The sequence below is a fragment of the Micropterus salmoides genome, unplaced genomic scaffold, assembly GCF_014851395.1.
Source record: "Micropterus salmoides isolate LMB-PRFRI ecotype aquatic unplaced genomic scaffold, ASM1485139v1 Ms_hic_scaffold_1, whole genome shotgun sequence".
In the NCBI taxonomy this organism is placed as follows: domain Eukaryota; kingdom Metazoa; phylum Chordata; class Actinopteri; order Centrarchiformes; family Centrarchidae; genus Micropterus; species Micropterus salmoides.
The window spans coordinates 66615977-66760155 of NW_024040040.1; the positions used below are offsets into that span (position 1 = coordinate 66615977).

Genomic DNA, 144179 nt, shown 5'->3' on the forward strand with positions numbered 1-144179 from the left:
CTCATACGGCATAGAAGAGCTAATGAAAGTAAACTAATGCTATAATTTAGGAGTTAAAATGGACATCTGATCACAGAACGTGTGTTAAGTCTTACTGCTTGTCGACAGCCTGCTTTTGGCCTGTTGCACGGGTCCCATGCTAGCTGCCCGGTCCTGGCTTTTTGCTAGGGATTCTCCGGGGTCCTCCGTGTCTGATTGAAACGCCTCCTCCGTCTGGCAATTCGGCTGTTTTCAGGTTTCCTTCGTTGTAGCTGGCGAGACAACGTGGCTTGGTCTGACCTCGGTGAAGTTGGCTCGACGAAAAAGGCTTAAAATGGAACTTGGTCGTTCCTGAATTAGTCCAGTGTAACTTAACGGACTGATAACTTTAACAAACAAAAGAAATAAAGAAAATAAAAACAAGGGCAGATCGATGTCGCACTTCACGTGTGTAGCTTCAAGCGAAACAAAAGGGCCTGTTTCACTGAGGGCGTTGCCTGGCGCCAAGCGTCCAGAGAGCCGAGCAGAGCGGAAGAGAGCCAACAGCGAAGAGAAGAGAGCCAAGCGAGGTCGCGTGTCGCTCTTTTGTTGCCTGGGGCGTGATTCCCCAGGGGGCGTCTCAGGTTTCCCAAGGGACTGCCTTTCTAAACTTAATGTCTAAAAAGAAATCTATTTGCGCGTCTTATAATCAAATATTTTCCACAATCGAACCTCAATGGTTGAACGGTTGTACTGTTCTAGGCATTTGATAACAGGAAACAATTGTCACATTATTGGTCAGGATATTTATACATTTAACGGCATTTCCGACGAGGGCATGTAATACTTATTTCGTCCACTTGGGGGAGCTCAGGTTACATGAGGAAAGCTTAGATTAAATCAAAGATCATCTCTCCTTAGGAACTGGGGAATATTGTTGATTCATCCTTAAATTCAAGATGGCGATTAAGAGTATAGTAAAAATTTCTTTGTCATCATTTCTAAAGGAATTTTGTAGGAAAGTATTATGAACAAGCATTGATTACATTAGATGAAGGAGTGTCTTGCTGAAAATAAAAACACTGCACAAGTAACTTCTTTTCAGCACTAATATCAACAACGGATAGCAACAACAGTTAACATAACTACTCAACTAGAGGCAAACCAAACCAGATAACTAAAGATTTAATTAAACTTAATTAAATGCTTTGAGTCTTTGGAGACTGCAGTCTCTGGCCATTCAACGTTCAGTGTCTGGACCATGTCACACTTAGGTGAGACAAGGGTTTTCCTTTTTGATGTGGTGATAAAACAAAGAATAAGGTCAGTTGCCACGGAAACATGTGGGGGGGGGGGGCAGTTTTGATAGGCTGTTCAGGGAGAGGCCAATGGCTGGTTCGTGTCCCTTTGTCAGTTTAACAGTCAGGCCCCGCGTTATCAGCTTCGGAAACAAAATGGTGCCAGTTTTATGGTCGGGCTAGCACTTAGAGAAAGCAACTTTGACCCCTCCCCTTCTTCTCTGGGGAGGAGAAAGGAATTTAGGGGTAGAGTAGCTCTAGATTTATTCAATATAAAATGCACAAATCCACATTGTTGTTCACTACACAAGATAAAAGCATGAAAACATTGAAAAGACTAAAATACACGTTTAAGATAAATATAAAATTAGTAAAATAGAATAAAATAAAAGGGATAAAATAAAGTCAAATAAGATTGGGAAAGGCTCTCCTATAAAAGTATGTTTTAAGAAGGGACTTAAAAGAGTTCACTGACTCAGCTGACCTGATTTCCTCGGGCAGGCTGTTCCAGAGCCTCGGGGCCCTGACAGCAAACGCTCTGTCGCTTTTAGTTTTCAGTCGAGACTCTGGGACAGACAACAGACCTCTGCCTGAGGATCTCAAGGTATGTGTTCAAGTTCAGAAATATAACAAGGCGAGAGACCATGAAAAGCTTTAAAAGTGATCAAAAGAATTTTAAAGTCAATTCTAAAACATACTGGGAGCCAGTGTAATGAAGCTAAAATAGGAGTAATGTGGTCATATTTCTTTGTTCTGGTTAAAAGCCTGTCAGCTGAGTTCTGGACAGTCTGGAGTCGATCAATAGATTTTTGGGTTAAACAGGTGAAAAGGCTGTTGCCATAATCCAGGCGTGATGAGATGAAGGCATGTAAAATGGTCTCTGGTGTCCTTAGAAGTTAACATAGATCGATTTAGCTTTGTGGTGTACTACTCGAAATTTAAATTACTATCAAACCAAACACCAAGGTTCTTTGCCACAGGCTTAATGTGTATTTGCTAGGGAACCAGCAGATGGCAGTATTTGTTTTGCTATCTGCTGGGACCCAATGACCAGGATTTCTGTTTTGTCTGAGTTCAACTGGAGGAAATTATTTGACATAAGTTAGCTCAGCATTCCAGGGTCTGTGGATCTGACGGGCAAGTATATTTGTGTGTCATCAGCATAAATATGAAAAGAAATGCCATGTTTATGGATAATATGTCCAAGGGGAAGCAGATATAAGGAAAACAAAATAGGTCCTAAGATCGACCCCTGAGGCACACCATATTTAACTGGACAGAATGAGGAGACATAGTTGTTTACTGTGGTACTTCCTGAAACCAGACTGAAACTGAAACTTTTCAAATATTTTGTTATTTTCCAGTACAGTGAGCAGCTGTTTGGACACAATTCTTTCTAGAATCTTTGCAATAAAAGGCAGTTTTGAAATTGGTCTAAAATTATGTGGGAGGGAGGGATCTAAACCAGGTTTCTTTAAAAGTGCGTTCACGCAAGCCGTTATAAAATAATCAGGGACACAACCAGTAGATAGGGAGCTGTTGAAAACAGAGATCAAATGGGGCCCAACAGAATCTATTACTTTCAGTAAAAACTTTGTAGGTATTACATCAAGTGGGCTGGAGGACACTCTCTTTTGTGATACTGTTTTTAAAAGCTCAGACAAGTCGATGGGATAAAACTGGTTAAAACTTCCAGCTGAGGCACAAGGAGGAGTTGGGTTTACCAGCTGATCCACAGTCTTAAACAGAAACCGATGCGAGAACACACGGAGCTTGGTGAGGCTGCATGAGTAACAGGCGAATCGCAGCTAAAAACAATACATCTGTGGTCAGATATGGTCATGTCCACTGATTCCACAGAGGAAATGCTGACACCCAGGGTAAAATACCAAGTCCAGTGTATGACCAAGGTTATGGGTTTGCCCTTTGACATGTTGTTTGAAGTTAAAAGAAGTGGCCATATTTAAAAAAGTCAGTTGCATTAACATTGGTGAGGTCATCAACATGAATATTAAAATCGCTACAAAGAAAAATTCTGTCATAATTTAAAACCAGAGTAAATAAAAATTCAGGAAGTCCTGATAAAAATCCTTCAGGCGGTTTTGGGGGGCAATAAATTATAACAAATATGATAGATTGCAGCCCTCCAACTTTAAGAGTGAGGACTTCAAAGGAGGTAAATTCATCACAGCGTACATTTAAAATTTTTCCTATACACGCTCACTAACCCACCACCACGACCACTGACCTTCGGTTGACTAAAACAATCATATTGAGGCGGACACAGTTCAGCTAGCTGGCTATAGTCATTCATTTGCAACCAGGATTCAGTTAAAAACATAAAATCTAGATTTGCAGACAAGATAAAATCATTTAAGATAAAAGTCTTACTTGAAAGTGATCTCACATTAAAGAAAGCCATTTTAAATTAGTTTGTTCTGGGTGCTGGAGTTGGTGCAGTTGTCCTAATCCTTAAGAGATTACTAATATTTCTGTGTGGGATGTGCACATTTCGGTTTACCGGTCTATGCGTGATGATGACAGGAATAGAAGTCTGTGGAACAACGCTGGGAGCAGAAGGCTTTACATGCCAGCAGGTGGAGACAGTTGTTTGTGGCAGTGAGGCAGAAATCTGTTCAGTGACCGGTGGTGTGTCCAGGTGTGCTGCATGAATGATTAGTCATTCACATACGTCATGTGTGATGTACGTCAGATGTAGCCGGTGAAGGAGATGCAACAGTGACGGCAGGCACTGCCAAAAAGATCCGTATCAGGGAGACTCGAAGCCGCAGGTGCATCCGCTGGATGGACCTGAGTGTCGTCAGACAGGGCTGCATAGTGGTTGGAGAGGCCGATGTGCAGAGGAGAGGCAGCCCCATCCGAGCCTCTCTTGCAGCACGGACCACCACTTCAGCCCAGGTTGACTGATGCTTCGGAGTTGAGCAGGAGGAAAGCCTGGGAAGGTTAGAGGGGTCCCATAAAACGATGTCCTGGATGTTAGCAGTTGCGCTAAGAGAAACAATCTGTTTGGCTTGTACTGAAGCCACATCCTTAAAGCTAGTCAGCAGGGAATCTTTCTCTTTGAGTTCCTCTGAAAGTCGTCGGATGTCTTCCATAAGGTCAGCAATCTTTTTGTTCGCTTTCTTAAGGAGTGTGCAGTCCTCATGGGGCAGAGTTATCTCAGCTAGCATAACGTTAGTTGCCGGAGCTTTGTTGTGATCAGTAGCGTTGATCGCGTTTTTACGGTCATCGAGCTTAAAATCCATGTTGGATGACTAAAATCCTTGACCCACGAAAAACTTAAATAAAAAGGATATAAAAAATGTAACGAAAAAGTGTGGATCAAAACTGGATAATAGTCTGGTTTAAGACGGAGCTTCCGACAGATAGCTACAGACGCCAACGCATGCGCAGATTGCAGATTACGTCAGTAATTACGTCAGCGATCTTGTGACTTACCTTGCAGCAGCATGGGACAGCTTTAGATTTTAGTGTATATACCAAAAGCTAAAGTTAAAAAACTAATTTAATAAAAGCATCTAACTTTGAGCTTCTCCCACGGCTGAACAGCGTAGCTGTCAGAGCATAATCCAGTCCGACTACAGGTGTTTATTTGTCCAAAAACTGCAGCACTGCTCCCCGTATACTTCCCCGTTCTCTGTCAGCCAGTGGCATTTTGATTCCCCGCTCTCCCTGCCCTGGTCCTCTTCAAACAATGCCGGACAATCTCACCGCTGATAGGCTTTCGCAACATAGCGTCCAACAAATTTCTCGCTCAAGTTGAACATTTTTAATTTGTGTGGTGTCCGAACAATAATGTTGCGATGATGTGTTGAGAAGAAAGCCGCTTGACACTGTTCTTGATCATAAAAGTTTATTACATCAAGGAGTTCAGCATCAATTACAAGCTCTGCAGCAGCTTGGAGAGTGACCCAGCCCGATGGCCACTCTGTCTCTCTGTACATCAAACAGCTTATATAGGATATGTGCAGACATCTGCTAGATACCATAGAAGGGTTCAGTGCTATTCTGAGGTAACAAAACACAGGGTCAGAGGTCAAATTCTATAGAAGGGTTCACTCCCTATATAACCACCAATCACTGCTTACCCCTTAGGAGGTCACTGACCTTCTGCCCTGCTGCTACAGTGCTATTTTAAACTGTTATGAGTCAAATGCACATATATTGTACACTACACTTGTGCGAGCAAGCTAATGTCGCAACAAATGTATCGTCCGCACCGCCCAGAGCAAATTCGCATGAGTTGGCATCTTTGCATTGACTTGACTGATCGAATTTTTCAAGCCACCCAAAACGCTGGATTCACTTTCAGTGTGAACACAGCTTTAGATTTTAGTGTAACTCAAGTGGCCCGAACACACAGCTCTGTCTGATGCCAGTCACAAAACCACCTCCAAAGTTTCAGATGCTTCCACAAACATAAGGCAAGACAAGGCAAGTTTATTTGTAAAGCACAACAACAAGGCAATCCAAAGTGCTTTACATAAAAGCAACATTGAAAAAAAACTTTAAAATATACTTTTTTAAAAGGGTAAAATAGAATATGAAAACAGCGTACAAACACATAACTATTACTCATTTCAATACAACATTTAGCACCAAAGAAATCTATCCTCATTTTTGTTTGTTTATCTTTTCCAGATGCTCCAAAGCTTCCCTCTGTGTCAGTGAGTCCCTCTGCTGAGATAGTGGAGGGCAGTTCAGTGACTCTGACCTGCAGCAGTGATGCTAACCCAGCAGCTAAATACACCTGGTACAAGGAGAATGAAGACTCACCAAAAGCATCAGGACAGAACTTCACCATCACTGACATCAGAGCTGAACAAAGTGGGAATTATTACTGTGAAGCCCAGAACAGAAGAGGACGTCATAACTCCACCTTACATCTGATTGTTGTGGCAGGTACGTTTTTGCATTCAGCTACACACACACACAAATGTATCAGCTTGTATGTTTTCAGTGAGTGCAGGAAATTGTGGACCTCAGCTGGGGACATTACAGTGTTTTCTAACACAATTTTTCAAACTAGTGGCTATTTTTGAAAACCTCTACACACTAATCACAAAATCTTACACCAATAAAACAAAACATTATACATCCCTTGCAAAAGCAAACAATTCTTACAAAACTCTTCAGACTCTTTTTGTATTTTTGCATTAATACAGTAAACACAAATGCACTGTACTTGGTTCAGATCTGTCTCTGCTTTCTATCTCTGACCGTAGAGAGATAATAATCTCTTTTTAGAGAGAACATTCTGATCTACTTTGGCTTTTAGATTCTTCTTTGTAACGCTCCAAATCAGTTTCTTTACTCTTACTCTATGGGAGCAATGGGTCCAAACATGCTGTAACACTCTAATTTACTGTCTGTGTTTTCTTCTGTTCCCCATTTCTCAGGAGCAGGGAAATTAACAGTTGCTACAACAATCACTGTTGTTCTCCTGGTTATCATTTCCCTCTGTCTCTACATGTGGATCAGGTGAGCAGCTCTGTTTAACTGAATCATTGAACATTAAATCACTGAAGTGTCAAGTTTGTCCAACCTAAAACGTTCAGTCATTTATTTTCTTATTTATTCTCCTAACCAGGAAAAAGAGGGCTTCCAAGGAATCATCTGAGCCTGAAGAAAGACCAGACAACAGGGAACAGGTGAGAATAGTCACGGATCTTATTCAAGAAGTGCTTCTAGAAAATGAATCTGACTGAGAAGGACTTCATGTTTCTCTTTTGACGTCCTTCTTCACAGCAATGAATTTCTAATGGATCTGACTAAATTCCTAGTAGATCCAGAAGCTTTCCTACTTTTTGTCCTTTCCTTGTAAATTCCTTTACTTAGCTCTTTTCTGTAATGCACGGTGAAGCAGGGATATTTGTTCTATCATTACCACAGCTGTAGTTGCTTCAGTCTTTTCTGTCCTGGTTGCAATCATCTGTAAGAATTCACTATTCAAATGAAAAACCCACTCATGTAAAATATGTCTGTGCAGTTTCTACCTGAACAGCCAGAGGAGCAGGATAAGCTTCAGTATGCCAGCATTCACTTCACCAACAACCAGGCAGATCCTCTCTACTCCAACATCAGACCAGCTCGCTCCCTCAGACACACGGAGCAACAAGATTTCATGGAGTACACTGTTGTTAAATGTAAGAGTAATACTGTCCCGAGGTGAGCAGCTCTTCTCACATTATCCTCACTACAAGAGTAAAAAGGAAATAACTGTGAAATAAATGTGTTGTTTTTGCATTTTCCCTCTCTATTTTTACATTTGTAGTATCAAGTTTGGGATATGATGTTATTTATATTATTTCAAACAATATCCAGAGGTCAGGAAACTGGAGAGGATCCAGCTGCATTGTACAGCACCGTCAACAAAACCTAATGAACACAACAGATATTGCATTTATGATGTTTCTTTATAAACTTTTTTCACTTTCATTCATTTTTTCAACATAACATCCACCAGTATAGCAGTAGGGGTGGTGATGGAGCAGTGGATAAGACACATGCCTTTAGATTCCCACTGCGACACATCCACCAATGTGTCCCTGAGCAAGACACTTAACCCCTAGTTGCTCCAGAGGCGTGTGACCTCTGACATATTTAGCAGTTGTAAGTTGCTTTGGATAAAAGCGTCAGCTAAATGAGTAAATGTAACCAGTGTTCAGCTTAGATTTTTACTCTGCATGTGCAGCTTTAAAGAATGTGTAAAGTATTTTATGACTTAAAGCATTAACTTGAATATTATTTGTGTAACATGTTTTTTACAGTCTTTTTGAAAGTTCAGTATTCAGTGACCTTTTATCTCTGTTCTCTAACAACTCTCCATCCTGCCAAACCTCTTCCTGGAGACACCAAAATGTACCTGAATTAATTGTTAGTGCACCAGAGGAAGTTAAGCCTCTCAGACATAGGAGCTACTTTCAGAGCTAAACTTGTTTGTGTTTGTTTGAGTCTTACAGTTAGGACTTAAACACCCCTTATTTTTTGATGGAGTTTCATAAAACTCAGCTAGTTAGGAGCTACATGTTTTGTGCGTATGACTCTACTCTTAGTTCAGGAGTAGTAGTTACAGTGATATCCAACATCAGTAAGTCAAAATAAAAGTAAAGAGGTGCATTAATAACAGTAAAAGTAAGGCTGAGGCTGCTCCACAGTGTCTGTAAGTAAGTGAGGGAGTTTTGCATAATTACCTTCACAATTCTCTTATATCTCAGCTAATGTGTATATAGTCTATGCAGTTTTTTAATGGCTTCCTTCAGCAGTCTCTTGTGATGCTGTAACATGTCACTTCCTCCCAGAGATCAATAAAGCTGAAGATGAAACTACAGAGTTTGCATTTCTTTCCTCTCTAAATGACATTCGTTCTTTTCACATGACATTTCATGTGTATAAATGTCTGTGTCTGGATTGTTACCACACAGTGGTTTGTGGACTTTCTCGTATATTATATAGTCTATCTGAATACATTTAATGTGTACAGTAAGGCCCTGCGACCCTGTACACAGGATAAGTGGTTGACGATGGATGGATGGATGGATGGTGTACAGTAAGGGTTGCAGAGGAGGAAAATACATTCTTGGATTCAATGTGATATTCACTTGAATTATTCATCCCCATAGAAGGACGACTACTTGTCTCAACCTGTGGGCACTTTTAGCACAATGCAGTGATATCTGCATTTACTTTTATTTATTTACTTTTTTTATTAAATAAAAGATACTTTTATTTTTTTTAACACACACATACGCTTTAATTACTTGTTTAATGAAATGTATGGGGTTGATTGTTCTTATGTTGTATGTATGATGCTTTGGCAATATTGTTGTTACACATTCATGCCAATAAAGCTAATTTGAATTGAATTGAAATTGAATTGATATTTTGGTAGGAGGTGGGGGTCTGATAAAACTGATGCAAATCACTCAATCATTCTGCTTCTCTTCTTGTTGAGTCTCAAACAGTGAAGTCTTCAACCTTTTTAATTGTGTAAAATCACTTTTTCACTTGGATTTGCAGGAAAACTACCTGTTTTATTGCCAAGCAGAATGCTTGAGTCAGTGTCAATGCATTTCTTTCTCTTGAATATTAAGTCAAAATAATGAGCGAGCACCAGCTCACAATTTCTACTTAGGAAGTAAAAATTTATACTTAGTATCTTAAAATTTAGATTTTTTGTTCTTTCTATAATTGTTTTCACTTCCTGGCAGAAATTGATTTCTTTAGTTCAGAGCTCAAAGTAGTGCAGGGACCCTGGACCACCTAGAAATCTGTTTTTAATTGATGAGTTGATCTTCAAAAATTGTTCCATCTGCTGGATCAGCACTAGCCGAATGGACAAAATGCCAAAGCAACTTTAGGGTTTTGGTGTCAGATCTCCAAAAAACATTAAATACAAGGTTTCAGTAACCACTTTTACTAAAAAGTATGAAAAGGTGGTACTTTCCTGCTTCACCCCTAATGCAGAGACATTTTTATGTCTGAAATAAATATGCCTATGATATCATTAAAAACGGAAACACCTGATAAAATACTTATACTTCAGTTCTAGTTCAGTTACACTAGTTTCACTCTGTGGCAAATAGCTTGACTCCTCTGGAAGTAGTTTTGTAAATGTACAGTAGTTCAATTAAGTTCTACAAAAATAAATAAGTAAAATGAAGTCTGTTCTCTGATGTTGTTATGGATCGGATTTTGGATTCTGAAGTCACCTGTTTTTCAGTTGTACAGAGTCAGAATGGCTGGAGAGTGATTTACACTTCTACTCCGATCTGTGCCGTAAAAGGATCAACAGTGGAATTAGGCTGCACCTACATATATCCCTCCAGCTTAAATAATCATGATACCAAAGCTGAGGAAACATTCTGGTTTACGAAAGAGAGTAATAATGTTTATGTGGATCTGAGATCGGACCCGGAGTATTCAGGTCGCGTGACGTATATCTGTGATAAGAACCGCTGCACTCTGAGAATCACAGACCTGAGAGAGAGCGACTCAGCTGAGTACAAGTTCAGGTTCATAACAAACCAAGAACGTGGGAAATATACTGGTTTACCGGGAGTCACTCTGTCTGTCACAGGTAACAATTTAGTTCCCAGTATTAAACATCTTATGAACGTTAGTTGTGTGTGTGTGTATGTTGGCAGTTCAGTCTAAAATGAAGCCTTCTTATTCACGTATTCAGATCTCCAGGTGCAGGTGACCAGATTAGACATCTACAAGACTTCTAACTGGGCAGAGCTGGAGTGTCTCAGCAGTCTCATCTACCTGATCATCTGTCCTATGTCTGGTATAAAAATGGACAGTACAGGCATGGAACATCTACTTACTCAGGCTCCTTTGATCCTGCAGACAGCTTTTCCTGTGCTGTAAATGGGTATAAGAACTCCCGCTCTCCTTCAGTCTGTGAGTTTACTCCACAGTCTTCCACTAACATAAAACCATCTGGTGGATCTGTTTAGCTAATGCACTGCACCATGAATGTACGTGTCTGTAATATGTGAGACAATAATTGCCTTGCCTTGTACAGCTTAGTCTTTCATTTTTATAAAATATTAAAATCTATCCTCTGCTGTTATAAATCTGACTGTTTTCTGCTCTGTGTTACAGTGGTACAGAGTCAGAATGACTGGGGAGTGACTTACACTTCTACTGAGATCTGTGCCTTGAAAGGATCAACAGTGGACATAAGCTGCACATACAGAAACCCATCCTGAATAAATGACGACCATACTATAATCTGGTTCACAAAAGAGAGAAATGATCAATATGTGGATCTGGAAACAGATCGTGTGCAGCATCAATGTGGAAACAACTTCTGCACTCTGAGAATCAGAGACCTGAGAGAGAGCGACTCCGCTGAGTACAAGTTCAAGTTCAACACGTTAACAGGGACATTTACTGGTTCACCTGGAGTCACTGTGTCTGTCACAGGTAACATTTTCACTGGAAGACAGTTAGTGTGTATTTTGTCTTAGCTAACCTTGCATTTTAGAGATTGTTTTATGTTTTTTGTGTTTTTAGTGTACTGTATATAGTGGCCACACTTTTTGTATTTCTTTCTGTTTTTCCTTTGTTCTTGGGTTGTTTGTGTGATACTTATATTGTGCCCTGACAAGTTTCCCACTTGGGATAGTAAAAGAACTGAACTGACTGTCAATTCTAAAAATAACATTTCTGTTGGTTAATCCCAGATCCACAGCTCCAGGTACATGTGAGGAGATCCACAGTCAACCAGTATTCTAACTGGACTGAGCTGACCTGTCACAGCAAGTGTCGGCTGCCTGATCGTCCTTCCTACATCTGGTACAAGAATGGACAGAACATTCAGGAAAATAAAGTTTATTTTCATGCATTTGTTCCTGCAGACAGCTATTCTTGTGCTGTATCAGGATATGAGCTGTTCCCCTCTCCTTCAGTTTGTGAGTTCACTCCTAATTATTCCACTAAAATAATGTAATCTGGTTTAAAAGGTTTCACCAAAATAGTCAAGAACAATTCAGTTTTACCTTTTGCACATTTTTTAGTTCCTCTTCATAAACATGATCCATTTATTATGAACAAAATGTATTTTCAATCAGGCAGTTTAATTCATTCAAGCTTTTTGTTTTAAGTTTTAAAATCTCCAAAACTTGGAATGGAATAGTTAGTCCCATTTAAAAAAAAGTAAAAAGAAAAACAATTTTGCTATAAAGGTGTGTGAGAGCAGAAACACACGTAGAGTCTTCAGAATCTTCATGACAGCATCAATATCAAACATAAAAAACATTTAGAATGTATTGTGTTTTACTTTCTTTAATTTTCTCTTGAGTAAACAATTATCTTTGTAATATAAAAACTTGTTTTACAAAATCATTGTCATTTTGACTCAAAATGTTTAAATCTCCTGCAGATGCTCCTGCAGAAGCTTCCCTCTGTGTCAGTGAGTCCCTCTGGTGATTTAGTGGAGGGCAGTTCAGTGACTTGTAGCTGTGATGCTAACCCAGCAGCTAACTATATCTGGTACAAGAGGAAGTTCAAGTCCAGACCATGAACGTCAGAGAGAATTATACATGACATTCCATCAAACTCATTTTTGACAGCTATTTCCGGTCCCACCACCCCCACCGGATGTCTGTATGTAACTGATAAGAGGGGGTGCATCCGGTCCCGCCCCAACCGGAAATATGTCTGTATGTAACTGATAAGAGGGGGTGCATCCGGTCCCACCCCAGCCGGAAATATGTCTGTATGTAACTGATAAGAGGGTTGCGTACATCCTTCCATTGTGTGTTTTTCATTGATTTAAAGACTTTATTAAGTAATACAACTTGAATGAATTAACTAGGAGGTGTTTGTGACAATCATTAAATCATCATTAAAAAAGTATAGCAGTGAGTTATAAGTAAAAGGAGGAATCTCCGGGGCCAGCAAAGGATCAGTAGGAGGTTTCTTTGGAATCAAGTCAGTCTTTATTATTAAACAAGTGAAGAATAAATTGAAATAATGACAGTAAAGCAGTAAAATGGTATAACGGTGAGTAAAAATTAAACAGCATTATAAATTACCTTCAACAGCATGCAGCAAAATAAGAGTGAGTTCCAAAATTAAACTTTGTAAAATCTTTGCTAAAGCTTTGTGTGACAAACTTACCATCATTAAAGAACTAAAGAATAAGATGAAATAATTACAGTAAAATAGTATAACAGTGAGTTAAAATTAAACAGCATTTTTTAATTACCTTCAACAGCATGCAGCAAAATAAGAGAGTGTTCCAACTTACTTTGCTAGTGCTTTGTCTTACAAACTTGCCATCATTATCACTCCAAAGCTGTAGCCTAGTCTTAAACTTGTGAGTCTTAAAACTTTAATCCTTCTAGAGTCTGTGTTCCTTCTTCTCTGTCCTCTCTCTTTCTGGTGTAGCATAGGCTGTGGGGTGAATTGAGGAATGTGCTCCACCCCCCGCACCTCCCTCTGTTTTCTCAACAAATCGTGTTGGGGAGTCGTGTAACACCTCCCTCTGTTTTCTCAATGAGGCGTGTTGTGTGTTTAGCTGCCATCCTCAGGTAATCTTGTAGACCAGTTATTAACTATGGTTATCTATAACCCAGACTCCGGATGTTAAAAAACGGTCTGGTTTTATCAGACAGAGTTCGTGAGTTCGTTTTCGAAACAGGAAGCTATTTTTATCAGCCGGAGACAAGAGTTTAAATAATAATCTGGTTGTACCAGAAGTAACGGCCCCAACCCCACATGCAGAGCAGCACTCGTGTGTTTGTTTGTTTTTTTTTTGTTTTTTTTGTTTTTTTCTTACTTCTATAAGTACCCTACCAGAAATCCTGAGGTCTTCACACTAGTGACCTGAAACCAGAGCGATGACCCTTCAAAGAGAACACGGTACGCATTCAGCCTTTCCTCCGCAACTTAAGAAATAGCAAAAATCGACACTTTGTATTTTCATTCCTGCGTGTTTTCAATTAACAGTTTTTGACTTAATCGACAATGGGCTTCATTCAACCGAATATCAACTTGAAGGTAAGAGGGCCTTCTATGTACTAGAGTGAAATAGAAATGTTCTAAATTTTAAAGTGTACTATCCTGATGTGTATTTTGTATATTGTTTTTTACAGATTTGTACTCAGGCGAGGAAATAGGTTCTACAAGGGAGAATGGCATTCCATCAGAGCAGGTTGTAGATCTCACAGGAGAAGTCGGTAAGTAAGGTTACCTTAACTTTTAATCAGTGTGTAGGTTTTATTTATTTATTTACAAACTTTTACGCAGATGTGGTAACAGTACTCTTTTCTTTCATTACACCCGCAGATGGTGCGAGCGATTGTGAACGGTACTTTATGCAGGGTCTCTCCCCTACCTTTTACGAGGAGAACGGTCCGGTTCCGGAATCGGATCAGCCCTCTGTTTCAGTACCGCAAGCGTACATAACACCGGGGTCCCCGGAACACGATGAGCCGGATGTGTCCCCGGAATCACCCGTCGATGATGTAGAGCGCTCCAGTCAGGCCGCAGATGGGAGGTCACGTAACGGATCACCGGTAGAAACGCGGGGACTGACAGCGGGATCAACATCCGGATCCACGGACCTCGGAAAAGGGAACACCGTAGAAGGCTCATTTCAACCAGCAGTAGCAGTAGCAGTAGTAGGAGCAGCAGTAAGTAAATTGTTATAACGCTCAAAAACCATTAACCTAGCAAATATGCAGTCATAAAAAAAGTATAGCCTATATACACAGTTTCCCGTGATACCATGTTGCTGATTATTAGGCTATACAATTAATGAGTTAAAAGTATTCCACACTATTTTCTCAAATACAACAGCATGTCAAATGTTCTATGCAGCAAGTAGTCTTATGAGTTAACCTGACTCTAAAAGCTATTTTGCTTCTTTTTCATAAAGTAGGCTATTACTGTGGTGTTTGTTTGTTTGTTTTGCACTTCTACAGTGTTTTGGTACTGATGTCTGACATTCAGGGTATTTAGTTACAAGATAATGTAAGAATAAAAAAAAAAAACTAGTTTGCTTGTTTGCTACAAAGTATTAATGAAGTATTTTGTAGGGGTGATGCCTGACTTTCTGTATTAAAATACACAAAAGAGGTTAAAGTGTCTTTGTTTTTGTCTCCCTCCAGCAAACAGACCCTGACGACCCGTGAGAGGCTGTCAGAATTGCTGTCGGACTGCCCATGAACAACTAGTTTTAATGAGTAATGCTTTCCGACTAATGGGTGAAATGCTGGCTGTCTACAGTGATCATAATTAGTAAGGTGATTTATCTGAATTTGTTTTAAATGATTTTTTTTGTTTGTTTCATTGGTTAATTGTTTTTATTGTTGATTTTCACTTGCAATAGTTAGATAAACGTGTTATTAGTTTTAATTTATGACGTTGATATTTTTAAGGTTTAAGTGTGTTTTGATTTTATGATAATGAATGAAAACAAACCGTTAGGGCTTAGGCTGAGTTTATCAGACGAGGTAGATCAACATTATCAGAATGAGTCAAACTTTCAAAATGGTATAACTGAAAATAGTGTAATTGAAAACGAGACCTCCTCCAGTCAGTTCTTAGATCCGTTACACGCTATAAATCAAGCTCTCGTTGATCTGGAACGCTTAGAAAATGAAATAACAACTGCTTTATTAGATGAAATCAACCAAATGAATGAACCCTTTAACCAAAACAACATCCCCTCTTTACCCAAACCCGAGCATATTCCTGTCTTAAACTCATCTGTGTCTCCAGACCCTTGATTCAAATACAAAATGCTCTCTCCGAGCTTGAAAATAATGCAATCCCTGCCTTAACCCCTCTACATCCTCGACCTATCAGACCCCCATTAACTCCCCCCTCATGGAGCAGGTAGCCAACACTCCTCCCTTGCAACAGCAAGGGGGCAGTGACTCAAAATATGACCCTGTGGCACCTCAAGCAAGAGTCATATCACGACATAGATTCTGTAATTATGAAATACGTCAGGTGTTGCGCTTTCCTTCTCCAACCAATGCAGAGGGTGTAGTGGATTATGCTCAGTTTTACAATGGTACACTGGAGCAGGTAGATGCGATTTTACAACAAGCCTTGTCACACAGGAGACCCCAAGATGTGGTGCAGTTGGAGCTAAGAGGTGAAAATCTCCGTAATAATGTATCAGTTATCTTACAGGATGGTGATGTTGACAATTTAGCAGGTTTTGAAAGACTTTTGCTTCGCATTGTACAATCCAATTGGACCATTATGACAGATGGTGATCTAGAACTGGTTCTCCAAGTGATCACCTGCCCTACAGGCGCGGGTAAAAGAGCAATGGTGGATAAAATGTTACAAAGCGAAATCAAAAAAAACAACGCTTTCTGTACATTGTAGAAAACGAGGGGAATCAGTTGTGTTTCGCCGTCTGTCTGGCTCATCTTCTACATCCCCTCCTCAACGATAGACAGGCTCTTGAATGCGGCAGAGAGATTCAAAACAAAGTGGGAATGGATGATCAGACACCTGTAGCCTTAAGCGACATCACGCGATTTGAACGTGCTTTGGACTGCAAAATTGTAGTGTTTTATAGAGGAGACGACGATAGGGCCCTCTGTAAATTCATGACCAAAAGCCCAAGACAGAGTAAAACCCTATTTTTGTTTCTCTTTCAGAACCACTACTATGGTATAAAAAATCTAAAGGCCTTTCTGGGTTCCCCATATCTGTGTGAGTACTGTTACACAGGGTACAACTGTGTGCTGAGTCACCGATGCCCTGCTCATTGTTCCGTTTGCTTGACCCTACCTGTAATCAGAAGGGGTTCCAGCCTATTGTGTGTAAAGAGTGTAACAGGACATGTCGTTCAGAATTCTGTCTGACAAAGCACAAAGAGCCTACAGAGAGGCCCAGAGCCAAAAAATTAGCCAGCACGTGCTCGTTGTACAAAAAATGTAACAAATGTGCACAGCTTTACTACTCAGCGATGAGTGGTGAAGGTAAACCACACACATGTCCTGGGGTGAAGTGTAAAATCTGTGGTGAGAATTTGACCTCTGACGTTACAGATAAGAGGAGATGCACCAATGCTACATCCAGACACTACCACCTGAAACAAAACACACAGAAAAATTGGTGTTTTATGATTTTGAAACATACGTCAATGAAAATGGCGTTCACATACCCTTTTTGGTGTGTACAAAAACGTTAGATGGCAAAACATGGAGCTCTCAAGGCAGAAATTGTGCCAACGAGTTTCTCATGCATTTCAGACGCCCTCTGTACAAAAATGCTGTGTTTATTGCTCACAATGCTCGAGGTTTTGACTCCTACCTACTCCTCAACGCCATGCTTGAACAAGCATTAAAACCCTCTTTGATTTTGCAAGGTTCAAAAGTCATCTGTATGACAGATCCTGATTTTAATCAAAAATACATTGACTCACTGTCCTTTCTTTCCATGCGTTTAGCCGATATGCCAAAAGCTCTCGGTTTTGATGACAGAATTAAAGGCTATTTTCCCCATAATTTTAGCTCACCTGCCCATTTGACCTACACAGGTCCCTACCCGGAGCCAAAAATGTACGGTACAGAACGCATGACTACGGTACAGCTGAAAGACTTTAACACCTGGTACGAGACGGCGCGCCGCGGTACATTTGATTTCATGAGAGAGGCCCGCCTCTATTGTGAAAACGATGTTGAGATTCTCGCAGAGGGATGCAAGCTGTTCAGAAAACAGTATATTGATGAAACAGCGGTTGACCCTTTTAGCCGTGCGACTATAGCATCTGCATGCATGAAAGTGTTTGTGACCAACTTCCTTCCTCCTAAAAGTTTGGCCATCCCCGACCCCGATAACTACACACGCCAGTTCAAAACGTATTCGAACGCAGGCATTCAGTGGTTGCATGGGTGGCAGCACCGAAAACATCTTCATTCAACATGCTTTAAATGAGGGGGAAAAACAACTAGGAAAATACTTTGTAGATGGTTTTGCAGAGATCCAAGGTGTGAAATATGTATGGGAGTTTCTGGGATGTTTTTTCCATGGCTGTCCGAGTTGTTTCAAAGCTCATGAGACCAATCCTTTGACCGGCTACCCTTTTGAGGAGTTGCATGCGAGGAGCGAGGAGAAATTACGTGAGTTACAGGCCATCCACAATGCTAAAGTGATTGTCATGAGAGAGCACACATGGACCGAGATGAAAAAATCACATCAGGGGTTAAAAGATTTTCTCAATCAGTATAAAGCTCCTCAACCTCTCTCACCCCGCGAAGCTTTGTATGGGGGTCGAACCTGTGCAGTAAAGTTGAGACACACTGCGGGTGCTAATGAAACGGTAGACTACTTTGATGTGACATCGCTGTATCCCTATGTCAACTGTAACTTTCCCTATCCTTTGGGGCACCCAAAAATAATCTACAAAGATTTCAAAGAACCCCAAAGCTACTTTGGAATAATCAGAGCCAAAATCTGTCCACCACAGGGTTTATTTTTTCCTGTTTTGCCATATAGAACTGCAGCTGGTAAACTTGTCTTCACACTCTGCCGAACGTGCGCTGAACTTAATTTTCAGGAGGGTCCATGTCAACACAGTGATGAGGACAGAGCGATGACAGGGGTCTGGGTCACTCCTGAATTTAACAAGGCCTTGGAGATGGGGTATCGGGTAGCTGAGATCACAGAGGTATGGCAATTTGATAGACAGAGCGACTCAATTTTTGTTCAGTACATGCACACTTTTCTGAAGGGTAAACAGGAAGCTTCAGGTTACCCCCCTGAAGCCAAAGATCAGGCAGCCCGAGAAAAGTACATCAAAGACTATCAGACCAATCAGGGTGTTTTGCTGGATGCGTCTAAAATTCATCCGAATCCTGCAAAAAGACAAGTCTCCAAATTATGTCTCAACACATTCTGGGGGAAATTTGCACAACGCTCGAATCAGACACAGACTAAACTAATCACTGACCCTGAAGAGTTTTTTAACTTTATGTTTTCTGGAAAATATAAAGTTAAATACTTTTCCTTTGTCAACGACAAAACAGCATTGTTGCAGTGGAGTTATGGTGAGCAATGTATTGCCCCTCCAAACAAGGTAGACAACGTCTTTATAGCTGCTTTCACCACAGCTTATGGGCGTCTAAAGTTGTACAGTTATTTGGAGCAGCTGCAGGAGAGGGTCTTGTATTATGATACAGACAGTATTATCTATGTCACAAAAGAGGGGGAGAGACGGCTTGACCTGGGTAATTACATGGGAGATTTGACTGATGAGTTAGATGGTGATAGCATAAAAGAATTTGCGGCCGCGGGTCCTAAAAGTTATGCATACCAGACTCGTAACAACAAAGTAGTACTTCGTGTAAAGGGTATCACTCAAACGCATGATTGTTGTGAACAAGTTAACTTTAACAGTGTCAAACAGTTGGTGGAGAATTATGTGCTAAACTCTGATGATGGGGGTGTCATTGAAACACCTCAGCACAATATTGTACGAGATAAAAGGGGGTTTTTCCTTAGAAACTCATCATTCCAGAAAAAGTTTAGAGTGGTGTATGACAAGAGACGGTTACTGAGCCAAGGTCAAACCCTGCCTTTTGGCTATTGAAGAAAAAAAAAATGTTTTCATCCAATGAAATTGAGTTTGACCCTAGACTAAGAACACCTTTCTCCTGTCAAATTGTGGGGCCAAGCGGGTCCGGTAAAACTTATTTTGTAAAGTCTGTGTTGGAATCCTGTAATCATGTCATCGACAACATGCCTAGTAATATTGTTTGGATTTTTACTTCTTATCAACCGATGTACACTGAACTGCAACAGAAGAATAAAAGATCAAATTTGTTGAAGGATTGCCTGATTCTTTTGACGATGAAATTCTATTCCCACCTGATCAAGATCATCTTATAATTTTGGATGATGTCATTTTCCAGGCCTCTGATCACCCTGAAGTTGTGAAAATTTTCACACAGTACAGGCACCACAAAAAAATGAGTGTCATCATGTTGACTCAAAATGTATTTCACCGTGGAAAGCACAGTAGGACAATTAGTTTAAATAGTAACTATTTGGTTTTGTTTAAAAACCCTCGAGATAGATTACAGATGAGTATATTAGCTCAACAAATATTTCCCGGACGAAAAGCCTTTTTCTTAGAAAGTTTTGAAGATGCTACCAAAGATCCTCACGGGTATTTAATCTTGGACCTCACACCTAGTTGCCCAGAAACTTACAGACTAAGATCAGGAGTACTACCCCACCAGTGGCCCGTTGTCTATCTTCCCAAATCAAAGTCCTGATCCAACATGTCAGCACGTTTAAAAAGGAATGCGCCTTTACTGAGGGCTTTATGTCACGCCACGCCTCAAAAGCGTAAAGATATTCTCAACAATTGCTCATCGGACTTTCTTCAGTCTTTGTGTGAACTCTCTTTGAATCTTTTAAAAGGAAACATTCCTATGACCTCAGCTCAATATAACAAACTCAAAAAACAAAAGAAAATTATAAGGTTGCTGGCTAATAAAAAAAAAAGTCTTAAAACCAAACATAAGGCTCTGACAAAACAGTCTGGAGGCTTTCTGTTACCTCTTCTTTCAACAATCCTTCCTGTCATTTTGGGAGGGCTAATTAATAGATAAATCATGAGTCAGAAAATGTTTTTGGTGACGCCTCAGCAACTAAACCGGCTGAATCATTCTGTACCATCTGCATCCAACGCTGAAATAATGAGACATACGGTAGAAAATGATTTGGATGAAAAAATGAGGGCAATACTAAACGAGGATGGTATGAACGCTTATGAAAAAATTAAGAAATACAATGCCCTGCTGCAAAGATACCTAGCTCTGGTCAAACAAGGAGAGAAGGAAGAACGCCACATTACTGTGACAGTAGCTAAAGATTCTGAGGCACTGAAGCAGCGAGTAGAAGGAGGAGAAGAAGAAGAAGAAGACAAGAAACTGGATGAAACAGCAAGGGAGGTTGTACAAAACTTGCCGGCTCGCTACCGTAACAATGCACAGTACATCATAAAGAAATTAACCAAGAGCCGAGGTGGGTGGACTCCCAGGGGAGAGTTTGTGTATAACGGAGATGTTGTGAAAGGTTCACACCTGCTAGACTTGTTTAAAAGTCTGACCGTGTCCCTTAAAAAATCCCAGCCTCCTAAGAGATGGACAGGTTTTTTGAATACTTCAGAACTCAACATCCCTTTATCAATGATGAGCAACCCTCAAGCTCGAGAGCAATATAGGCAGCTTCAAACGGTAGGACCCCGGGAAGATGAGGAGGAGGTGATGTCCCTGCCGATAAAGAGGGGAAGAAGGAAAAAGCAGACACCCCGTGCCCCTCGCAGGGATGGAGAGGATGATGAGACACCGCCCTTACTATTTAAGAAGGGAAGAAAACACAGACGAGCATCTTTAACCCCCCAGTGGGAAGAGGTGGACGCCTCGCCACCCTCAAGAAGAGAAAAAAGAAAGAAACTCACCCCCTTGCTCCACGATGGCTTAATTTGAACCCATAATAAAAACAATTCAAGCTAAAGTTATTGTCTCAAGATTCATCTTTATTTATAACTTGTAACAGTCTTTGAACATTTGTAAAGAACAAACTGTGTGGTGAAAAGATGCGGCTCTTTGTTGCCTCATACAACGTTGATATTTTTTCACAAAATTGGATACCATAGAATCATTTCTTGTAAAATCATCATGATACAAAGACAGCACATTCTCAAAAGATAGACCGCAGGCTCGATGACACAAATAGAACACACAATGCTGACCACATGTGGTAGACAGTGTATGCTGAAACTGATGTGTATGATATGAAATGGTTTCACAGCGTTTTTTTAAAAATTCCAAGATACTTTTGGGGTAATGTGAAAACTCTGGTGAGAATCCAAAAGAAGCTAGCTTTCTGACCTTCCTCAAGAGTGAGCGCCAGCCAGTGCTCCCCAGGATCGTGTGCAGGGTGGGTGTTAACTATCATATAAGCAGGTAGTCTAAAGGACTGTCTCAGTAAAGGTAACTGATCCGAAGCCCACACGCCACAAAAGGAATCTCATTCATGGTTTCATATTGCTTTAGTAATAGTCCACCAACACTTGTCGTTTTGAATTTATTTCCAGAATAGATTCGTAACACGCGTAAACAATGAGAGTTGTGGTATGAGGTAAGGGCACTCGGAATCTCATTTCAAGTCTTAAACTCCCATTGGAAATGGTTGACAAAGCGTCGCTGTCTTCACTGGCATTGAGGTTGAAAACAAACAAAGAGTAACCTTGCTGAAATTCTTCCCGGTTGATGCTCAGAGGTAAATCTTTTAGATGTCTCCCTGTGGCGGTAAACATATTATAAAATTCTCGGACAGACAACCCGTGGTTAAATTGAGGTTGGAAAGCTTTGGCTGGGACTTGTCTCCCGTCTTGACACAATGCCATGTATTCGACATCATTGTGTATAAAATTGAAGGGTGACAGGTCTCTCTTTCCTGTGAAGGCTTCGTGGTTTACCATGGCAATAACTAGATATTTAGGTAACGTTCCTAGGAAGAGATTTTCTTGGTTGCATATCCGTGAATTTGCGGGTATAGAATAGGTTTTGACATTCACACGGGATAAGGGGTAGAGGGCATTGCCCCTCATTAAGGCCGATGCATGACCTAATCGCACTGCTGGGGATACAGTGACTTTCTTAACAAACAGAGAAGCCCCCAGTATTTTTAATCTGTAAGTACTGGCAGCCCCAGCCATGAGAGAAAAGGCATCGCTAGCCCTGGTTAGCTTAATTCTTAAATCCACAGAGTTCAGGAGAAGCCTCTCGCTGAAAAAAATGTCACTATGAAGAGGGCCCAACAGGTGTACCTCCTTCGATTCTTCACTGAATTGAGCTCTCTGTACTAATCCTTTGTTTGGCCCATCATCTATCACCACTGAGTCCATAGACCCCGCTGTGTCTTTGTAAAATAATCCGGCGGTGAACTGGCTTTTTAGAGTATCTTCAGAATAGTTGAGCAGGGTTTCGATCATTGCTCTGTAGGGGTGCGTAGCGCTGGACTGTGAAATCAGTCTATCTCCCAAAATAACGTCGCATTGGCTGAAGATTGTATTTAGGGGATAATTGATGAGACCCACAGAGGCATCATCAGCCAGGTCTGATTCATCTGCATTCGTAATTTTCAAACGCAGGTGTAACAGGGTGTCGTTCAAATCCAAATATTTTTCCCCGTCACCGGGGATAAAGAATTCAACGGGACCTCCATCAGTAATGGCTGACAGAGGCATGACTTCTGTGTAAATCTTTTCATCGATGGAGAGCTGTGTCATAGGAGCTGAAAATAAATCCAATTCCCCCATAGTGCATTCGGCCGATTTGTGATGTAAAAGAGCCATCTTTTCTAAAATATATCAGAGGCCCTTCTGCTAGTGTGCTTCCTCTTGGTCTTACTTTTTCAACTGATCTTTTTCTTTTTGTATGCCCTGCTTTTACACGCCGCCCTGGCGGTCTCTTCCTTGCTCTTCGAGCCAACACCATCATGCTGCCTGATCCTTCTTGAACACCTTGGGCCGAGCGATCACCTAATTTACCAACGGCGTGGGTTATCACCTCTGAGGCTATGTTTTTAGCGGCTGATTTAAGATGAGGCTTAGCAATGGCAAAACCTCTTTTCATCAGCGGTGCGACAAAACGAAATAATTTTGAGAATATAGACCCTATGCCTCTCCCGTACATCACGGGAGCCCCGCTGAAACCAGGGAGAGCACCCCCTACTTGATTTTCATAGTAGCTCACAAAACGGTGAGGATCGCGGGTATGATGTATCATTTTGTCACAGAAGATGCAAAGTTTTTTGAAGGTCTAAAATGGAGTTTCACAATAGTCTTTCCAAAGGTAAACTTCACCGGTGTATTTTGATCCGTTTTAATCTCTATGTGAATGTTTTCAATGTGATTCTTGATCACTGGAAGGTAGCAGGGGGGATTAAAATATTGTGTGATGACGTCCCCGTATGTTCCTTGTATATCGATCGTTCTCAAGAGCGGAGCGTATGTATCGCCAACCAGCTGATGTCGAACCAGATCACTGTAGACATATAGATGGGACATACCAGCTTTTATATCTGCTGGGTAGGGTGCCATCCTCTGATTGAACTGTAACCATTTCCCCGGTTCAAACCCCAACATGTAAGCAACAGGAGGATAAAAACGGAGGTGAAATTGCCCCCCTGCCTGAAATTCAAATAAATATCGGAGCCAATTTTTCTAAGAAATGCATGCAGCTCGAGCCTGAGCTGTTCTATGTTGTGATAATATCCTCCCCTTGTCTTGTTAAAGAATTCTTTACCCGCATCCGTTTGTAACTTTTCAGGGCTCCGGCTGTCTTTTAAAATAGACTCAAATGCCTTAGAGACCTCCACCTCTTTCTTCAAGGGTCTAGCATATGCCCGTTTGGAAAAAACATCAATTACTGTTAATAAGTAATTAAAGCCATCATTGTGTTCAGCCAAAGCCTGCATATCGCAAAGATCCGCCTGAAACTGATTTAGGGGTCGTGGTACAAAAACTCTATCTCGCGGAGAGAGGCTTCGGCAGGTTCTCTCAGGTGAAAGACGAAAGGGAGACAGCGCTCCGCAAGTGAACATCAGGCGCTCTATGGATAGTAACCATGGCAACGGCTTCTGTTTGCTACACAGCCGTAGCCTTTTTAACTTAAATTAAAATTGTACATAGGCCAACTTTACCTGATAGGCCTGCATTTAGTTTTGCGGGGACGCTCTGCCATGTGAATTCCCTCCTGTTGATGTCCTGATAACTATTTAGAACCTGGAAACTCACAAACAGTGAGGATCAGTCTCTTCCAATGATTTGTGCTTCGCGTTTCGTACAAAAAGTTCAAGACAATTCAACTTCGGCAGCTTACATAAAAACGAGTTAACATATATATATACACACATATATACACACACACACACACACATATATATATATATATATATATATATATATATATATATATATATATATATATATATATATATATTAGGGATGCACCAATACCAATACCAGTACTCAGGTCTCGACCCGATACAGCGCTCATGTACTCGTACTCGTACTTGTAGAATTACTCAGATACAACAGCACTCGATACCCTTTACGACAACGTGACCTTTCGCGTGAGCTAACGTTAACGTCTCCTCAGATGAGCAGGTAACGTCGGAAGAGAAGCAATGTCAGCCGTTTGGAGATTCTTTACTATAAGTGACGATGACAAAACTAGAGCAGACTGCAAAATATGCTCTCCTAAATTGTCGAGAGGAGGGGTGAAAAATAGCTCCTTTAACACAAGCAATTTGATTAAACATCTAAAGAACCAACATACCACAGAGTTCAAGGAGTTTGCTAATGCTAGCAGCGGGAAACTACGACAACCAACGTTGGAGCAAACGCTGGAGAAGAGAGAGAAAATGCCCAGAGACAACCCACGGGCGGTAAAAATAACAGAAGCTCTTACCCAGTTCATTGCTCTTGATGACCAGCCGTTGTCAGTTGTAAATAATATTGGCTTTCGTCGTCTTCTTAGCGTACTTGAGCCAAAGTATGAAATTCCCAGCACACATCACAGACACTGCATTACCGAAGCTGCATGACTTTGTAAAAAAGCATATCAGCAACCTGTTGCAGGACATCTCGGCTTCACCACTGATATTTGGCCTAGCAGCGTCAGCCCAATGTCTCTCATCAGTTTAACTGCGCAGTGGATTGATGGAGAATTTACTGCACAGTCGTTCTACAAGCAAAGCACTTTCGGGGTTCGCACACTGGCCAAGCCATAGCAGGTGCGTTTGATGATATGCTCCAGGCGTGGGGCATTCCGAAAAGCTCTGTTCACGTTGTGCTTCGGGACACTGCCAAAAACATGATAAAGGCTATGAGTGATGTTGGTCTCCATAGCCTGCCATGTGCCGCTCACACCATCCAGCTGGTTGTCAACGAGGGCCTTTTAGCTCAGCGAAGTGTTGCTGATGCGGTGGCAGTCGGACGTAGAATAGTTGGACATTTTCAACATTCTGCCTTAGCCTACTCCCGCCTGGAAGACATTCAGATGCAGCTCAACATGCCAATAAGGGCAGAAACGGGCATCGAGCAGAAGCGGGCTGTGGGAATATTTGGGTCAGAATATGAACTCCCAGACAATTTCACCGCTCACCAGTGGGCGCTTTTAGAAAGGACTTTATCTGTTCTTGCTCCGTTTGAGGAGTTAACCAGAAAAAGTGAGCTCCTTTGATGCTTTGGCTTCAGATGTGATACCTGCGGTCACTGTGCTTCAGAAACTTTTGACCAAAGAAACAGACGAGGACCATGGCATCAAAACAATGAAGGGAACCTTGTTTGCAGCCGTCAAGAGACGCTTCACGGACACGGAAAAAAACCCGCTCTACTGCATTGGAACAGTATCCGAGGTAAAGTGTGTGCGTGAGTGTGATGATCATGTGATGAGAGAATGATATCAACCTAAATAATCAATTAAATTTATTACGATATTTTTCGACATTCAGTTACTATTTCAAACGAGCTTGTCTGCCAACGTCAAAAATATAATTCTCTGATTTAGGTATAAAGATCGTTTTTTTTCAAACAAAAACACTGCCACAGAGGCCAAAGAGATGGTGATGCAGGAGATACAGGAGATGCAGAATGTGTCTGGAGGACAAACAGGAAGATCTGGGGGAACCACCTGCAAGAAAGATACGCAAGGCCCAGGCCAGCAGCACTCTGGACAGTGTGTTTGATGAGATAGCAGATGCGCAAGCATCGACATCACTGAGCACTGCACCTGTGGGTGCTGCCATTCAGTTAGAGACATACCTTGGAGAGAACACAACTTCTCGGGAAGACAAACCACTTCAGTATTGGAGCGTTAACAAAGTGCGGTTTCCCACACTGGCCCAAATGTCACGCAGATACCTCTCAGCCCATGCGTGTCACATATTGTGGATGAAAACAGAAACAGGCTCACAGCTGATAATGCAGAGAAGCTTCTTTTCATCAAAAAGAACCTGCCCCTCACTTTTCCAAAAAAGGCTTAATCCTCACAGACAGCACTTACATATGAAAACATACAGTGTCCTTTCATTTGTTCTTCAACAGTTTGTATGTTTAGTTATTCTGAAATTAACTGTGTCCCAAGTTAAATTTGTGTGAAATGAGTAGCAGACATCGCCATGTTTCTTCAGGAAAAGTTGAATGTTAAAGATGTATTTGTTACAGTCAGGTGAGAAGAAAACATGCATATATATATTTGTATACACACACACACATATATATATATATATATATATATATATATATATATATATATATATATATGTGTGTATGTATATCAAGTTTTCATTGGATTATTGTGAATGGGCTCAAAACTCACTCAGAAATGATGCACACCTCTGTTTTCTCTCTTGCTTGCATCAGCCACTCTTCTGCTTTTAATGTGAGGACACCGGGTCGGATTCAGCTCTGTGCGTGCTTCCGACCCTCTCAGACTACAGCAACAACACCTGAGTTTCCAGTATATAGTGTGAAGCTGTCTCCCTGCCTGTCTATTGCCGCTGTCACGCTGCCTTTTTTCCAGGGGGATTGAGCCAATATACGCTTGCTGCGCCGAATGAAGTAACGTTAACAGAGCCGGTGTTGATCTGCCTCTGAGACGGGAACGTTGAAGTAACATGCTGGTGTTCCTGCGTTTATTACAGGATTTCTGTGTGAAAGTGGTTGTGTTTCGGATTATGCTCGCTCATGAGTTCAAGCGAACACGTGTACAAGCACACACCTAGTTGCAATCTTAGATCTTATCCCGCTCAGTAAACTGCATTTAAGGGATAGGTGTCATTTACATTGTGGACAATGGGGACATGTCCCACCACGTTTTGAGAGGATAATTTGTTATATAGTTTCTGAAAAATAGCTTACCAAGAAATGTGCACGAATGCTGTGAGTAAGCTTTATTTGCACAATAAGAAAACATGCAATGCAATTTAAATATTGAAGAAACACATGTGCATTGTCCAAAAAAGTTACAAGCTGCTGATTACTGCATTATATTCCATTATACTTTTATATTTTGAATTATTGTCTGCCAAATTAATTTGTTTCCCTTTATATAAAGACATTTCCACCATAAATTGGTGCAGAAAATTTCTCCGGAATGCAGGAAATTAAGAGGTTATTGCTCAAAATCTTTTGGGGGAGGACCCCCAGACCCTCCACCCATATATTTCATCAACAAATATTTCTTCAAAATGCTGTGAAAATATCTTCTTATTTATATCTTCTATTCTTCGTCTTGTTCTCCTGACCATAGTTTTTCATCACACCCCTAATCTCAAACCTTTTTGTTCCACCACCGGTCTGCTACATCTTCCTTTGCACTGACTGTGTATAACTGAGCAAGTTTTTGTGTTTGGACTTCTCTGTGCCTGTGTTCACCCTGGTTTCATTCAGAAATAACATTAAAAGGTCATAAAGCTTTAGTTAGAAATGACCTTGTGAGAAGAAGGATACAGAACATCTGTGAGTCTTTGATGTTGCCTACTGCTGTTCTACTCTATTCTAGTAAAGTTATGTCATTTTATTCATTTTCTGTTTGGATTACTTGTGTGTTGAAATACGCTGCACTTTTAGGTATTTTGCTTAATTTTTTTTGAATGAATGGACAAAAGCAGAAACATCCAGAAGTAACATTAAAATATGATGAACACCTTGTAAAATTGTCTATTTTGGTTCAGGAATTTTTTTTGACAATGACTGCAGATAATCAGTCAGATAATTGAGGATTTTGTCCACATTACATTTCAACTAAATCATATAGGTAGTATGATCCACTAACTGATTGCTAAATTCAGTTATTAATGTTTTTTGTTTCTGATGTGCTCTGTGTTACAGTGATACAGAGTCAGAATGACTGTGGAGTGACTTACACTTCTACTGAGATCTGTGCCTTCAAAGGATCAACTGTGGCCATGAGCTGCACCTACAGATACCCATCCAGAATAAATGGCAACGATACTACAGTTGAGAAAACATTCTGGTTTAAAGGTGATAAAATTGTGGATCTGAAAACAAAGTCAGAGTATTCAGGTCGTGTGGAGTATAGCTGTTATAAGAACCACTGCACTCTGAGAGTCACAGACCTGAGAGAGAGCGACTCAGCTGAGTACAAGTTCAGGTTCATAACAAACCAACCAGGTGGGACATATACTGGTTCACCTGGAGTCACTCTGTCTGTTACAGGTAACATTTTATCTGAATATTTATTAATTTAGTTTCATGTGTTCAACACCTTATGAAGGTTACTCACATCTCTATTTGATTGTGTGTATGTTGACAGTTCAATCTAAAATTAAGATTTTTGTCCCTTATTCAGATCTCCAGGTGCAGGTGAGCAGATTACAGGTCTATGAGTCTTATAACTGGGCAGAGCTGAAGTGTCACAGCAGTTGTCTTCCACCTGGTCATCCTTCCTACATCTGGTACAAGAATGGACAGAACATTTCAGAAGGAACATCTTATTCAGCCTCCTTTTATCCTGCAGACAGTTTTTCCTGTGCTATAGGAGGATATGAGGAGTCCCGCTCTCCTTCAGTGTGTGAGTTTACATCCAGTCTTCCACTGACATGACACCATCTGGTGGAGCCTTTAACCTATTGTACTGCACATTAACTGCAAGTAACTCAGTGGTATTTGGTGATTCATTGTAGAACTGGATGAAAACCAAATCATTTCCCCATGAGATTGTAGACATGTTGCCTAATTAGTTTTTATTCCCTGTCTTCACTGTAATATAAAACTCAGAATGTACTGATGTCTTGATTGATTGATTGATGTTTAACCACTAGAGGTCATCAGTAGACATGGTGGTGTCTAAAGACACTGAACCTGGATCATTTGCTTGGTCTCCTGTCTTCAGCACTGCCGGACTCTTTATGTCTGTGATGTTTATGTGCTTTAGGTTTAGAACATCCTTCTATTTTGGTATATTTAACATGTACCTTAGGTGAACCCCCTTATACACACACACTACAGAAGCTGCAGCCTAACAAATGAATGAAAGAGAATGATGAAGGAAACTTCTTAAAGGACATAAAGATTACCACTCTCCTTCAGTCCATTGCTTCAGTATCAAAGTGTCCAACTTGTATCCATGGTAACAAGAACCCATATAGTTTCTGATACAGGAGGAAATCAAGCTGCACCTCCACTTTGTGTTCATATGAAATATTGTCCATTTAAAATGCTCCACTGTGAAAACTCAACCTCATCTTGAAATGAAATGTTACATGTGTTCACGTTTTCTCCTCCAGATGCTCCAAAGCTTCCCTCTGTGTCAGTGAGTCCCTCTGCTGAGATAGTGGAGGGCAGTTCAGTGACTCTGACCTGCAGCAGTGATGCTAACCCAGCAGCTACTTATACCTGGTATAAATATCATGGAAATCCAAACCTTCATCTTCCCAGTAAAGAACCACAGCTTATCTTGAGCTCCATCCTGCCCTCTGACTCTAGAGGGTATTACTGTGCAGTAGAGAATGATCTGGGAATGAGGACATCTGAATTAGTCCCTATTAATGTGAAATGTGAGCAAAACACAGCAAATTTAAAAAGCTTTAAGCAGACAATGACAACTTTTTAAAGCTTAATTATCCAGTCAAATGTTTTGCTGATCATGCACTTTCTTCAGCTCTGCCTGTTTCATATTCACAGTCTGCTGCTGTAGTTCACTGAGCAGCTACAGTAGATGATGAAAAGGCAGATTTATTTACAATTGGTCTGCCAGATCTGCACAGATGTTCAGGGGATTCAAAACTTCAGTAATCCAGAAAACCACCTCTAAAGTTTCAGATGCTCCCACACAAATACAACATCCAGCATCCAACATCTGGCGTGGCCACAGGCTTCTGTCCTGTTATCGACTCTATATCCCCAAAATTACTTGTGCATCTCAAAAAATTTCAATATTGTGCAAAGGTTTATTTTTTCCCCATAATTGAAGTCATAAAGTGAATGTAGTCTAGATTCACTACACATAAAGTGAAATTCAGGCCTTTATTTGTTTTACTCTTGATGATTATGGCTTACAGCTCATGGAAATCAAAAAAAATAATTAGAATAGTAGTTCTGTTATATTGTAGCTCATTTCTTGGACATGTCTGTGCCTGGTGGCTCTTGATGCACTGACTGCAGCCTCAGTCCACTCCTTGTGAAACTCCCCCAAGTTCTTGAATCGGCTTTGCTTGACAATCTTCTGAAGGCTGCTAATCATGAAAATTAAAACATAAAAGGCTTTTAGTTTTTCACTTTACGTCTAAAAAATCTTTTATTTACACAATATTCTAATTTTCTGAGATGTACCTGTATGTTCATATACTATACTGGATTTTGTTAAGAGGCAAACGTGTTTGGATTGTAGGAAGGGCTAAGGTTTTGAACCCCATGTAATTAAATAACAGTCCAATCATCATCAGTCATCTGCAGTAAAGCAGAAACACTTGTATGTTTTTTTTTAAATAGCAATTATGATCAGTACATGTCAAAACATAAATGACATATAAAGTGTATCTTATCTGGTACTAACCAGTAATATATCACTAAGTATATACCTGTATATCCAACTCTGCTTTTCGATAGTCAATCAGGGCCATTACTGCAGTATTTACAACACATTGCAACATTCTTGTGTGATATAACTTACCTCTGTTTACCCATAAACTTGTATGAGGGACATTCCTCTGGTCTCCTCTTAGATTTTAATGAGTATAACTCAAAAGGCCACAACACACAACTCTGCCTGCTGCCAGTCACAAAACCATCTCCAAAGTTTCAGATGCTTCCACACTCAAAACTATTACTCATTTCAGCACAACACAAATCTGTCCTCATTTTTGTTCATTTATTTGATCTTTTCCAGATGCCCCGAGGGTTCCCTCTGTGTCACTGAGTCTCTCTGCTGAGATAGTGGAGGGCAGATCAGTGACTCTGACCTGTATCAGTGAGGCTAACCCAGCAGCTACTTATACCTGGTTCAAGGAGAAAGGCAATCTAAACCACCTTCATCCTCGCAATACAAAAACACAGCTTGTATTCGGTGGATAATTCGAATCGCTGTGGAGAGTCGGGTCAGGACTCAGGTTTTGCCTTTACAGAGAGCGGCTCCAATAATCAAGCCTTGTTGCAATCAGTCTTTCAGGCGTGGAAGTGCTCTCGAAAGCGCAGCAGTACAGCTAATGGCGAAGGGCCTAAGGGGAGGGTCTGGCAGTAGGAGTTCATTCAGGTTGTGGCCTTGATACTGAAAAGAGCAGTTATACACCATCCGGATCTTGCCGTTGTGTTGTACTATATGTTGTGGGATATACGATGCTTCTTCTGTCTTCTCAACCTGATCTGGCTCCACCTTCACCACATAACCTGTGTTTTGTGGTGACAGTGAGTGTCCCGTTTTGTTTCTCCTTTTTTCCTGCATTCTGTTTTCCCCTGTGTTTTGCCTGCCTCTCTTTTTTCTCCTCTTACACAAGTTCTGCTTGATCATCGTTGCTCCTGACCTGGTGCCGCAGCTTAGCGCCTGCTAGCGCCGTTAGCCCCCAGCCTGATCCTCGGCTTGCTAGCACCGCTAGCCCCCCGCCTGTCCCTCCCGATCTTTGACCGGTAAGCGCTAGCAGTCAGCCAGCTAGCTCCCCAGCAGCTAGCTTCCAGTCTGTTTCCCGGCCTACTAGGGCACCGGCGGCTAGCCAACTCCTGTTCTGAATAGCCTCCCACCTGCCTGCCCTCCTGACCCAACACTTGACTGCCCTGGGCAGAGAGATTCACCTGCTGGTCATCCTGTGTCCTGGTAGGCAAACAACTTTGACATCCACTCCGTTAGTCGTCCAGCCGACCACTACTCCTCGTGCCCTCTCGGATGATCGACCGACATTAGCTCTGTTGGTGGTCCAGCCAACTCCCGCTCCTCGTGCCCAGTCGGTGGATCGACCGGTAACAACTCCTCTGGTGAATCAGCTGAGTCCTGCTTCTCGTGCCAAGTCCCGTAGTCCAGACTACGCCACCTCCTCGTTCCCTGTCCACGATCCTTAGCCCAGTAGCCCAGTCTCTGGTTCCCCATTGTGCTGCATCCCTGCCGGCGTCAAGTCCAGCTCGGCCTCCAGAGGGGATTCGCTTTTGAAGCCGTCCTCCAGGGAGGTTCCACCTTCACCGTCGGCCCCCAGCCCGACCTCCGGAGAGGTTTCGTCTTCCTTGCCGGCCCCATGGACGGCCTCCTGGGACTTCCAGTCCTTGCCATCGACCCTCTGTTCAGCCTCCTGTGGGCTTTTGCTCTGGCTGTGTGCCTCCTGGCCGACCTCCTGACCTGCCTTCGGGCCGCCCGCCTGGCCCACCTCCACTCCCTTAACCCTTTTTTCCCCTTAATAAAACCTGTTTTGAGTGTTGTGTTTGGGTCCGTTCTGCTGCGACAGAACAGTGTGGCATTGCGCTAAATACCACTGACAGTCACTCTCACTGTCTGCTCTTGAAAGAGGTGAGTAGCTTCCTTGTCTTGGTGTAATCTCATGACTAACTTCTCACCGCGGTAAGGAAGCACATCCATCTGCCACAATTTCTCCACATGAGAGAATAGGCCAATCGGTGATGATGTGGATGTGAAGATGCACTGGGGTGCATCGATGATGTGCTTTATGTCTTGACCTGGGCCTTGTAGAGTCCATCCTAGGCGTGTCCTCACTGCTGCAGGCCCACCAGGACGGCCCAATCGTACATGCTCTATGGGAGTTTTGAGATGTGTGCAATTTGAGCCAATCAAGAGATGACCTTATGACCTTGATGATCTTCAGGAGCACTTTGCAGTTAAATGTGTGCGGTCAGCATACAGGACTTTGCTGGTGGTGTTCATCAGACAGTTCTCTGTCGTGGCTGTCTCTTGGGCTTCACCCTCTGCTCTATCGTTCACCTCATGCAGCACAACCTCGTTTTCTTTTGCATGTCTTACAAGAGGCCTTCAGTGTGCACTTAGCTGCTTGATAGCCACAGCCACAATGCCAGGACCTTTGAACCTCCTGCAATTTAATTAAACAAAAAAGTGTGCTGTGTGTGTGACACTTTGTTTCTGTGTGCACTGCAGTCTGCTCATTATCCACGCCCACACTGGGCTCTACAGTGGCACCATTTCACTCACATATGCCCCTTCAAATAGATTGCAAACCATGAAAATTATTCACGAGCACAGTGTGCAAGTAAAGACTACAATTTATCATAACCATCCAGCGATACCATGTTGCTAACTTGTAGCTAATCATTCCAAACATAGACCAATTACAGCCTGGATTGGGCGGGACATAAAAATTAGAGACCAATGTAGAGCATTTTTATTGCCAAAGGATTTAATGAATGAAAACAACCCACAGACATGGAACTGCTGTAAGTGGAATTAATATACTAGTGGTAAGCTATGAAGTATACTATTAAAGGAAATTATAATAAATATAGTAACATTATATCATTAATATTTTATACTAACAGGTTACTATTAAATTAACATCATACTTTTTATTTATTTATTTATATTATTTTATATATTTATAATTTATTCAAGTTACATATCCAGGTTGTGGATAGTGCATCTGCAGTGGACAGATGTAGATTTAGCCAGAGCCAGGATGCCATTGTGCCAATATGTGCTTCTAGTTGCCTCCTCCTGAGATTAACACTCTCCCCCTTTAACTGTTTACTAAAGTTATTGTTATATATATATATTGTTTAGTAACCTTGTTTACATAAAGTGTGCTGTGTGTATCGTGTATCCGTCCGTGGAAAGATGACAATTACATTTGTGTTTATGAGTGTAAGGCCCATCACTTAATTGTCCTGTTGAGTAAAGAAAGTTTTTAGTTTTCAGTATTTTTTGGTAAAATAATAACTTATTTTAACAGGGTTAAAGGTTTGATTGTCCTTTGGTACTGCTGGCGGGCCCATGTAGCTGGGTCTGCCCTTCGGTGGGAGCAGCAGGGGCGGCTTGTTCATTAGGGCGGCTGGGCGACGCACCGCCAAGCCGGGAAAGGAAGGGGATATTTTTCTACCACTTTCTACCACACTGTTAGTTAGCTTTGACTCTGAATACCGCTGTCCAATAAGCGGCAAGTCGTGTTCCGTGGAGTCCCGCCTCTTTTGGGGCGAATTCAGTCTGGTTGTAATTCGCCCAGATCTCTCTCATAGGCGGGCCGAACTTCGTAGGGCGTTGCTGGGAGACGGAGCACGCTGAGCGCATGCCAAAGTGCAATGGAAGAGCGAAGAAGAGCCAAGAGAGCGAGCGCGTGTCGCTGCTATTGTTTGTTGGGGCGTGTTTCCCAGGGGGCTTGACTTTGTTCCCCTGAGGGCTTGTTTCCGGTTTCTTGTTTCTTGTTTTCGGTCTTTTTAACTTTTAATATATCTATTCTAAAACCTATTTGCGCGTATTGTAATCAAATATCTTTTCACAATCAAACCTTAATTGTCAAACGGTTATACCATTCTGAGTTTTAAGCATTTGATAAAAAGGAAAACAATTACTGAATCGTTGTAATAATTGGAATGGTTACCAGTTAAACACATTTTCGGGATTTCAGAATGAAAGAGACTTACTCAATATTTCCTGGATAATATTGGCTGTTACACATTCTTACTTAAATATATGAGGGCAAGTTATACGAACATGTCATCATATTATGAACAATAAATACAGAGTGACATTTATACATTAAAAATGGCATTTCAGAAGAATGGCATGTAATACTTATTTTGTCCTCTTGGGGGAACTCTGGTTCCATGAGGAGACAAAGATGGCAAATGATTAGTTATTTTAACATTAAATTTGAGCTGGAAAATTAATCCAGTAGTATAGGGTAACATTTCTTTATCATATCATTTCTAAAGGAAGTGTCAGAAAGTGTTGGGAACAAAGCATTGGTTACAACATAAATTGAAGAAATGTCAGGGATCCTTGCTGAAAATTAAAGCACTGCAAAATTAACTTATTTAGATTCTTCTTTTCAACAACAACATCAGCAACAACATGGTAACATAACTACTCAAATGGAGTGGAGAGACCTGTTAAGTAACTTAAAGATTATTTAATTAAACAAGGTAATGCTTTGAGTTTTGAGGAGACAGTATTCCTTGTTTACACAAAGGAATTCAGGGCAGTGTCTTTCTCTGGCGTCTCTCATCAATTCACGTCTGGGCGTGAAGGAGAATTTACTTTGATGTGAGGTAATTAAACAAAGAGGTCAGTTGTCCTGGTTACGTGTGTGGGGGGGGGGGGGCAGTTTAGTTTACTCTTTCAAAAAGAGTTCTGATAGGCTGTTCAGGAGAAAGCTAATTTCTGGTTAGTGTTTTTGTTGTCATTTTAACAGTGAGGCACCCGAGTCTTATCTGGCTGCTGCCAAAGGTGGCAAGTTTTACGATCGAACTGCCCAGAAACAGCACTTAGGGAAAGCAAACCTTTCAACTCCTCCTTTGGGTCGCTTCAGCTGTCTGTTGAGGGTTGATATCGCAACCCCCCCCTCTGTCCCTCAGGGGGAGAAAAAGAATTTGGGATCTCCAAATTTATTGGATATAAAATGAACCAATCCACACTGGCTTGATCACTACAAATATAAATCCATTGTATATTAATATATTTATTTTACTATTACAGACTACATGGAGATGCAATAAAGAAAAAATCTGATATTTTCATCCTCGCCTGGTAAAAAACAAAGCTATATTTTAATGCAATAAACCATCAAAACCATCATAAGGAAGCTTTTAATGCAACGGAATATCTTCTAATACACCTAGAATGCAATTGTAACTCATACAACATTTTCAAAATATACCAGGCAAATGTCCATATTTTGGCAATATTTACTGTTAAAAATGTTGATTTATTGGTAGATATCTAAAAAAAACTTCTATTCCAAATGAAATCCTGAAAAAAACGGTGAGTATTCATCAACATTCCTGTCACCAAAAGCACACCCATGCTTTACAGGCCTGTAGATTGAAAACAGAACATCCCACAGTGATTGGGGGGGTATCAATCGATCCTGCTTGAGCAGAACTTTCATTTGGTCATGTCTATGTATCTCCCAACAGGTAAGAAAATGGCAAAAAACAAGCGGTCAAGCGTGTTCTCAAGCGGCATGTTTCCTCTCTACAAAAATGTCTAGAGCAGGCAGGCAGACAGCTCGCAGGTATTGAGCAATAATCGAGATGATCAGTAATTTCACAGCACGGTTGCCCCCGGTACTGGGGGCGTCTGTTTTCAACCAGTTATTGATAGTCAGCCAGGATCACCTTTTGTGTCTTGTTGTGTCCTGGTCTCTTAGATTTTAATAACAACACAAATAAATCTGTCCTCATGTTTGTTCATTTAATTGATCTTCTCCAGATGCTCCAAAGCTTCCCTCTGTGTCAGTGAGTCCCTCTGCTGAGATAGTGGAGAACAGTTCAGTGACTCTGACCTGCAGCAGTGATGCTAACCCAGCAGCTAAATACAACTGGTACAAGGAGAATGAAGACTCACCAAAAGCATCAGGACAGAACTTCACCATCACTGACTTCAGAGCTGAACACAGTGGGAATTATTACTGTGAAGCCCAGAACAGAAGAGAACGTCATAACTCCACCTTACATCTGATTGTTGTGGCAGGTAAGTTTTCTACATTCACCTGTATACACAGACATTTACTGCACCAGACCTGATTCACATATTAATATGTAATAATCAACACATTCTCACTCACATAAGAAAATAAAATGTCCTGTCTGCATTTCCTCCATCATGTCAGAGGTGGATCACACTGACTGACTGATTAACAGACAGAATCACCTGGCAAAGTGATTTATTTATATAATCCTGCTAATGAGGGACCTTACATCTGGCTGTATTTTTAGGGAATTCATCAATAATAATGAATATCATCAGGTTGACTCTGGTGGTCTTGATGCTGATTCCTCTGCTTCTCCTGAATCTGTGGACGAGGTAAAACAATCACAATCCATCAGTTCAGTCACCGCTCTTTTATTCTTCAAACTTCTTTTAGTTTTAGTGTTGTGAATTTTATCATGTTAAAATTTGTATTTGTTGTTGTTGGACTCAATCCAGGAAGAAGAAAACTCTGAGGTCCACCACTGAACCAAATGAACCTATAGAGGTGAGAGAGAGAGAGAGAGACACACAAAAGACCTCAAATAAATATTACATATGCTAAACCTGCTCTCGCCTTTTGTAGCTACATGGTAGAAGATCAGAGACCTCTTAAAGATATCACATGATAATAGTTTAGCATGATATATATATATATAATTCTAAATGAATAGTGATACAAGATGATTATATGGTGTACTGTGTAGAACTGAGCCAGAACATTACAGTAAAAAAAGAAGAATCTTGTATATTTCTGAAAATCAACAAAAAGATGCTTTGTGCTGAGCAACATGTCTACATGTGTGCCATCTACAGTGGGTACGGAAAGTATTCAGACCCCTTTAAATTTTTCACTCTTTGTTTCATTGCAGCCATTTTCCAAAAATCAAAAAAGTTCATTTTATTTCTCAGTAATGTACACTCAGCACCCCATCTTGACAGAAAAAAAAACAGAAATGTAGAAATTTTTGCAAATGTATTAAAAAAGAAAAACTGAAATATCACATGGTCATAAGTATTCAGACCCTTTGCTTAGTATTTAGTAGAAGCACCCTTTTGATCTAATACAGCCATGAGTCTTTTTGGGACAGATGCAACAAGTTTTTCACATCTGGATTTGGGTATCCTCTGCCATTCCTCCTTGCAGATCCTCTCCAGTTCTGTCAGGTTGGATGGTAAACGTTGGTGGACAGCCATTTTCAGGTCTCTCCAGAGATGCTCAATTGGGTTTAAGTCAGGGCTCTGGCTGGGCCATTCAAGAACAGCCACGGAGTTGTTGTGAAGCCACTCCTTCGTTATTTTAGCGGTGTGCTTAGGGCCATTGTCTTGTTGGAAGGTAAACCTTCGGCCCAGTCTGAGGTCCAGAGCACTCTGGAAAAGGTTTTCGTCCAGGATATCCCTGTACTTGGCCGCATTCATCTTTCCCTCGATTGCAACCAGTCGTCCTGTCCCTGCAGCTGAAAAACACCCCCACAGCATGATGCTGCCACCACCATGCTTCACTGTTGAGACTGTATTGGACAGGTGATGAGCAGTGCCTGGTTTTCTCCACACATACCGCTTAGAATTAAGGCCAAAAAGTTCTATCTTGGTGTCATCAGACCAGAGGATCTTATTTATCACCATCTTGGAGTCCTTCAGGTGTTTTTTAGCAAACTCCATGCGGGCTTTCATGTGTCTTGCACTGAGGAGAGGCTTCCGTCGGGCCACTCTGCCATAAAGCCCCGACTGGTGGATTGCTGCAGTGATGGTTGACTTACTACAACTTTCTCCTATCTCCCGACTGCATCTCTGGAGCTCAGCCACAGTGACCTTTGGGTTCTTCTTTACCTCTCTCACCAAGGCTCTTCTCCCCCGATAGCTCAGTTTGGCCGGACGGCCAGCTCAGGAAGGGTTCTGGTCGTCCCAAAAGTCTTCCATTTGAGGATTATGGAGGCCACTGCGCTCTTAGGAACCTTAAGTACAGCAGAAATTTTTTTGTAACCTTGGCCAGATCTGTGCCTTGCCACAATTCTGTCTCTGAGCTCTTCAGGCAGTTCCTTTGACCTCATGATTCTCATTTGCTCTGACATGCACTGTGAGCTGTAAGGTCTTATATAGACAGGTGTGTGGCTTTCCTAATCAAGTCCAATCAGTATAATCAAACACAGCTGGACTCAAATGAAGGTGTAGAACCATCTCAAGGATGATCAGAAGAAATAGACAGCACCTGAGTTAAATATGAGTGTCACGGCAAAGGGTCTGAATACTTATGACCATGTGATATTTCAGTTTTTCTTTTTTAATACATTTGCAAAAATTTCTACATTTCTGTTTTTTTCTGTCAAGATGGGGTGCTGAGTGTACATTACTGAGAAATAAAATGAACTTTTTTGATTTTTGGAAAATGGCTGCAATGAAACAAAGAGTGAAAAATTTAAAGGGGTCTGAATACTTTCCGTACCCACTGTATATACCTCAATTAGAATCCCCCTACTACAACCCAGATATTTTCTCTATTCTTGAGGAAGAAATTAACCATTATAAAACCACGGGAAATGTGTTAATCTGTGGGGACTTGAACACTAGAACGTTGGTTACGTATTGTAACCCCAGATTCTATGAGTATAGGCGTAGCCCTCTAAGAGCTGTCGCTATTGGGTTCATCCCCGCGCGCATGCGCAGTCCTGAAGATTTCTTTCGCGCCCATGTGCCGTGCACGGGCCTCTCTCGGGTCCGCAATTTAGGTATATAATACCGGCGAGACCAGAGATCTGCTCCCAAGAGGTCAGCTTTTTTTCTTCAGCCGACGCTGGTGGGACCAGTCGGGCCCGCAGCTTAGAGGGCTACGCCTATACTCATAGAATCTGGGGTTACAATACGTAACCAACGTTCTATTTCGTATAGGCTTCGCCCTCTAAGAGCTGTCGCTATTGGGATAAGGGCGAAGCCATATGTAGTCAATGCCCACTGGACCCCCAGCGGTCATAAGCATTAACACACCAGCTCACAGTACCCTAATCACACAATGCATGATAGAGACCAAAATGTAGGTCAATGTTTCCGCCTGGCCTCGAACCAGGTACCTTCAGCATAGAAGGCGAGCGTCTGATCCATTACGCTACGGAAACTGAAATACGCGGCCATCCGCATTAGACGAGATAACAGGATGGCTGAACGCATCACTCCCTGCCTCCCACCTGCTGCTGTGAGGAAATTGGAACGAGAGTTACGCATTGTAACCAGTCCCAACAACGAGCAGAGCAGGCGGGAGGATGGGACAACACACACGCATCCCAGCAACGGGGGGTGTGTGTGCGCACGAGAGCGCCCAGGGTACAGGCACACACAGACGCACACTGCGGCTTATGTTGAGGGAACAGTAAGGACGGTTGTTACGCATTGTGGCAGTCCAACTGGAGCGCAACTAAGACAGAAGGAGCCCCAACAGCCCGTGGCAAGAGGAGCCTTACCGGCTCCTTTACAGGGAAGCCTATGTGTGCGTAATGTGTCCCGAGCCAGCAGCGTCGCGCCTGGTCTCCAGAACATTCAGTACCGAGTGCGTTAGAGAAAACCCCGATGCATCGCGTAAATAGAAGCGGATAAAGGGGCAGGGTGAAGCCCATGATGCCGCTGTGCAAATATCCTCCACAGCCATCCCGCTGAACAGCGCTGTGGAGGAGGACACGGCTCTTGTCGAGTGCGCACGGATGCCGGGTGGGGGGTCCTCCCCAGCCGCAACGTACGCCTGTGTGATGGCCTCACACAGCCAATGAGCCAACCGTTGTTTTGACAGAGACTTGCCTCGTGAATGCTCTCTGTAGTGAACAAACAGCTGCTGAGTTTTTCTGAGGGCAGCCGTGCGCTCTACATAATGAGACAACGCGCGCACCGGGCAGAGACAATGAGATGCTTCCTCCGCCTCGTTTCGATGAGGAGGAGGGAAAAAACCTTCCAGGGAAATAATCCGTGACCTGAAGGAGCTAGTTATAACCTTGGGCATGAACGCTGGGTTCGGCCTCAAGGTGGCGGAGCTCCCGTCAGCTCTGATAGCGAGGCAGGATGGAGCGACTGAGAGAGCGCACAGATCGCTCACCCTCTTAGCAGAGGTCAGTGCCAAATGGAGGGCTGTCTTCAAGACAGCAGTCTGAGAGAAGTTTGCGGCAGTGGCTCAAAGGGGGGATTGCTCAGAGCGCGCAGCACAAGCGGTAAATCCCACTGTGGCGCCAAGGGGCGCGTGACAGGCCGCTGCCTTCTCACTCCTCTTAAAAAACGCTTAACCAGCTGATGCGCAAAAACCGATCTCTCTCCAAAGCCCTCGTGGCAGGAAGAGATGGCCGCCACGTACGATTTGACTGTGGATAAAGCCAGATTTCTGTCCACCAGCAGCTGGAGGAAGGACAGAACAAGAGATAAGGGACACGAGACGGGGTCCGTGTCTCTTTCCACACACCGGTGCTGAAAAGCGGACCACTTTGCTCTATAAGAAGCAGTAGTGGGGGGAGCCCTAGCGCCTTGGATGGTGCGCACCACATTAGGGGGCAATCCTAATCTTTCAAGGCGCTCCCGTTCAGGGGCCAAGCCCACAAACGCTGACCTATCACTGGGAAGTGTAGGATGGCTCCGTCCAGCTGTGAGAGCGCGTCTCTGCGCCACGGCAGCTGCCACGGTTTCCCCGACAGCAGCTGAATCATCACTGGAAACCATGATGCGCTCGTGCGTTCTGGTGCCACCAGAATCACTGTTAGGAGCTCCTCCTGAATGCGCGCCAGGAGGCGGGGAATCAGAGGAACCGGGGGGAAAGCATAAAGGAGCGTTCTGGGCCACGGGCTGAGTGAGAAGGCGTCCACGCCCAGTGGCGGCTCGTCCCGTGCGTTCAGTGAGAACCACAGTGCGCACTGTGCGTTTTCTCGTGAGGCGAACAGATCTATCTCTGACTCCCCGAATCTGTCCCACAGTTCCTGAGTAAGAGTGGAATTCAGTCTCCACTCGTTCTGAGACGGACCGCCGCGAGACATGAGGTCCGCGGCTCGGTTCTGAACACCGGGAATGTGGAGGGCTCTGATAGAGCGCAGGTTCGCGTGGGCCCACAGCAGCAGGCTCCTGGCTATCTCTAGTAGCCGAGCCGAGCGGACGCCGCCCTGACGGTTTATGTAAGCCGCGGCTGTCATGTTGTCTGTTCTCACCAGCACATGTTTGTCTCTCAGGAGTGGAGCAAAGTGTTTCAGCACTTTCAGCACTGTGGACAGCTCCAGGCCGTTTATGTGGAGAGATGGAGGCTGTGGCCATTTCCCTCCCACCACGTGAGAATGGCACATCCCGCCCCAGCCAATGAGGGACGCGTCCGTGTACACTGTGACATGTGACGTCACTTTCCCGAGGGGGGACCCCGCTGAAAGCACGTGAGGGGATTTCCAGTACGTCAGGTCTGACTGTACTGAGGGGGGAACGGACAGCAGGCGTCTTTTGTGCTTTATGGGATCGAGGCGGAGACGGCCGAACCATCTCTGGATTTTCCTCATGTGGAGGAGACCCAGAGGGACCACCACGTGACTGGCCGACATCATGCCCAGTAGACGCATCACAGACAAAGCCGTTACCACTTTGTGCGGAGCGATGCGTGAAAGCAGAGAGCTGAGAGCTTCCAGCCTGGCTGGAGATAATCTGGCTCTCATGCGGGCTGAGTCCAGATTCACTCCCAGATAGATTATTGACTGGGAGGGGAGAGGAGAGCTCTTCTGCCAGTTTATGGCAAAACCCAGGCGGGACAGGTGTTTCACGAGCTTCATCGTGTGTAGCGCACAGCTCTCCCTGGACGATGCCATGACAATCAAGTCGTCCAGGTAAAACAACACTCTGACGCCCGACCTGCGCAGCGGCTCCAGCGCTGTCTCCACACATTTGGAGAACGTGCGCGGGGCCAGAGAATAGCCGAAAGGCAGGCGGTTGTATTGAAACTGGGCTCCTCTGAAAGAGAAACGCAGGAATTTCCTGTGTCTGGGGATGATGGGGACATGGAAATAAGCGTCCTTTAGGTCGATGGACGCGAACCAATCCCCGGGACGTACACATTCCAATACGTGCCTGACTGAGAGCATGTGGAACGGCCTCCTCATTATGCATTTGTTGAAGGAGGAGAGATCCAGGATCGGCCTCATTCCTCCCGTTTTCTTGGGCACCAGGAAGTAACGGGAGTAAAAGCCCTCGTTCTCCTCGCCCCGCGGGACTTTTGAAATCGCTCCTTTGCTCAGGAGCTCTGTTATTTCTGCCATCAGAGCAGATGTCTCTGACTGCGATGACATGACGGTCTCCAGCACCCCGCTGAAAGGAGGAGGGGGGCTGGCGAATTGGAGAGTGTAACCCTTCTTTATTAATCTCGCCATCCACTCGTTCATGGGCAGATTTTGCCACGCGCAGCAACGCTCTGAAAGCGGGCGAGCAAAAATCTGAGGGGCCTCTGTGGACATTTCTGACAGCCAGAGAAGAGCCCTCCGCCGCCGTGTGAGCTGCAGAGCCGCTCGACACGGCCCATGGGAGGGCTGAGGTGAAAGGGCTGCGGCGGCGAAAGTGTGAAACACTCGGGCCGCTCATTCTCAGTGTCAGACTCGTGCCACGGTGAAAAACCTCCACTAACACACACTGAAGGGTGAGAGGTGGGGAGGCCGCAGAGAGGCAGGGAGTGTGGGTGGGCTGTTGTGTTTATCTGATGTGAATGTTTTTCACTCATGATAATATGAGAGAGGGACAACAGCGGCTCAACAACTGACGCAGCGTGTGCGTGCGCAGCGGAGCTTGCTTGTGTGTGGGAGACGTGCGTTTCATCAGCTGCAGGAAGCTCAGGAGAGAGAGGGGCAGGCTGACTGTTAGGAACATGCTCTTTATGGACGTTTGGTTGGCTCTGAAAAGAGCCGTTGTGTCCGGCTGTTCCGGGAAGAAAACACACGTCTCCCGCGTCCCGTCAATACCTCCGCTGTTTGCGGGGAAGCTCGGCGGGGGGGTTGGACCAGGAGCAAGCCGCTCGCCTGTTCTTGACGACAGGGCGGCGCTGTGAAGAGGGAGCAGCGGCCACCGGGGGAACCCGGGGGGCCTCGGCTGGAGCCGGCGGAGGCGCAGCCGCGGCCGCGGGGCACCTCGGCCTGGGGCGGGAGTCGCGGCGATCACGCCGGGAGCCCTGTGAGCGCCGTGGGTGTTGAGGTGGCGCTCTGCTCCACGCTGTGTGCCGCTTCACCTTGTCCGCCTCGTCCGAAGCTTGCTGCAGGTGTGTGATTGCATCCTGGAGGAGCGGCCCAAACAGCCCATCGGGGCTGATGGGGCCGTCCAGCAACTCCTTCCTGATCTGCTCCGGCAGATCGGACATGTGCAGCCACATGTTGCGTTGCAGCATCGTCATCCACGCCATAATCCGGGACTGGCCGACCGCCGCCGCTGTGGCGAGCGACAAAATGGCGGCCGCGTCTTTCCCAAACTCGCTGGCGAGCTCGGGGGAAAGGGCGTCGGGCTGAGCAGCGACAGATGACATGGACGAGACCAGCAGCGATATGTTGTTGATGGCAGCTGTTACCTGGGCGGCACACTGGTGGGAGCGGTCGGTGACTCCAGCCGTCACCTGGTCGCGGGCGGAGGGCGGAGTCGGCTTCCTCCTGCCGAAAAAGGTGGCTTTAGGCAGCAGGATGGCTGCCAGGCTGGGCTCCAGAGGTGGAACAGAGGGAAACCCACGGTCAGTGAGGCCCTCAACCTTCGTGAAGTTGACGTACCTCGCCACCGGCGCCTTCAGCTTCCCAGGCTCGGCCCCCGCTTCGGAGAGAAAAGGCTGAAGCGGTGGAAAAAGGGGCCACACAGGAACCTGTTTGGAGGCTTGCTCTGGCTGGTAGATGTCGCCGAGCATGGCGCTAGGAGCAGGTGCAGGAGGCTCAGCAGGCATCGGCACGCCCTTGCGCTCAGCAGCCGTCTTGATTATGTCGGGGAGATCCCGGAAGAGAGCCCCGCAGGACGGCAAGCTGGAAGGCGGAAGTGGAGCAGGAGCCAGCGACGCCGCCTTCTTATCCAGCTCCAAGTCAAACTCCAGGTCTTCCAGCGGGAAGAGGGGAGAGCCTGGCGGGGAGCCAGCAATGGAGGGAGCAGAGTCAGAGGACTCGAGCCCTGCATCGCCAGCAGTCCCGCCGGCGAGGTCCGCCGTGAAGCTAACTGGCTTAGCCCAGCTAGCTTCGTCGTCCTCCTCCTCCTGCAGGGCCGCGAAGGCGTCGACCCGCCGTCGCTTCTCCTCCACGGGCAGCTGTGCGCAGTAGGGGCACGAGGCCCGGGGAGTCAGAGCCAGGCCAGCGTGCTGGGGACCGAGGCAGGTCTCGCAGCGGGCGTGGAGATCAAACCCCATGATGTAGCCGGCGTGGCAGGACGGGCAGAGGCGGACTCCTTCCGAGCGGCGGACCTCAACGGTAGAGCGGTGAGTAGCCATAGGAAAAGCTCTTTAGTAGGAAATTTGCTCTTTAGACGCTACTCTGCTCTCCGAAATGACTGCTATGCAGCGCTGAAGAAAAAAGGGGAGCAGATCTCTGGTCTCGCCGGTATTATATACCTAAATTGCGGACCTGAGAGAGGCCCGTGCACGGCACATGGGCGCGAAAGAAATCTTCAGGACTGCGCATGCGCGCGGGGATGAACCAATAGCGACAGCTCTTAGAGGGCGAAGCCTATACGAAATAGAACAAGTAGTGATGTGCGATACCACTTAATTCCTGTACGATCCAATACCAAGTAATATCCAGGCTGGTATTGCCGATAGCGATACCAATACTTTTTACATATTTTATTTCAAGTTTAATGGGACCTCCCCCCTCCCGTTTCTGTATTTATGAGAGAAATAAGGAGTAGGCTGTAGCCTAACCAATTCAAAATAATAGCTGCATAATGACAAGACAAACTACTGTCATATTCTTTAATTATAATAAAAATATCCTGCTCAGAACTGCCGCTTCATAACATCATCCTATTATTTTGATTTAATCTCAGATGTTTAGCGAAGTTTGCGGTGTTGCCAAAGTATTTCACTGTCTTTGCACACACATCACACAGAGCGTCATTATTACCTTCACAGCTAAAATACAGCCAGACGTGACTGCTTTTACAGCCAGAGTCAGTATTCAATCGAGGGAAATGTAAAGGGCTGCAGCGGCTCACTTCAAAGAAGCTCCGTCACAGAGCTGTAGCGCTATCAACCGAGTATAATTAGACCATCCTGGGATGATGGTGTTGAACGCCGAGCTGAAGTCCACAAACAGGAAGTATTGCAGGATAATGCAGTCCCAAAGTGACAGCATCATCCACTGACCTGTTAGCCCTGTAGGCAAACTGCAGGGGTCCAGCAAGGGGCCTGTAATGTCCTTCAGGTGGGCCAACACTTTTAGAAGACTTCATGACTACAGATATCAGGGCGACAGGCCTGTAGTCATTTAATCAAGAGATAGAGGGTGTTTTGGGGACCGGGATGATTGTGGAGCGTTTGAAGCAGGAGGGAACTTCACATAGCTCCAGTCATCTGTTGAAGATTTGTGTGAAGATGGGGGACTGGTCTGCACTGATTTTCCAGCGACACAGTGGTGACACAGTCTCTGGGCCAGGAGCCTTCCTGATCTTCTGCCTCTGGAAGAGCTGGCGCACATCCTCTTGACAAATCGTGAGTGCAGGTGAGGGGTCGGAGAGGGTGGCAGTGGGGGAAGGTGACTGTTTGCAGTTGGAGTTGGAATGGGTGAGAGGTGTGACTGTGGGCTTCTCAAACCTACCAAGATTCAACCAAGTCCAGTTGCCCTTGACTTTAACCTTCGTTGGATAACTATGATCTGGATGACTGAGAATCTTCACAGACATCTCAAACCTACTGTTGGGCCTCACAGTCTGGTAGAACAAAGACCGGACAGCTCGTCAGCCAGTCGTTGAGTACCAGCCATGTTGGGGAATGGTCTCCTGTAGTTAGTGAGTGTCTGCAGGCCTCTCAACACTGATGCAGGGTTGGTGGCTATGAAACTGTTTTCTAGCTTTCAGCGTAGCTCCTCTTTACTGCTTTGACCTCTATAGTCAGTGTGTTCCTGGCCTGGTTGTACAGGACAGGAGGTTCCCACTTCTGAAGGCCTCCTCTTTGGTCTGACGAAGCTCCCTGTGTTTCTATGTGAACCAGGGTTTTTGGTTGTTGTATGTGCGGAAGGTTTTAGTCGGCACACACATGTCCTCACAAAAACTGATGTAGGATGTCACAGTGTCAGTTATTTCGTCCAGGTCAGTGGCTGCAGCCTCAAAACCACTTCAGTCAGTGCAGTCAAAGCAGACCTGTGACTCCAGCTTTGACTCGTTGGTCCATCTTTTCACAGTCTTTACAACAGGTTTAGCAGATTTCAGTCGCTGCCTGTATGTCGGCATAAGATGTGTCGGGATAGTGACTGTGAACCCAGCTTGCAAAACAAGTAGCCAACATAGTCTTTAATTTCTTTTTTCGTATAGCAGTACAAGTATAAAAGGTAACACTTTCTATGAAGGTCATCGCTATAATGACTTTTTATTTTTTTTATAACACGATATAATGCGTCCATAAGACATTATAACAGTGGCTATAATCACTGTGTTATAAGGTCTTATAATTAGTTCATATTATGTCCACCTGTAATATATTATACAGGGATAGATATTTTAACACTTTACTTAAAGCAAACAAAGACATGCTATATAACATTAAACATTACTATAAGCTATTATTCCATTTTATATCACTAATTGTAAATGGTGACTAAAGTGTATTCATAACGAGGCAGAGTCGGTGGTTATAATGTGTTATGGAACATGGTCAGAGATTCTTGCATTGATATAAACTGGTATTACTATTAGTTATAAAAAATTAAATCAAAAGGTCATAATACATTATGAACTTTGCTATAGCGCCTAATGCATGTTTGTAGGTGATTATAACAACTGTTATAATGTCTTACTGACGCATTATATCGTGTTATAAATATATGCATAAGTCATTATAACAATGACCTTCATAAAAAGTGTTACCGTATACAAGTACAAAGACAACAGCAAACGGTAACTACAAAACAAATGGTAATCTTATCTGGAGTTTTAGCATACACTCATTGACTCTTCCTGAGCTGACAAAAGACATGCAAATGTATGTATATAGCCAAAGGTGTTTCCATGGTCCCCATAGGATCAACAGTTGTCTGTGTTTAAATCTCACCTAGGCTACATGTCTGAAGCGTTTCTATTGTAAAAACGTGACCTTTTCAATAATCAATAATCAAAATGTTAATCTTATGGCTCTTACTTGTTAAAAATGTTACATTGTGACCGAAACTTATTTCCTAAAATAAATATAGTGAGTACTAATATAAAAATCTACAATTTAATTTTTTTTCTCTCACAATGCAATAACTATAACCCATTATTCTGTATGGCAGGGAAATTTGGGGACCACAACTAAATAATGAATTTGACAAATGGGACAAAACAATTGTAGAATCTTTCCACAGCGAGTTCTGTAAGAGCATCCTACAGGTGCAGAGAAAAACACCAAATAATCTGTGTAGAGCAGAGCTCGGCCAATAATTAAATTTTACAATCACTTAAAATCAGTTAACCCCCAGACATATCATCACAAAGCCCTAACATACCAGGAGCTGAAACCAGAGAAGAGTCCCATCAGCCAGCTGGTCCTCAGGCTCTCTGCAGTAACAAGTCCCCAACAGCCTCAGGACAGCAACACCAACTCAAGCAGACCAAATTATCAACAAGCAAAAAGAATAAATATACTGAATACTGGCAAGAAACAACCAAAACACAAAGCAAATTACAATATTATCTGACCCTAAAAAGAGAATTCACACTGGCAAATTAGCTGAGCACAATAAACTAAGAAAAGTGTTGACAACATACAGCCTGGCCTTAGAAAAGGGCTACCAGAAGAAGAGAGACTGCTCCCAGTTTGACAGAGAACATGTAGAGACAGAGCTGCACTTTCTAACCTCATGTCCTAAATATAAAACCTTAAAAGAAAAACACTTCCCAAACATTTCCCAAATCTACCTCAAGTTCAAATTATATCAGACAGACAGAAACTCTCTTATTTACTTTGGAAAATGCCCAAATGCCAAATCATGGCAGCAAAATTTATCTCCTCATACTACAAACTGAGGACAACCAGTGGAAACTCATTATTATTATTAGTTTAATTATTGTTTGTAATTTTAAAAGAGAGAGGCTAAGCATTTGGTCAAAAAAATAATTCACTTTTAAACCTGATTTGATGTTTTATGAATTCTAATTATATGCAGGTTTAATGAAAGAGGTTAATTGAGCCTCATTTTGTCGTCTCTCCCATCAGTTAGACTCTGATCCTGTGTATGAGAACATCTCAGACTTGAAGGGCGTCACTGCAGCACAGACAGAAGACAGAGCAGCAGGAAGACATGGTGTGAAGTCCAGTCAGGTTAGAGCCTCCTGCATCCAATAAAACAGGCCGACTTCAGATTTACAGTGAAATTTAAAACTCTAACTTTACACAAGTTTTATGTGATTTTCTTCAGATGCAGTTGAACCAGACTCATGGAAACAAAGTAGGACGACTGAAATATCAACGCAGAGATCGAAGCTGTGGAGGAAGTGGATCCATTTACCTACAACTCCAAACTTTTTCCTTTTCAGTTTCCAGTAGCAGCAGCAGGGTGGAGTCAGCAGCACAGACAGCAGCAGCATGTAGCAGAAAGTTTAGAAGAAGGTGGTGTTGGCAGGTTGAACTGAATCATGTCGACGTTTCAGACGTGATTTATTGTTTAGATCAGCGGATAGTCAGGTTGTCTGTGACTTATCTTACTGCTTAAACTATAATGTAAGCTTATTATTTCCAGTTAGTTATATTAGTTAGTTATATTACAGAATGTGAGGACTGAACTGTGAAGTTTTTATGGAAAATGTTATTTTGAACTGAACAAAATAAACAACTTCTGTGTTTGCACCTGTCCTGGTTGAAGTCTGTTCAAAACAGAGACAGTGAACTGAAAGCATCACATTTAACTCCATATACACTATTTCACACATTGCAAGTAGCACACTTTGCTAGATGTTACTTTTTCTAAGAATTCCTGTGGCTGATTCAAATGAACAGCCAGCTTCCACAACAAGTGATGGACCTGTTGGACAACTCTGTAGTTGGAAACATTTGTGTGATAAAGGTTTGGATTTCAGCTTGTCTGCTAATTTTTCATAACACAATTTTATTTACCAGCTTTAAATAAAATTCAAATGTGTTCTTTTGCTTTGGCTTATTCTTCACATTCTCAGTTCTTGTCACTATGAGGATGAAATGTGCCACAGTGTAATAGATGATTTGGGATGTTGCTGATATGAGGATGCACAGACAGTTTAATGAAGAGGAGCTTAACCTAAATTTGAGCTGCAAATGTCAATTTAGTCCATTTTTGGTGTCATATATGGGAGCAGAGCAGGTTGAGGTTAACTAAATGTGAAGCCTTTCAGAATAAAAGACCATCATTGATAGCTTATGCAAAACCAATCACAAAAATCTAAAGTTTGTTGCTATTGTGATATGTCAAAGATGTCGGTCCCCAATATCTGCATTGACACTTTCTGAACTTTATCTGGACCTCTAATACTTAATGAATTAAATGTCCAGGGTAAACGAGCTAAAATGCAAATAATTTTGTGTAGAAGTGAAAATAAAGCAACAAAGGTAGATTTGAGTAAACATTCAGTGATGGATGGTAAAATGTTTTAGCGTCCTGATTCAGTATCTGTGATGTTTCACTGTCCTCTAGTGGGGAAGCTTCAGTGTGGCCCATTCAGGCTTCATCTCTCTGCTCCCTCCGCTGTCTGTTTTAAAGAGTCAGTTCATCCAACTTATAAAAGATATATATTCTCTCTTACCTCCAGGGGTCTCTAGCCATACATTGAGTTTAAGTTGTTACTGTGAGGTTTGGATGTTTTTTCAAATGTTAGGTGACTCATTCTCTGTGTTTTAATACTAATTTAAATCTAGGACATCTCTACACACAGTTTAACCAAATGAACCACCTAAATAAGTCAAAGTCATTAAAACACTTTTTTCATAATCAACATCATTATACCACTGTTGTGTGTCCGTACCAGATCCTACCAGTCCACTTGATTATGTGTTACATGCTCATGTTTGGTAAACACTAACAGGCATGTGAGTTTCTCAGGTCTCAGTGTTCTGTATGTCTCAGCAAAGAGAAGCAACCTGACTGAAAAGTGAACAGAGAAGAAAGAAACCAGGAAAAAAACATTCTGATTCATAAATTATTGTTTTCCCTTCTTATAATTAACTCTGCTTTTCATCAAGTTCAGTAAAACAGCCTCATTCACAGGTTCAATGCATTCCTGTTCCTTCACTGCACCTGCAGACTGTGTGACATCCTGCCTCAGTTCACACAGAGATAAAGAGTCAGAATGACTGTGAGTGAGTTGCAAACTGTAATTGTTAAAAAACATTTCCTTATCATTCATTCTGTCTAATCCTTCTTCTCTCTGACATGTTTCTCAGCACTGCTGTATCACTGTCACTTACAGAATGACAGTGAGTGAGAGAGATTCAAAATGTAATTTTAAGACAAAGTTTATTTACGTTCTGATTTCTGTGATTTTAATTCATTGTTTCTGATCTACTTTTCTTACATGTTTCTCTATACTGAATAAACACTGAGCTCAGCATGTGACTTTTTACATCCCATTCTTCTGCATCTCTGTGAACTCATACTGGTATAAAGGTTTTGTCTGTCTGACTGTCTAAAGATGCACTTGAAGTGTCAAGTGATGCATCAAACCAACTTTTACATAATGCTTAAAAACATAATTTGTTTTCTCTTTTTGAATGGTCTTTTCTTGTGTCAGTGGTAAGCAGCAAAACAGGTTTAATACCAACAGGTCATAAGACTATTTTCTTATTCTCTATAGTTGTAAAATGTCAAACTTTATTTTGCTAACTTGCATTCAGCTCATCATGTATATTGATAATCTCAAGAAGTTGGAAAAGCTAGAGCAGATTATAAATAAACAACACCCAAAAGGCTAAACTTGCTAAAGAAATGTACTGGGGAATTTTGATGCACTGCACAATGATTTTACATTCATGGCACAGTATTCAAGCTGTTTTGCACCTCACCTAAACCTTATAATGACAGGGAAACCCTGATCACATTACCTCAGAGTCATTATAGATAGGATTGTGCATGTTTGTCTTTTGTGTTTAAATGACACAATGCACATTTTGAACTTTGACTGCCGTGTGTGCACAAGCGAGCTTGGCAAGTAAATAATAATAAATAATAGGATTTATAGCACAGCGGTGCCGTCGTCACGGTGTGTCTGAAAGGCCCATAAGCTTGTACCTGATGTCCTCAACCCTGGACAAGACATGCGGCTTAGTAACATTAGGCTACTTCCAATAAATGTAGCTAACGTTACATAGCAGCCAAAAAACGTGCTGTTAGCTTTCCTGCTCATCTTCCAGACCAGAGTCTGAAGCCCAGGGAAGATGTTTGCTAGCGTCAACGGCAAGTTCGAGTGAATTGGATATTGGAAAGATTTCCAATCTGGCCACGTAAATTATGATTTTGGGTCTCTTTTGACTGTGTATAACTGAGCAAGACTTTGTGTTTGGACTTCTCTGTGCCTGTGTTCACCCTGCTTTTATTCAGAAAAGACATAAAGCTTTAAATAATTAGAACAGACAGGTAACACGTGGGAGAAGAATGATACATGTAGCGCTCCTACCCTCTAGCAAGTGTGTATGGGCAGGGCCCTGAGTTCTTTTAGTCAGTCACTGTCTACTGGAGCGAAGTGTCGATGCCCATGAGCGGGGACAGACAGGAGCAAAAGAGATGAGCCTTCGGCGTCCTTTTCCCACGTGGCCAGAGAAACTCTGAGCAGCCTGGTAGCTCAGAGCGCTATCTGGTTTTCTTCAGCGTTTCCTCGTTGAAAACATTGTATAAGTCCACTTGATTAGCTTTGCTAGCTAACTGAAGATACTGTCCGTTCACTTTTCCAATGAATGTACTATGTAGCTTACTGTGCTACTTTATTTAGCTAGCATTACATACCCCGTGAAACAGTCAATCAAGACTCCTCGGTGGATTCTTCGACTTCCCACGAACTAGCAGACATAATCCCAGCACAGAATGTCGAGTAGACAATCCCGAAATTAGCCCACAGCTTGGTATGAACGTTAGTTAAGACTTCTCACTTTACTTCGTCTGCAAAGCTAACACAGTTCTCCGAACTCTTTTTTCCTCGTCTCTGTCCATCACTCCGCTCACACACTCAACCCCGCCCCTCCCGCACCTGCTCATGCCCACTCGAATCACCCAATCAAAACCGACTCCTAGACTCCAGCACAACCACCACAGATAGACAAGTTGCATATACAACCCATTAACTCGTCATAACATGTTTTTTTAACTAAACATTATCTTTTAGTTATTTATCAAATAACATGTGCAACATACAACAGTTTTAACAAAAATACATCACCATATTTTTACCATCAATATTCCATGACTTTTAATATCAAATTTACTTATAATAAACTCTTTTAACCCAGTATACTATTTATTCTGGGTTACATACAGAACAATCAAGTATTTTATGTACCACTGTTCTGCTGCTCTATCCCAGTAAAGTGTGTAAAATGTCATTTTATTCATTTCATTTTGGATAACTTGTGTGTTGAGACGTAAGCTGTACTTGCAGTTATTTTAAGAAGAACGCACCAAAGCAGAAACACCCAGAGGAAACAAATATTCATAACATTATAATATGATAAACACCTTATAAAATTCTCTGTTCCAGTTCAGGTTCAGGAACTTTTTATGACAAAGACTCCAAATAATTGGTCAGATAATTGAGGATTTTGAAGCTTGTCCGGGGTAAGTTTCCCCAAATCATATTGGTAGTAGAGCTGAACAATTACTTGCTTTCAATTAATTACTAATTACCAATAATTACTTGAGATAATCATGATTAAAAAGTTGGTTAATTATACAGAGCATCTGACTCGTTTTAAACAGTCATGCAGTTACAAATTCATTCCATTGTCATCCTTGTGTAACAGACTCTCTTGTCAATCACAAGCATCATTCGCAGGCTCGGATTAAGAAGTCAGAGGCCCCTGGGCACAATGTCTTTTAGGGCCTCCACCCGCCGACCCACACACACATGCGCACAATCAAGATTTTGAATTATTATTTGTTGGAAACACCTCAAGTTAATACAGGACTGATTTATCTGCTGGACGATATTATCGGCCAATATGAGCTAATTCCATTTAAATTGGTATCTGCGTTTCTAACAGCCGATTAATGACTATTAAAAAAGAAACGGAGAGACAGATCTTTCAATCATACATGATGGTGTGACGCCCCTGTGTGGCTTGACTGTGTATATGTACCGCATAGTGTCATCGGAAGGTGCTCTGCAACTCCCCTGTACACATCCTCCATCATACAGGATTGGTGATAACAGCACCGCAAATCCACCACATAACAAAGCAATCAGCTGACCAGAGTGAGCAGAGCATACAGAACCAATTACATTACATTAACATTATCTAGCTACTCTTTCAAATGTGCAAAGGTGTGAAATCTTAAAATTGTAGACAGTCATGTAGTAGTTGAGAAATGGTTTCCTGTAGCTAAAGACTGCTGGTTGTGAATATGCTTATTCTCTCTCACTTTCTCTGCATGTTCTAGCAAATATTTGATGTGCAGTTGTTTCCATGTTCAGTTGTTGAGACTGTAATCTAATTTTTTTTTAACATAATCCATTTAGGAAAAGGTATTATAGCGTACATACACAACAGCTCTCAATATCGTCTCTACAGGATTCACACTGATCAACACCTGTACACATCCTCCATCATACAGGATTTGATACCACATGATTGAAACAATGCTTTCCTGGACCAGCAGCAACAATATCAATACATATCCGTGCTTACTGTAAATCAATGGCATTATGTAAACACATACTGCCAACCTCTAATCCAGTTATATGAAGAAGATTCTTCCATAACTCGCACACAAACACGAAAGACTGTTGCACTAGTTTAGGTTCACAGTTCAGCTCCTAGTGACAGATGAGCGCCGAAGCAAGGCTAACATTAATAACAGTGCTCTGTGATTTTCTCACACAGACGATCGCCGTGTTCCCAATCAGAAAAACACCAACAAATTGATTTTTTTTTGTTGAATAAAGCGTACAGGCAAGGTTAAGCAGGGATCCGCTCTCTGTAAACTTGAGGTAACGTTAACTTAGCGCACCTTACCGCACATCACAGGCTGAGGCTGGACATTTGATCCTTCCTTTATGAAAGACACACACACACACACACACACACAAAGAATTCTCTATTTTATGGGACTGCATTGTAGTTATTGATTATATTTTTAAAAACATTACGTATCTGAGTGTGTATGTTTGTGTGAGCATTCGTAAGAAACTTGGTGGGGGCAGTGTTGTGAATTATTTTAGAGCATTATAGCCTAAATTGTTATCATTAATTACTAAGAGCAATGGTGGTCTACACTGTCATCATTTAAAGTGTTATTTTATAGTGTAAAGTTAGGATCACAGTGTTAAAACTCTATAGTTCTGAGTGTATGTGCTCCTTTCTGTATCTAACTGCCCAGGCTCAGCAGTAGCACATGTGTGTGAGTGAGCAAGCACAGTGGGAGGCAGCATCAAAAACACCTGCAAAGGAAAATAAAGAAGCAGAGTTTGTGAAAATTGTATTACAAAACATACATCAATGTAGTCCATCACAGTAAGAATGTCCTGTTTCTAGCACAGAGCACAAACAACACCAGTTTATTCCACAAAAGTCAGGTTATGGATGAAATGGCATGATCAAGCAGAGGGCATGCAAAGGACACAGAGAGGAGGAGCAGGCAGTCAGGGACTTTCCCAGATCCAGGTGCAGTAGGAAAGAGAGCCAAGAGATGATGTGAAGCCAAGAAACAGAGCTATAAAAGGAGGTCCAAAAGGAGGTGAAAGTCAGTCGTTACATGGTTTTCATGTCGACTCGGGTCTCTGCTCTGGTAACAGAATGGGGCTCTATTTTGCACCGATCTCTGACGCACTCCGGTGGAACTTTTGTATTCTAATTGGTGTCTGTTTTTGTTGAGAATAAAAATGTTGGTAAAAGTTCAAGCTTTCTTATCTGGCCCAAGTCTTGAATTTGTTACACGACAACAGTTTTTCTGGACCTCAAAAAAGCTATTGATACAGTTAATCATAATGTTCTTGTTTCCAAACTCTCAAAGTTAGATTTTTCAAAAAAAAACTTTGGCTTGGTTTTAATCATATCTTGCAAATCATGAACAGTGTGTCATTATTAACAAAACAAAACATGATCTTTTGTAGTGTTTTGTTAAGTGTAAAACAGGAATCCCACAGGGGTCGGTGTTAGGTCCAATCCTCTTTAGTCTATTTATAAATGACCTCCCGAAAAATTGGATGTCAAGATACATAATCAACATATAGAGCAAGTTTCAGAAGTTAAATATCTAGGCTTAATGCTGGACCCTCACTTGAACTTTGATAAACATGTTTAAAAAAATAGGGAGAGCTATGAAAGCAAATTTGTATCTATTCAAATTAATTAGAGATTGCTGAACATTTGATGCAGCCAAAACATTTGTTCATACAATGATTTTCTCACACTTGTTACCTCATGGTCACAGGCAGGTATAGGTGTGATTAAAGCATTGGAAGGATTATACAATCGTGCCCTAAAAATATTAAGAAGCCCATTAGATCACTTCATTGTCACGTCCTAAGAGACCTGAACATGTTGAGCATTTGAAAACACAAACCTCATCATGAAGTGTTTGCATGGACAGACTTCTCAGGCTCTCTGTGAGATGGTACAGCCATTAAAGGCCTTTGGATTGTCAACCAGAAATACATAAACTGCAGGGAATTGCGAAATATCTTATAGGAAAAGACTTCCTTTTCAATCAAGGGAGCTAAGATCTGGAACGAGTTGGCTATCGAGTTAAAAACAAACATCAACAAAACAAAATCATGAACAAAACATGAACAAAATCATCAACAATTTAAAACTAAACTGAAGAAGTTTTAAAAGATAATCAGTCGTGTAGTCATGTGTAGCGATGGGGGGTGGTATACATGTATGTGCTCAACTGTTACTATGCTTAATGTTTATTGTATATATAATGTTAAAAGCCCTTCTAGGGATGGGCATTGGAAATTAGCAGTAGCTACAAATGCATAAATGTTGTGCATTGGAAAATTGTTGCACAGAAAACACATTACAATTTAGGTAACTTACTGTAACTGAAATGTTCCAGCTCAGGCCTGCATGACATGGTCTTGTTCAGTGCAGTGGTGCCTTGCTTATACAAACTGAGGAGGCAGGTGTCATCCATAAGTTTCTTGAATATCTTAAGCATAATGGGAATGACTTTATACCCTAAAAACATTATTAGTATTAAAATAACTGCAAAAAATATTTCTCTGCACCCCCAAACAGCGCTCCCGTAAAAGGCCTCTTCGTCTGAAAGTCCCGGGCTGAATCTCAGTCCCGGTACATCCCCGCTCACCAATCAGAGTGGGCACAGGATGTATACATTTTACAACAACAAATGAAACTACAGCAAAACGTGTGGGATAATGGCGTCAGCCGAACTGACAAAGTTTTGTCCGTCCTCTGCCTGGCGTCAACTCACACTGGAAATGTTTGAGCAGCAGAGCGTTTAGCCTGCCCCACATTGTTGACGTGTTGTTAATTTGTCATTTTGTGTGTTTCTACTACCAAAAACAGCTCTCTGTGAACCGGTTTAGTTCCGTTCTCTGCACGGCTTCACAGTCCACATAGAGCATTTCAGAATAAGAGTGTTTTGCCTGCCACATTTTGCTGACTTGTTCAGTTGTCCTTGTAGGCTAGTTATTTTTTTTGTCTGTTGTAACTGTGTATTTTGTTAATATATGATCGGGAGTCTGCACAGGGTTCTTTATTTTGAAAATCGTGCCACATCACAGTTTAGATGTCTGTCTGTCTGATGTTGTAATGCTAGATGACATCTTTTATCTATAGACAGGTTTCTGTGCAACGTCATCACAGAGATGCAGCACGCAGCTAGAGGGCAGAAAGCAGCACTCTGTCTTCGCAACATTTCAGTCTATGCGGTATAGCAGCAGTGTTGGGCACGTTACTCAGAAGTTTTAATAAGTTTCTTTTTACTTATTACTCCTTTAAAAAGTAATTATACTACTTTAGTCATTACTGGGTATTAAAAGTAACTAGTTACGTTACTCATTATGTTACTATCACTTTCAAGCCTCCACACCCACTCCATCTTTAAAAGTGAAAAAGGGAAAAAGGGAAAACTTGTTCAGCAGCTCATTTTAGAAATAAATCCACTTTCCTGGAACAATTATTAAGCTAAGGAATCAACAACCAGACGAACAGAAAACACTGCAGCCTCTAAGAGCAGACGATGCTGTACAGTAGGCTATAAGCTACGGATATATTTAAACATAACAAAAAACAAAGCAAGTCTCTCCCAACATTTTCACTAATAGCATATTCGTAACAGCAGCAACGAGTATGGTTTTACGCCACTGGCTGAGATAAAAAAGAAAAGCAAGTCTCTCCCAACTTTTGAACTAACTTTACTGTTTTACACAGGCATTTATAAGAGAAGTATCCAGTGCTTTTACAAAACAACAAAACGTTGCTTGAAGCCACTCTCTCCTGCCAAGTGGATGCTTCACTGGCAGTAGCAGTGGAGTTTCAAATTCAAATTAGCTTTATTGGCATGAATGTAATAACATTGCCAATGCATCATATATACACAACATAAGAACAATCAGCCCCATACATTTCATTAAACAATTAAAGCGTAAAGTAATCAAAGTCTGTGTGTATGTGTTTAAAAAAAAGAAATATTAAAAATTATAATAAAATAAATAAACAAAACAGTAAGCATGTGTGTTTTTGTGTGTGTGTGTGTGTGTGTTAAAAAAAAATTTAATTAAATAAAATAAATAAATGAAACAGTAACGTGTGTGTGTGTGTATATATTAATAGACAAAAAAATAAAATAAATAAAAAACAGAAAAAAGAATAAACATCTGGTGGAGCCTTTAACCTATTGTACTGCACATTAACTGCATGTAACTCAGTGGTATTTGGTGATTCATTGTAGAACTGGATGAAAACCAAATCATTTCCCCATGAGACTGTAGACATGTTGCATAATTAACTCTTATTTTCTGTCTTCACTGTAAAATAACTCACAATGAAAATGTATTAAAACAAGATTTGTTATCTTGTCTTTAGACTGTTTAAATTCTTTGGATCAGATAAAACTTGTGCATCATCAGAGAAATTCCCTGATAATCTGTTCTTGTATCTTTAATGGACACTTTTCTTGGTAAATGTGTTCTTCAGTAATATTGTTCCTTACTTTCAGGTGCAAAACACTTCATGGGTCCAGGTTTGAACTTATTCTGATCCATCCACACAAACACATGAGTGAAAAGATGAAGTCAGATATTTTTAAGTGATTAGTGTTACAAGATCTGTCCAATCAAGTTTCCTTGTGGACGTGATGATGATGTTGATGATGAATAATGCACTCATTTAGCTTATTTATAACACGTGCCTTATATGAATCCCCCCCCCCTCCACACACACACAGTTTACGTCGTCTAATAATTGAAGGAAGTAAAATGATTAAGCCAACCTCTTATAGGACATGAACATTACCACTCTTCTTCAGTCTTTAGTCCACTGCTTCAGTATCAAAGTGTTCAACTTGTATCCATGGTAACAGGAACCCATGTAGTTTCTGATACAGGAGGAAATCAAGCTGCACCTCCAATTTGTGTTTTTATGAAATATTGTCCATGTAAATTATGCTCCACTGTGAAAATTCAACCTCATATTGAAATTAAATGTTAAGTGTTCTTGTTTTCTCCTGCAGATGCTCCAAAGCTTCCCTCTGTGTCAGTGAGTCCCTCTGCTGAGATAGTGGAGGGCAGTTCAGTGACTCTGACCTGCAGCAGTGATGCTAACCCAGCAGCTAAATACATCTGGTACAAGGAGAATGAAGACTCACCAAAAGCATCAGGACAGAACTTCACCATCACTGACTTCAGAGCTGAACACAGTGGGAATTATTACTGTGAAGCCCAGAACAGAAGAGGACGTCATAACTCCACCTTACATCTGACTGTTGTTGCAGGTAATATTTTTCCACATTCACCTGTATACACAGACGTTTACTGCTGATTCACATATTAATATGTAAAAAACAACACATTGTCACTCCTATAGTTGGTACAACGGAAATAAAATTTCTGTCTGCATTTCTGCAGCCACTGTTTTTCTGTAGCTGTGACTACAGACAGTATCAACTGGCAAAATGACTTACCAATCTAATCGTACAAGTAAGGTATATCACATATATATATTTTTTTCTAGGGAATTCAACAATAGTAATGAATATCATCAGGTTGACTCTCTAGTGGTCTTGATGCTGATTCCTCTGCTTCTCCTGAATCTGTGGACGAGGTAAAACAATCACAATCCATCATTTCAGTCACCGCTCTTTTATTCTTCAAACTTCTTTTAATTTTAGTGTTTTGAATTTCATTATTGTTAAAATTTGTATTTGTTGTTGAAAACTCGGAGCTCCACCTCTGAAACAAATGAACCTGTAGAGATGATAGAGGTGAGAGAGAGGTCCTGTTGACAAAATGTCCCCTAAATCACAGTTATAATAACTTGGCTCATAAATGCTCTGGAAAGTGTGAAGTGAATTTATGTTTGAAATACAACTTGCTGAGTAGAAACCAGTAATACGTTTACTTGTAAACGTGACTGAATACATTTTTGATCAAATCTAATTATATGCAGGTTTAATGAAAGAGGTCCATTGAGCTTCATTTTGTCGTCTCTCCCATCAGTTAGACTCTGATCCTGCGTATGTCAGTGTCTCAGACTTTAAGAGCGTCACTGCAGCACAGACAGAAGACACAGAGCAGCAGGAAGACATGGTGTGAAGTCCAGTCAGGTTAGAGCCTCCTGCATCAAATAAAACAGACCGACTTCAGATTTACAGTTAAATTTAAAACTCTAACTTTACACAAGTTTTATGTGATTTTCTTCAGTTGCAGTTGAAGCAGACTCACCTCATGGTAGGACGGCATTGAAACATCACAGTAGAGCGAGTCTGTGGAGGAAGTGGATCCATTTGCCTTCAACTCCAAAAGTTTTCCTTTTCAGTTCTCAGTAGCAGCAGCAGGGTGGAGTCAGCAGCACAGACAGTCAGCAGCAGCATGTAGCAGAAAATCCTGACGAGTTTCTGTGTGCAGCTATCAAGAAAAATAAAATTTAAATGTTTTTTTTTTTGCTTTGGCTTATTGCTCACATTCTCAGTTCTTGTCACTATGAGGATGAAATGTGCCACAGCGTAACAGATTATTATGATTCGGGATGTTGCTGATATAAAGATGCACAGACAGTTTAATGAAGAGGACATTAACTTACATTTGAGCTCTAAATGTCAATTTAGTCCATTTAAACTCTTTGGGGTCATTCATGGAAGCAGAGCAGGTCGAGGTTCACTAAGTGTGAAGCCTTTCAGAATAAGAGCCCATCATCGATAGTTTGTGCAACACCTTAATTATGAGTGTTTGTTCAGCCAAAACAAATTTTCAAAAGTTTGCTGCTATTGCAATATCTAATATGCTGCTCCCCAATGTGAGCTGTTGACACTTTGTGAACTTAATCTGCGCCTGTAATACTAAATAAAGTGAATGTCCAGGGTAAAGCTAAAATGCAAATAGTTTCAATAATAAAATGTGAAAATAAAACGCCAAAGTAAACTTCAATTTGACCTAACAATCAGTGATGGATGGTAAAATGTTTCAGCGTCCTGATTCAGTATCTGTGATGTTTCACTGCCCTCTAGTGGTGAAACTTTGTTGTGGCACATTCAGGCTGAATCACTCTGAGAGCTCCCTCCACTGCCTGTTTCAAAGAGTCACTTCACCCAAATTACAACAAGACATATTTTCTGTCTTACCTCCAGCAGCATCTTGTCAGATGTGCTCTGTGTTACAGTGACACAGAGTCACAATGACTGTGAGTGAGAGAGCTGCAAAATGTAATTCATTGTTTCTGATCTACTTTTCTTACATGTTTCTCAATACTGAATAAACACTGAGCTCAGCACGTGACTTTTTACATCCCATACTGCTGCAGTCCATCTCTTTGAACTCATACTGGTATAAAGGTTATTTCACTGTCTAAAGATGCACTAGACGTGTCAAGTGAGCATCAAACCAACTTAAACACCTCTCTTGTTTTTGCACTTGTTTTTTTGAATGGTCTTTTCTTAAACAGGTTTAATACCAACAGTAATATTATTTATTATTAAAATACTTATTCTCTCTTATTTATAGTTGTAAAATGTCAAACTTTATTTTGATGTGGGTGTTGATATTTGATGTTGCATTCAGCCCATCGTGTATATTAGTAATCTAAAGAGGAAGGAAATCTAGTCGTTTAACATCCGTTTTTTGCTCACTGACCACAGAGGAAAGGTATCGTTAAAGACAGCGTCCTTCTTCACTGTAAGTAGAATTATTTATTGATGAGATTGATACTGTATATCTCCTGTGTACATTATTTTATCTGCTGACATGTTTTATTGTCTCTGAAGCCACACAGAGAGATGAGGAGCAGCTATGAGTTTAACTGCAGCAGCGAGAGGATTTGTCGTCTTCCTTCTCTCTGTGTCAGGTACTGAATATCTAAACTTACATTCATTGCAATAAAAGAGGGGAATCTGTGAAAATGCTGGTCTTGTAAAAGTAGGCTGAAGGTCACATGTAGAAATAAGTGGCTTAGAGTTGTGTGAAAGGCAAACATAGAAAAGCTAGAAACATTAGTTTTAATTTACAGTTGTGGAAACTCCCCAGATGTTAATATTTTTTAATATAGTTGTTTGTGTTTGTGTACATTTTATTGGATATTAGAAAGTTTGCTGTGGCCAACTTCTTTTGCTTTGTCCTTTGCAAAAAGTAGGCTACCTGTGTGCTAAGTACTTTTACATGCTGTAACTGAGAATATTGTGGTTTTTAATTGTGACTCTTTAAAAACAAATTGTCCTGTTAATTTGCTCTATAGCTGAGCCTGCAGCTGCTTTTATCACAGTATAGTTTTTGGAGGTATATTGGTCTCACAGTGACGTCATCACAGACGGACTTCTCTCAAATATTCATACATCTGCACCAAACCCTGCTAGTTCCTTTTGTAATGTCTGACATCAGTGTGATGTTTCCATGTTCAGCGTTAAAAATGGTTTTCAGATTTTATCTTTTGTTTATATCATAACTGCCATAAACAATCTCTCACACCTCAGTGTTCTGCATTTCTTTTTCGTCTTCACACTTACGCAGCAACCTGACCACACAATGAACAGAGAGAACTGACCAAGAAAAGCACAGACTCTCCCATAACTGATACAGTATTTCTCCTCTTACTTTGGTTAGTAGTGTTGTAGTCAAGACCAAGAACAAAGTTTATGTAGACAGAGACAAGAGCAAGACCTTTAGGGGCTGAGACCAAGTCGAGACCAAGACCAGTTCCCACATTACATGACACATAATAAAATGTGGAACGAGGTCATAGGTACTGTACTTCTCTAATTGTTCTAAAAGATCCACATTCCCTTTAAAACACCCACATACAAACACTAAGAACACAATAAATGTCAAATTAGTTCTTATTTCTTTCATATTTAAAGGCAGATGGTAATTGTGGTTTTAAACTATTCTTTATGGTCAGAACAAACACCTGATGCCAAACAGTGGATCACTTCACAAATCTGAGGTTTTTTCAAAAACATGCACAAGTTAAATTAATTAATTCAGTCCCTTTTCCTCAAGAAACTAAATATCTTAATAGTAAAATTAAGTGTGAATTCATTTGTGATTCAAATGAATAAAATCAAACATTTATTAAACATTTGTATTATTGTTATTGAGGAAAATTACTTTAATTATCATTATTGTTTTATTACACAATACAATTTTTTGTGCAAGCATTAGGTTTTCAGGTTACTCTTGTCTTCCGTATTTGATGCTTCATTTTGATCTGCAACTGTGTATTCAAACTCAAAATTAGCTCTTTTAAAGTAAAGTGCCGTGTGCTTATGGCCATACAGAGAAACCTATTTAATATGTACATTTTCCATAGAAGTGGAGGAGTGTTACTTGGTCTCCACTCCCTGCTGTCACATCTCAAAGCTAACTCTCTCACACAAATGAGGAAGCGGTACCACAGAGTGCAGCTTTAATGTCCGGAGCTGCGTGCAGCTGACAGTAGCTAACGGTGATGTTACTTAACTTACACATTAGCAACATAGCTTTTTGTGGCCTGTCATCATTATCACAAGCAAAACTGTATCTTAGGAACAAGTTGTCACCACATGCCCTGTCCTCAGTCTCAAACAAACTAACTTCATTAGCTACTTCCCTCAACAGATTGCTGTGTGTTTTCTTCTGGACGCTGTTTGACAGATTCATTCTTTATGGTTTATGCAGCTAAATGTTATTACGAAGATTTTGCTGACATATCTTCCTGCTCCCAGAAAGCCACAGCTTCGCCTGTCTCCCCCATTCACTTTCTTGTGTGAGTGCGTGTGAAGGAGGGCGGGGAGGGGTGACAGCCATTAACAGTAACAACTGCGTTTTTAATTAGTGTTATTGGTTGCATTTGAAGCAATACGTTTTACATCAAAAGTTAGTATATTAACAAATAAATCAGACAACATTCAGGCAATATATTGATATTTCCAAAGTTCAGGTCTTGACTGCTCTTGAAATAATCCAGAGTCGAGAACGAACAAGAGCAAATGCAGTCAATCCCGAGAGGGGACCGAGACCATCAAAAGGTGGTCTTGAGACCAAGACCGGTCTTGTGTACTACAACACTACTGGTCAGTGTCGGAAAGAATAATACAAAACAGCCCTATGGATGCATTTTGTTGAGATCCTCAAATCTGAAACATCTGGAAGTACAAATATTTCTGGTCCCAACAACGAAGAAGTAGCTTGTCGACGCTGCATGAGCTGCTCTCCCTCTCTGTCGCGCTCCTCGACCTCTCGTTTCTACTGCCACCACCTCAACAGAGAGGAGCAGACACACCTACAGGCAGGAGAAAAGCGTCTCCCCACAGATCATCACACAAGGTGATGGTCTTTTCAACTTCATTGTTGCAGAAGAAGTGACGCCCACTTTCCCAGGGAGACATAAACAGCTGTGAATAGAAAAGAGCAGAGGAGCACAATCACTTAGAGAGTAGCCTGGCTGAGGGGAAGAAGGAGGTGAAATGCTACCTCCATTTTGTTTGGAGCATGAGGCCAGGAATTACACACTGTATGTTTAACTTATTGTTAAATGCAGTTGTTTATTTTGGTTGTAATTCCTGGTGCGCTCTGTGTTACAGTGATTCAGGGCCAGAACAGCTGGGGAGTGACTTACACCTCTACTCAGATCTGTGCCTTAAAAGGATCAACAGTGGAAATAAGCTGCACCTACACATACCCATCCAGAATAAATGACAGTGATACTAAAGTTGAGGAAACATTCTGGTTTACTCAACTGCAAGATAAAAACATGTGGATCTGAGAACAGACTCAAGATACGCAGGTCGTTTGCAGTACAGTTGTTCTAACAACATCTGCACTCTGAGAATCACAGACCTGAGAGAGAGCGACTCAGCTGAGTACAAGTTCAGGTTCATAACAAACCAACCAGGTGGGACATATACTGGTTCACCTGGAGTCACTCTGTCTGTCACAGGTAACATTTTCATCTGAATATTTATTAGTTTAGCTTCAAGTGACAACAAGATGACTTGCATCTGTGTGTGTTGACAGTTCACTTTAAAATGAAGATTTCTGTTCCTTATTCACATATTCAGATCTCCAGGTGCAGGTGAGCAGATTACAGGTCTACCAGTCTTATATCTGGGCAGAGATGAATTGTCACAGCAGTTGTCGTCTACATGATCAGATTAACTACCTCTGGTTTATCAAGGGAATGTATGTTAACAAAGGAACATCTTATTCATGCTACTTGTATCCTGAAGACACTGTTTCCTGTGCTGTAGAAGGATATAAGGACTTCTCTTCTCCTTCAGTGTGTGAGTTTACATTCCCTGACATGACACCAACAAGGTCGAGCTTTTAACCTATTGTACTGTACATATGCTGCATGTTACTCAGTGTAGAATTGGATAAAACCAAATCATTTACCCACGATATTGTAGACATGTTACATAATAATTTCTTATTTCCTCTCTTCACTACAAAAGCACTGAATATTTTGCAAAATAATATTTGTCATCATGTCATTGGTTCACAAAATATTGTGACCACCATCATAGACATTCTCTGATTGTGTTTATTCTGCAATCTTGACCCTTAATTTCAGATGCAACATCCTTCTACCTTGGTATTTCAAATATGAGCCCTACAGTAACATGATATCTTGGAATGGCGTATAAATAGCACGCCACTTTTAAAGACACCTTAGATGCACCCTAATTGCCAATGCACACACACACTTTACAGAAACTGCAGTCAAAAAAATGAATGAAAGAAAATTATCGAAGAAACTTCTTAAAGACGTGAAGATTACGTCTCCTTCAGCGTGTCTTTCCACCACTGCTTCAGTAACAAAGTGTGCAATTAGAATTCAAGGTACAGGACACCATGTAGTTTCTAATACAAGAGGAAATCAAGCCACTCATTGTGTTTGTTAGAAGTTAGAAAGGAAAACAATGATACAAAACAACATCATACTGAACTTCTGCTCTATCCCAGAAAAGTGTGTAATATATCATTTTATACATTTTTTTGTTTGGAAGACTTTTTATAAGATGCACTTTTCAGGCAACACCCGGGAGTAACAAATATTTCTGTGTCCCAGTGATGATAAAATATGATAAATACCTGATAAAATTCCAGTTGAGTAGTTAGATAGATGCATGATTATGAACTGTTATGTCAATAACTGCAGATTATCAGTCAGATAATTGAGCTTGTCCAGGTCTCCTTTCCACAAATCATATCAGTAGTTTGATCCTCTTTGTCTTATTAACTGAATGTTAAATGAAGTTATTCATTTTGATTGTTATGTCTGATGTGCTCTGTGTTCCAGTGGTACAGAGCCTGTTTGGCTGGGGAGTGACTTACAATTCTACTCAGATCTGTGCCTTAAAAGGATCAACAGTGGAAATAAACTGCACCTTTAGATATCCATTCCTTATTAATGACGATTATACTACAGTTGAAGAAACATTCTGGTTTAAAGGTGATGAAACTGTGGATCTGAAAACAAAGTCAGAGTATTCAGGTCGTGTCGAGTATACCTGTAATGAAAACTTCTGCTCTCTGAGAATCACAGATCTGAGAGAGAGCGACTCAGCTGAGTACAAGTTCAGGTTCATAACAAACCAACCAAATGGGACATATACTGGTTCACCTGGAGTCACTCTGTCTGTCACAGGTAACATTTTCATCTGAATATTATTAATTTAGTTCCAAGTGTTCAACATCTTATGAAGGTTATGTGTGTGTGTGTGTGTTGACAGTTCAGTCTAAAATGAAGACATCTGTTCCTCTTTTATTTATAGATCCTTCTAGTTCGGTATTTTCCAATATGTGCCTTAGATGGACCCTCAAAACACACACACACACACACACACACACACACACACCTTAAAATGTCATGAAGATTACCACTCTCTTTTAAACGTCTTCTTTGCATTAGTAATAAAGTGTCCAACATGACAACATGTAATTTCTGATACAGGAGGAAATCAAGCTGCACCTCCACTTTGAGTTTGTATGAAATATTGTCCATTTAAAATGCTCCACTGTGAAAACTCAACCTCATACTGAAATTAAATGTTAAATGTGTTCTTGTTTTCTCCTCCAGATGCTCCAAAGCTTCCCTCTGTGTCACTGAGTCCCTCTGCTGAGATAGTGGAGGGCAGTTCAGTGACTCTGACCTGCAGCAGTGATGCTAACCCAGCAGCTAAATACACCTGGTACAAGAGAATGGAAATCCAAACCTTCATCCTCTAAGTAAAGAACCACAGCTTGTCTTCAGGTCCATCCAGTCCTCTGACTCTGGAGAATATTACTGTGCAGCAGAAAGCAAGCTGGGGAGGAAGACATCTGAATTTGTCTTTATCAATGTGAAATGTGAGTAAACTGCAGCTAACTTTAGGATCATGCCATTTTTCTATATGGGGGTGCCCAACGTCTGATTTTACATAGAACTAGAACTTTTTCCAAATACATTTAGCTGGAAAGAAAAGTACTTCCTGGATTTTGTTACATGGCATCATTTTTGTGTTGTAGGAAGGACTACCTTTTTTAACCCCATGCAATTACATTACAGTATCAACATGAGTCATCTGCAGAAAAGTATAAATATATGTATTGTAACCCTAACCCTGGGTCGTCAGTGCGCATGTGTAGTGTATTGTGTATGTGTGTAGTGGCAGAGGAGGAACACTTGCTGAAGAGACCAGTGGGGTGGGGTGGGGTAGCCTAACCTGGCCCAGGGCCCTGTGGCAGGTGCTGTCCAGAGCTCATTATCTATGCGTACACAACCGCAGTAAAAACAATAAGGTTACTTCAGCTGACTATTCATTCAGCAGCTAACTCCAGGCAAGCAAAGCAAAACAAACAATGTAACCACATCAAAAATCACACACACACAGTTGCAGTTCAGTTAAGTTCATGGAGAGAAGGAGGTGTCATTTCACTCACCCTATTTGAAAAGGAAGGGCATTCTCCTGTCTGTCATGGTGGCGAAGTGGTCAATAACCAAGTTATAGAATTTCCCACTGCAACAGAGTCAACTGAAGTTTGGCGCTACCAGCTAGCCACTCTGTACGGATGTAGTTTTCCTCACTAAACGTCCGAAACCCCTTTTTCCTCTCCAGGCCAGCTCCAGTTTTGGCGTTGGTCTTCCATCAGATTTAATCTTAAATTGCTGCTGTAGTGGTAGTTTAATAAAGCTATTTATTATAACTAAACCTCCAAATCTCCACCCTCCATAACTGCACCAGCTAAAGTTGCTAACAGCTCCCGTTATTTCATCTGAATGACGTTGATCGCATGCTGTGATTTGACAGGCGTGAAGTCAGACAGCGGCTGGCTTCCCTTGGCATCATCCTGACTAATCACAGATAGGCAGTGGCATGACAGTGGCCTCGTCTGATTGGTTAATCATTTACTTTTTTTCCACAAAGGGATGCCAACTCTGCCTGGTCTCCCCGTGTAGTCAGACTGCAGGTCAGTCTACGGTGGTGCAATATAGTGTTTCACCACACATCCAACGCATTTAGAGGGACGCTGTTTCACTTGTTGTAAAATACTCAGTGAGAAATGGGGAAGAGATGATAGTAACAGCTCATAAGATTTATCGAAAATAAAAACATTGTGTTTTTATTTAAATGAGAAATAGTCTGATAAAAACAGGGGAAGCCTGGCTTCCCTTGGCCTCTGGGAGAAAACGCCACTGGAAGAGACGGAGTCCCAGCTTCATTGGTGTTGCGCCGAGTTGTCCGCACCTCGCGGGCTTTCGGATAATTTATCACCGTTGATGAACCACACAAAGAATATTACATTGTTTTTAAATAGCCGGCTATTTTAGACCCACGAGGAACCGTGATGTGCATTCAGTTGTCGGCAGCACGGCATGCACACAAAACTCTGCACAAGACCAGTGAATGACAGGAGAGAGAGAGAGAGAGAGAGAGAGAGAGAGAGATCCTTTGTCGGGGAAAGCCCTACTCCAGTTTTTCCAAAATATTTCAACATGTTTGGGTGATATAACTCACCTACGTTTTCTCTAAAACATGTATGAGGGACATTTTTCTGGTCTCTTCTTCGATTTTAATGAGCATAATTCAAGTGGTCCCAACACACAGCTCTGCCTGCTGCCAGTCACAAAACCACCTCCAAAGTTTAAGATCCCTCATACACATAACTCTTACTCTTTTCAACACAACACAAACAAATCTTCAGAAGTTTTCTGATAATTCTGCTGTGGTTGGATGGATCAGCAAGGGTGACGAGGCTGAATACAGATCTGTGTTGGGACTTTGTCACAACACTAAAGACAAAGACTAAAGAGCTGGTTGTGGATCTAAGGAGAGCCAAGGCACCAGTGACCCCTGTTTCCATCCAGGGGGTCCCTGTGGACATTGTGGAGGATTACAAATACCTGGGAGTGCACATGGACAATAAACTGGACTGGGCCAAGAACACTCAAGCCCATCTACAGGAAGGGCCAAAGCCGTCTCTATTTTCTGAGGAGGACAATGTCTCCCACCCACTCCATGACTTGCTGCTCAAACACAGGAGCACTTTTAGTGCAAGAGTCATTCCCCCAAAATGCACCACAGAGCACCACAGGAAGTCATTCCTGCCTGTGGCCATCAAACTTTATAACTCCTCCCTTTAAGTTTCTGACACTTAGTCAGTTATTAAACTAGACCTCATTACTTATTTTCTGTCCAATATTACCTGTTCAATAAGTAAAGTGCAATATTCTCTGCTGCTATTTATTCACTTGCCCTTTTTGGTTCACCATAATAACTCTTAATAATGTAAATATTGTACATACCCACACACCTTTATATTGGTCTTTTTTTTTATATTTATACTATTATATTTATATACTCTTTATCTATCTGCCTTTGACAAGTGCAACTGTGACAAAAGAATTTCCCCTCGGAGGCAATAAAGTATTTCTGATTCTGATATCTGTCCTCATTTCTTTCTCCTCCAGATGCTCCAAAGCTTCCCTCTGTGTCAGTGAGTCCCTCTGCTGAGATAGTGGAGGGCAGTTCAGTGACTCTGACCTGCAGCAGTGATGCTAACCCAGCAGCTAAATACATCTGGTACAAGGAGAATGAAGACTCACCAAAAGCATCAGGACAGAACTTCACCATCACTGACTTCAGAGCTGAACACAGTGGGAATTATTACTGTGAAGCCCAGAACAGAAGAGGACGTCATAACTCCACCTTACATCTGATTGTTGTGGCAGGTACGTTTTTCTACATTCACCTGTATACACAGATGTTTACTGCACCAGACCTGATTCACATATTAATATGTAAAAACCAACACATTGTCACTCCTATAGTTGGTACAACGGAAATAAAATTTCAGACTGTTTTTCTGTAGCTGTGACTACAGACAGTATCAACTGGCAAAATGACTTCCCAATCTAATCGTACAAGTAAGGTATATCACATATATATTTTTTTATTTCTAGGGAATTCAACAATAGTCATGAATATCATCAGGTTGACTCTGGTGGTCTTGATGCTGATTACTCTGCTTCTCCTGAATCTGTGGACGAGGTAAAACAATCACAATCCATCAGTTCAGTCACCGCTCTTTTATTCTTCAAACTTCCTTTAGTTTTAGTGTTTTGAATTTCATTATTGTTAAAATTTCTATTTGTTGTTGTTGGACTCAATCCAGGAAGAAGAAAACTCAGAGCTCCACCTCTGAAACAAATGAACATGTAGAGATGATAGAGGTGAGAGAGAGGTACTGTTGACAAAATGTCCCCTAAATCACAGTTATAATAACTTGACTCATAAATGCTCTGGAAAGTGTGAAGTGAATTTATGTTTGAAATACAACTTGCTGAGTAGAAACCAGTAATACGTTTACTTGTAAACGTGACTGAATACATTTTTGATCAAATCTAATTATATGCAGGTTTAATGAAAGAGGTCCATTGAGCTTCATTTTGTCGTCTCTCCCATCAGTTAGACTCTGATCCTGCGTATGTCAGTGTCTCAGACTTTAAGAGCGTCACTGCAGCACAGACAGAAGACACAGAGCAGCAGGAAGACATGGTGTGAAGTCCAGTCAGGTTAGTGCCTCCTGCATCAAATAAAACAGGCCGACTTCAGATTTACAGTTAAATTTAAAACTCTAACTTTACACAAGTTTTATGTGATTTTCTTCAGATGCAGTTGAAGCAGATTCACCTCATGGTAGGACGGCATTGAAACATCACAGTAGAGCGAGTCTGTGGAGGAAGTGGATCCATTTACCTTCAACTCCAAAAGTTTTCCTTTTCAGTTCTCAGTAGCAGCAGCAGGGTGGAGTCAGCAGCGCAGACAGTCAGCAGCAGCATGTAGCAGAAAATCCTGACGAGTTTCTGTGTGCAGCTATCAAGACAAATAAAATTTAAATGTATTTTTTGCTTTGGCTTATTGCTCACATTATCTGTTCTTGTCACTATGAGGATGAAATGTGCCACAGCGTAACAGATTATTATGATTCGGGATGTTGCCGATATAAAGATGCACAGACAGTTTAATGAAGAGGACATTAACTTACATTTGAGCTCTAAATGTCAATTTAGTCCATTTAAACTCTTTGGGGTCATTCATGGAAGCAGAGCAGGTCGAGGTTCACTAAGTGTGAAGCCTTTCAGAATAAGAGCCCATCATCGATAGTTTGTGCAACACCTTAATTATGAGTCTTTGTTCAGCCAAAATAAGTCAATTATCAAAAGTTTGCTGCTATTGCAATATCTAATATGCTGCTCCCCAATGTGAGCTGTTGACACTTTGTGAACTTAATATGCGCCTATAATACTAAATAAAGTGAATGTCCAGGGTAAAGCTAAAATGCAAATAGTTTCAATACTAAAATGTGATAATAAAACGCCAAAGTAAACTTCAATTTGACTTAACAATCAGTGATGGATGGTAAAATGTTTCAGCGTCCTGATTCAGTATCTGTGATGTTTCACTGCCCTCTAGTGGTGAAACTTTGTTGTGGCACATTCAGGCTGAATCACTCTGAGAGCTCCCTCCACTGCCTGTTTCAAAGAGTCACTTCACCCAAATTACAAGAAGACATATTTTCTGTCTTACCTCCAGCAGCATCTTGTCAGATGTGCTCTGTGTTACAGTGACACAGAGTCACAATGACTGTGAGTGAGAGAGCTGCAAAATTTAATTCATTGTTTCTGATCTACGTTTCTTACACTTTTTGCATCCCATACTGCTGCAGTCCATCTCTTTGAACTTATACTGGTATAAAGGTTATTTCACTGTCTGAAGATGCACTGGAAGTGTCAAGTGAGCATCAAACCAACTTAAACACCTCTCTTGTTTTTGCGCTTTAATACCAACAGTAATATTATTTTCTTATTCTCTCTTATTTATAGTTGTAAAATGTCAAACTTTATTTTGATGTGGGTGTTGTTGTTTGATGTTGCATTCAGCTCATCATGTATATTAGTAATCTAAAGAGGAAGGAAATCTAGTTGTCTAACAGCCTGACATCCGTTTTTTGCTCACTGACCACAGAGGAAAGGTATCTTTAAAGACAGCGTCCTTCTTCATTGTAAGTACAATTGTTTATTGATGTGACTGATACTGTATATCACCTGTGTACATTAGTTTATCTGCTGACATGTTTTATTGTCTCTGAAGCCACACAGAGAGATGAGAGGAGCAAATATGAGTTTAACTGCAGCAGCGAGAGGATTTGTCGTCTTCCTTCTCTCTGTGTCAGGTACTGAATATCTAAACTTACATTCATTGCAATAAAAGAGGGGAATATTTGAAAATGTATGTCTTGTAAAAGTAGGCTGAAGGTCACATGTAGAAATAAGTGGCTTAGAGTTGTGTGAAAGGCAAACCCAGAAAAGCTAGAAACATTAGTTTTAATTTACAATTGTAGAAACTCCCCAGATGTTAATATTTTTTAATATAGTTGTTTGTGTACATTTTATTGGATATTAGAAAGTTTGCTGTGGCCAACTTCTTTTGCTTTGTCCTTTACAAAAAGTAGGCTACCTGTGTGCTAAGTACTTTTACATGCTGTAACTGAGAATATCGTGGTTTTTAATTGTGACTCTTTAAAAACAAATTGTCCTGTTTAATTTGCTCTATAGCTGAGCCTGCAGCTGCTTTTATCACAGTATAGTTTTTGGAGGTATATTGGTCTCACAGTGAAGTCATCACAGACGGACTTCTCTCAAATATTCATACATCTGCACCAAACCCTGCTAGTTCCTTTTGTAATGTCTGACATCAGTGTGATGTTTCCATGTTCAGCGTCAAAAACGGTTTTTAGCTTTTATCTTTTGTTTATATCATAACTGCCATAAACAATCTCTCACACCTCAGTGTTCTGCATTTCTTTTTCGTCTTCACAATTACGCAGCAACCTGACCACACAATGAACAGAGAGAACTGACCAAGAAAAGCACAGACTCTCCCATAACTGATACAGTATTTCTCCTCTTACTTTGGTTAGTAGTGTTGTAGTCAAGACCAAGAACAAAGTTTATATAGACAGAGACAAGAGCAAGACCTTTAGGGGCTGAGACCAAGTCGAGACCAAGACCAGTTCCCACATTACATGACACATAATAAAATGTGGAACGAGATCACAGGTACTGTACTTCTCTAATTGTTCTAAAAGATCCACATTGCCTTTAAAACACCCACATACAAACATTAAGAACACAATAAATGTCAATTTAGTTCTTATTTCTTTCATATTTAAAGGCAGATGGTAATTGTGGTTTTAAACTATTCTTCTATTCAGAACAAACACTTGATGCCAAACAGTGGATCACTTCACAAATCTGAGGTTTTTTCAACAAACATGCACAAGTTAAATTAAGTTAAAAATTCAGTCCCTTTTCCTCAAGAAACTAAATATCTTAATAGTAAAATTAAGTGTGAATTCATTTGTGATTCAAATGAATAAAATCAAACATTTATTAAACATTTGTATTATTGTTATTGAGGAAAATTACTTTAATTATCATTATTGTTTTATTACACAATACAATTTTTTGTGCAAGCATTAGGTTTTCAGGTTACTCTTGTCTTCCGTATTTGATGCTTCATTTTGATCTGCAACTGTGTATTCAAACTCAAAATTAGCTCTTTTAAAGTAAATTACCGTGTGCTTATGGCCATACAGAGAAACCTATTTAATATGTACATTTTCCATAGAAGTGGAGGAGTGTTACTTGGTCTCCACTCCCTGCCGTCACATCTCAAAGCTAACTCTCTCACACAAATGAGGAAGCGGTACCACAGAGTGCAGCTTTAATGTCTGGAGCTGCGTGCAGCTGACAGTAGCTAACGGTGATGTTACTTAACTTACACATTAGCAACGTAGCTTTTTGTGGCCTGTCTCATCATTGTTTATCACAAGCAAAACTGTATCTTAGGAACAAGTTGTCACCACATGCCCTGTCCACAGTCTCAAACAAACTAACTTCATTAGCTACTTCCCTCAACAGATTGCTGTGTGTTTTCTTCTGGACGCTGTTTGACAGATTCATTCTTTATGGTTTATGCAGCTAAATGTTATTACGAAGATTTTGCTGACATATCTTCCTGCTCCCAGAAAGCCACAGCTTCGCCTGTCTCCCCCATTCACTTTCTTGTGTGAGTGCGTGTGAAGGAGGGCGGGGAGGGGTGACAGCCATTAACAGTAACAACTGCGTTTTTAATTAGTGTTATTGGTTGCATTTGAAGCAATACGTTTTACATCAAAAGTTAGTATATTAACAAATAAATCAGACAACATTCAGGCAATATATTGATATTTCCAAAGTTCAGGTCTTGACTGCTCTTGAAATAATCCCGAGTCCTCTATGTTCGAGAACGAGACAAGGCCGAGCACAAATGCAGTCAATCCCGAGAGGGGACCGAGACCATCAAAAGGTGGTCTTGAGACCAAGACCGGTCTTGTGTACTACAACACTACTGGTCAGTGTCGGAAAGAATAATACAAAACAGCCCTATGGATGCATTTGGTTGAGATCCTCAAATCTGAAACATCTGGAAGAACAAATATTTCTGTGTCCCAACAACGAAGAAGTAGCTTGTCGACGCTGCATGAGCTGCTCTCCCTCTCTGTCGCGCTCCTCGACCTCTCGTTTCTACTGCCACCACCTCAACAGAGAGGAGCAGACACACCTACAGGCAGGAGAAAAGCGTCTCCCCACAGATCATCACACAAGGTGATGGTCTTTTCAACTTCATTGTTGCAGAAGAAGTGACGCCCACTTTCCCAGGGAGACATAAACAGCTGTGAATAGAAAAGAGCAGAGGAGCACAATCACTTAGAGAGTAGCCTGGCTGAGGGGAAGAAGGAGGTGAAATGCTACCTCCATTTTGTTTAGAGCATGTGGCCAGGAATTACACACTGTATGTTTAAATTATTGTTAAATGCAGTTGTTTATTTTGGTTGTAATTCCTGGTGTGCTCTGTGTTACAGTGATTCAGGGCCAGAACAGCTGGGGAGTGACTTACACCTCTACTCAGATCTGTGCCTTAAAAGGATCAACAGTGGAAATAAGCTGCACCTACAGATACCCATCCAGAATAAATGACAGTGATACTAAAGTTGAGGAAACATTGTGGTTTACTAAATTGAAAGATAAAGAACAGTTGGATCTGAAAACAAAGTCAGAGTATTCAGGTCGTGTGGAGTATAACTGTGAAATGAACCGCTGCACTCTGAGAATCACAGACCTGAGAGAGAGCGACTCAGCTGAGTACAAGTTCAGGTTCATAACAAACCAACCAAATGGGACATATACTGGTTCACCTGGAGTCACTCTGTCTGTCACAGGTAACATTTTCATCTGAATATGTATTAATTTAGTTCCAAATGTTCAACATCTTATGAAGGTTATTGTGTGTGTGTGTGTGTGTTGACAGTTCAGTCTAAAATGAAGACATCTGTTCCTCTTTTATTTATAGATCCTTCTAGTTCATGTGCCTTAGATGGACCCTCAAAACACACACACACACACACACACACACACACACAAACACACATCTTAAAATGTCATGAAGATTACCACTCTCTTTTAAACACCTTCTTTGCATTAGTAATAAAGTGTCCAACATGACAACATGTAATTTCTGATACAGGAGGAAATCAAGCTGCACCTCCACTTTGAGTTTGTATGAAATATTGTCCATTTAAAATGCTCCACTGTGAAAACTCAACCTCATACTGAAATTAAATGTTAAATGTGTTCTTGTTTTCTCCTCCAGATGCTCCAATGCTTCCCTCTGTGTCAGTGAGTCCCTCTGCTGAGATAGTGGAGGGCAGTTCAGTGACTCTGACCTGCAGCAGTGATGCTAAACCAGCAGCTAATTATACCTGGTACAAGGAAAATGGAAATCCAAACCTTCATCCTCTAAGTAAAGAACCACAGCTTGTCTTCAGGTCCATCCAGTCCTCTGACTCTGGAGAATATTACTGTGCAGCAGAAAGCAAGCTGGGGAGGAAGACATCTGAATTTGTCTTTATCAATGTGAAATGTGAGTAAACTGCAGCTAACTTTAGGATCATACCATTTTTCTATATGGGGGTGCCCAACGTCTGATTTTACATAGAACTAGAACTTTTTCAAAATACATTTAGCTGGAAAGAAAAGTACTTCCTGGATTTTGTTACATGGCATCATTTTTTGTGTTGTAGGAAGGACTACCTTTTTTAACCCCATGCAATTACATTACAGTATCAACATGAGTCATCTGCAGAAAAGTATAAATATATGTATTGCAACCATAACATTTGCATAGTAGCAGTGGTGCATGTATCAAATAGGCCTACATACTTCTTAATGCTTGGCCAAATGTTCATAACACAACATCACTCAAGACTAACAACCGAGTACCAGACCAACAGAGTAGAAACAATTATTCAGGCAGCCTAACCTGGTCCAGGGCCCTGTGGCAGGTGCTGTCCAGAGCTCATTATCTATGCGTACACAACCGCAGTAAAAACAATAAGGTTACTTCAGCTGACTATTCATTCAGCAATGTGCTTTTTCCCTGGGCAGGGTCTCTGAATGGCTGCTGGGCATTTAGTTTGTGCATTGGAGTCCGGGGGAGGCATTTCCTCATTGGCTTGGAGGGACCAGTTTGCGTCCCTGTTCGTTGGCCTCGGATCCATGCTTCCCCATTTCTCTGTCGGCCAGTTGTTGGACCCCTCTGGATACTGAGGTATATAGTTAGTTTTCGGGATGTGCAGTGTGGGTGCGGAGCAGGGCTGTGCTCTGATTTGTTCTGGGTTTGTGCCTGGAGTTCTCGGCCCTTGACGGGTAGGTGGCTTGGTGGTGGCATGCAGCTGAGCTAGTTGATTTTGCCTCGTTGCTGGTTTGGCTGGTGTTGCACGGCGGCCGGGGGGCGTGCTGGGCATGGGGGATGTCGGCTGGCGCCGGTGGCCTAAGTTTTTTTCCGGTGGTTGGGGGTACGGCGGACTTTTATTGGCGGGTGCATGGTGACCTGTGCGGCGCGTTTGCTGCCGGGCTGGGACTTGCAGCTGGTGTTTCTCTCCGCTGGCTTTCGCTGTCATGTTATTCCGCTTGCTCTCTGGTTTGTGGGGAGCACTGGTCCATGTTGTTTGCACAACACGGTCCATCCGGGTGCTGCTCTTCCGCGGGTTACACCTCTTGCGTTCCGTGGGGATTACGTTGTCAACTGGCATTTGGGTTGCGGTCTTTCGCGTTTGCATCGTGGTGCATCTGGGAGTCTTTGTTTTTTTTGATTGATTAAAAAAAAAATCTTTCTCCAACCCCTATTGGCTACTGGGGTTCTTTCCTGACCGTTGCTGGGGTAGGTGTGGCACAGTCGTGGTATCCCACTCAACAACTACATTCTTTAACAGGCTTATGCGCGCACACACATGTACACACACACACATACAGACACACACAGTCTCACACATAGACACAAACAAATTTAGGTTGTCCCTGGTAGAATTAGTCTTAGCTTTTCTTTCAGTTACTTATTTAAATTAATTGCTATTATTCCAGCTCTCGTTGCTGTGCTGTGTTGCTTATTTAGCGTGCGTGACTGTTTCTTGTTTTCATTTTTCTCTTAGTTGTCTTACTATGTCAGCTGTTTATTGCTGCTGTTCGGTTGGTTGTCTTTTACTATTATTATTATTTTTATCGTTTGTTTTTGTTTGTGTTTTTTTGTTGTTGTTTTTCTCCTCCCTAAGCCCCCCTCTCTGTTCTATTGCAGGTTTCGTTGCTTTCTGTAATTGGTGTTTCCCTCTGCTTTTCCCTGTTGTCCACACCTTCCATCCCCTTCTCTTACAGGTCTTGTCCTTTCTCTGTGCTGTCTGTTTGTGCCTCCCTATCCCCGTGTCTGCCCCCCTGTCCGGCCCGGTGACAAATCAATACATAATTAAAACAGACAAAGGAGTATATTAATACTCTCTTGTTAAAGTAAAATCTATCTGGCACAATATGGTATCCAGCTCATCATACTCTATAGCAGGCTGCTGGGCAGGACAGGTTTAAAAAAAAACTGAAGAAGTCTCTTGGATGAGGGACGAAACGTCTTCTAGTATCTTCAACAAAGTCCAGTTTCCCTTGAATTTAACCATCTTTGGATAAGTATGACCTGGATGACTGAGAACCTTCACAGACATTTTTTATTTGGTTACCCTGATTTCTTATTTTCATTTTCTTTCTTTTTTGATTGCCAGTTTGTGGTCACTGAGCCTGTATTTGGTTCAGGTCTGTCTCTGCTTTCTATCTTTGACAGTAGAGAAATAATAATCTCTTTTTAGGGCCAGATAACATTCTGATCTACTTTGGCTTTTAGTTTCTTCTTTCTAACATTCTAAAGAGGTTTATTTACACTATTATAATTTTCTTGTGTTGAAAGCAGTGTTACTCTATGGGAGCAATGGGTCCAAACATGCTGTAACACTTTAATTTACTGTCTGTGTTTTCTTTTCTTCCCTGTTTCTCAGGAGCAGGGAAATTAGCAGTTGCTACAACAATCACTGTTGTTCTCCTGGTTATCATTTCCCTCTGTCTCTTCCTGTGGATCAGGTGAGCAGCTCTGTTTCACTGAATCATTGAATGTTAAATCATTGAAGGTCAGTTTGTCCAATTTAAATGTTCAATCATTTATTTTCTTATTTATTCTCCTAACCAGGAAAAAGAGGGCTTCCAAGGAATCGTCTGAGCCTGAAGAGAGACCAGACAACAGGGAACAGGTGAGAATAGTCACGGATCTTATTCAAGAACAAAAGTCACTTAATCTGACTTTTAGGACTTCATGTTGCTCTTTTTTCGACATCCTTCTTCACAGAAATGAATTTCTAAAACGCTCTCTGTGATTCTCCTCTTTTCTCGGATGTGACTAAATTCCTAGTAGATCCAGAAGCTTTCCTACTTTTTGTCCTTTCCTTGTAAATTCCTTTACTTAGCTCTTTTCTGTAATGCACGGTGAAGCAGGGATATTTGTTCCATTATTACCACAGCTGTAGTTCCTTCAGTCTTGCAATCATCTGTAAGAATTCACTATTCAGATGAAAAACCCACTCATGTAAAATATGTCTGTGCAGTTTCTACCTGAACAGCCAGAGGAGCAGGATAACCTTCAGTATGCCAGCACTCACTTCACCAACAACCAGGCAGATCCTCTCTACTCCAACATCAGACCAGCTCGCTCCCTCAGACACACGGAGCAGCAAGATTTCATGGAGTACACTGTTGTCACATTTAAGAGTAATACTGCCCCGAGGTGAGCAGCTCTTCTCACAGAAACATTATCCTCACTACAATTGCTGTAGTCAAGACCAAGACCAGAGTTTATTGAGACTGAAACTAGTGATGGCAAGCTCGACTCTTTTGACAGACTTGTTCATTCAAATCTCGTTCATTAAAATGAACTAACTAACTTTTTTTGAGTCATTTTGTTCATTTGAACTAGGCTGGTTATTGTGGCACTGCAGCCCTCTAGTGGGCGATTAAAAAACAGCGCCGTTCTGAAACATGGAAGGCTGCCTGGTTTGCGTTGTTTGACAAAGTATAATGCACAAATTCACCTCTTTATTACTGTATGTCATCATTATATAAAATTCAACCAATTTAATAATAATCTGGATCAAGCCGCCGAGTTCTTAAAGAACTCCAGCACAGAGAGAGGAACAAAGAAATATACTGCAAGCAGCGTTGGGCGGGCCCTGGCACTTGTAGCGCGTCCGGGTGTGAGCCAGCCGCGTTGCATATTCTGGAGCTCTGCCGGTGCGGCTGTGAATTTGCTACGTGGTTCCGACGCTGGATGAAGGTGTTAAATGTCACTTCCTGTGCCCCCTATGTGGCGCTACATAGCACTTGCCGCTATGAATATAAATTGGTATTGGCGTGTAGATGTCTTCGGGGTGGGAGAGTTATCAAGCACGTAAAGTTTTGTTCAGATGTGATCATGTACACTGAAGTTACAACAACTTCTTGTGTCATGGCGAAGAGTTGATCTTTGACGGCATGCCACGGACACGCCCATTGACGAAAACTCACAGATAGCGCAACTTTTCATCGTCAATGCCTTTAGAAGGCACAGCAGAAATTCGAAGTCGATCGGACTAAAAAATAAATAAAGAGTGTGTAAATCATCCAAAAATTGCAGTAAAATTCAAAATGGCCGACTTCCTGTTGGGTTTAGGGCATCGCTCCAAGAGGCTTTTTGGTACGTCTGGACATGATACATGTGCCACAGAAATTTCATACATGTAGGTCAAACGTGCGGCGGGGGCTGCTTCATTAAAGGTCACTTCCTGTTGCCAGCAGGTGGCGCTATGACTGTGGGTGAATGTCGGCATGTACATGTGTTCAGGGCGGGACTCTCATCCTACATGTACAGTTTAGTGCAGATGTGAGCATGTACACTGAAGTTATAATAACTTCCTGTTTCATGGCGAATCATCGATGCCACGGACACGCCCATTGACGAAAACTCACAAATAGCATCGTCAATGCCTTTAAATTTGAAGTCGATCGGACTAAATGCCAAGAGGAGTTCGTTAAAGTACGGAGTGTGTAAATCATCCAAAAATGGCCGTAAAATTCAAAATGGCCGAATTCCTGTTGAGTTTAGGATATGGGTTCTTGAGGCTTTTTTGTTTATGTAGGTTGAGCGTGGACGAGGGGCTAATTTTTTTCCAATTTTCTAGGTGGCGCTAGTGAGTCATTTTGCCACGCCCATGCGCGAAACCCATAAAATACGATTTTTTTCACCACTTCTGACTGTGTGCAAAGTTTGGTGAGTTTTCAGGTATGTTTAGGCTCCCAAAATTGAGCTTACTTTGCAGAAAAAATAAAATAAATCTTTACAGTTTCAATAGGGACCTCGCACGGTTCTTCCTAGGGCCCTAATTAACACATATAAACGCAGCAATTTGGCAGGTCTGGATGCAGAATGGGCCACATCTCCACGTTCTGGCAGACCTGGATCAGCTGTTAGCTGTTTACAGGGCTAACGTTGCTACGTGGCTGTTTAAATGTTTTAATGACCGGGTCTGTTTGTTTTGGAGAGGAGACGACCTTGGAGGTAATTCGGCTCCCGGTAGAACCCTGTCAGGGCTCTGAAGTGGACCCAGAACAACTCTCATCAGCTGTTAGCTGTAAACACTAGCAGGACTAAAGTTAGGGTGCGGCTGTGTTAAAACTATAACTTAGCACAACATCACTACGCTGTTATAACGTTATGCTTTATAAAATGTTACAAAATAGATATTAGATATAATGTCAGTCCAGTGACTGTTACCCGACAGCCGACCTGCCTCTCATTCTCCGGCGCTGGCAGTCACTCAGCCTGCAGAGTGAACGAAAGACTGAGGAGGACCCATGTGAGCGCTGAACGAGTCGTTCATTCCTGCTGCACAGTAGGAGCTGTCAGGTGACAAATGAACGACTCAGACCCAGAGACCCACAGTTGAGAGTCGTGAACTAATCAATTCTGTTTCCTGTGCTGACGGAGCCCATGCACCTCCCGTGTGACGAGTGAACGTAAGAGTCCAAGATCCTTCACACATGCGTGAAAATGAACGAATCAATGAGACAACCCGTTCCTCCCGAGTCATACACACGATTAGGTCTTATGAACGAAACGTTCTTTGAACGATACAACACTAACTGGAACAAGACTTAAGGGCTGAGACCAAGTCGAGACCAAGACCAGTTCCCCACATTACATGACACACAATGAAATGTGGAACGAGATCATAGGTACTCCTGAAATTTATCTGAAAGATCCACATTCCCATTAAAACACCCGCATACAAACACTAAAAGCTGAAATCAACAAAAAACATCTTTATTCAACACTCCTTTTCCATGCTTACTATAGCAGGGAGGGGGAACATATTTTTAAGTAGGATTATTTTTTTGTAGTACTTGAGACCAAGACCGGTCTCGAGTACTACAACACTACTCACTGCAAGATTCAGATGACATAACAAATGAAATAAATGTGTTGATTTGTCATTTTCCCTCCTTTTTTATATTTTAAACTCTAAAACACTGTTGGGATATGATGGTAATTATATTTTTTCAAACAATATCTTTTGTTTTTTTCAGAACCAGAGGTCAGGAAACTGGAGAGGATCCAGCTGCATTGTACAGCACAGTCAACAAAACCTAATGACCAAAACAGATATTGCATTTACAAATTTACAAATGAATTATATGCCCTAGAGAAACTTACTTACTGCATGGGTCTGCTTTTTAGAATATGTAAAGTATTTTTTGCATTCACCTTTAAATATATATTTGTTTTTGTTTTCATGTAATGTTTTATTAGTATTTGACCTGTATTTTAATTAAAATAAACAGATTTTTTTTTGAAAAATAGGTCTTATACAGTCAATAAGACTGCATCATGTGACTTTTTTCCACACTGATCAATTTGAACCCATGGTGTGCATCCAAGCGATTCATCAAACTGTGTTTTCTTCTGTTCCTGTTTAGGGTCTGTCAGTGATGCTAAACTAAACTATGACCACATTTACGATAAGATTTCCTTAGATGGTCTTTGTTGGTGGTTGGATGTTTTGAAGTGCCTCAAAACTAGTTTGTTACACTCTCTTAAATAGATAGAAAGTTCATAGTTTGTGTGACGAAGTGGGTTTGCTCACCACTTGTCCCATACAGGCCATTTGGTTATTTATCATAGCTTGTGTAAAAGTGCACCACTTACGATCCCGGGTTGTTTGTGTTTGCATTATGTTACAGTCGACAGCAAAGTTAGTTTCAGTTCCATTTTATTAGTTTAAACATGGTTTAATTGTTTTCCTGTGTTAATACTTACAATTGTTTGTTCCTTTGTTCAGTTCCACCATGCAGGATAATTGTTTGGGGAAGGGCCGGCCTAAGCATTTCCTGTTTTATAGGAATAGGGTGGTCATGGATGACATTACCGGGCCAAACCAAGTAGAGGGTTTTCTTTCTTTATAGGAATGTTTCTTTTGGTTGTTTTTTTTTGGGGGGGGGGGGGGTGAGGCGGTGCTGCTGTGAACACGTGCCTCTTGTTAGCGTTGCTACAAGTTTGATGCGTTATTTTTCTTAACTCTTTTTGTTTGTTTGAATTGAATTATCCTTGAAAGTTTTCCTCCCCTGGAGGTTGGCCTTTTGACATGCAAATACTAGAGACATCGCCTGGGGTTTGGTAAAGGGTCTGCAGAGACTCAATCAGACATGCATTGCTTAAGGACGCTGTAAAGGTGTCAACAGACACTTAGCAGGACAGCAAAAAGAAGTGTCCAATCCCTCTCCCTATAGGGTGCCTCAGGACGTCAAAGTACCGGACTTCTGATCCCTTTTTCCCATAGAATGGCTGGGCCATAAAACACCACTCCTGTCTCTTCTTTTAGCTGATGTGCAAACGTCATAAGCCAGGAATGCGAAAGGGGTACTTAACAACTCTTTCCTTCTTGAGCAAAAACAATGTTTCATTATAAACTGTTATTCTCTTTAAATAATAATCCTTGCTAAGTTAGTAGTGGCGCTGCCTCTTAAGTTAGTAGTTATGTTACCTTGTTGTTGCTATCTGTTGTTGATATTGTTGCTGAAAAGAATCTAAATAAGTTAATTTTGCAGTGTTTTAATTTTCAGCAAGGTTAATGACATTCTTTCATTTTAAGCGTAACCAATGCTTGGTCACAATACTTTCTGACACTTCCTTTAGAAAAGATATGATAAAGAAATTTCATCCTATACTGTGCCAGCTTGAATTTAATGTTAACTAACCAAATTCCACAGCTCCTGAGCAAAGATTGTCTTGGGGTTAATCCAAGCTATCGTCATGTAACCTGAGCTCCCCCAATTGGACAAAATAAGTATTACATGCCATCTGATGAAATAGAACGTCTCGGGTTACGTATGTAACCCTTGTTCTCCGAGAAGGGGAACGAGACACTGCGTCGGTGACGGCACTATGGGAAAGCCTCTGGGCGTGGCAGGGCTGAAATCATGAAAAAACGAGATCAGTAACTCAGCTGCAGCTAAGCTGCTCGGGAGAAGGTTTTCTTCAACAAATGCTGAGTTTCTCTGACTCTTCCCCTCCTGCGGAGCCTGAAGCAGCGGTCTGACGCAGCGTTTCATTTCCTCATTCATACTGTCGATACCAAAGCACAAACAGAACACATTCATTTGCAGAAGTTTTTGCAAACATCAAAGTCCCAGTTAGATATAGGTTCCGTACCCAAACATGATCTTCAACATGATCAATCTGTCATCAATGAAAGGACTGAGACAGCGACATTGTGGATTCATCCTCTGCACAGATAAAATCTATACGGGCTACTCTGTCCTTCTGTGTATCACTGTGACTCTGTGGACATTAAGGCAGCAACAGTTACACTGAAACATTTAGTGGCCTACACTACTGCAGTAATCACTGTTTCAATCAAACTAATCTATATGCCTGTAGCCTAACTGATCAATGAACAATCATTTGTCATGTTTAGGGCTGTCCCTAAAGCTAAACTGAGGCTTATTTTTGACCTCTCTCTCTCCCCCTCTCTCTCCCTCCCTCCCTCCTGCCATTCACCGGTCTTGTGCAGAGTTTTATGTGCATGCCGTGCTGCCGACAACTGCATGCGCATCGCGGTTCCTCGCGGGTCTAAAAACGATATAATATTCTTTGTGTGGTTCATCAACGGTGATAAATTATCCAAAAGTCCCGCGACAACTCGGCACAACACCGGTGAAGCTGGGGCTCCATCTTTTCACCAAGTATTCCTCTTCTGCCACCACAAACATACAAGCTACGCCTACACATGACGACCCAGGTTACAATTTGGATTTATTTATGCACTTTAAAAACATTTATTGAAAGTGTTTTTCTTTACACATGTTTAGTTAAAGCATCAAACATTGAAATGTATATTGTAATTGGCTGTATATTAACTTATTGTCAGAAAACTGGTGGTTCTATGTAAAATTAAACGTTGACACTAACATATAGACAAAATTGCATGTTTCGCTGCGAAGCTTCGAATCAGGCTCCACCCATAGAAGCATCGTATCTAAATGTGAAATGAGCATAATTTTTTTACATAAAATAGGCTGGACGTCTAAAACATTACAGTCAGTTTGAACAGAGACACATTTTCAAATGCAAATGACCAAAATTATTATTACTGGGTCGGACTAATCATAGGTCCATGACTAAACTGTGTCTTATCTATATTTTCGTCTTCAGTTATTGCCAGTGGTATTTTGTCCCTGTCAGGTTACAGGTGAATAAATATAATTAAAACCCAATGCAACATTACAGAAATTCAAGTCTGGTAAATGATGAATGAGCAGACTACGCTGAATAAAATGTATTATTGTTAACTAAGTGACTCCTTTCATCCTGTGATTTAAGAGAAACATCATGGTCCACGTTTTGAGCATCACTGGGTTAAAATAGAGGCTTGTTTACCTGTTGCCATGGTGAATCGTCCTATCAGATCTCCATTGATGATTCTTTTTTAAATTCCCCTGCACACGCAGGGACCCTGGATCAGCTATAATGATAATAATAATAACCTTTATTTAAGAGCACTCCAAAAACAGGTGATTCACAACTTTTCAAAAACAAGTTACAAAGAGCTTTAACAAGTGTAAAGACAATAATACCCACGAGACAATAATACAAAAACATTACAAGATAAAAGCATGAAAAACATTGAAAAGACTAAAATACACAGCTATATCTGATGTTATGGGGAAGGCCTTCAGTCAGCAGCCATACCACAAAGTAAATTATTTTTTTAATTAAACGGATTTGATGACTTGATCTTTAAAACCTGATAGCTAGTCAACAATAGTTACGTCTGTGCCATCATCCCCTCCATGAGACTTCAGAGTTAGGGTGTATGATCTCCAACAAATATTTAATACAAGGTTTTAGTAAGCAAAAAGTAAATAAATGCTCCTCCGATTCCCCCCTAATGTCCTTTTCTATGTCTTAAATGAATGGACCGAAGCTGTTGCACCAACATTGATAAATATTCCTATTGTATCAATAAAAACTGAAACACCTGATAAAATACGTTATTCTTTTTCAGTTCTAGTTACAGAGATACGTTTTTGTGACACTGCTTATCCAGGATAGCTGTTCCCAAAAACACGCTGGTACCTTGATCCTCTTTGTCTTACAGGATATTACATAGAACCTACACAAGTTGTCCAGTCTTGTGCCATGGAGAGCCGACAGTCTACAGGTTTTCTCCCCTCTGCCTCTAAAAGTCTTTAAAATGACATGAAAACCTGTAGACTGTTAATTCTCCATGGCAAAGGGTTTGACTCCCAACGCAGTTTTGTACATGTGCAGTAGTTCAGTTAAGTTTTACAAAAATAAATATATGAAAATAAGTTTGTTCTCTGATGTTTTGAATCTGATTTTGGTTTCTGATGTCATCTGTTTTTCAGTGGAACAGAGTCAGAATGGCTGGGGAGTGACTTACACTCCAACTCAGATCTGTGCCTTAAAAGGATCAACAGTGGACATAAACTGTACCTACACATATCCATCCAGCTTAAATAATCATGATACCAAAGTTCAGGAAACATTCTGGTTTACGAAAGAGAGTAATAACGTTTATGTGGATCTGAAAACGGACCCAGAATATTCAGGTTGTGTGGAGTATATTTGTCAGAACAAACGCTGCACTCTGAGAATCACAGACCTGAGAGAGAGCGACTCAGCTGAGTACAAGTTCAGGTTCATAACAAACCAAGAACTTGGGAAATATACTGGTTCACCTGGAGTCACTCTGTCTGTCACAGGTAACATTTTCATTTAAATAGTTTTTTGTTCCAAAGGATCAATATCAAGCAATCAGTGCTGTAAATGTTTCATGAAGAAAATCTAGGCTCAAAGGTCCAGTTACTAAATGAAGTTTTGTCACAGGTAACATTTTCATCTGAATATTTATCAATTTAGTTTCATGTGTTCAACATCTCATGAAGGTTACTTGCATCTGTGTGCTTGTATGTGTTGACAGTTAGAAATGAAGATTTCTGTTATTCATGTATTCAGATCTGCAGGTGCAGGTGAGCAGATCAAAGTATTCTCCCTGGGCAGAGCTGAAGTGTCACAGCAGCTGTCGTCTACCTGGCCATCCTTCCTACATCTGGTACAAGAACGGACAGAAAATTCAGGAAGAAACATCTACATATTCAGGCCCCTTTGATCCTGCAGGCAGCTTTTCCTGTGCTGTACGAGGATATGAGAAGTCCCGCTCTCCTTCAGTGTGTGAGTTTACATCCAGTCTTCCACTGACATGACACCATCTGGTGGAGTAGTGTAACTAATGCTGTATCATGAATATATGTGTCTTTAATGGGTGACAGTAATTGTGTGTGTGTTTGTGCAGTTTAGTTCACTCAAGCTTTTTGTTTTAATTTTTAAGCACTAGTTCCACAACAATTTGAATGAGGGATACTTTCCCACAAAATAATTATTAGCAAATAGTTAGTAAATATAAAAGAAAAAAAGGAAATCAGCTTTTACTATAAAGGTGTGTAATTGGTTCAGGAAACACCAGAAGAAACACAAAGTCTTCAGAATTTTTGTGACCACAGCAACTCTGGACAGCAGCAATAATCAAACATCTAAAAAAAATGGAAATGTAATCTTTTTTCTTTCTTTAATTTCTTCCTGAATAAATGATTCTCTTTAGGATTGAACTATCAACAACAAAAGACTGTTTAACAAAAACATTTTAAAGTTAATGTATGTTAATATCTCCTGCAGATGCTCCAAAGTTTCCCTCCGTGTCAGCGAGTCCCTCTGGTGATTTAGTGGAGGGCAGTTCAGTAAATCTGACTTGTAGCTGTGATGCTAAGCCAGCAGCTAACTATATCTGGTACAAGAGGACTAAAAATCCAGACCATGAAGACCTCAGTAAAGAACCACAGCTTGTCTTCAGCTCCATCCAGTCCTCTGACTCTGGAGAGTATTACTGTGCAGCTGAGAACCAGCTGGGGAGGAGGACAACTAAATACATCATTAATGTGAAATGTGAGTGAAACACAGGTTTAATGCTATTGAGAGATTAAATACACTCTAAAAATATCATCACAGTATAACATCATGTCAAGTGAACTTCTGGGATATCAATCTGTCCAGTTAGGAAGAATAAGTAATTGTGAATCACCTGTTTTTGGAGCGGCAACAGCAAGACAACCCCCCAAAAAATGAATGGTTTTGCACGTGGTGGCCGCAGACAGTTGTTCTCTCCTTACCCTTCCTGACTGATTGTTCTTTAGTTTTGCATTTTGTTAGCGTCCTCGTCACCACTGGTTGCATGACGCAATATCTGCAGCCCATTCAAGTTGCACAGGTAGTCCAGCTCCTCCAGGGTGGCACATCCATATGTGCCACAGCAAGAAGGTTTGCTGCGTCTCCCAGCACAGGTTTAAAAGAATGGAGGAGATACAAGGAGACCGATAATTGCACGAGGAGAGCTGGACACCGTAGACGGGACATCAACCCGGCAGCAGGGCCAGAACTGCTTCTTTGTGCGAGGAGGACCAGGAGGAGCACTGCTGAGACGTTGTCAGGAGTGCATACAGCCCCTTGGGCCATACATACTACTGAGTCACATCATGAGTTGCAGTTTAACAGTTTAATTTTTTAACTTTTAACTTTTCAATGTGTCCAGTCCTCATTCAGTAGGTGATTTTGGTTTCCACTGACTGTTAATAATAATAATTTTGTTCTCAACAAATTATACAGTGTACAGTAAATATTTAGAACTTCAAGATCTGATGTTTGATTTAAGTGTTCCCTTAATGTTTTTGAGAAGTATATGTCACATACTTTGATTTTTTCAGCTTGGGCTTTAGACTTTTCAACAAGAATTTTCAATAAGAAGGCTGCAGTACAAACTGGGCTTTCTTTGAAAAAAGTGGACATTCAGTGTTTTTGGGAGTTTGACCCATATTATGGACTACAGGTCAAGATATTTCATCCTCTACTGCTTCAGTTTGATAAATTATTTAAATCTGTTTCTCGTGAGTCCCCCAACTTTGTGGAAGTGCAAAACTAAATCTCTGGAGTATCCTTTTAACTCGACAACGGAAAGATTTTACCTGCCTGCTTCAAGTTTTCTGCTGTAATTCACAGAGCAGCTTCAGTACATTTAGACCACGATCAACTTTCCACATCCTGCCAAATATGCATCAACTTATGATAATCTATATTCATGTAATACAGATGCTCCAAAGCTTCCCTCTGTGTCAGTGAGTCCCTCTGCTGAGATAGTGGAGGGCAGTTCAGTGACTCTGACCTGCAGCAGTGATGCTAACCCAGCAGCTAAATACACCTGGTACAAGGAGAAGCAAACTCTGCATCAAGGACCAGAAGGAAGTTATTATTTCACTTCCATCAGCTCCAAGGACAGAGGAATCTACTTCTGCAAGTCTGAAAACAAATATGGGCAGATAAACTCTACATCTCTATCTATAGATGTTCAGTGTAAGTTCACCTTTTTATTTCATGATCCAAGAGTAATTCTAAATCATACATGTGAGTGGAGTATGTCTCAATACATAATGTTTAATTCCTTACTAGATGCTCCAAAGCTTCCCTCTGTGGGGTTGGGTGAAGTGGAATACAGTTCAGAGTAACTGAGCTTTGCACTGCCTTATTTAAAACTCCCAGTTGTTTGCACCTCACCTGCACTAAATATTTTTAATATATATATTAAAATATATTTATTAATGTAATTTGCACTAAAATTCCAAACAAACAGGCAAAGTGAATTTCAAGTCAGAAAAATACTGCAGCTTTGTTCGCACTAATTTTTCAGAGCAGAGCTAAAGTCGTTGATTCAAAATGAGCTCGCTTTACAATGACAGCCTCGATATTTAGCCAATGCAGATTTTCATTTAGAGGAGAAATTTAAGATGATGCCAGGGCGAACCAGATTTAGCCATGCACATGTGACTGAGAGAAGGTCATAGGACAGACCCTGGACACACCACAGAGGTTAAATCTTCCTGCTGGCCAGGGGGAGCTTGGGTATCCCAAAGGAGGACGTTTATACAATGTAATGAGTCTCTTAGGATGGCAAAATATCTTCTACTATTTCAAAAGAACATACATAATACATGTGCAAAGAAAAATATTTTTGTTATATCACACTATGTGGCCAAACATCTGAACACACTCAAATGAGTCATTTTGTCTTATTCCAGTGTTCCCAGGAGTATGGAAATCAGCAGTCTTTGGAACAACATCTGCTGTTTTCCTGGCTATCATATGGCTCTCTGTCCTCCTACTGATAGGGTGAGTAGATTTGTTTTACTGATGCATTTTACATTGAATACCAGAGTCTTGTTAGCAGCCAGGTTGGCAGATGAATTATTATTTCCTTGGTTTTTAATTCATTCTAACCAGGAAAAAGAGATCCTCCAAGCAATCATCTGAGCCTGGAGATAGACCAGACGACAGGGAACAGGATGACCTTCATTATGCCAGTTTCCACTTCTCCAATAACCAGACAGATGCTGTCTACTCCAACATCATACCAGCTGTCCCCCGAAGACACAAGGAAGAGGAGGAGGAGGAAGTTGTTGAGTACGCTGCTGTCCAATTTAACAGTGCCAGTACTGCCCCAAGGTGAGCAGCTCCTCTCACAGGAACATTATCCTCACTAAAACCTCAACATGGCATGCAGTTAATGGAGCTGATGATCAAGTATTTCATTTTAACACTTTCATTCCTGTTGCATTTGCTTGTTTTCTTTACATTTTCACTATCACTGTTTGTATTTGTGAAGGAATTTAAGGGTACTATGACCCAGGTTTCCGCAGGTCATGATAGGGTCAATTACTGAGCTAAAGGAAGCCAAAGGTGACAGCCAGGGCCTCTCCAAAACTGTAGGCCAGACTCTGTCTCTCCTCTCTGCCTGCTTGTCGGCTGACTGATGCAGCTGAGTTGATAAGGATGCACTGTTATACATCTGTTAGGAAACCCAAGGTCAAGATTATCTTTATGTTGTCTCATTACAGACTGACTGGCTATGTAGAAAAGGACACTTATTTGGACACTTAGTGAATCTGTGTAGGTCTAGGAAGGATAAATATCAGACAGGAAGTACCCTTCAGATTTGTTGTTGGCATTTCATGTGTTCACATGTTGTGTGCCGGCACTGCATCTCCTCGGCCGAGTCTCATTAAACCATGCTGTGTAAGCCTTCATCAGTCTCTTGAAACGTCTTCATCACACCTGAACCTGGCTCACAATATTTTCACAGCAGTTTGAGTTAATACTATATCTTTATCTTTTTTTCTCAGGACCAGAAGTCAGGAAACTGTGGAGGATCCAGCTGCATTGTACAGTACAGTCAACAAAAGTGCTGAACGCAACCGGAACGTCTAATCTGTGCTTTCTGTCATTTTTAAATGTGCTAGGCTCTAGGGATGGCAAAGTTAGTCTGTGGTTGGTTGGGCTGTCAACTGGTCCACCACTTTGGTCCAGAGTCCAGACTGAAATAGTTCAACAACTATTTGATGGATTGCCATAAAAGTTTTTACTGACATTTATGGTTCCCAGAGGATGCATCCTACTGACTTTGGGGATCCCGACTTTAACCCTGGCACCAGAACCAGGGTGTCATTTTGTGACATATCTTGACAACTATTGGATGTGTTATTTAATTCCCAGCAGCCTCAGCTGTACTTTCTGTTTAGTGCCAATTAACAACTGTTAGAAACTAACACAACTAACATGGTGAATATGATAAACATTATACCTGCTAAACAAAACTAGAACCCACTTGTAAAACCATGTCTCCATAATGCTAGTGATAAAAAAAACTCTGCAGGATACATTTTAACCTCATTACAGTTGTCTGTCTTGCTTCCTTTTTAATTCCTTTTTATTGTGGTCCATCTCCTTTGTTCTGTAATGTTTTGTTTTGCCTAAAATAAAAACATGAAATGCTCACAAGTCATATCTACACTGAGGCCACAAAATGGGAGTACATATTGCTTCATTTTAAGAGGTTACAAGTAAAACAGGCAGGCGCACAATGGACTGGACACTAACATGCTGGAGTTTCAGTCCAGCAGGAGAAGCTTAACAAAGTGACAACATCTGTGTGCAGCGGACAATTTCAGTCTGTCACAGTCAATAGAAGAACTGCATGTGAACTAAACTAACAGCCACAGTCCTCTGATGTAGTAAATACAAAAAGTTTAATTTGTGTTGCAAATTGTAACATCTACACGAGGACGTCATAACTCCGTCAGGACAGAACTTCACCATCACTGACATCAGACCTGAACACAAATATTACTGTGAAGCCCAGAACAAAAGAGGATGTCTTAACTTCACTTTACATTTGACTGTTGTGGCAGGTACGTTTTTCACTTCACTTACACATGTACACATCAGACATCTTAATCCACCATATGATGAAAAGTGGGGAGATTAAGGTTAAAAATGCAACTTGCTGAGTAGAAACCAGTAAGGCATTTTGTCATAACACTATTTCAGCAAATAATTTACCTGTAAATGTGATTAAATACATTTTGGATAGAATCTAATTATATGCAGGTTTCATGAAAGAGGTACATTGAGCTCATTTTGTCGTCTCTCCCATCAGTTAGACTCTGATCCTGCGTATGAGAACGTCTCAGACTTGAAGGGCGTCACTGCAGCACAGACAGAAGACACAGAGCAGCAGGAAGACATGGTGTGAAGTCCAGTCAGGTTAGAGCCTCCTGCATCCAATAAAACAGGCCGACTTCAGATTTCAGACTTCAGACAAAGTAGGACAACATGGTGGTGTTAGCAGGTTGAACTGAATCATGATGACCTGTCAGCCGATAGACAGGTGATGTTTGACATGATTAAATTATGTAAGCTTATTATTTCCTGCAGAGTTTGTTATATTAGTTAGTTATGTCAGGAATGTGAGGAATAAAGTTGTTATTGAAACTGTTATTTTGAAATTATCCCTAAGAAATAACTTATTGACTCATGAGGAGCTTCTGTGTGCATTTCAGCTTTTCTGCTTATTTTCCATAATATTATTTAATTTACCAGACAAATAAAATCTTGCCTTGGCTTATTGCTCACACTGTCAGTTCTTGTCACTGTGAGGATGAAATGTGACAGATTATTATGATTTGGGATGTTGCTGATATAAAGATGCACAGACAGTTTAATGAAGAGGAATTCAGGAACATTCATTTCAGCTGTAAATGTCAATTTGGTCCACTTAAATTGTTTGGGGTCATTCATAGAAGCAGAGCAGGTCGAGGTTCACTTAATTTGAAGCTTTTTAGAGCAAAAGCCCTTCATTAAGAGCTTCAATGAGCCTTCATTCAGCAAGTTCGTTACAGAAGTTAAAATGATGGTAAGAACAACAAACCAATAGTTTCAATAATAATCTGTCTATCACAACATCCAGCTCTTCTTAATGTGTAACAGACTGCTGGACAGGACAGGTTAAAGAAAAACCACAAATCAACATGTTAAGAATATTTTTTATTTCTTTTTTGCATGAAAGAATATACCGTTAAGAATAACAGTGTAAAAGTAAAACCACTAACACCCACCTGATTATCCATATCATCAGTGAGTGTATGTGTATTAACTAATGTAATACAGCTGTGAAGTAACAATATTGGTGTACTGTCAGTAAGTATCAGGAAAATATGGAATTGAGAGTATTTGTCATGCTCAAGTTTATCTTCATGGTAAAGTGAGTTTTTGAAGCCATTTTCATCAGTCAATTAGTTAAAAGTTGCATCTTACAGTTTCAGGGCTGTGTGTCTTTATAGAGGCACAATGAGCATCAACTTTCTAACTTTGGTGACTCTCAGTGATAAGCAGCAAAGAAAATACACTGTGGTGTTAGAGAGAAATGCACACCGGTAGATCTGACCTGGGGATAATGGGGTGGACAGGCTGAAAGCAACACACAGTCTAGAGCTGCAATGATTAATTGCCAACTATTAAATTTATCGCCAACTATTTTGATAATCCATTCATTGGTTTGAGTAATGTTTCAGTATCTGTGATGTTTCACTGCCCTCTAGTGGTGAACCTTTGTTGTGGCACATTCAGGCTGAATCACTCTGAGAGCTCCCTCCACTGCCTGTTTCAAAGAGTCACTTCACCCAAATTACAAGAAGACATATTTTCTGTCTTACCTCCAGCAGCATCTTGTCAGATGTGCTCTGTGTTACAGTGACACAGAGTCACAATGACTGTGAGTGAGAGAGCTGCAAAATGTAATTCATTGTTTCTGATCTACTTTTCTTACATGTTTCTCAATACTGAATAAACACTGAGCTCAGCACGTGACTTTTTACACCCCATACTGCTGCAGTCCATCTCTTTGAACTCATACTGGTATAAAGGTTATTTCACTGTCTAAAGATGCACTAGACGTGTCAAGTAATGCATGAAACCAACTTTCACGCCTGTCTGTTCTGTTTTCTCATTTCTTGTGTCAGTAGGAAGCAGCAAACAGGTTTAATACCAACAGGCCATAACAATATTTTCTTATTCTCTCTTATTAAGTTCTTAGTTTGCAAATCGTTACTTCTTTTTGATGTTGGTGTTAACTGGCATTTGGCTCATCATGAATATTAATAATCTAAAGAGGAAGGAAATCTAGTAGTTTAACAGCCTGATATCCGTGTTCTGCTTGCTGACACAGAGGAAGGCTTCTTTAAAGACAGCGTCCTTCTTCATTGTAAGTAGAATTGTTTATTGATGTGAGTGATACTGTATATCTCCTGTGTACATTATTTTATCTGCTGACATGTTTTATTGTCTCTGAAGCCACACAGAGAGATGAGAGGAGCAGCTATGAGTTTAACTGCAGCAACAAGTGGATTTGTCGTCTTCCTTCTCTCTGTGTCAGGTACTGAATATCTAAACTTACATTTATTACATTAAAACAGGGGAATCTGGGAAATGTAGGTCTTGTAAAAGTAGGCTGAAGGTCAGATGTGAAAATAAGTGGATCAGAATGAGGTATCAGGATCAGTTGTTCACACTGTATGATGAAAACAGCCAGTTTAGGGGGTATTTCCTAATTTCATTGTCCTGCTTGCGCTAATGCAAATGTATATTGAACAGTGTGAGTTCATTTTTCCAGAGCTGATGCTGCCTAAACGATGTTAGCACTATGCTGTGTTATTGTCGCATTGAATGAAGACGTGCAATGCAATTTAGCGTACCAAAGCGTCGGCTTGTTCCATTATCCAACTTGTACAATGGAAATTAGACAAGAAAGTGTAAACCGGAAACAGAGACTTCAAATAGTTCCTATTTGAAGCTACTTTTATCACGGTGAAGGTTTTAGAGAGATAGGCCTACTGGTCTCACACAGTGAAGTCATACTGACACAACTTCTCTCATATCTTCATCTGCAACTCCTGCTAGTTCCTTTTGTACTGTCTGACCTCAGTGTGATGTTTCTGTGCTCTGTGTTGACAGCAGCAAGGTCCAAAAATAACTTGCCACTGTGACAAGCAGGTATTTTTGTCTAACACAGAAATTGTATCTGTCAATTTAGAAATGCACCAAGATAACCTAAATGAACATTCTGCTCATTTAGGCATACTGTAATGTAAATAATGTTATCATTCAAATTTTAAACACAAAAAACATTGTGCATGTCTTTTAGTACATGACATTAATTTCACTTAACCTAAAAAATCACTAACAGCCTGATATTTCAAAGGTACGTTACAGATGACAGGAAACCTAACAGTCAGTTAAACCACCAATGAATGGGTCCTTATCTCAATAAAAACGTCTTCTTCTGGATCCCAACAAGCAAACAAAAAATACTCCTTTCAATACAAAAGTTGGCCAACGAAAATAAAACCAAGTGATGTCTCTTGTCTCTGATTGACAAGCTTATGATTCTCCATCAACACCGGAGTTCCCTCCTGTTGTCTGACCGGTGCTGCTGGTAAGCTCACCGGCTGTCACTCAGGAGGGACTGGGCCTCTTCCACTGCTGAGTTTGGTTCAAACACCGCCACAGATATTACCTGAGCTGACTGCTCTGTGTGTCTTGTGTGTGAGGCAGGGGTGTGTACCGATCACCATAATAGGCTACACTAAACTTACTACACGTGTCTTTCTGTTGAACGTTTTCTCTGTCTGCCAAAATGGCGGATGGTCTGACGATCTGCCAACAATTTACCCTCATTCAGCGGGTGCTAAAGTCAGAGATCTTGATAGCAGTTTTCTGCTATCTTATGTTTAGCTGCTAGAAACTCTCCCACACCTCAGTGCGCTGCATTTATTTTTAGCTTTCACACTTAACTCTGCAGCAACCTGACCGCAGAGTGAACAGAGAGAACTGACCAAGAAAAGCACAGACTCTCTAATAATTTATATTTCTCCTCTTATCCCGGTCAGTAAACTGCATTAAAGGTCACAGGTCTGATACTTTCCTGTTCACTTCACTGCACCTTCAGACTGGATGATGTCCTGCCTCAGTGCACATAGAGATGAACTGTAGAAAGCATGTGTACATCTTCCTTTGCACTGACTGTGTATAACTGAGCAAGACGTTGTGTTTAGACTTCTCTCTGTTCACCCTGGTTTTATTCAGAAATAACATCAAAAGTCATAAAGCATTAAGTAATTAGAACAGGAGTTAGGAAGTGACTTGGAAGAAGAATGATACAGAACATCTGTGAGTATTTTATGTACCATTGTTCTGATGCTCTATCCCAGAAAAGAGAGTAAAATGTAATTTTATTAATTTTCTGTTTGGATTACTTGTGTGTTGACACATAAGCTTTTCAGGCATTTCTGTTTAGATTTTTTTGAATGAATGGACCCAAGCAGAAACCCAACTTTTCACAACATTAAAATATGACAAACACCTTATAAACTTTCTGTGACAATGACTGCAGATAATTCGGGATTTTGAAGCTTGTCCAGGTTACGTTTCCCTCAAACCATATTGGTAGTTTGGTCCACTTTGTCTGATTGTTAAATTAAGTTGTTAATGTTGATTGTGTCTGATGTGCTCTGTGTTACAGTGGTACAGAGTCAGTATGACTGGGGAGTGACGTACACTTATACTGAGATCTGTGCCTTCAAAGGATCAACAGTGGAAATAAACTGCACCTTTAGATATCCATTCCTTATTAATGACGATTATACTACAGTTGAAGAAAAATTCTGGTTTAAAGGTGATGAAACTGTGGATCTGAAAACAAAGTCAGAGTATTCAGGTCGTGTGGAGTATAACTGTGATATGAACTACTGCACTCTGAGAATCACAGACCTGAGAGAGAGCGACTCAGCTGAGTACAAGTTCAGGTTCATAACAAACCAACCAGGTGGGACATATACTGGTTCACCTGGAGTCACTCTGTCTGTCACAGGTAACATTTTTATCTGAATATTTATTTATTTAGTTCCAAATGTTCAACATCTTATGAAGGTTACTGTGTTTCTATGTTGACAGTTCAGTCTAAAGTGAAGATTTCTGTTCCTTATTCACAGATTCAGATCTCCAGGTGCAGGTGAGCAGATTACAGGTCTATGAGTCTTCTAACTGGGCAGAGCTGAAGTGTCACAGCAGTTGTCTTCCACCTGGTCATCCTTCCTACATCTGGTACAAGAATGGACAGAATATTTGGACAGATGGACAGACATCTAATTCTTACTTTGATCCTGCAGACAGCTTTTCCTGTGCTGTAGGAGGATATGAGAAGTCCCGCTCTCCTTCAGTGTGTGAGTTTACATCCAGTCTTCCACTGACATGACACCATCTGGTGGAGCCTTTAACCTATTGTACTGCACATTAACTGCATGTAACTCAGTGGTATTTGGTGATTCATTGTAGGACTGGATGAAAACCAAATCATTTCCCCATGAGATTGTAGACATGTTGCATAATTAATTTTTATTCCCTGTCTTCACTGTAATATAAAACTCAGAATGTACTGATGTCTTGATTGATTGATTGATGTTTACCCACTAGAGGTCATCAGTAGACATGGTGGTGTCCAAAGACACTGAACCTGGATCATTTGCTTGGTCTCCTGTCTTCAGCACTGCCGGACTCTTTATGTCTGTGATGTTTATGTGCTTTAGGTTTAGAACATCCTTCTATTTTGGTATATTTAACATGTACCTTAGGTGAACCCCCTTATACACACACACTACAGTAGCTGCAGCCTAACAAATGAATGAAAGAGAATGATGAAGGAAACTTCTTAAAGGACATAAAGATTACCGCTCTCCTTCAGTGTGTGAGTTTACATCCAGTCTTCCACTGACATGACACCATCTGGTGGAGACTTTAACCTATTGTACTGCACATTAACTGCATGTAACTCAGTGGTATTTGGTGATTCATTGTAGAACTGGATGAAAACCAAATCATTTACCCATGAGATTGTAGACATGTTGCATAATTAGTTTTTATTCACTGTCTTTACTGCAAAATTAAACTGTAAAATAACTCACAATGAAAATGTATTAAAACAAGATTTGTTATCTTGTCATTAGACATTTTAAATTCTCTGGATCAGATAAAACTTGTGCATCGTCAGAGAAATTCCCTGATTATCTGTTCTTGTATCTTCAATGTATCAAAGTGTTCAACTTGTTTCCATGGTAACAGAAACCCATGCTGTTTCTGATACACGAGGAAATCAAGCTGCACCACCGAAATGAAATAATGCTCCACTGTGAAAACTCAACCTCATCTTGAAATGTAAAATGTGTTCATGTTTTCTCCTCCAGATGCTCCAAAGCTTCCCTCTGTGTCAGTGAGTCCCTCTGCTGAGATAGTGGAGGGCAGTTCAGTGACTCTGACCTGCAGCAGTGATGCTAACCCAGCAGCTAAATACACCTGGTACAAGGAGAACCAAACACTGCTCAGTAAAGAACCACAGCTTGTCTTCAGGTCCATCCAGTCCTCTGACTCTGGAGAGTATTACTGTGAAGCTGTGAATGATCTGGAGAGGAAGACTTCTGGATTTGTCTCTATTAACGTGAAATGTAAGTAAAATGCAGCTAATTTAAAAAACATTATACAATTAATGACAACTTCTTAAAGCTTAATTATCCAGTCAGATGTTTTGCTGATCATGCACTTTCTTCAGTTCCGCCTGTTTCACATTCACAGCAGCTACAACAGATGATTAAAGGCGGTTTTATTTCAAAGTGAACGCTGAGTCAATGTTGAGTTCAGCTCCATGAATAGAGGGGTAGTACTTTTCTCATTGATACCTTGAATAATTTCCAAAGTATTCAAGATTTTCCAGTAACACTTTGTAAGTGAATGGAGAGAAGGATTAAATCCTCTTCATCCCTACTCAACTCTGTAAGGGTACTAGTTCAGCACACTTTCAGCTACAGACTTGATTTAAACTTTAAATTGGTCACAAGATGGCAGGTCCGGATTGGGACCAAAATTCGGCCCTGGCAATGTGGTTTTCACCAGCCCAACAAAGTGATGACGTAAAAAAAAACGTCCCCTGAATCTGGACATTTTCCCCACTGAGACATCATACAAGGCAGCAATGACTCTCACACTGTAGGCGTACACGGCAAGGCGCATAGACTGCAGTCTATACACACACATTCACACGCACACACGAGCATGACACAGCGGTCAGACGCACACAACACAACTGATTAAGAAAGATAAAGCACCATGACCATCAGTTATGAAAAAAACACAATAAAATACATGATAAAAAGAAGCATGTCCTACCTTATTAAATCAGCAGCCGTTGCATCAGCGCGCTCTTCTCTGCCACCTTTTTAATGATGCAATCCGTGTCCAAAGAAACCAGAGTCTGCTTTGCGATTGCCATCAACATAAAGTTTTCAAGGTGCTCCTGTGAATTTTAACGTGGAAAAGCTTCGCTCACATACAACTTGTGTCACAGACAGAGTTAACAGAAGCTTGTATCACAGTCCGATTAGATGGTAGGAGTCAGTGAGCAGGTTATGCCTTTGTAGGACATAATAACAACAGAAGGGACACTTTCTGCAAGATTGGCATGTTGTGTTCACAACATCTCATTCTTCATCTGGGGTCTGCTCATCATCTCCATCCTCAGTACTCATCTCTCATCACTTCAGCTTGTCCCAGTGCGTGGCCAGGCTAAGTAGTTCAGCCTGTAAGGCCTCGGGAGTTGCTCTGCTATCGAGCCTGATCAGTTTGGCGCTCAGGGCACTGACTGCACCTGCAGGTACACTGTTACTTTTCAAGCCATTGAAGTTCTGGGGATCAAGCAGGGCGGAATCTGTGTACAGTCCTCTGTTTTTAGCAAAACGTTGGGAAATACTTTCAATGATGGAATCCAGAATGACATTGTGCACTTGTACCTCATACTTGCTGTCAGCATCTGATATGGCTGTATCATCACATAACTCGCCTGGCATCCTTTTTGTCTTCTTTGGTCTCCGGTTTGGCAGCGTGTGTTCCACCTCTGTGTCTGTCTCACACACATTTAATTCTCTATTGGCCCATTGCACAAATGCATCTGTTGCTGCCTTTACCCTCTTAAAATCCCTTGCATATTTTTTCATATTGTCATGTTTGCTTGTGACAAAGCGATGGGCCGTGAGCAAATCCTTTCCACTTGTTTTTAAATAAAGTGGAGTTGTTTGTTGGAAGATGTGTAAAAACGTCTGGACAGTGAGGATGGTTTGGTATTTCAGCAGAGCCTCTGCATAAGCATCGGAATTTGCACGCACCGTCGGCTTCTTGTTATCTTTCTCGCTCAGGGTCTTGAGTGTAACAGCAAGATTAATGTAAAGACATCCCTCTGGATCCTGAACACTGGTGTTTGTCTGTTATGTCTTGTGTTGTATCAATTTGAATGAAATACATGCCGGCCTCTTTAACCTCTGCAGCAACGTTTTCTTTAATGAGACATTCAGTAGCTTCTATGACCGTGTTTACAGTTGTGTTGGATAGGAGAGTGACCAGTGATCCCCTGCCCGTTGCTCCGGAGTAGTGCAGCCTCTTACTATTTTCAATACATGAACTGACATGCGTTTGGAGGCATTTTTCCTATTTGCTCAACAAGAGAACACGTTCTAAAAACATGTCATGTTCGGCAGCATCATTTTCCAAGGTGCATGCAGCCTCTGATTTGTCCCCTCGGTCACTGAGCCTTCATTTTCCTATGACTTTCACTATTTCAAGTGTAGTGATAGTACTCTTTGTTAATGAATTAATGAATAATAATATTTTGAAATATTATATCAGGATTTTTTAAAAGCTATTTATTATAGTGAACCTACACTTTCTTAATGAATTATTGAATAATAATATTTTGGAATATTATATCATAAGCACTCGTTTGGGGCACCACCTGAATCGCCGTCCGCCCAAGGCCTTCAGGACTCCTTGGGTACAGCTAATAATTGCCAACAATTATTACTGGTGATCAGTTAGTTATTAATTGTTCAATTATTTTAAATCAGTTAGTTTAATCAATCAGTCAGTCTCAAATCAAAGAGTGAATCCTCCGTCCAGTGACCCGGGTGCAATGGATAAGATGCCTGCCTTTGGTGTGAGAGGCCCGGGTTCAATCTGCCACTGTGACCCATCCACCAATGTGGACCCGGAGCAAGACACTTAATCCCCAGTTGCTCCAGAGGCGTGCAACCTCTGACATATACACTCACCTAAAGGATTATTAGGAACACCATACTAATACTGTGTTTGACCCCCTTTCGCCTTCAGAACTGCCTTAATTCTACGTGGCATTGATTCAACAAGGTGCTGAAAGCATTCTTTAGAAATGTTGGCCCATATTGATAGGATAGCATCTTGCAGTTGATGGAGATTTGTGGGATGCACATCCAGGGCACGAAGCTCCCGTTCCACCACATCCCAAAGATGCTCTATTGGGTTGAGATCTGGTGACTGTGGGGGCCATTTTAGTACAGTGAACTCATTGTCATGTTCAAGAAACCAATTTGAAATGATTGGAGCTTTGTGACATGGTGCATTATCCTGCTGGAAGTAGCCATCAGAGGATGGGTACATGGTGGCCATAAAGGGATGGACATGGTCAGAAACAATGCTCAGGTAGGTCGTGGCATTTAAACGATGCCCAATTGGCACTAAGGGGCCTAAAGTGTGCCAAGAAAACATCCCCCACACCATTACACCACCACCACCAGCCTGCACAGTGGTAACAAGGCATGATGGATCCACGTTCTCATTCTGTTTACGCCAAATTCTGACTCTACCATCTGAATGTCTCAACAGAAATCGAGATTCATCAGACCAGGCAACATTTTTCCAGTCTTCAACTGTCCAATTTTGGTGAGCTCTTGCAAATTGTAGCCTCTTTTTCTATTTGTAGTGGAGATGAGTGGTACCGGTGGGTACTTCTGCTGTTGTAGCCCATCCGCCTCAAGGTTGTGCGTGTTGTGGCTTCACAAATGCTTTGCTGCATACCTCAGTTGTAACGAGTGGTTATTTCAGTCAAAGTTGCTCTTCTATCAGCTTGAATCAGTCGGCCCATTCTCCTCTGACCTCTAGCATCAACAAGGCATTTTCGCCCACAGGACTGCCGCATACTGGATGTTTTTCCCTTTTCACACCATTCTTTGTAAACTCTAGAAATGGTTGTGCGTGAAAATCCCAGTAACTGAGCAGATTGTGAAATACTCAGACCGGCCCGTCTGGCACCAACAACCATGCCACGCTCAAAATTTTTCCACACCACACCCCTAAATGCATTGAAGCAACTGCCATGTGATTGGTAGATAATTGCATTAATGAGAAATTGAACAGGTGTTCCTAATAATCCTTTAGGTGAGTGTATATATATGTGTGTGTGTGTGTGTATATATATATATGCCATAATATTGAGTTGCATTGACATGTTGATCAGGTAGCTCAGTTGGAAAGGAGCAGGACTCCGAGTGTTTCTCAGATCACGGCATGTGCTGCACCGTTTCTGTTTTGGTGTTTGATCCGCATCCATCAACCCACAGAAGCTTTTGCAATTCCCCAGTATCTCCAGTCAGAGGACACTGAGGGGAATCACGTTTCCTGACGGCTTTAGAGGAGAGTCAAGCAGCTACGGACTCTTTTAATATCCAGAATCTTTCAAAGTAAAAGCCCCAAAACTGAATTGCAGTAAACAAGGTTCTCATGCTTTTATTTTGTAGGCAAAACCACTAAAGAGGAAGTGATTATTTGAGTAACTGTTGCTGTCATGAAGAGATCCATTTCAGCAGCTATCAAAGCTTTATTTATTTATTTATTTTTGCCACTATAAAAACACCAGAATCTGGCAGCGGACCAGATATTGATGGCGGGAAGCTTGTCAATGTTTCTATAAACTTCCTCTAATGTGTGTGTTATATTATTTGTAAAGTAACAGCCAGCTTCCACAACAAGTGACGGTCCAGTGTGACAACTCTGTAGTTGGAAACATTGGTGTGATAAGTTCTGCATTTCAGCTTTTCTGTTTATTTTTTAGAATATTATTTTATTTCCCAGCTATCAAGACAAAATAAAATCAATTGTGTTCTTTTGCTTTGGCTTTCTGACATTCTTGGTTCTTGTCACTATGAGGATGAAATGATGATAAAATCTTTGATTAGTTTCTGTGATGTTTCTCTGCCCTCTAGTGGGAAAGTTTAAGTATGGCACGTTAAAGCTTCCTCACTCTGAGAGCTCCCTCCACTGCCTGTTTCAAAGAGTCACTTCACCCAAATTACAAGAAGACATATTTTCTGTCTTACCTCCAGCAGCATCTTGTCAGATGTGCTCTGTGTTACAGTGACACAGAGTCAGAATGACTGTGAGTCAGAGAGCTGCAAAATTAATTGCGAAAAGTTTTTATTTACATTCTGATTTCTGTTTAATTTTCTGATCTACTTTTCTTACATGTTTCTCAATACTGAATAAACACTGAGCTCAGCACGTGACTTTTTATATCCCATACTGCTGCAGTCCATCTCTTTGAACTCATACTGGTATAAAGGTTATTTCACTGTCTAAAGATGCACTGGACGTGTCAAGTGATGCATGAAACCAACTTTCACGCCTGTCTGTTCTGTTTTCTCTTTTTGAATGGTCTTTTCTTGTGTCAGTGGGAACAGACCATAACACTATTTTCTTCTCACTTATTAAGTTTGTAGTTTGCAAATTGTCACTACTTTGTGATGTTGGTGTTAACTGGCATCCTGCTCATGATGTTTAGGCCATAAATAATCTAAAGAGGAAGGAAATCTTGTCATTTAATATTTAGATATCCGTCTTTTGCTCACTGACCACAGAGGAAAGGTCTTTAAAGACAGCGCCCTTCTTCACTGTAAGTAGAATTGTTTATTGATGTGAGTGATACTGTATCTCTCCTGTGTACATTATTTTATCTCCTGACACGTTTTACTGTCTCTGAAGCCACACAGAGAGATGAGAGGAGCAGCTATGAGTTTAACTGCAGCAGCAGGTGGATTTGTCGTCTTCCTTCTCTCAGGTACTGTATATCTAAACTTACATTTATTGCCATAATTGGATCAGAGTTGTCTCAAAGGCAAACTTCCCAGAAATGGTAAAATTGTTTTGCGTGTAATGTGGAAACTCCCTGAATGTTAATTTGTTATTTATGTTTTTTTTGTTTTTGTGTCAGTTGTAATGAATATAAGGAAGATAAAATTTTGAATTTACTCTTTTTACTCTTTTAGTCTTTTACACAAGATAATTGTGTGCTAATCACTTTTACATGCGGTAAACTGAGAATATTCGGGGTTTTATTCGTGACTTTTAATCCTTGCTGAAACTTGTTGCCTTAATGTGTTCGACAGTTGACTCTGGTTGCAGAAGATGGTGGACGATTAGTTCCTTCTGCAGCTACTTTTATCACGGTGAAGGTTTTTAGAGGGATAGCCTACTGTCTCACATAGTGAAGTCATTCTGACACTACTTCTGTCATATCTTCATCTGAACGAAACCCTGCTAGTTCCTACTGTCTGATCTCAGTGTGATGTTTCCATGCTCTGTGTCCAAAATTAACTTTCTTCACTGCCTGACTGTGACAAGCAAGTTTATTTAGTCTGCACCAAGACAGACTAAATGAAGGAATAAGACATATTTTAATGTAAATAATGTCATACAAATTTTAAACACTCTAAACATCAAACATACATGTTATTCAGTACATGACATAATTTCACCTCATCTAACAATCAGCCAGATATTTCAAAGATAACTTACTGATACCAGGTGACAAGAAACACAACCCACAGTTAAGCCACAATGAATGAGTCTTTATCTCAGTTCAAATTTCCGCAAAAGTTCATATCTCAACAAAAACCACTTCTGGATCCCAGCAAGTCCTTTCAATACAAAAGTTGGCCAACAAAAATAAAACCAAGTGATGCCTCTTGCATCTAATAGACAAACTATTTATTCTCCATCAACACCGGATATTACCTGAGCTGACTGCTCTGTGTGTGTCTTGTGTGTGAGGCAGGGGTGTGTACCAATCACCATAATACACTAAACCAACTACACGTGTCGTTCTGTTGAACCTTTTCCCTGTCCGTCAAAATGTAGCCTGACGATCTGCCAACAATTGACCCTCATTCAGCGGGTGCTAAAGTCAGAGATCTTGATAGCAGTTTTCTGCGTCTTATGTTTAGCTGCTAGAAACTCTCCGACACCTCAGTACGCTGCATTTATTTTTAGCTTTCACACTTAACTCAGCAGCAACCTGACCGCAGAGTGAACAGAGAGAACTGACCAAGAAAAAGCACAGACTCTCTAATAATTTTATATTTCTCCTCTTATCCCGGTCAGTAAACTGCATTTAAGGGATAGGTGTCATTTACATTGGGGACAATGGGGACATGTCCCACCACGTTTTGAGAGGATAATTTGTTATATAGTTTCTGAAAAATAGCTTGCACCAAGAAATGTGCACCAAAATGCTGTGAGTAAGCTTTATTTGCACAATAAGAAACCACTTTTCAACACAAAGTGACGCCCTTGATTTAAGGTCACCGGTCTGCTACATCTTCCTTTGCACTGACTGTGTATAACTGAGCAAGTTTTTGTGTTTGGACTTCTCTGTGCCTGTGTTCACCCTGGTTTCATTCAGAAATAACATAAAAAGGTCATAAAGCTTTAGTTAGAAATGACCTTGTGAGAAGAAGGATGCAGAACATCTGTGAGTCTTTGATGTTGCCTACTGCTGTTCTACTCTGTTCTAGTAAAGTGATGTCATTTTATTCATTTTCTGTTTGGATTACTTGTGTGTTGAAATACGCTGCACTTTTAGGTATTTTGCTTAATTGTTTTTGAATGAATGGACAAAAGCAGAAACACCCAGAAGTAACATTAAAATATGACAAACACAATTCTCTATTCCAGTTCAGGAATTTTTTATGACAATGACTGAAGATTATCAGTCAGATAATTGAGGATTTTGTCCATGTTACGTTTCACCTAAATCATATTGGTAGTATGATCCACTTTGTCTTAGTAACTGATTGTTAAATTCAGTTATTAATGTTTGTTGTTTCTGATGTGCTCTGTGTTCCAGTGGTACAGAGTCAGTATGACTGGGGAGTGACGTACACTTCTACTGAGATCTGTGCCTTCAAAGGATCAACTGTGGACATATACTGCGCCATTAAATACCCGTCCACAATCAGTTACCGTTATATTACTACTGGGGAAACATTCTGGTTTAAAGGTGATGATACTGTGGATCTGAAAACAAAGTCAGAGTATTCAAGTCGTGTGGAGTATAACTGTGATATGAACTACTGCACTCTGAGAGTCACAGACCTGAGAGAGAGCGACTCAGCTGAGTACAAGTTCAGGTTCATAACAAACCAACCAGGTGGGACATATACTGGTTCACCTGGAGTCACTCTGTCTGTCACAGGTAACATTTTCATTTAAATATTTATTTATTTAGTTCCAAATGTCCAACATCTTATGAAGGTTACTCAAATTTGTGTGTGTGTGTTGACAGTTCAATCTAAAATTAAGATTTTTGTCCCTTATTCACAGATTCAGATCTCCAGGTGCAGGTGAGCAGATTACAGGTCTATGAGTCTTATAACTGGGCAGAGCTGAAGTGTCACAGCAGTTGTCTTCCACCTGGTCATCCTTCCTACATCTGGTACAAGAATGGACAGAACATTTCAGAAGGAACATCTTATTCAGCCTACTTTGATCCTGCAGACAGTTTTTCCTGTGCTGTAGGAGGATATGAGAAGTCCCGCTCTCCTTCAGTGTGTGAGTTTACATCCAGTCTTCCACTGACATGACACCATCTGGTGGAGCCTTTAACCTATTGTACTGCACATTAACTGCATGTAACTCAGTGGTATTTGGTGATTCATTGTAGAACTGGATGAAAACCAAATCATTTCCCCATGAGATTGTAGACATGTTGCATAATTAACTCTTATTTTCTGTCTTCACTGTAAAATAACTCACAATGAAAACGGATTAAAACAGGATTTGTTATCTTGTCTTTAGACTGTTTAAATTCTTTGGATCAGATCAAACTTGTGCATCATCAGAGAAATTCCCTGATAATCTGTTCTTGAATCATTAATGGACACTTTTTAAAATGTGTTCTTCAGCAAAACACTTCATGGGTCCAGGTTTTAACTTATTCTGATCCATCCACACAAACACATGAGTGAAAAGAAGGAAGTCAGATATTTGCCAAGTTATGAAGAATTACAAGCGATTAGTGTTACAAGATCTGTCCAATCAAGTTTCCTTGTGGACGTGATGTCAGAAAATGACGTGGGAAAATCGTGTCTGACACACTGTTATCCATGGAAACAGGAACCCATGTAGTTTCTGATACAGGAGGAAATCAAGCTGCACCTCCACTTTATGTTCATATGAAATATTGTCCATTTAAAATGCTCCACTGTGAAAACTCAGCCTCATCTTGAAATGAAATGTTACATGTGTTCATGTTTTCTCCTCCAGATGCTCCAAAGCTTCCCTCTGTGTCAGTGAGTCCCTCTGCTGAGATAGTGGAGGGCAGTTCAGTGACTCTGACCTGCAGCAGTGATGCTAACCCAGCAGCTAATTATACCTGGTATAAATATCATGGAAATCCAAACCTTCATCTTCCCAGTAAAGAACCACAGCTTATCTTGAGCTCCATCTTGCCCTCTGACTCTAGAGGGTATTACTGTGCAGTAGAGAATGATCTGGGGAGAAGGACATCTGGATTAGTCCCTATTAATGTGAAATGTGAGTAAAACACAGCTAATTTAAAAAACATCAAGCAGCCAATGACAACTTTTTAAAGCTTAATTATCCAGTCAAATGTTTTGCTGATCATGCACTTTCTTCAGCTCTGCCTGTTTCACATTCACAGTCTGCTGCTGTAGTTCACTGAGCAGCTACAGTAGATGATGAAAAGGCAGATTTATTTACAATTGGTCTCCCAGATCTGCACAGATGTTCAGGGGATTCAAACCTTCAGTAATCCAGAAAACCACCTCTAAAGTTTCAGATGCTCCCACACAAATACAACATTCAGCATCCAACATCTGGCGTGGCCACAGGCTTCTGTCCTGTTATCGACTCTATATCCCCAAAATTACTTGTGCATCTCAGAAAATTTCAGTATTGTGAAAAGGTTTATTTTTTCCCCATAACTGAAGTCATAAAGTGAATGTAGTCTAGATTCACTACAAATAAAGTGAAATTCAGGCCTTTATTTGTTTTACTCTTGATGATTATGGCTTACAGCTCATGGAAATCAAAAAAAAAAAAGATTAGATTGTTGAAAAAAATTAGAATAGTAGTTCTGTTATATTGTAGCTCATTTCTTGGACATGTCTGTGCCTGGTGGCTCTTGATGCACTGACTGCAGCCTCAGTCCACTCCTTGTGAAACTCCCCCAAGTTCTTGAATCGGCTTTGCTTGACAATCTTCTGAAGGCTGCTAATCATGAAAATTAAAACATAAAAGGCTTTTAGTTTTTCACTTTATGTCTAAAAAATCTTTTATTTACACAATATTCTAATTTTCTGAGATGTACCTGTATGTTCATATACTATACTGGATTTTGTTAAGAGGCAAACGTGTTTGGATTGTAGGAAGGGCTAAGGTTTTGAACCCCATGTAATTAAATAACAGTCCAACCATCATCAGTCATCTGCAGTAAAGTAGAAACACTTGTATGTTTCTTTTAAATAGCAATTATGACAAATACATGTCAAAACATAAATGACATATAAAGTGTATCTTATCTGGTACTAACCAGTAATATATCACTAAGTATATACCTGTATATCCAACTCTGCTTTTCGATAGTCAATCAGGGCCATTACTGCAGTATTTACACACATTGCAACATTCTTGTGTGATATAACTTACCTCTGTTTACTCATAAACTTGTATGAGGGACATTCCTCTGGTCTCCTCTGTAGCAGATCTCGGCTACGTAAAATTTTAATACAGTTATGAAAATTAATATTTCCGGGAATATTAATTTTATACCTCGAAATTAGGAGCACCACCTAAAGATTTGCTTGTCCGCCCAAGGCTTTAGGTCCTTGAGTATAGCCTGAGAATTATACCGAGTTCGGTTAATTCATTAGTTGTTATTCTGAAATCGTAAGGTCAATCAGTCAGTCTCAGATCTGAGCGTAAGTTCTGTGTATAGGGACTCTAGATTCTGAATAACACACACACATACATCGCTGTGCTCAAAGTGAATTTATTAACTAACAAAAGAGAGTACAATAGTGGGTAAATGTGGTGATATTACAGGGATAACAGTTAATATGACAACAAGGAGGTACTAAAAAGGGTAGCCTATGTAAGGTTCGATTGAGTTTTAGTTTATTGTAGAGGGAGAGAATTCTACGAGTATGAGGGAACGAATAACCGAAATTGGGTTGCAGATTTAGTTTGTCTAATCTAAGGGTTATTAACTGTGGATGGAGCCCATAGATCACCAACGAGTCACAGAGTGTTGTTTGTTTTGGCCTACCGTTGCCGCAGGTCCCGTGGCGAGGCTCGACTGCCGGTTGGCTCGGGAAGTCGGTTCTGGCCCGACCCCAGTGGCGTTTTCGAGTTGGGTTGAAACCGGTGGATTGGGTCCGGAGTCCTCTGTGGGAAGCGCTTGCAGCAACGGGCTGTCAGCCAAGGCTTTTGCTCTGATCTCAGTTCGTTTGGTGTCGCTATAGGGCCCACTCAGGGTTTTGGTCGTCAGAGCCGTAGTTTCATTTATTCAAGGCCATAAATGAAGGCTTCTGAGTTTCTGGTCCAAAGTTGCTCACAACGGTCGGATGAGGTTGCAACAACAAAATCAAATAAACTCACACATTCACCGTAGGTTCGCGACGCCTCGGGAATATCGGCTATTTAATGTTGCTGAGGTTAAACAGGCAGCTCCAAACAAAATAAAGAAAATCAAATCTCCCGCTGAGAAATTTGGAATTCAGGGTCGTAGCCTTCTCAGCTCGTCTGAAGGAAATTTAAGTACGAAACAAAAATCGGAATTTCAAAAGTAAAGGAAGTTAAGAGAACGTATACGTTTAGTTTCAAGAAAGTTTAAACGAAGAGTTTTGAAGAGGTAAGAAACTAGAACAAAAGACAGCAAGGCCTTTTTATTGATTCCGCTAGGTAGTGACGTCAATTTTGGGGATGGTCTCACAAACGTCGCTAAGGTGTTAACTTTTGGGATAAAGAAATATACGTTGCGCGTATTTCTCTTTGATCTCTCTCTCCACAATATCGACATTTGGAAAAATACTTAGTTCTAAACATTCGGATAAAGACAGTTAAAACAAGGCTAAACACTATGGAAAAAGTTTATAATGGTTATATAAAACGTAACAAAGCTTGATTACATGTCCTCAGTATACTTGTTGGTTACTGGTTTTAACTCATGAGACACTTTAGATGTAAGCATGACAGTAAAATTTCGTTTATGCAATTACGTGGTGATAGTTAGGCCTACTTAACAATTCTGTCAGTGTAAGCCGAGTTTTAAACACTTGCGTGTTATACCTTTCTTGTCCCCTTGGTGGCGCTCGGGTCACACAAGAAAGAGTAGACATTCCACTTTAACTGAGAGGCTGGTGATGCCTACGAGCGTTTCCATGGATAATTTAGTAAGAAATTGTATATGAAACATTTAACTAAAGCATTAGTTAGCATTGAATAGACAGTGATTACTAGGGAGTAACAGGAATGACTTAAGACAACACAGAATGAGGTTAGAAAACTAGTTCAAGATTACTTTCTTATGGGTCTGCTAGTCTTCAAACATCACTAAAGGATAACAACAGGGTTATTACTTACTAAACTCAGAGGCTAACACTGCTGCTCACTTAGCAAGGTTATTATTTAAACAGAATAAACACAGTTATACTGGAACCTTGCTTGGTTCGAGTAACAGGGTTTTTTATGGTCTTTCTTCTCTGCATTCCTGGCTTATCGCACAGGATGTCAGAGAATGAAGTGGTGGTTTATGGCTCAGCCGTTCTGTGGAGAGAAAAGAGTCAGGTTGAGGCTGGAGGTGACCTGCTGGAGGGAGAAGGGGTCAGATCAGCCCCTTTTCCTGTCCTGTGGACTGTCTTTAGTGACACCTTTACGGCTAGAAAGGTTCACTAAGGCTCTCTGAATACACAATCCTTAAGCGATTCATTGTCTGATTGAGTCTCTTTCGGTCCTTACCAACACCAGGCGATGTCTCTGGGTTTTACATGTGAAAGAGGTCAACTCTCGGGGAGGGAAACTTCCCTCCCTCTTTTGACACCATCTGACCTTCTTTGAAGTGCGTCTGGTTGACTTCACAACACCTCTTAGATTTTAATGAGTATAACTCAAAAGGCCACAACACACAACTCTGCCTGCTGCCAGTCACAAAACCATTTCCAAAGTTTCAGATGCTTCCACACTCAAAACTATTACTCATTTCAGCACAACACAAATCTGTCCTCATTTTTGTTCATTTATTTGATCTTTTCCAGATGCTCCAAAGCTTCCCTCTGTGTCACTGAGTCCCTCTGCTGAGATAGTGGAGGGCAGATCAGTGACTCTGACCTGCAGCAGTGAGGCTAACCCAGCAGCTACTTATACCTGGTTCAAGGAGAAAGGCAATCTAAACCACCTTCATCCTCGCAATACAAAAACACAGCTTGTCTTCAGCTCCATCCAGTCCTCTGACTCTGGAAAGTATTACTGTGCAGCTGAGAACGAGCTGGGGAGGAAGACATCTGAATCAGTCTTTATTAATATGAAATGTGAGTAAAAGCTAATTCTAAACACATAACAGAATAGATTACAACTTTTTAAAGCGTAATTATCCAGTCAAATGTTTTGCTGTTTAGTGAACAACAATGTGGATTTGTGCATTTTATATTGAATAAATCTGGAGCTATCCTAAATTCCTTTCTCCTCCCCAGAGAAGAAGGGGAGGGGTCAAAGTTGCTTTCTCTAAGTGCTAGCCCGACCATAAAACTGGCACCTTTTTGATTCCGAAGCTGATAACGCGGGGCCTGACTGTTAAACTGACAAAGGGACACGAACCAGCCATTGGCCTCTCCCTGAACAGCCTATCAAAACTGGCCCCCCACACACGTTTCCGTAGCAACTGACCTTATTCTTTGTTTTATCACCACATCAAAAAGAAAAACCCCTGTCTTACCCAAGTGTGACATGGTCCAGGACAGCCGAACTTTGAATGGCGAAGGACTGCAGTCTCCAAAGACTCAAAGCATTTAATTAAGTTTAATTAAATCTTTAGTTACCTGATTACGTTTGCCTCTATTTGAGTAGTTATGTTAACTGTTGTTGCTATCTGTTGTTTATTAGTGCTGAAAAGAAGTTACTTGTGCAGTGTTTTTATTTTCAGCAAGACACTCCTTCATCTAATGTAATCTAAGCTTTCCTCATGTAACCTGAGCTCCACCAAGTGTATGAAATAAGTATTACATGCCCTCGTTGGAAATGCCGTTAAATGTACAAATATCTTGACCAATAATGTGACAATTGTTTCCTGTTACCAAATGCCTAGGACAGTACAACCGTTCAACCATTGAGGTTCGATTGTGGAAAATATTTTATTACAAATAGATTTCTTTTTAGACATTAAGTTTAGAAAGGCAGTCGCTTGGGAAACCTGAGACGCCCCCTGGGGAACCACGCCCCAGGCAACAAAAGAGCGACACGCGACCTCGCTTTGCTCTTCTCTTCGCTCCTTGCACTCTCCGCTGCTCTGCTCGGCTCTCTGGACGCTTCGGCACGTGTCGGCGTACACGGCATGAGGCTAAGTAGTTCAGCCTGTAAGGCCTCAGGAGTTGCTCTGCTATCAAGCCTGATCAGTTTGGCGCTCAGGGCACTGACTGCACCTGCAGGTACACCGTTACATTTCAAGCCATTGAAGTTCTGGGGATCAAGCAGGGCGAAATCTGTGTACAGTTCTTTGTTTTTAGCAAAACGTTGGGAAATACGTTGTTGACAGCCGCCTGTGCGGCACATCTTTGCTCACATCCTCCCATGCATTCATCCTTTTGATATGAATCTCTCTGGAAAACAGCGATGACGTTTAACAAAGAAAAAAGTGATGCGCTCAATAGAATGCAACCAGTAGTGTCCATTATTACTAAATTCAGTACATGGCCATAAGTGTACCTGTGCAGGTGAATAGTGCTGAAAATCCTCGGTATTCCCCTTGCATGTTAGTGGAATTCCGTGGAATTCCGTGGAATTATAATAATATATAACACATTCAGCTATATTAAGTTCCATTTTTTCCAGGACACATTTAAGCAAATCAACAAAACCCTGACCTGTAGACGACTCGCCAGTGCAATCATCCTCTCCTGTGTCTTCACATCCGTCACAAATTATCACTGAACACTGGTCTTTGTCCGTTATGTCTTGTGTTGTATCAATTTGAATGAAATACATGCCGGCCTCTTTAACCTCCGCAGCAACGTTTTCAGAGACATTCAGAAGCTTCTATGACCGTGTTTACAGTTGTGTTGGATAGGAGAGTGACCAGTGATCCCCTGCCCGTTGCTCCGGAGTGGTGCAGCCTCTTACTATTTTCAATACATGAACTGACATGCGTTTGGAGGAATATACCCAATTTGCTCAACAAGAGAACACGTTCTAAAAACATGCCATGTTCGGCAGCATCATTTTCCAAGGTGCATGCAGCCTCTGATTTGTCCCCTCGGTAACTGAGCCTTTGTTTTCCTATGACTTTCACTTTTTTTACAACAACTTCCTGTGTCGTGGCGAAGAGTTGATCTTTGTCGCCACGCCACAGATACGGCCATTGACGAAAACTATAGCACAACTTTTCATCTTCAATGCCTTTAGAAGGCACAGCACAAATTTGAAGTCGGTCGGACTAAATCCCTAGGAGGAGTTCGTTAAAGTACGAAGTGTGTAAATCATCCAAAATTTGACGTAAAATTCAAAATGGGCGACTTCCTGTTGGTTTTAGGGCATCGCTCCAAGAGGCTTTTTTGTGCGTCTGGACAAGATACACGCGCCGCAGAAAATTTGTGCACGTAGGTGAAACGTGCGGTGGGGGCTGCTTCGTTAAAGGTCACTTCCTGTTGCCAGCAGGTGGCGCTATGACTATGGGTGAATGTCAGCATGTACATGTGTTCAGGGCGGGACTCTCATCCTACATGTACACTTTGGTCCAGATGTGAGCATGTACACTTGTTTCATGGCGAATCATCGACGCACAGACACGGCCATTGACGAAAACTCGCAAATAGCACAACTTTTCATTGTCAATGCCTTTAGAAGGCACAGCAGAAATTTGACGTCGATCCAACTAAATCCCTAGGAGGAGTTCGTACGTTAAAGTACGAAGTGTGTAAATCATCCTTTCGCATCAGCACCATATCGTCACATGGACGATATATTACTATATGATTTGTTACTATAGATTTTTCGTTCAGAGGGGGCCATAGGGGGTCCAAGGTCTATGTTACAGGGGCCCTGGCCCTTTAAAATAATTAAGTGTTCACTGGTTGGTTCACCCCCGCGACCTTGTACGTGGGATAAGCGGTTGACGATGGATGGATGGTTGGTTCACTACACAATGATACGTTCCTATTACTCATTGATGCACATGTATGAGGTGCCCCTAGGGACATTATTCAGAATTACCATGCATATACATGTACTTTTCCTCTCACATACACATATGAAACCAAACTCATTCACATATTATACTGAAAAGCTCTCACACACACCTGAAAAGCTCTCACACACACAACTGAAATGCTCTCACACACTCAAGTAAAATGTATGTTGGAAAAAAGCATTTCAGTACGTTGTATGAGAGGATTTCGGTTGAACAGGAAGTTGTTTAAATAAAAGCACACATCTCACAATACAAGCGAACAACTGTTTAATCGTACAACAGCATTTTGTTTATTGCTTCTGACAAGCATCGGCGCATAGTTTGATTTCTTCCAAAGTATATGCTCAATTTCAGAATAATCAGATGGGTCGGCTTTAGCCCACTGCTAGTTTTCAAATGCCAGCACACCAGTGCTGGGAGGCGCCATAGAGACGCGCACTCTGACCAGACAGATTCCTGGCAGAGCTAGAGCTGGAGAAATTCTTTAAGAGACAAATGTGACATTCACTAAGAAGTTACATAAAAAAAGGATTATCTGTACACTGAATAGTTTTGAAGCTCTATAGATGGTGTCATTTATTGTGACCTTTGAGTAGGTCTTGTGGATATTACATGTTTATTGGCTTACTGTATAGTGTGTAGTGATGCAAAAGGGTGAAAAACATTAACTGATAGAAAGAACATATTTGCTACAAGTGCATTCGATTAGCTGATGTTTATATTTGCTCTGTGTGGGCTACTTGCCTGAGAATACCTCAGAGTTTGCAACATTGCAATTAATGATATATCTAGTGGGGTTCATAATTTCTCAGTCAGCAGGTCATTCTTTGTTTAAGCACTTTACCCAGTTTTGTTTGGATTTGTGCTCATTCACTTGTCTTTAAACTAGACTTACTGTATATGAGAGCAGCAAACAAGGCACTCTTCAAAACCTTCTCTGTCTCTAGTTGCTGAGTGTAAGGCTCCAATGTTATCTTCAAGTATAAGGTACAATGTTAAAAAACTGCATAACTATTTCGTCTTCTGACCTTTTCTGACCAAGGTCAGAAGACGGAACAATATTTTCACTTTTCAACTGTAGCATGTCTAAATTAGCTATGAATTTTAATACATTTATGAGAATTAATACCCAATTACGAATTTTAATATTCAAAAATATATTAATCCATAAAAGCTCTCATTTAAAAAGGGAACCACCGAAGTTGTTATTAACCTCCGGACCTCTAGGTAGCTTTTAATAATTATACAGTTATTCACCAGTGATCAGTTAGTTAATAATCGCTCAATTATCTTAAATCAATCAGTCAGTCTCATATCTAAAGGGTCAATTCTCTTGGCAGGGACGTGGAAATAGGCAACACACACAATTTCTTGATTACAGTGAATTTATTAACTAACTAAAGCGATATAAAAGAGTGGTTAAATACAGGGAAAATAAACAATGGCTAAACAATGAGAATGGAGGTTCGATTGTAGGAAACATTTGACTCATACGGCAACTAACGAATTCAATTAGATGATAATTCGGTTAAAACCAAAAGAAAGAAAGAAAATAAAACAAATAAAGTTGCTGGAACTGAGGGGCAAATCGATGTCGCGGCACTTCGCGTGTGTAGCTTCAAGCAAACAAAGGCTTCGTTGCGCTGGTCGAATTCTTAGGCAGACGCGTGCCGAAGCGTCCAGAGAGCAGAGCGGAAGACCATAGCACGAAGAGAAGAGAAGAAAGCGGGCGACGTCGTGCGTCGCTCTTTTGTGGTCTGGGGCGTGGTTCCCCCAGGGGGCGTTTCCAGTTTCCCGAGGAAACTGCCTTTCTAAACTTTTAATTTCTATAAAAGAAAAGAAAATCTATTTGCGCGTATTATAATCATATATTTTCCACAATCAAACCTCAATGGTCAAACAGTTGTACCGTTCTAAGTTAAGCATTTGGTAACAGGAAAACAATTGTCAAATTATTGGTCATGATAAGTGGGTGACATTTATACATTAACGGCATTTCTGACGATGGTATGTAATACTTATTTCGTCCACTTGGGGGAGCTCAGGTTACATGAGGAAAGCTTAGATTAATCCAAACAATCTTTCCTTAGGAACTGGGGAATTTAGTTATTTAGCCTTAATTCAAGCTGGCAATTAAAAGAGTATAGTATAATGTTTCTTTATCATCATTTCTAAAGGAATTGTGAGAAAGTATTGTGAACAAGCATTGGTTACACATAAGATGAAGGAGTGTCCTTAATCTTGCTGAAAATAAAAACACTGCAAAAGTAACTTATTTAGATTCTTTTCAGCAATAATATCAACAACAGATAGCAACAACATGGTAATATAACTACTCAAATAGAAGCAAACATAATCAAGTAACTAAAAGATTTAATTAAACAGTTAATGCTTTAAGTCTTTGGAGACTGCAGTCTTAAGTTTACACAAAGTTCAGGATGTTCCTGGATATTGTCACTTAAGCGTGAAGGGGTATCCCTTTTATGAGGTAATGAAACACAGAGCAAGGTCAGTTGCCACGGTTGTGTGTGGGGGGGTAGTTTAGGGTTTCCTGCCCCCTTTGTAAGGGGAGTTCTGATAGGCTGTTCAGGGAAATGCTAATCGCTGGTTAATGTCCCTTTTGTCAGTTTAACAGTCAGGCACCGCGTTATCAGCTTCGGAATCAAAACGTGCCAGTTTTACGATCAACTGCTTGGGAATAGCACTTAGAGAAAGTGACCTTTCCACCCCCCATTCTGTTGGGGTCTCTTCAGCCGTCTGTTGAAAGTTGATCTCCACCTCCCTGCTCCTCTCTCTCAGGGAGAAGGGGATAGTTTTGAGTAATTCAAATTTATTTAATATAAAATGCACAAATCCACACTGTTGTCCCACTACACAACTTACACTAGACTGCTCTCCTTTAGCGAAAGAGTTAAGATTTAATATTCAATGTTTTATCTGTGTTGCATGATGAACTGGTTCTTTAAATTGACAATCAGAATGTAAAATGAACATTTTCAGTCAGTAGTAAAGACAAAATAAGTCTAAAGTATAAATATATTTAGAAATTATTGCAATGGGAACCATAAACCATTTTTTTTAATGGACATAAAATACAGATGTTTAAAACCACAGTGGACGATGAGGAGATCCAGTGCTGCTCTTCCTAGCAGGGAGTGGGAATAGAAGTAGAGAAGGCCTTTTAATGCCTTAATAGGCCAAAAAGTGGAAATAATAACTATGGCTACCATTATGAAAGGAAAATAGCTCATGTTACCATATTTAACTTTAGCATTAGCTTACCATTGACTTATTAAAAGAAACACTATAATCAAGTGACATCCAAATTATTGACTCATAACTAAAGTTATGTGAAAATCTGAATTCACTAAAACTTAGTTTAAAGCTGATTCACGTTTAGACAATTGTGATGTTGCAAACCACAATTACAGTAAAGACTTAGAATCATTAAGGCATTTTAAATCTTATGTATAATGTCAATAACATATAAATCATTATTTAAAGTTTTGGTGTATAGCTTTAATGTTAACTTGAAGTGCTGGGATCATTGGCTGGGACCAACCATAGAATTTCACTTGTATGTGTGTAAGGTTTTCATGTGTGTGTGTGTGTGTGTGGGAACGTTTCAGTAGTGTAAAAGCATTTCACTTGTATTTGTGTGAGCGTTTCAGGTGTGTGTGTGTGTGTGTGTGTGTGTGTGTGTGAGCTTTTCAGTATAGTATGTGAATGAGTGTGGTTTCATATGTGTATGTGAGAGGAAAAGTACATGTATATGCATGGTAATTCTGAATAATGTCCCTGGGGCACCTCATACACATGCTTCAAGTCACACATTCCTACTGTAAATGGGTTTAATGACTTGTTTAGAACAGGCCAAGCACACAGAACAGTACAGTGTGTGTGGTTTCCCACAATATGTCAACCACGATCGCTTTGTTCCATAGCTGCAATAAAAGAGATTCTTTTGAGATATTTTGGGTGGTAGTTTGAACAGGATGGCAAACATCTCTGATTTTGGGCGTGCAAAGTAGTTGACAGCAGCCATGGGCTCAGCCTCACTCGCTGTCCCATTATGATCAGCATGACTAGCGATAGTCGCCACATTACAAACAATAACATCATCCATTCTTCTATAAAGTTAGCTTGTGCAGTTCCTCCATCCAACTCTACAACAACATTGTCAGCCACCACCTCATGGCTACTGCTTGTCCTTGTTGGAGAAGTAGCAGTGCACTACTGCTCATGTCGCTTCCCCTGACAGTGGGTGTAACATTGCTAGAACTGCTGCTAACACTTGATAAAAGTAACTGGCTAAGAACTTCAGCTTTCTGTGCCTGGTTGACGCTGACGATGTTAGCACTATTTTGAGCTGACTGTGGTGGGTAAAACATTTTTATCTTGGGACATTTTTCAGCATGGGCCTCAAGACGTTTGTGTTTTTTGTACCTTGTTTTTTTCTGCACCACCCTTAATCGCTCAATTATCTTAAATCAGTCAGTCAGTCTCATATCTAAAGAGTCAATTCTCTCGGCAGGGACGTAGAAATAGGCAACACACACAGCTCTTGATTATATTACAGTGAATTTATTCTCTAACTAATGTGATAAGAAGATGGTTGGATACAGGGAACATAAACATTTGCTGAACAATGAGCCTGGAGGTTCGACTGTGGGAAGCATTTGACTCATACGGCATAGAAGAGCTAATGAAAGTAAACTAATGCTATAATTTAGGAGTTAAAATGGACATCTGATCACAGAACGTGTGTTAAGTCTTACTGCTTGTCGACAGCCTGCTTTTGGCCTGTTGCACGGGTTCCACGCTAGCTGCCCGGTCCTGGCTTTTTGCTAGGGATTCTCCGGGGTCCTCCGTGTCTGATTGAAACGCCTCCTCCGTCTGGCAATTCGGCTGTTTTCAGGTTTCCTTCGTTGTAGCTGGCGAGACAACGTGGCTTGGTCTGACCTCGGTGAAGTTGGCTCGACGAAAAAGGCTTAAAATGGAACTTGGTCGTTCCTGAATTAGTCCAGTGTAACTTAACGGACTGATAACTTTAACAAACAAAAGAAATAAAGAAAATAAAAACAAGGGCAGATCGATGTCGCACTTCACGTGTGTAGCTTCAAGCGAAACAAAAGGGCCTGTTTCACTGAGGGCGTTGCCTGGCGCCAAGCGTCCAGAGAGCCGAGCAGAGCGGAAGAAGCCAACAGCGAAGAGAAGAGAGCCAAGCGAGGTCGCGTGTCGCTCTTTTGTTGCCTGGGGCGTGATTCCCCAGGGGGCGTCTCAGGTTTCCCAAGGGACTGCCTTTCTAAACTTAATGTCTAAAAAGAAATCTATTTGCGCGTCTTATAATCAAATATTTTCCACAATCGAACCTCAATGGTTGAACGGTTGTACTGTTCTAGGCATTTGATAACAGGAAACAATTGTCACATTATTGGTCAGGATATTTATACATTTAACGGCATTTCCGACGAGGGCATGTAATACTTATTTCGTCCATTGGGGGAGCTCAGGTTACATGAGGAAAGCTTAGATTAAATCAAAGATCATCTCTCCTTAGGAACTGGGGAATATTGTTGATTCATCCTTAAATTCAAGATGGCGATTAAGAGTATAGTAAAAATTTCTTTGTCATCATTTCTAAAGGAATTTTGTAGGAAAGTATTATGAACAAGCATTGATTACATTAGATGAAGGAGTGTCTTGCTGAAAATAAAAACACTGCACAAGTAACTTTCTTTTCAGCACTAATATCAACAACGGATAGCAACAACAGTTAACATAACTACTCAACTAGAGGCAAACCTAACCAGATAACTAAAGATTTAATTAAACTTAATTAAATGCTTTGAGTATTTGGAGACTGCAGTCTCTGGCCATTCAACGTTCAGTGTCTGGACCATGTCACACTTGGGTGAGACAAGGGTTTTCCTTTTTGATGTGGTGATAAAACAAAGAATAAGGTCAGTTGCCACGGAAACATGTGTGGGGGGGGGCAGTTTTGATAGGCTGTTCAGGGAGAGGCCAATGGCTGGTTCGTGTCCCTTTGTCAGTTTAACAGTCAGGCCCCGCGTTATCAGCTTCGGAAACAAAATGGTGCCAGTTTTATGGTCGGGCTAGCACTTAGAGAAAGCAACTTTGACCCCTCCCCTTCTTCTCTGGGGAGGAGAAAGGAATTTAGAGTAGCTCTAGATTTATTCAATATAAAATGCACAAATCCACATTGTTGTTCACTACACAAGATAAAAGCATGAAAACATTGAAAAGACTAAAATACACGTTTAAGATAAATATAAAATTAGTAAAATAGAATAAAATAAAAGGGATAAAATAAAGTCAAATAAGATTGGGAAAGGCTCTCCTATAAAAGTATGTTTTAAGAAGGGACTTAAAAGAGTTCACTGACTCAGCTGACCTGATTTCCTCGGGCAGGCTGTTCCAGAGCCTCGGGGCCCTGACAGCAAACGCTCTGTCGCTTTTAGTTTTCAGTCGAGACTCTGGGACAGACAACAGACCTCTGCCTGAGGATCTCAAGGTATGTGTTCAAGTTCAGAAATATAACAAGGCGAGAGACATGAAAAGCTTTAAAAGTGATCAAAAGAATTTTAAAGTCAATTCTAAAACATACTGGGAGCCAGTGTAATGAAGCTAAAATAGGAGTAATGTGGTCATATTTCTTTGTTATGGTTAAAAGCCTGTCAGCTGAGTTCTGGACAGTCTGGTGTCGATCAATAGATTTTTGGGTTAAACAGGTGAAAAGGCTGTTGCCATAATCTAGGCGTGATGAGATGAAGGCGTGTAAAATGGTCTTGGTGTCCTTAGAAGTTAACATAGATCGATTTAGCTTTGTGGTGTACTACTCGAAATTTAAATTACTATCAAACCAAACACCAAGGTTCTTTGCCACAGGCTTAATGTGTATTTGCTAGGGAACCAGCAGATGGCAGTATTTGTTTTGCTATCTGCTGGGACCCAATGTTCAACTGGAGGAAATTATTTGACATAAGTTAGCTCAGCATTCCAGGGTCTGTGGATCTGACGGGCAAGTATATTTGTGTGTCATCAGCATAAATATGAAAAGAAATGCCATGTTTCTGGATAATATGTCCAAGGGGAAGCAGATATAAGGAAAACAAAATAGGTCCTAAGATCGACCCCTGAGGCACACCATATTTAACTGGACAGAATGAGGAGACATAGTTGTTTACTGTGGTACTTCCTGAAACCAGACTGAAACTGAAACTTTTCAAATATTTTGTTATTTTCCAGTACAGTGAGCAGCTGTTTGGACACAATTCTTTCTAGAATCTTTGCAATAAAAGGCAGTTTTGAAATTGGTCTAAAATTATGTGGGAGGGAGGGAACCAGGTTTCTTTAAAAGTGCGTTCACGCAAGCCGTTATAAAATAATCAGGGACACAACCAGTAGATAGGGAGCTGTTGAAAACAGAGATCAAATGGGGCCCAACAGAATCTATTACTTTCAGTAAAAACTTTGTAGGTATTACATCAAGTGGGCTGGAGGACACTCTCTTTTGTGATACTGTTTTTAAAAGCTCAGACAAGTCGATGGGATAAAACTGGTTAAAACATCCAGCTGAGGCACAAGGAGGAGTTGGGTTTACCAGCTGATCCACAGTCTTAAACAGAAACCTGGGATTTGAAACACTTTGTTCATTAAAGATGCGAGAACACACGGAGCTTGGTGAGGCTGCATGAGTAACAGGCGAATCGCAGCTAAAAACAATACATCTGTGGTCAGATATGGTCATGTCCACTGATTCCACAGGGTAAAATACCAAGTCCAGTGTATGACCAAGGTTATGGGTTTGCCCTTTGACATGTTGTTTGAAGTTAAAAGAAGTGGCCATATTTAAAAGTTGCATTAACATTGGTGAGGTCATCAACATGAATATTAAAATCGCTACAAAGAAAAATTCTGTCATAATTTAAAACCAGAGTAAATAAAAATTCAGGAAGTCCTGATAAAAATCCTTCAGGCGGTTTTGGGGGGCAATAAATTATAACAAATATGATAGATTGCAGCCCTCCAACTTTAAGAGTGAGGACTTCAAAGGAGTTAAATTCATCACAGCGTACATTTTAAATTTTTCCTATACACGCTCAATAATCCACCACCACGACCACTGACCTTCGGTTGACTAAAACAATCATATTGAGGCGGACACAGTTCAGCTAGCTGGCTATAGTCATTCATTTGCAACCAGGATTCAGTTAAAAACATAAAATCGAGATTTGCAGACAAGATAAAATCATTTAAGATAAAAGTCTTACTTGAAAGTGATCTCACATTAAAGAAAGCCATTTTAAATTAGTTTGTTCTGGGTGCTGGAGTTGGTGCAGTTGTCCTAATCCTTAAGAGATTACTAATATTTCTGTGTGGGATGTGCACATTTCGGTTTACCGGTCTATGCGTGATGATGACAGGAATAGAAGTCTGTGGAACAACGCTGGGAGCAGAAGGCTTTACATGCCAGCAGGTGGAGACAGTTGTTTGTGGCAGTGAGGCAGAAATCTGTTCAGTGACCGGTGGTGTGTCCAGGTGTACTGCATGAATGATTAGTCATTCACATACGTCATGTGTGGCACTGCCAAAAAGATCCGTATCAGGGAGACTCGAAGCCGCAGGTGCATCCGCTGGATGGACCAGAGTGTCGTCAGACAGGGCTGCATAGCGGTTGGAGAGGCCGATGTGCGGAGGAGAGGCAGCCCCATCCGAGCCTCTCTTGCAGCACGGACCACCACTTCAGCCCAGGTTGACTGATGCTTCGGAGTCGAGCAGGAGGAAAGCCTGGGAAGGTTAGAGGGGTCCCATAAAACGATGTCCTGGATGTTAGCAGTTGCGCTAAGAGAAACAATCTGTTTGGCTTGTACTGAAGCCACATCCTTAAAGCCAGTCAGCAGGGAATCTTTCTCTTTGAGTTCCTCTGAAAGTCGTCGGATGTCTTCCATAAGGTCAGCAATCTTTTTGTTCGCTTTCTTAAGGAGTGTGCAGTCCTCATGGGGCAGAGTTATCTCAGCTAGCATAACGTTAGTTGCCGGAGCTTTGTTGTGATCAGTAGCGTTGATCGCGTTTTTACGGTCATCGAGCTTAAAATCCATGTCGGATGACTAAAATCCTTGACCCACGAAAAACTTAAATAAAAAGGATATAAAAAATGTAACGAAAAAGTGTGGATCAAAACTGGATAATAGTCTGGTTTAAGACGGAGCTTCCGACAGATAGCTACAGACGCCAACGCATGCGCAGAGTGCAGATTACGTCAGTAATTACGTCAGCGATCTTGTGACTTACCTTGCAGCAGCATGGGACAGCTTTAGATTTTAGTGTATATACCAAAAGCTAAAGTTAAAAAACTAATTTAATAAAAGCATCTAACTTTGAGCTTCTCCCGCGGCTGAACAGCGTAGCTGTCAGAGCATAATCCAGTCCGACTACAGGTGTTTATTTGTCCAAAAACTGCAGCACTGCTCCCCGTATACTTCTCTGTCAGCCAGTGGCATTTTGATTCCCCGCTCTCCCTGCCCTGGTCCTCTTCAAACAATGCCGGACAATCTCACCGCTGATAGGCTTTCGCAACATAGCGTCCAACAAATTTCTCGCTCAAGTTGAACATTTTTAATTTGTGTGGTGTCCGAACAATAATGTTGCGATGATGTGTTGAGAAGAAATCCGCTTGACACTGTTCTTGATCATAAAAGTTTATTACATCAAGGAGTTCAGCATCAATTACAAGCTCTGCAGCAGCTTGGAGAGTGACCCAGCCCGATGGCCACTCTGTCTCTCTGTACATCAAACAGCTTATATAGGATATGTGCAGACATCTGCTAGATACCATAGAAGGGTTCAGTGCAATTCTGAGGTAACAAAACACAGGGTCAGAGGTCAAATTCTATAGAAGGGTTCACTCCCTATATAACCACCAATCACTGCTTACCCCTTAGGAGGTCACTGACCTTCTGCCCTGCTGCTACAGTGCTATTTTAAACTGTTATGAGTTAAATGCACATATATTGTACACTACACTTCTGCGAGCAAGCTAATGTCGCAACAAATGCATCTTCCGCACCGCCCAGAGCAAATTCGCATGAGTTGGCATCTTTGCATTGACTTGACTGATCGAATTTTTCAAGCCACTCAAAACGCTGGATTCACTTTCAGTGTGAACACAGCTTTAGATTTTAATGTAACTCAAGTGGCCCGAACACACAGCTCTGTCTGCTGCCAGTCACAAAACCACCTTCAAAAAAAAAGTCACCTCCAAAGTTTCAGATGCTTCCACAAACATAAGGCAAGACAAGGCAAGTTTATTTGTAAAGCACAACAACAAGGCAATTCAAAGTGCTTTACATAAAAGCAACATTGAAAAAAACTTTAACATATATTTTTTTAAAAGGGTAAAATAGAAAATGATATAAGCGTACAAACACATAACTATTACTCATTTCAATACAACATGTAGCACCAAAGAAATCTATCCTCATTTTTGTTTATTTATCTTTTCCAGATGCTCCAAAGATTCCCTCTGTGTCAGTGAGTCCCTCTGCTGAGATAGTGGAGGGCAGTTCAGTGACTCTGACCTGCAGCAGTGATGCTAACCCAGCAGCTAATTATACCTGGTACAAGGAGAATGAAGACTCACCAAAAGCATCAGGACAGAACTTCACCATCCCTGACATCAGAGCTGAACACAGTGGGAATTATTACTGTGAAGCCCAGAACAGAAGAGGACGTCATAACTCCACCTTACATCTGACTGTTGTGGCAGGTAAATTTTTGCATTGAGCTGCACACACTCTGAAATGTATCAGCTTGTATATTTTCAGTGAGTGCAGGAAATTGTGGACCTCAGCTGGGGACAGTACAGTGTTTTTTAATTCCTTAGGCACAATTTTTCAAACTTGTGGTTATTTTTAAAACCTCTACACACTAATCACAAAACCTTACACCAATAAAACAAAACATTATACATCCCTTGCAAAAGCAAACAATTCTTGCAAAACTATAATACAGTAAACACAAATGCACTGTACTTGGTTCGGATCTGTCTCTACTTTCTATCTCTGACAGTAGAGAGATAATAATCTCTTTTTAGAGAGAACATTCTGATCTATTCTACTTTCAGTTTCTTCTTTGTAACGCTCCAAATCAGTTTCTTTACATTGGTAATAATTTGGTTTACTCTGATTGGTGTTTGGAAAGCAGTGTTACTCTATGGGAGCAATGGGTCCAAACATGCTTTAACACTCTAATTTACTGTCTGTGTTTTCTTATGTTCCCCATTTCTCAGGAGCAGGGAAATTAACAGTTGCTACAACAATCACTGTTGTTCTCCTGGTTATCATTTCCTTCTGTCTCTTCCTGTGGATCAGGTGAGCAGCTCTGTTTCACTGAATCATTGAATGTTAAATCACTGAAGGTCAGTTTGTCCAACCTAAAACGTTCAGTCATTTATTTTCTTATTTATTCTCCTAAACAGGAAAAAGAGGGTTTCCAAGGAATCGTCTGAGCCTGAAGAGAGACCAGACAACAGGGAACAGGTGAGAATAGTCACGGATCTTATTCAAGAAGTTCTTCTAGAAAATGAATCTGACTGAGAAGGATTGCATGTTTCTCTTCTGACGTCCTTCTTCACAGCAACGAATTTCTAATGGATGTGACTAAATTCCTAGTAGATCCAGAAGCTTTCCTACTTTTTGTCCTTTCCTTGTAAATTCCTTTACTTAGCTCTTTTCTGTAATGCACGGTGAAGCAGGGTTATTTGTTCCATCATTACCAAAGCTGTAGTTGCTTCAGTCTTTTTTTGTCCTGGTTGCAATCATCTGTAAGAATTCACTATTCAATTGAAAAACCCACTCATGTAAAATATGTCTGTGCAGTTTCTACCTGAACAGCCAGAGGAGCAGGATAACCTTCAGTATACCAGCATTCACTTCACCAACAACCAGGCAGATCCTCTCTACTCCAACATCAGACCAGCTCGCTCCCTCAGACACACGGAGCAGCAAGATTTCATGGAGTACGCTGTTGTCACATTTAAGAGTAATACTGCCCCCGAGGTGAGCAGCTCTTCTCACATTATCCTCACTACAAGATTAAAATGAAATAACTGTGAAATAAATGTGTTGTTTCTGCATTTTCCCTTTCTCTTTTAACATTTGTAGTATCAAGTTTAGGATATGATGTTATTTATATTATTTCAAACAATATCCAGAGCTCAGGAAACTGGAGAGGATCCAGCTGCATTGTACAGCACCGTCAACAAAACCTAATGAACACAACAGATATAGCATTTATGATGTTTCTGTTTCTTTATAAACTTTTTTCACTTTCATTCATTTTTTCAACATAACATCCACCAGTATAGCAGTAGGGGTGGTGATGGAGCAGTGGATAAGACACATGCCTTTAGATTCCCACTGCGACACATCCACCAATGTGTCCCTGAGCAAGACACTTAACCCCTAGTTGCTCCAGAGGCGTGTGACCTCTGACATATTTAGCAGTTGTAAGTTGCTTTGGATAAAAGCGTCAGCTAAATGAGTAAATGTAACCAGTGTTCAGCTTAGATTTTTACTCTGCATGTGCAGCTTTAAAGAATGTGTAAAGTATTTTATGACTTAAAGCATTAACTTGAATATTATTTGTGTAACATGTTTTTTACAGTCTTTTTGAAAGTTCAGTATTCAGTGACCTTTTATCTCTGTTCTCTAACAACTCTCCTTCCTGCCAAACCTCTTCCTGGAGACACCAAAATGTACCTGAAGTAACTGTTAGTGCACCGGAGGAAGTTAAGCCTCTCAGACCTAGGAGCTACTTTCAGAGCTAAACTTGTTTGTTTTTGTTTGAGTCTTACAGTTAGGACTTAAACACCCCTTATTTTTTTATGGCGTTTCATAAAACTCAGCTAGTTAGGAGCTACATGTTTTGTGTGTATGACTCTACTCTTAGTTCAGGAGTAGTAGTTACAGTGATATCCAACATCAGTAAGTCAAAATAAAAGTAAACAGGTGCATTAATAACAGTAAAAGTAAGGCTGAGGCTGCTCCACAGTGTCTGTAAGTAAGTGAGGGAGTTTTGCATAAATACCTTCACAATTCTCTTATATCTCAGCTAATTTGTATATAGTCTATGCAGTTTTTTAATGGCTTCCTTCTAATTTCCTTCCTTTTCTATTTGTAATTATTTCAGTCAAATAGTGTTGGTGTTCGTTACCTCTTAGCCAGCAGTCTCTTGTGATGCTGTAACATGTCACTTCCCCGCCAGAGATCAATAAAGCTGAAGATGAAACTACAGAGTTTGCAGTTCTTTCCTCTCTAAATGACATTTGTTCTTTTCACATGACATTTCATGTGTATAAATGTCTGTGTCTGGATTGTTACCACACAGTGGTTTGTGGACTTTCTCGTATATTATATAGTCTATCTGAATACATTTAATGTGTACAGTAAGGCCCTGCGACCCTGTACACAGGATAGGTGGTTGACGATGGATGGATGGATGGATGGTGTACAGTAAGGGTTGCAGAGGAGGAAAATACATTCTTGGATTCAATGTGATATTCACTTGAATTATTCATCCCCATAGAAGGACGACTACTTGTCTCAACCTGTGGGCACTTTTAGCACAATGCAGTGATATCTGCATTTACTTTTATTTATTTACTTTTTTTATTAAATAAAAGATACTTTTATTTATTTATTTTTTTAACACAAACACACATACACTTTAATTACTTGATTAATGAAATGTATGGGGTTGATTGTTCTTATGTTGTATGTATGATGCTTTGGCAATATTGTTGTTACACATTCATGCCAATAAAGCGAATTTGAATTTAATTGAAACTGAATTGATATTTTGGTAGGAGGAGGGGGTCTGATAAAACTGATGCAAATCACTCAATCATTCTGCTTCTCTTCTTGTTGAGTCTCAAACAGTGAAGTCTTCTCGCACATATTTCTACTTTTATGTCATTAAGTTGATGGCTAACCTTTTTAATTGTGTAAAATCACTTTTTCACTTGGATTTGCAGGAAAACTACCTGTTTTATTGCCAAGCAGAATACTTGAGTCAGTGTCAATGCATTTCTTTCTCTTGAATATGAAGTCAAAATAATGAGCGAGCACCAGCTCACAATTTCTACTTAGGAAGTAAAAATTTGTACTTAGTATCTTAAAATTTAGATTTTTTGTTCTTTGTATAATTGTTTTCACTTCCTGGCAGAAATTGATTTCTTTAGTTCAGAGCTCAAAGTAGTGCAGGGACCCTGGACCACCTAGAAATCTGTTTTTAATTTACATGGATTTGAAGAGTTGATCTTCAAAAATTGTTCCATCTGCTGGATGAGCACCAGCCGAATGGACAAAATGGCAAAGCGACTTTAGGATTTTGGTGTCAGATCTCCAAAAAACATTAAATACAAGGTTTCAGTAACCACTTTAACTAAAAAGTATTAAAAGGTGGTACTTTCCTGCTCCACCCCTAATGCAGAGACATTTTTATGTCTGAAATAAATATGCCTATGATATCATTAAAAACAGAAACACCTGATAAAATACTTATACTTCAGTTCAAGTTCAGTTACACTAGTTTCACTCTGTGGCAAATAGTTTGACTTCTCTGGAAGTAGTTTTGTAAATGTACAGTAGTTCAATTAAGTCCTACAAAAATAAATAAGTAAAATTAAGTTTGTTCTCTGATGTTGTTATTGATCGGATTTTGGATTCTGAAGTCATCTGTTTTTCAGTTGTACAGAGTCAGAATGGCTGGAGAGTGATTTACACTTCTACTCCGATCTGTGCCGTAAAAGGATCAACAGTGGAATTAGGCTGCACCTACATATATCCCTCCAGCTTAAATAATCATGATACCAAAGCTGAGGAAACATTCTGGTTTACGAAAGAGAGTAATAATGTTTATGTGGATCTGAGATCGGACCCGGAGTATTCAGGTCGCGTGACGTATAGCTGTGATAAGAACCGCTGCACTCTGAGAATCACAGACCTGAGAGAGAGCGACTCAGCTGAGTACAAGTTCAGGTTCATAACAAACCAAGAACGTGGGAAATATACTGGTTTACCGGGAGTCACTCTGTCTGTCACAGGTAACAATTTAGTTCCCAGTATTCAACATCTTATGAACGTTAGTTGTGTGTGTGTATGTTGGCAGTTCAGTCTAAAATGAAGCCTTCTTATTCACGTATTCAGATCTCCAGGTGCAGGTGACCAGATTAGACATCTACAAGACTTCTAACTGGGCAGAGCTGGAGTGTCACAGCAGCTGTCATCTACCTGATCATCTGTCCTATGTCTGGTATAAAAATGGACAGTACAGGCAGGGAACTTATATTGTGCCCTGACAAGTTTCCCACTTGGGATAGTAAAAGAACTGAAATTATAAAAATAACATTTCTGTTGGTTAATCCCAGATCCACAGCTCCAGGTACATGTGAGGAGATCCACAGTCAACCAGTATTCTAACTGGACTGAGCTGGCCTGTCACAGCAAGTGTCGGCTGCCTGATCGTCCTTCCTTCTGGTACAAGAATGGACAGAACATTCATTTATTTTCATGCACATCATTCATTTGTTCCTGCAGACAGCTATTCTTGTGCTGTATCAGGATATGAGCTGTTCCCCTCTCCTTCAGTGTGTGAGTTCACTCCTAATTATTCCACTAAAATAATGTAATCTGGTTTAAAAGGTTTCACCAAAATACTCAAGAACAATTCAGTTTTACCTTTTACACATTTTTTAGTTCCTCTTCATAAACATGATCCATTTATTATAAACAAAGTGTATTTTCAATCAGGCAGTTTAATTCATTCAAGCTTTTTGTTTTAAGTTTTAAAATCTCCAAAACTTGGAATGAGGGATAGTTAGTCCCATTTAAAAAAAAGTAAAAAGAAAACAATTTTGCTATAAAGGTGTGTGAGAGCAGAAACACACGTAGAGTCTTCAGAATCTTCATGACAGCATCAATATCAAACATAAAAAACATTTAGAATGTATTGTGTTTTACTTTCTTTAATTTTCTCTTGAGTAAACAATTATCTTTGTAATATAAAAACTTGTTTTACAAAATCATTGTCATTTTAACTCAAAATGTTTAAATCTCCTGCAGATGCTCCTGCAGAAGCTTCCCTCTGTGTCAGTGAGTCCCTCTGGTTATTTAGTGGAGGGCAGTTCAGTGACTTGTAGCTGTGATGCTAACCCAGCAGCTAACTATATCTGGTACAAGAGGAAGTTCAGACCATGAACGTCTCAGTAAGGAACCACAACTTGTCTTCAGATCCATCCAGTCATCTGACTCTGGAGAATATTAATGGAGGAATGTAAACTGAGGTTCAGGAACAGGACCACGCCTCTCTCACTTATTCTACCACCTGCGCTTCATTCATTCCTCCAATCAACCACCCGTACTTCACTCATTCCATCCACCAGTGCTTCTCAGATCCAGTCACATGCACTCACATACACTCACCTAAAGGATTATTAGGAACACCATACTAATACTGTGTTTGACCCCCTTTCACCTTCAGAACTGCCTTAATTCTACGTGGCATTGATTCAACAAGGTGCTGAAAGCATTCTTTAGAAATGTTGGCCCATATTGATAGGATAGCATCTTGCAGTTGATGGAGATTTGTGGGATGCACATCCAGGGCACGAAGCTCCCGTTCCACCACATCCCAAAGATGCTCTATTGGGTTGAGATCTGGTGACTGTGGGGGCCATTTTAGTATAGTGAACTCATTGTCATGTTCAAGAAACCAATTTGAAATGATTGGAGCTTTGTGACATGGTGCATTATCCTGCTGGAAGTAGCCATCAGAGGATGGGTACATGGTGGCCATAAAGGGATTGACATGGTCAGAAACAATGCTCAGGTAGGCCGTGGCATTTAAACGATGCCCAATTGGCACTAAGGGGCCTAAAGTGTGCCAAGAAAACATCCCCCACACCATTACACCACCACCACCAGCCTGCACAGTGGTAACAAGGCATGATGGATCCATGTTCTCATTCTGTTTACGCCAAATTCGGACTCTACCATCTGAACAGAAATCGAGACTCATCAGACCAGGCAACATTTTTCCAGTCTTCAACTGTCCAATTATGGTGAGTTTGAATAACATATGTGCATTTGACTCATAACAGTTTAAAATAGCACTGTAGCAGCTGGACAGAGGGTCAGTGACCTCTTAAGGGAAGAGCAGTGATTGATGGTTATGTAGGGAGTGAACCCTTCTATAGAATTTGACCTCTGACCCCGTGTTTTGTTACCTCAGAATAGTACTGAACCCTTCTATGGTATCTAGCAGATACCTACACATATCCTATATAAGCTATGTTTGATGTTCAGAGAGACAGAGTGGTCATCGGGCTGGGTCACTCTCCAAGCTGCTGCACAGCTTGTAATTGATGCTGAACTCCTTGATGTAATAAACTTTTATGATCAAGAACAGTGTCAAGCGGATTTCTTCTCAACACATCATCGCAGCATTATTGTTCGGACACCACAATATAAAAAGGTGGCTAAATACATCAGAGAAATAAACAATGGCTAAACAATGAGAATGGAGGTTTGATTGTGGGAGGATTTGACTCATACAGGGAATTTCTCTGGGGGTCCATCTCTGGGAGGCTTATTGAAGAAACTTGCAGTGGCCTTCCCCACCCTGTCTCGGGTCAGGTTTAAATCGTCCTTTGTTACTGCTGGCGAGTCCACGTGACAGGGACCGTGTGTAGCTTCAAGCAAAACAAAGACTTTGTTGCGCTGGTCGATTCTTAGGGCATTGTCGGGAGGGGGCACGCAGGGTACTTGCCAAAGCGTCCAGAGAGCAGAGCAAAGAGGAAGAGAAGAGAGAGTGAACACACAGGTGTGTCTCTGTTTTGTCGGTTGGGGCATGGTTCCCCGGAGGGCAGTCCTTCGTTTCCCGCAGGGAGGCCATTTCCGGTTTCCCGAGGGACTGTCTTAAAACTTTCTGTCTCTAAACTTTTAATATGTCTATAAAGAAAAAGAAAATCTATTTGTGCGTATTATAATAACATGTAATAACAGGAAAACAATCGTCAAATTATTGGTCATGATAAATAATGAGTGACATTTACACATGAACGGCATTTCCGACGATGGTATGCAATACTTATTTCGTCCGCTTGGGAGAGCTCAGGTTACATGAGGAAAGCTTAGATTAATCCAAAATAATCTTCTCAGGAGCTGGAAAATGTAGTTATTTAGTCTTAAATTCAAGCTGGCAATGTTTGTAGTATGACATTTATCATCATTTCTAAAAGAATTGTGTGAGAAAGTATTGTGAACAAGCATTGGTTACACATTAAATGAAGGAGTGTCCTTAATCTTGCTGAAAATTAAAACACTGCAAAAGTAATTTATTAAGATTATTTTCAGTAATAATATCAACAACAGATAGCAACAACATGGTAACATAACTACTCAAATAGAGGCAAACGTAATCAAGTAACTAAAAGATTATTTAATTAAACAGGTAATGCTTTGAGTCTTTGGAGACTGCAGTCTTTGTTTACATAAAGTTTAGGGCTGTCCTGGGCGTCCTGGATTTTGTCACACCTGGGTGAGAAGGAGTATCCCTTTGATGAGGTAATGAAACACAGAGCAAGGACAGTTGCCACGGTTACATGTGTGTGTGTGTGTGTGGGGGGGGGGGGGGGCAGTTTAGGGTTTCCTGCCCCCTTTTAAGGAGAGTTCTGATAGGCTGTTCAGGGAAACGCTAATCGCTAGTTAATGTCCCTTTTGTCAGTTTAACAGTCAGGCACCGCGGAGAGAAAAGTTATTTAATATAAAATGCACAAATCCACACTGTCACTACACGTTCTTCGAACCAATTACCATTCAATCTGTCATTCTTTTGTGGGTTCATAAGACCAAGCTGCTTATCGAGATGAGGCCCCAGCCTGAATCTCGACCCCTCGGGTTCCTAGCTGCTCCGGCCACCAAACCCTAAACAACCTCCTCGACCCCTTCATCCCTCTCCTCTCGACCCCTTCAGTCTTCTTCTCCTGACCCTGTTCATCCCTCTTCACTCGTCCCCTCATAACTATTCATCATAATAAACCATAATAAAATCTAACATTGGCGTGGTACTTGTTAGTGAACTGTTCAGCTGAGAATGAGCTGGGGAGGAAGAGATCTGAACACATCTTTATTAATGTGAAATGTGAGTGAAATACAGGTTCTATGTTCTAGAGAAATTAAATGTGTCCGGTTCTTTGATCTTTATTAAAGGGGAACTTCACTGATTTTACTGCATTAAGTATAGTTTACTCATCATGTGTAGAACTACAGTATAATGTCTTCTGTAGACCATGATTAACTTTCCACATCCTGCCATATATGTAATGAAGTATTTAAAAACAATATGAACCATAGTAATCAACTTATAATTATTTATATTCATATATACAGATGCTCCAAAGCTTCCCTCTGTGTCAGTGAGTCCCTCTGCTGAGATAGTGGAGGGCAGTTCAGGGACGACTCTGACCTGCAGCAGTGATGCTAAACCAGCAGCTAATTATACCTGGTACAAGGAGAATGAGGACTCACCAAAAGCATCAGGAATGATGTTTACCATCACTGTCGTCAGACCTGAAGACAGATACGACAAACCCGCACATGCTAAAGCCCACCTTAATTAGGCTATTTGAACTTCCAGCCAAGCTGGCATGTCAAATCACACGCATATTGGTGAAAAGCTGAATGACTAGTCCAGCTGAGCAGGCATCCCAAGACTATAGATGGCCAGACTATATCAATACTATGGCAAAATATTGTTCACTGAAAATTACCCAAGCAGAAAGCACACTACTAATTCTGAAACATGACTGACTGAACATACAGTGTCATAACACATCACTGCTGAGTGCAGTTTGCAAAAGAACAGTCATTAAGTGAGCTGGGTAACTTCACACACTCCAAAAGCAAACATATACTGCACTGACAAACTAACTCTCACACAGGTTTATCGCAGCATTACACCATAATGCAATACACATGTCACGCTAACAGCATATAAATTCAGCAAAACAAAATTCATTATGTTGTCACACAATCACAACAGATTATACATTAGCCTAAGTTACTTCACAGATAACATAACAGCTCTCACCTTTACAAGTTCTCATGTTCTTGTCTTTTTCTTCGCAAAGTATCTGATCATGTCCTTAAAGTCCAGCTAACAATAAGCAAAGATATAGGCTATTTTTCTGGTGGACGGCGACTATATAATAATAATATGATATATACAGCCGGCCTCGTTCTTTCTCTTAGCAGCTCCGGCTCAGTTTATACTTCGTTATAATTCGTTAGTGCTCCTGGCTGTTGTAACAACAGTTGTGATGGTTGTTAGAGCCACCCGAGGCCAAGTCTTAATGACCATAGTTGGCATCCTCACCTGAGGCCAAAAGTGAACGTTTGTTAAGTGAAAGGACAGCACTGTAAGTGGGGGATAAGCGGACACCCTCCCCTATTAAGCGACAGCTTCTCAACCTGGGTGTAAATGGCTCCCATGACACCTCTTTCAAACCAACCATCCTCTCTGTCCAAAATGTACACTTGGTGGTCCTCAAACGAGTATCCTTTATCCTTCAGGTTAACTTGAGAAGTTGGCCCTTCACTGTTGAGCCATGCGTTTGTGTAGTGGTTGTATAGTTTCCCCATTATACAAGTCTGCGCATTCCTCACTGCATTGGACTTCATTCACTAGATTTCTTTTCTTGTGTTTGGGTGTGCAGTATTTAGGGTGGACTATGGGCTGATTTTTGTGTCAGTACAGACTGAATTTGAATCATGAAGAACTGAATTTGAATTGCTCAACTTGAATACATGCATAAAAAACTGAATTTGAATGCTCAACTTTGAATTTATTAGTTTGAAACTGAATTCCAATAAACTTGAAACTGAATGTGATATTATGAATCTAAACTGAAACTGTATTCGAGCCTCACTAAAAATTCAAGTCTTTGAGTGCTTTCACTTTCATTCTCTCAATTAAAATTCAGTTCTCTAAATTCAATTTCAAACCACAAGATTCAGTTATAAGGTCACAGGCAGGTCAAGGTCCTTGAGGAAGAGCAATCAAGTGCAGATGCACAGAGTGCTATTTCGACCAATCAGCACGGTAGTTTTTGTCTGCTTCCTGTATTCCACACCGGCAACCTGTTGCCCCGGCTGTGTGTAAGTTATCTCCTAAAGCCCACTGTAGAGGTTAGGTAACTACTACTTTGTCTGTAACTAAATCAGCAACTAATATGGGTTGCACCACAATTACTTGGGCAGACCTTCACTAGATTAACTTGGGAGTAAAGTCGTAACTATGGCAAGTGGCCGTGTGCTTTAGCTTTCTGGCTAGGTAGCCACTTGGTATTTTAGCAGATAATAGTTATATTAGCAGTTATAATAGCAGTTTTACCATTAGTGAGTAATGCTGTGACAACTCTACACCTAGCCTGTGTGGCCTGTGTAATGTTAACTCTTAGTTTTTATGTAAATTAGAGTTATGTTGTAAATTCTCTCTGTGGTGCAACTGTTTTTATTTGGTAATGTATAAATCACATTAGTAATAATTAGGGCTGGGCACGTTAACACATTATTATCGTGTTAATGCATTAATTAATTAACGCCGAGAATTTTTATTATTATTATTTTGAAAGTCTGTTGCTCACTTGCTCTGAATACACATAGGCCTACAGTCAAACCAGGGGTCACGGGAGAGGTGGGATGTTGATCAGCCTGCAAATAACCCTCCCAAACAAGCAGCGGAGAGAGACTTCGGCAGGTTCTCTCAGGTGAAAGCAGAAAGGGAGACAGCGCTCCGCAAGTGAACATCAGGCGCTCTATGGATAGTAACCATGGCAACGGTTTCTGTTTGCTACACAGCCGTAGCCTTTTTAACTTAAATTAAAATTGTACATAGGCCAACTTTACCTGATAGGCCTGCATTTAGTTTTGCGGGGATGCTCTGCCATGTGAATTCCCTCCTGTTGATGTCCTGATAACTATTTAGAACCTGGAAACTCACAAACAGTGAGGATCAGTCTCTTCCAATGATTTGTGCTTCGCGTTTCGTACAAAAAGTTCAAGACAATTCAACTTCGGCAGCTTACATAAAAACGAGTTAACATATATATACACACATATACACACACACACACATATATATACTGTATGTATATATATATATTAGGGATGCACCGATACCAATACCAGTACTCAGGTCTCGACCCGATACAGCGCTCATGTACTCGTACTCGTACTTGTAGAATTACTCAGATACAACAGCACTCGATACCCTTTTACGACAACGTGACCTTTCGCGTGAGCTAACGTTAACGTCTCCTCAGATGAGCAGGTAACGTCGGAAGAGAAGCAATGTCAGCCGTTTGGAGATTCTTTACTATAAGTGACGATGACAAAACTAGAGCAGACTGCAAAATATGCTCTCCTAAATTGTCGAGAGGAGGGGTGAAAAATAGCTCCTTTAACACAAGCAATTTGATTAAACATCTAAAGAACCAACATACCACAGAGTTCAAGGAGTTTGCTAATGCTAGCAGCGGGAAACTACGACAACCAACGTTGGAGCAAACGCTGGAGAAGAGAGAGAAAATGCCCAGAGACAACCCACGGGCGGTAAAAATAACAGAAGCTCTTACCCAGTTCATTGCTCTTGATGACCAGCCGTTGTCAGTTGTAAATAATATTGGCTTTCGTCGTCTTCTTAGCGTGCTTGAGCCAAAGTATGAAATTCCCAGCACACATCACAGACACTGCATTACCGAAGCTGCATGACTTTGTAAAAAAGCATATCAGCAACCTGTTGCAGGACATCTCGGCTTCACCACTGATATTTGGCCTAGCAGTGTCAGCCCAATGTCTCTCATCAGTTTAACTGCGCAGTGGATTGATGGAGAATTTACTGCACAGTCGTTCTACAAGCAAAGCACTTTCGGGGTTCGCACACTGGCCAAGCCATAGCAGGTGCGTTTGATGATATGCTCCAGGCGTGGGGCATTCCGAAAAGCTCTGTTCACGTTGTGCTTCGGGACACTGCCAAAAACATGATAAAGGCTATGAGTGATGTTGGTCTCCATAGCCTGCCATGTGCCGCTCACACCATCCAGCTGGTTGTCAACGAGGGCCTTTTAGCTCAGCGAAGTGTTGCTGATGCGGTGGCAGTCGGACGTAGAATAGTTGGACATTTTCAACATTCTGCCTTAGCCTACTCCCGCCTGGAAGACATTCAGATGCAGCTCAACATGCCAATAAGGGCAGAAGCGGGCATCGAGCAGAAGCGGGCTGTGGGAATATTTGGGTCAGAATATGAACTCCCAGACAATTTCACCGCTCACCAGTGGGCGCTTTTAGAAAGGACTTTATCTGTTCTTGCTCCGTTTGAGGAGTTAACCAGAAAAAGTGAGCTCCTTTGATGCTTTGGCTTCAGATGTGATACCTGCGGTCACTGTGCTTCAGAAACTTTTGACCAAAGAAACAGACGAGGACCATGGCATCAAAACAATGAAGGGAACCTTGTTTGCAGCCGTCAAGAGACGCTTCACGGACACGGAAAAAAACCCGCTCTACTGCATTGGAACAGTATCCGAGGTAAAGTGTGTGCGTGAGTGTGATGATCATGTGATGAGAGAATGATATCAACCTAAATAATCAATTAAATCTATTACGATATTTTTTGACATTCAGTTACTATTTCAAACGAGCTTGTCTGCCAACGTCAAAAATATAATTCTCTGATTTAGGTATAAAGATCGTTTTTTTTCAAACAAAAACACTGCCACAGAGGCCAAAGAGATGGTGATGCAGGAGATACAGGAGATGCAGAATGTGTCTGGAGGACAAACAGGAAGATCTGGGGGAGCCACATGCAAGAAAGATACACAAGGCCCAGGCCAGCAGCACTCTGGACAGTGTGTTTGATGAGATAGCAGATGCGCAAGCATCGACATCACTGAGCACTGCACCTGTGGGTGCTGCCATTCAGTTAGAGACATACCTTGGAGAGAACACAACTTCTCGGGAATACAAACCGCTTCAGTATTGGAGCGTTAACAAAGTGCGGTTTCCCACACTTGCCCAAATGTCACGCAGATACCTCTCAGCCCCATGCGTGTCACATATTGTGGATGAAAAGGAAACAGGCTCACAGCTGATAATGCAGAGAAGCTTCTTTTCATCAAAAAGAACCTGCCCCTCACTTTTCCAAAAAAGGCTTAATCCTCACAGACAGCACTTACATATGAAAACATACAGTGTCCTTTCATTTGTTCTTCAACAGTTTGTATGTTTAGTTATTCTGAAATTAACTGTGTCCCAAGTTAAATTACATCGCCGTGTTTCTTCAGGAAAAGTTGAATGTTAAAGATGTATTTGTTACAGTCAGGTGAGAACAAAACATGCATATATATATATTTGTATACACACACACATATGTGTGTGTGTATATGTGTGTATGTATATCAACTTTTCATTGGATTATTGTCAATGGGCTCAAAACTCACTCAGAAATTATGCACACCTCTGTTTTCTCTCTTGCTTGCATCAGCAACTCTTCTGCTTTTAATGTGAGGACACCGGGTCGGATTCAGCTCTGTGGGCGCTTCCGACCCGAACCTGAGTTTCCAGTATATAGTGTGAAGCTGTCTCCCTGCCTGTCTATTGCCGCTGTCTCCCTGCCTTTTTTCCAGGAGGATTGAGCCAATATACGCTTGCTGCACCGAATGAAGTAACGTTAACAGAGCCGGTGTTGATCTGCCTCTGAGACGGGAATGTTGAAGTAACAGTGCCTGAACATGTCTGAGTGAAAAGCCACAGCCTTCATGCTGGTGTTCCTGCGTTTATTGCAGGATTTCTGTGTGAAAGTGGTTGTGTTTCGGATTATGCTCGCTCATGAGTTCAAGCGAACACGTGTACAAGCACACAACTAGTTGCAATCTTAGAACCGCAACGCTAGTGGCCGCAGGAAACTCCATAATGCCCCTTTAAAGGTATATTACAGAATGTGAAGATTAAAGTTGTTATAGAAAATGTTATTTTGTATATATTATTATTTATAAAGTAACAGCCAGTGTCCAGTGTGACAACTCTGTAGTTGGAAACATTGGTGTGATAAAGTTCTGCATTTCAGCTTTTCTGTTTATTTTTTAGAATATTATTTTATTTCCCAGCTATCAAGACAAAATAAATTCAATTGTGTTTTTTTGCTTTGGCTTTCTGACATTCTTGGTTCTTGTCACTATGAGGATGAAATGATGATGGATGGTAAAATTTTTCAGCGTCCTGATTCAGTTTCTGTGATGTTTCACTGCCCTCTAGTGGTGAACCTTTGTTGTGGCACATTCAGGCTTCCTCACTCTGAGAGCTCCCTCCACTGCCTGTTTCAAAGAATCACTTCACCCAAATTACAAGAAGACATATTTTCTGTCTTACCTCCAGCAGCATCTTGTCAGATGTGCTCTGTGTTACAGTGACACAGAGTCACAATGACTGTGAGTGAGAGAGCTGCAAAATGTAATTCATTGTTTCTGATCTACTTTTCTTACATGTTTCTCAATACTGAATAAACACTGAGCTCAGCACGTGACTTTTTGCATCCCATACTGCTGCAGTCCTCTCTGAACTAATACTGGTATAAAGGTTATTTCACTGTCTAAAGATGCACTAGACGTGTCAAGTGATGTATCAAATACACCTTTTCAATTTTAAATTGAGTTTTCTCTTTTTGAATGGCCTGTTCTTGTGTCAGTGGGACGCACCGAAACAGGTTTCGTACCAACAGGCCATAACACTATTTTTTGTTCTCTCTTATTAAGTTTATAGTTTGCAAATCGTCACTACTTTATTGTGATGTTGGTGTTAACTGGCATCCTGCTCATGATGTTTAGGCCATAAATAATCTAAAGAGGAAGGAAATCTTGTCATTTAATATTTAGATATCCGTCTTTTGCTCACGGACCACAGAGGAAAGGTATCTTTAAAGACAGCGCCCTTCTTCATTGTAAGTAGAATTGTTTATTGATGTGACTGATACTGTATATCTCCTGTGTACATTATTTTATCTCCTGACACGTTTTATTGTCTCTGAAGCCACACAGAGAGATGAGAGGAGCAGCTATGAGTTTAACTGCAGCAGCGAGAGGATTTGTCATCTCCCTTCTCTCTGTGTCAGGTACTGAATATCTAAACTTACATTTATTACATTAAAAGGGAAACTGGGAAATGTATGTCTTGTAAAAGTAGGCTGAAGGTCACATGTGGAAATAAGTGGATCAGAGTTGTGTGAAAGGAAAACTTTCCAGAAACGGTGAAAACATTGGTTTTGTGTGTAATGTGGAAAATAGCCGAATGTTAATTTGTTATTTATGTTTTTTATATTGTGGTGTCCGAACAATAATGCTGCGATGATGTGTTGAGAAGAAATCCGCTTGACACTGTTCTTGATCATAAAAGTTTATTACATCAAGGAGTTCAGCATCAATTACAAGCTCTGCAGCAGCTTGGAGAGTGACCCAGCCCGATGGCCACTCTGTCTCTCTGTACATCAAACATAGCTTATATAGGATATGTGCAGACATCTGTTAGGTACCATAGAGGGTTTGAGTCTGCAAAATAAAGCTCCAACCCATAGAAGGGTACAGAACTATTCTGAGGTAACAAAACAAGGGGTCAAATTCTATAGAAGGGTTCAGTCCCTACATAACCACCAATCACTAATCTCCCCGTCGAGGGTCACTTACCCTCTGTCCTGCTGCTACAGTGCTATTTTAAACTGTTATGAGTCAAATGCACTACAGTTTGTTTTTGTGTCAGTTATTTTTATTTATTTATTTTTTTTGTGTCAGTTATAATGAATATAAGGAAGATCAAATTTTGTGTAGGCCTTTACTCTTGTCTTTTACACAAGGTAATTGTGTGCTAATCACTTTTACATGCGGTAAACTGAGAATATTTGGGGTTTTATTCATGACTTAATCCTTTCTCTGCTGAAAACTGTTGCCCTGTTTAATGTGTTCGACAGTTGACTCTGGTTGCAGAAGATGGTGGACGATTAGTTCCTATCTGCAGCTACTTTTATCACGGTGAAGGTTTTTAGAGGGATAGCCTACTGGTCTCAC

At 41.0% G+C, this 144179-nt stretch overlaps 1 protein-coding gene, 6 long non-coding RNA genes and 1 pseudogene across 7 annotated transcripts; all 8 read left to right on the forward strand.

Annotated features, from left to right (window-relative positions):
• Positions 1–10574: 10574 nt before the first annotated feature.
• Positions 10575–84144, forward strand: LOC119892337 (annotated as a pseudogene).
• On the forward strand, positions 49439–50411 carry LOC119899387. Its single transcript, XR_005443828.1, has 2 exons — positions 49439–49886; positions 49984–50411. It is a non-coding gene; the product is annotated as an uncharacterized LOC119899387 (long non-coding RNA).
• Positions 71840–72778, forward strand: LOC119899256. The gene is made up of 4 exons (XR_005443762.1): positions 71840–71925; positions 72050–72107; positions 72343–72449; positions 72547–72778. It is a non-coding gene; the product is annotated as an uncharacterized LOC119899256 (long non-coding RNA).
• Positions 73699–76883, forward strand: LOC119899411. Its single transcript, XR_005443836.1, has 3 exons — positions 73699–73939; positions 74029–74110; positions 76844–76883. It is a non-coding gene; the product is annotated as an uncharacterized LOC119899411 (long non-coding RNA).
• Positions 84145–88607: 4463 nt separating the features above from the next.
• Positions 88608–89766, forward strand: LOC119899355. Its single transcript, XR_005443816.1, has 3 exons — positions 88608–88661; positions 88915–89130; positions 89632–89766. It is a non-coding gene; the product is annotated as an uncharacterized LOC119899355 (long non-coding RNA).
• Positions 89767–92049: 2283 nt separating this feature from the next.
• LOC119899150 lies at positions 92050–93475 on the forward strand. Its single transcript, XR_005443727.1, has 3 exons — positions 92050–92169; positions 92281–92502; positions 93180–93475. It is a non-coding gene; the product is annotated as an uncharacterized LOC119899150 (long non-coding RNA).
• A 3052-nt stretch (positions 93476–96527) lies between these two features.
• LOC119899319 lies at positions 96528–99003 on the forward strand. Its single transcript, XR_005443794.1, has 3 exons — positions 96528–96595; positions 96685–96766; positions 98912–99003. It is a non-coding gene; the product is annotated as an uncharacterized LOC119899319 (long non-coding RNA).
• Positions 99004–108360: 9357 nt separating this feature from the next.
• LOC119892419 (B-cell receptor CD22-like) lies at positions 108361–110114 on the forward strand. Its single transcript, XM_038704686.1, has 3 exons — positions 108361–108766; positions 108895–109122; positions 109837–110114. Exons 1-3 carry the CDS (start codon positions 108385–108387, stop codon positions 110112–110114), a joined length of 888 nt encoding a protein of 295 aa, XP_038560614.1. The 5' UTR covers positions 108361–108384.
• Positions 110115–144179: the final 34065 nt, after the last annotated feature.

Excerpts from the sequence above, each read along its gene's own strand:
- LOC119892419 (XM_038704686.1), top strand. The coding sequence starts at position 108,385 with ATGTTTGTTGTTTCTGATGTGCTCTGTGTTCCAGTGGTACAGAGTCAG. Across the intron at positions 108,767-108,894 it reads AGTCACTCTGTCTGTCACAG|ATTCAGATCTCCAGGTGCAG; the intron begins GTAACATTTTCA and ends CCTTATTCACAG. Across the intron at positions 109,123-109,836 it reads GTCCCGCTCTCCTTCAGTGT|ATGCTCCAAAGCTTCCCTCT; the intron begins GTGAGTTTACAT and ends TTTCTCCTCCAG.